We start from the raw sequence: 143,792 nt of genomic DNA, 5'->3' as shown, positions 1-143,792 counted from the left end.
CACCGGTCACTTAGCAGTGAGCATGTTGACTGGAGGGAAACCTGGTGTGGAGAAGGGCAGTTAAGCAGCCGAGTGCACTGATTTATCTGTGAAACTGAGCAGTGAAGGCACTGACACTGCTACGCACACCAATTGGCTGGATTGATCGGGAACAGGGAACAGTAAAGCTAAGAGATTTGTGCTACTACACCATCCAATTTCCATCCATGGCGAGAACAGCTGTGTGAGCGATGGAGTACGTTTAGAGCACATCAGCTGTGTGAACCTGTGAAGTCAACTCAGTGATACAGCTGAATGCAGTGGGATTAAGCTGTGCACCAGAAGCCAGAACTCTCAGCCCTTGGCTTCTTAACCACAGGTCAGCTGGGCCCGTGGGGTTGTGCTTTGAGCAGCAGCAGCACCTGGTAATTCAGTAACGGGGCTGAGTTTGCAGGTAATGAGGTCAAGGCCTCTGTCTCGTGGGAGGCACGGAGCTCACAGGATGGAAAAACCCATCCCAGTATTTCAGGAGCAGAAATCAATATCACCTTCCTCCGGCCACTGCAGGGATACAACTGATTATCTGCGGCATGTCCTGCATAATCTTTTTTGAGTATGGAGTGTGCCTTCTGAAACAGGGCCCAGAGTACAGAAGTGTTGCTGGAGAACTGCCTCATCTCCTGATCCAAGGGTGGTTTTTTGCCTTCTCTTTCATCGGGCTCTGAAGCAGCTCAATGACTGCTCATGGCCCCATTTTATGTATGTTTGTTTTGACTTAGCTGGCAGTTGTTAAATGGGGCTCGGAATCTCTGCACAGTTTTAAGTCTTTCTGTAAAGACAAATCCAAAACTACATTTGCACCAAAGACATTAATTGAGGGTAAATGGGAGTACCCACACTAGCAAGAGGTGAATCACAGAATCGTAGGATCATGAAAGTTGGAAAAGACCTCCAAGATGATCTAGTCCAACCGTCCATATTTCCCTTCTGAACCATGTCTCTTAGCACGACATCTAAAAGTTTCTTGAACACCCCCAGGGATGGTGACTCCACCCTTTCCCAGGTCAGCCCATTCCAGCACCTGATCACTCTTTTAAAGAAGAAATTTTTCCTAATATCTAACCTGAAAAATGGTGAATTTCTAGGCTGCATGCTCCATCTGGAAAAGACCACGAACTAGGGATGGAGCTCCCCACAGTGAGGTCTGAAAGCAGGAGGTCTGATTTTGCCCCTGATGATCGTAGGATTCCATAAATATTCCTCCAGTTCTGCTGGCTGTGTGCTTCCTGAGGGAGAGCTCCTTTCTCAAGTCCATATGTATAATTCCAGTTGTGACTGGGAGCAGAGGTAGAAAGTGCAGAGTGAGAATGGCCATGGGGTCACATCCTGTGGGAATGCATACACACACCCAACAGCTTTACTGGGACACCAGCAGCTCTCCATCCCCTGTCCCAGCTCCACAGGGACTTGCCTTATTTCCCCACAAAGGCCAGGCCCAACCTTGGTGGAAATCCTGCTGTGCTGCAGTCAGAGAAGGGAATGTAGTCAAGCCAGGCTGGAAATCTTGTCTGTAGGTGACTGCTGCCACAGCCCTTACTGAAAGAAGTGATATGCTGGTGGAAACACATGGCATGTATTGAGGGTGATTCACCTCCAGAAACTCTCATAGGTGGTGACCATTTCCCTCCAAGAGGATGTGTTTTAGATAGAGGAGAGCCTTTCATCTCAGGGTGGATTTTCTGGATGGAGTTATCTTCCTTGTGCATAGATGACACTAGTAACATGGTAAAAGAATAGCTCCAAGCAACTTCCAAAATACACTGTTTTATCAAAGAAGATAATGTTGAATTAAGAGATGATTCAAACCCTGAGAAATGTGTGAGCAAGCAGCTCACCACCCTCTCCCATTTGCAGGGAGCACTGTGGTACAGCTTCAGTGCGAAAACCATGTTCTCTAGAGCACTGCATCAGGCTCCTTCATCTTGTTCATCCAATTTAGCAATCAGTCCCTGAATCACACCACGGCTCAGAGATTCATCCGGTGGCTGACCACGATTTACTGATCTTAGTGCTCACATCTGCTGCTACCTGCTAGAATCACAGCATCAGCTGAACGATCCCAACCCATCCCCATGCTCGATCCTCCAGTTGTCATTATAATCTGTGCTACTGAAATAGTCCCAGTGCAACATATATATAACTAAAAATGTACAGGAGCTGTGCATCCCATGCGCCTTCCCAGCAGTAACCAAGGTCCTGATAAAAAAATAGAAGTCTGCTAGAAGTTTGAAAAAGTTTTGCCTGTGGATTTCCCCATTTCTTATAGGCATCAGTGCCCTCTGATGGAAGGGCTGAAAGAACTGGTGGGCACTTATCTTCAACCATTGGCTTTTTGAGAATCCAGAGATCTCATTTAAATTTAAATGACTGCTTGCATGGGATGCTTCTAGTGGGAAGCCCTGAAAAATGCTTGCCCATAGGTTTCTTTCTGCATCACCACATTGTGTTGTACCTTGTGCTCCCAGTGCCACTGAGCAGGAGCCTGTAGGTCCCTGCAGCAGGCAGAACTTTGGTCGGGTATCTGCTATGACAATACAGTCACAGGCATGGGTTGATGGTTGGCCCTGATGATCTTAGTGGTCTTTACAACCTTAATGATTCCGTGGTTCTAAGAATCTATGATTCTATAAGGCTCCATGTCATCCCATCTCTCCAAAACACCACAACTAACCCTTCAGAGTGCCAACTGCACCCCACTGGGCCAACTGCACCCCAAGGCAGTGTTATTGCCTTCCTGCCAGACAGCTTTGCCTCTCCTCTTGCCATTTCTCTGCTCTCTGAGCACTGCTCCCCAAGGATAGATAACTGAGTTTGATAATGAAGCACCTCTCACCCAGCACATATTAAATAAATTTCAGTTGCCCTTTATTACACAATAATGATAGTAAGATTTAATTACCTCTGCACCCAACGGGGACATGAATTTTAACCAATATGACTAAATCTTCCCAGTAGGATAATTGGTGTTGTCTGCAGCTGAGGGTCACTTCCAGTGCATTAGTGGGCAGTGATGGAAAAATCCTTCCTAAGGAATGTGGATCCCAAGCTGGGATTGTGGGTGGACTACGAGGTCATGGCTGGTAGTGAGCAGCTGATTCAAGAAACCCAATTAAACAATGACACTTCGTGGAGTTTTGGGTTCATGTCAGAGGCTAAAGATATAGGACATTGTGTGAAAATCCACGAAATGATAGGGAACAACCAAACCAGAACCTCTGTACTCTGCCCTGGGAGTGCTGACAGGACTGTCCTTTTCACATTTTCCGTAATTTAAAATACATATTTTTCAGGGTAAAAAAAAAAACCACCACCACCACCACCAAAAAAAAAAAAGACAGTGTAAAAGCATTCGTTCTGTGACATGTCTGCTTTGATCTGTGCTGAAAACTGTGTCACCTAGATACATCCCAGGCACTGACAGCTCACGCTGTGCTTTCATAGTGGGGAGAAATGAGGTCTCCAGGAGCAGGGACAGCTGGAGAGATGGAGTCCCCCCTTCAGGTCGCCCACCAGCTCCTGCTGTGGTCATGGCCTTCTGGTGTTGCTTGACAGGAAGGAGCACTCAGGACTCTGTACTGCAAGGCCAAAAGTTGCCCCAGTGCCTTTGGAGGAGCTCAATTTAAGCATTTTCTGCCCCAGAACACTCCATAGCTTTGCAAGTACTGAGGTGATGAAGAACCAATGTCAGAATTGTTCCTTACCTTTCAAATATAGCAGTTTTGTCCTGCTCACTACACTACGACACAAACAGGCTGAGCTCAGCCCTCCCCACACCCAACCTCTTCATTTGCCCTATTTCAGGGTCCTCTTTCCACCTCTACCCTCCTTGTCCATCCTTCCTTGATCTCCTTTGTCCACATTTGTCCTGGGCTGTTGTTTCCAGCAGCTCATATCCCTTTGTTTGCATCCAGTCATCCCAAAAACAGTGAGCTGAGACTCTTGAGGACCCCAAACAGTGTGCACCCTCGGGACACCTGTCCCAGCTTTCAGCCTTTGATGTGTTTGTGTGCCAGTGCTTGCAGGTCATGCTTGGCTGCTGTTCTCCACCAGACTCCCCCCTCCGGATCCTCAAAGGATTTCTGAGAAAGGTAAAATCAGCTCATTGCTTCAGTAAACAAAAAGACAAGGCCAAGAGGAGGGGTTGGCAGGCGAGGGATGTCTTTTCACTTGTCTGCTTGTTGGGGTGTTCTGCAGGCAGGACATCTCCCAGGCTTGTGGGTCTCCCACCAAGAAGTAAATCTTAGGAATACAGTATCACAGCGTATCCCAAGTTGGAAAAGATCCACAAGGATCACTGAGTCCAACTCCTGGCTCCACACAGGATCACCCCAAAATCAGACTAAATAATTCTTGCCTGGGCTGTTCTGATCATGCACCCAAGTCAGTGCTGGGAGGAATCAGTGAGTCCATTTAAATGCCAGTCCAAAGATTCACAACTGCTAATTTATGGGACAAAAAAGTGCCTGAAGTCCTGGCAAAGACACCTTACAAGTCATGTGCTACCTTTTATTTTCCCCTTTCAGTATTTTGGGAGGCAGAACATATTCTGAGTGCCAAAAGGGCTGTAGAATCACAGAATCATAGAGTGCCTTGGGTTGGAAGGCACCTCAAAGATCATCTAGTTCCAACCTCCATACCATAAGCAGAGTTGCCTCCCACCAGCTCAGACTGTCCAGGGCCCCATCCAACCTGACCTTGAGCACTGTTGGAAATGAAGCACCCACTCCTCTCCAGGCAGCAGTGCCAGGGCCTTCCTTGTCCTTTTAGGATGCAGTGATTTAAATGGATGCTGATGGAGTTCAAGGAGGGCAGCACTGGGGCATGTGTGGAATATCTGCAGAAGGAGATACTGATTCAGTGTGTGGCTTTTGAGAGCTATTCTGCTTAAGAAGCAGTGGCAAATATTCATGTTCTGCAGGAAAAGTTGGCCTGCAAAGCTCAGCTGCAACATCAGATGTTCTCAGTTCACGTTTACCAGACATGAACCAGATCCATTGATCACACATTAACTGGTACTCCTCCTCCTGAATGCATCAGCTGCTGCTTCTCTAGTGACTTACATCTTCCTCTATGTTCTGTCCTCACTGTTTGGCCCTCCTGCCACCACAACCACTGCACAGCACCAAGAATTGTCAAACACCCCAAATGTACTAAAACAAAGGCAATGCTCCAAAATTTCCTTTCCCTGCTACTGCCAGATAACTGCACCAAAACGAATGAGATAACAGCCACTCCACAGATTATAACAAACCATTTAGGCTGAGAAAGAGCCCATTACTGTAGGACTGACGAGATGGAAACTTGTGGGGTGAGCTCTGCTGCAGTACAGCTTGTCACCAGGCAGCATTTCTCTGTCTGCTCCATGTCCCCTTGTCTGTCTCCCCCTCTTTGCTCCTTCTTTGGGAGTAAAGGCAAGCAGAAATCTGACCATGGGAGAAGGGAGGCACTTGTGGAGTCCAACAATTTTTTTCCAAGCAAGCACAGCTCAGTTGCTAATTGTTCCCAGTTGATTCTTCAGATCTTTCCTCGGTGAGATGATTTCTAGCTGAAAATGACATCCATTTTCACTCTTGGGCTTGGCCTAACCAACTTGTCGGGTATATTTCTCAAAGGGAATGTGAAAGTCCTGACTGTACTGTGCTGTCCTACTTCCACACTGTTTGCATACACACATAATGAGGGCACTGGGTCTCCTCTGAGCTCCATCCTTTTGACCCTATTCATGTGAAGGCATTTTTAGGACCGTTGTCTCTTTTCAGCTCAGTGCTCAGTGGCACATTTGGCCCATATCCGCAGCATTTATAGAGCTGTGAAGCTGTTGTGTTAGGAGGAAATGGGGATGTGCTAGATCTGAGCATAGAAACTTTTTCAGCATCCCATCTCACTGCAACGGTCCCATTTCTCCACAATGGGGATATAATTGGCCCCAGCCATTGAAGATCCAGTTGTGCACACTTCTTTCTTCTGCTCACCTATGAGGATGCAGCCAATCAAAAGCTATTTCTGCTTTAAGTTGTTTGCCACTGTTTTTGGGACTGGTCTTATGGAAATGCAGATCAGGGTAATTTCCAAGTTAACATTCAGTAAATGCTCAGAAAATGTATGGTGAGCTGTGTATTACAAATACCATCAGCTATGGTTAGCTATTGGCTGGAGCTTGATCTTTAAGGTCCCTTCCAACTCAAGCCATTCTATGACTCTACCTCTGCAGACCAATGGAATTAAAAAACCCACAGCAAAGTCAGTATTTCTCGACTTAATTTTCTCCATCTTTTTTTGGCCGCTGACAGGGATGAAAGCCGAAGGGCAAGTAGCTGCAGGAGGCTGTTTGTTGGGCTGTCTGGCACAGCTGTCTTCTTGTTATTGCTTGTACAGAACTTCGTGCTGGAAGGAGATGCAGCAGAGGTGGGGCAGGGTCCCAGGTGCCCCAGTGGGCTGTCACCTCGCTGACCTGCCTGCAGCCATCTCTCCACAGCCCCTTCTACATCCTCAGCCCTCTGCCCCAAGGGTTTAGCTGCCACCCATCAGCACGCTGCTCTCTCTGTATGTCAGGCACATGATGTCCCCGAGGAATCCATGCACTGAAACCCCAAGTCAAGTGCAGACAGTTTCAACCAGCAGCAGCTAAAGGCAGCTCCTAGGACTGCAGTGTGAGATAACTGTGTCAGGCTGGGGTTTTGTGCTTGGCATTAGGGAACAAGTGTGTGTCTTGGGGGTGGTTTTTCCCAGATGAAGGACAATTCCTAAGCTTCACAGAGCGCTGTTGGGCATGTTGCCATTGTGCTGGAGATGCCCAGCCTCCGAAAGTCATGCTGAAATTTAGGAGAAAACTGTCATGTACGTGTGTACAAAGTGCAGGACACCAAAGGGGCTGAGGTCACATCCTCCTGTGGGAGGGCACTGCCAGGACCTAAGTCATGGTAGAGTGGGTAGATTGCCTCGGGGTGCCCCCTGGGTGCATCTCTTTCTACATTCTCTCTATGCAGTCCCTTTTAAGCTGGCTGCATCAGGGACTGCAGCCCAGCACAGAGAAAGTGGCACTTTCTGGTGGCCAATCCCAGAAAGCAAAAGAAGCGCAATAGAAAGTTTGAACTGAACTCTTCCCATGCATTACCAAAGCCCCTACATGAATTTGTCAGTCGGTGTTTTCCTCTTAGAAAAGCAAAACATCTCCCTTAGCATTTCCAAAGTGTGTGTCCCCTGCTGTGGAACAGTCCCACCTGAAGGATCAGCTTCCAGAACAGGGGAGGCTGAATGCAATTTCCTGCAGCTGTCAGAGCCATTGCAAAGTCTCATGTCACCAGCAGGCAGAGATGCCACTTTCCTCGGTGTCTGCTCTGTGCCTTGAATGGCGTGAGTGGAAAATCTGTGTGTGCCCATTTATTCTTAGTGATCCGTAGCCTCTCTCAGCAGGAGAGTAACTGTCAGCTGCTAATTAAATATCAGACCTGAGACACAGAGTGCGCACAGCGTTAAGCTCTGCATCTTATTCATTTGGGTGGCATTGTAGTTGAAGAGTGTTTCACTCTGACACCAAATTAAGCCCTGTGGAATGAAAGCTTCCTTTAATAGCTTCCTGCTGGGCTGGTGGTGTCGAATCTTTGTCCTTGCATCCGTCCAACATGTCTTCGTGTGGGGCAAGGAGAATTTCCATCTCTCTGTGGACTGTGGTACAATTGGTGTGGCCAGTCTCCCAGGAAAGAGAGCAAAATCTGGCAGAATAGCAAAATCAGATACTCAGCTCTGCCAGCCCAAGACCTTGCTGCTGAAGGGCTGCAATGAGAAGCTCCCCAGCTCTGCTGGAGGCAGCAGAGTCATGAGAAGAGGCTGAAGGAACTGGGATTGTCTGGAGAAAAGGAGGCTGCAGCAAGGAGGATGGCTGTCTATTTTTTTCAGGTGACAAGTGATAGGTTGTGCCAGGGGAGGTTTAGACAAGATATCAGTTAAAAATTGTTCATGGAAGAGGTGGTTAGACATTGGTCTCGGTTGCCCAGGGAGGTGCTAGAGTCTTAAATACCTCGATCCCTGGAGGTATTTAAGAGACGTGTGGATGTGGCACTGAAAGATATGTCTTTGTGGTGGGACTTGGGATGTCAGGTTGATGGTTGGACTTGGTGATCTTGAAGGTTTTTACCTACCTAGATGATTCTACAGACTCTGTGTTGCCCCTCATCTCGCATCCCACTCTGGCCTCACCAGTGGTCTCGGTTATCTTGTTCATAAATGCTTCTTCCCAGTTTCCCAGCCCAAATCAGCAACTCCTGACAGCTCCTCACAGCGTTCGTGCTCCAGCTCTCATTACAGGAGCAGTGCTTGCAGCCTGCTGTGACTACATGGAAATGGCCCACGCTTTGCTGAGTATTTGCATGGTTGCATCCCGCTTAGCTTTTCTCGTGGGGATGAGCTCTGATTCACCGGGGCCCTCTGGACTTTCCCTGGTACAATGGGAAGCTGTGTTTTGCCTGAAGCCTTATTTTCACTGGATCAGCTTAATAAAAGGCAGAAACCACTTCTTTTATGTGAAGGCCTGAAATCTTTGATTGATCCTTTGCTGCATGGCTCTCAGGGTAAGGCTGTCTGATTGTCTGCCTTTTCATTATGTTATCTCTCTGGATTTTATTTCTCATTCCAGCAAGTATCTCTAAATTATACTCTTTGGACAATAAATGCCAGCGGAAACATGCCCTTTTTTCACAAATTCTGTGCTCCTCCTGAGCATAGACAGAGCTCATTTCGGAAAAAAATTTAAGGGGACATTGTCCCTGTTGTTTTAAGTTCCTTCTTTCCCCTGTCTTTTTCAGGGTGATCCTTGCAAGGCAGTATTTCAAAAGCTTAGTTGAAATCCTTGACACGTGCTTTACCCTCCTAGCTCCACCACTGGCAACACCACTGCCTTTCCCAGGTCTCAGAATAGATGTGTTGTACTGTTGCCTCTCAAGGTAAGACCAGTTTCCATGCACTCACCAAATTGCAGTGAGCCCCTCCTCTCATTCGTACATTGGCAGCTGAAATAGACAGGAGAGCACACAAGGAGAGCCTACTGAAAGGCAGACCTGACGAAGGTGCCAGAATTACAGAGTAGGATCCAGGTGGTAATATCCATTTCCTCCAGACACACAAAGCTTTTGCCACAAGGTGGGTTTCCTCTTACTCCATAGCTTTAGTCCAGGGGTGCTTCACATCCTCTGAGTGCCATCCCCAATGCTGCCAAGTCTCACTGGTGCCAGAGGGCACTCACCTTGCCAATAGCCCTCCCCTGAGCCTGGAGGGACTCAAGCCTGGGGAAAGTGATGGACACTCTCAACCTTCAGCAATCATCTCCCACAGCATCACTCATGGCGCATCAGGATGCTGTCCTTCATCTATGTATGGAATAGAGTGTGTAAGGAATAGAAAGTAAGGGATATGTATGTAAGGAACAGAGGAGCAATGAGACTGTACTCTCCCAAGGAGGAAAGCTGATGTCCCGTTGGGCTGCGGCTGCAATTTTAATCCAGTTTTTGCTCTTCCACTCTAAAAGAACACCTTTGATTTGTGTTCCCCATCTCCACTTTAATCACATGCTGCAGGCATGGACCCTGAGCAATGTACTGATGCTCTATCATGCTGCCATCCTGCACAGCAGAGAGCCATTCTGTCCTGTGGGAGCATGTGCTGAGCCATGGAATTATTAGCCTGCTCCTTCCATCCAGGCAGAGAAAGCCAGCAATAATGCATGATCCTGGTCATTTGTTTAGAGAGTAACTATCCCTGTATTCCCCAACCCTCAGAGGCTCCATGCCACCCATCGAGATAAAGGGCTTCTCACTGCTGGGTTAGTTTTCATCCAGATCTGTTCCCTGCTCAGGTTTCTGTCCCAGCCAAATGAACATGTGTGCTGCAGGGAGGGTGAAGGTAAGGATCTACCCCACATGGGAGAATGACAGGCATCCGATAGTGCATGACTATGTCAGATTAAAGTGCATGTGGACCCATGCCTAGGAAGCACTGTTTGCCCTTGACAAGCAGAAGAGTACCAAATCTGCTCAGCCCTGATGCTTGTGGAGAAATTTCTGTGCTAAAGATTCAGATTTAGGAGGGACCATTACAGCCATCAGCCTGACCCCTTGCTGAACACGGGCCAGAGGAGCTCACTCACTGATGCTGCACCCAGCTCTCACCTAGCAGCCTTTTCTGAGATGTGCAACCTTGATTTATGAATGCCAATCAGTGGGAAATTCAGTGTGCCTGTTTGCAACCAGTACCAAATGGTCAACTCTCTTCACTGTTACAAATTTGCTCCTTGTGTTCAACTCGTTCCTTCAAGCTCGATGCTACAGACAGTGAATCTTGCTCTGACTTTTCCTTCTGATTTAAAGCAGGAAATCTCCTCCCCAGGAACATACGGAAGATCATCTCTCTTTTTTACTTTCTCTTAGAGCATCTCAGTTAAAAGACAGAGTGGAATGAGTCAGTGGCTTCCTCCGAGCCCAGCATGTTTTGAAACAGCTATTAAAGAGTTGGTATCCTGTTGTGCAACAGCACAGCCCTCCCCACCCAGCCTGGTGCACATTGCATGGGTTGCAAACCCTTTGCCTTTCTTGCTGGATCCCCTGTGCAGCTCTGCTTTCTGCCCCTCATGCTCTGGGCAATGCATGGTGACAGCCTGGCTTGTCAGGTGCAGGATGCAGGATCAGCCACATGATGCTGAAAGCCCTTATTTGCACATGTGATCATCAGGACCGCCAAACTGAGGATTCCCAGTCCAGTGAGGCACTGGCACAGCTTGCCCAGAGGAGTGGTGGATGCCCCATCCTTGCAGACACCCAAGGTCGGGCTGGACAGGGCTCTGAGCACCTGATCAGCTGTGGGTGTCCCTGTGCATTGCAGGGGGTTGGACCAGATGGGCTTTGGGGGCCCTTCCAGCTCAAACCTATTGGGTTTCTATGGAATTATGGGTTTCTTTGGATTCTATGATTCAGTATTCTTGCTAGGCAGAGCATAACACTGACCAGGCACATCTCTCTTTCTTGGTGCAAAGAAAACTTCAGGGGCTCAACAGCTTGGGGTACTGTTCCCTATGCTTGTTCTTGGCTGTTCAGACCTGAATTTGCATTAGCAAGCACCTCAGCCCCACAACTCTGCCTCTCATACAGTAAGCACATACCCATGGATGAGAGCATGTGGTTTAACAATTGTGCTCGTTTCATGCTGGGAGAAGAGCAGCACATTCATCATCTTAAGTGTTGCTTAGTGTTTGTGAGATGCTCTGACTTACGAAGAGGAGATGTCTACTATTTGGGGATAATGTGGATAAATCCCTGTGGCATATGCATCATCTCTGGATGTAATTCAGCCATCCCAGTGAGCACAAGAAGCACATCAGAGGCAGGGCCTCCTGGTTAAATTCCCAAACACAAAATCAGCTATGTCCTCTGTTTGAGAGAAGGAAGAAAAGCAAGAACTCCTTTCCCCCAACTGAGGGCTGTAAGATATATCACCCTGCAGTCATGGTGGGACTTGTCATTTCCAAGTCATTTTCCCGATCCAGTACTGTTCTGTCTTCCATGTGGTGAGATGATGCTTTCCCAGCTGGAATACGTGTTTTGGTGAGGTGACAGAAAGCAAAAGATGTCCTGGGGACTCAGTAAGAGTTTGTTGCAACTCAGAAAGCCACTGAGCTAGATATAACCAAGTCAGAAGTAAAGATCCATCTACAGGGACACACTGGGAAGGGAAAGAGTTGTTTACGAGCTATTTTATTTCTATTCCATCTGGCCCAGCAACTCAGAGTTCCTCCTCTTTCAGGAACACAGTTACTCAAGTTTATATTCTCGTAAAACCTGGATTTGGAGTTTTAAAAGTCCTCTTGCTCTTTGGAGAGAGTTCACTGCAAGGGAAATCTGTGGGCAGATCTCCATCCCCATGCTGGCTGGCTTGGGGTCCCCATTTCTTCCTCTGCAGACACAGGGGAGCACAGTGCTGCTCAGGTTCCTGTAGGGCTCAAGGGAAGGTTTCATCAGGAGTGTGGGGTGGGATAAATGTGTGGATGCTTGGCACAGAACAGGGAGGAGAGGAAAGGCGAGGAAACTGTGCTGGGAGTACGATGCTCTGGGTTATGTGGGGTCTGTGAGGCTGCTCTGGCTCAGATTAGCTTCTTGATTACTGCACTGTGTTCTCATCAGAAGAGAAGAGGGTTTGATCAGAGGAAGATTACCTCCAAACGGGAGGAGGAGGTTTCATTAGAGAGGCTTAGATGATACGAAGTAACTTAGCTCATCTTCTGAACAGCTCAGCTTAACCCTTCGGGAAGGGCTGCTCTTGCTCCTGCCTATTGCAGCAGGCAGATCCTTTCTCCAAAAGAGGTCCTGAAATTCAGAGATGCTTCAGGGCTGATGCTTGGCCCCAGAAGACCTCACTTTGAAATACGCAAAGCCTCTGTTTCTTCCTGCAGTGATTAACCTGGGCAAGGAACCTCTTTCAAACCCACCTGCAAAATTTAGAGGTAGAATGGGAAATGGAATCTTATAGGAAAGATGGAGACAGACTGTTTTATCAGGGCTTGTAACAGGAGGGAATGGTTTTAAACTTAAAGAGAGGAGATTTATGTTAGATATAATAAACTCTTGCTGCTCAGAGGAATCTGAGCTTGTATCCTTACACTGCAAGCCGTGGAAGCACCTGCTGTGATCACGGTCTGTTAAGCAAGCAGGCTTTAATTTGACTATAGTGAGTGTCCTTCATGGTACAGTCAGCACTGGGCAGGTTTGATAAGAGAAAGCTTTGTCCAGGCCACCTCTGGCTTTAAGGCTGCTGTACCTTTCATCCCTTACTTTGGAGAACTCCAGGCTAGCTAAGTCCTCATGCAAGTACACAGATAAGTGAGGAAAGAGCTTATGATATACAGAATTATAGTGTTCCTTAATATTTGGGGTCTTCACTCTGCAGGGTGAATAATACCCTCTGTATTGTCCTGCATGCAGCATTTCTTGGCTCCATATAGGTTTGGCTTACTTCCATCCCCTTGCAGACGCATAGTAACCACTCAAGACAGGACCAGAATTTTCCTGGGAAAGGCAGAAACTGTGAAGATCTGAGCTGCCAAAAGTTTAACAGAGCTCTCCTTTGACACCACAGTGGGAAAAATAAGAAAATCAGAACTGAAAACCAATGGCAGAGTATAGCATGCCATAGGGAAAGGTGAATTGTTGGAGAAAACCTTGGCATCCTGGAATCTACCCCTCCCTCAAACAGCTCCCTGAGTAACCTTCCCAGAAATAATTAATTTGGTATTACTACGTACACTCAACTAATGAGGCTGTTGAAAGGGATAAGCAACTTCATGGGTGGTGTAAGTTTGGCAGGTCTCAGAAGAATGGGTTGTTGTAGGCACTGAGGCTCTATTCCCCTCCAACCATGACTTGCAATATGAAATCTCACCAGAGACATATTTTCTGTTTTGCTGCTCTTTTTGGCCATGTTAATGTATTTTGAGCCTTGTTTTTCTTCAGAGAAAGAATCAAATTCCAGCAATGACAGCACCTTAGCCTACTATTATTCAATTGATTTATTCCCCCATCTCAGAAAACAGTTATTACTTTCCTTAATAACATCAAAGAGGCTCTCAGACAAGGGACCTTTCTCTATTAAAGTTTCCTATTGCTAAAGAAAAGTAGGTAAGAGATGCTGTTGAAACGGAAGACTTAGTTAATTCATCGCAAGTGCTTTAACTGCTCTTCCTTTTTCTCCACCAGAATTTATCCTTAAAAAGTTTACATAGGTTCCTAATGGTTCTCCCTGCCTTGGGAATAGCATGCCAAGATTTTTTTTGTGCAGAGACCTAAACAAAACCCAACCATTCCACTCTGGACTATGACACTGTCTTCCTTGTAGTCACTGTACTCAGATTCCATAAGGAGAAGTGTATCAAAAGGAAAGATCCCAAAGAGAAATAGCCAGGGGAATTCAGCAAGTGTGGAGTCATCATATGTGGGATGGACCATCAGACAAAGAGCCAACACTGCTAGGAAAAGCTGGGTGGAAGGCCACCAGATGATTTCCCACCATCGAGTTCTCAGTTGCATCCAGAGGACTTACGAACCAAGCTTTCATATTCAGAGCAGCCCTAGCATTGCCTTCTGTCTTCATTGTGCTAGCTAGCAGGACTGTTTGATTGCTCTCACACCTGGTGCTCAGCCAGCCCTGCCAATATGTCCCCTGGAAAATGTAATGTATGAGCATCCCTGCCAGAGATCAGACATTGTGTTCACACTGGTAATCTCACAGAGCGAACACGGGGCTGATGCCTTTTGTGTACGAATCTCCTTGGAAGATGAAAAACCAGAGGAAGGGGATTTATTAAATGAGCAACAGATAAGGGCTTCAGATTGATCTGTCACAGGCAGGACTGAAATTGATAGAAGTGGGCACTCCACACCAGGGAGTAGATTGCAGTACCACTGCTGCCTCAGCTCTTTCCTCGTGTCCCCAGTCTCCCTGCCTGTCCCTCACAGGCAGCTCATTCAGCAGTGCTGCAGCCAACGTTCATGTGTTAAGGATGGAGCCTCTGGGTGTGTTCATTGTGCAGACCTGCACTTTATCAGGGGCAAATTACTTAGAGATCCTGATCCTGCTTTAAGTCCCAACTGCAAAGTGAATTTTTGTGGCCTCCTCAGTGCCTTCTTCATGGCAAAGGAGCCATGTGATAAGCAGCTTGACTTGCCCCTCACCACCAGAGAGATTTAACTGTGATTTGAATTGTTCATGTCTTTTGACTTGGGGCGAATGTGACGTCCACAAGTCAGATAAGAACACCCTGATATTGTCATGTGCCCATTAATGGACTCTCCAATTCCTTCCCTGTCTCCATGGCTTTTCTGACACACTTGGGAATGAAAGCAAAACATCTTTTGGGACATGGGCCTTCTACTCTGCCACTGCTAGAACTGGGCCTTCAGTTTCTCTAAAGACAATATTATAACTCCCATTGGCTTGTTGTATGACCAGATACATACAGAGGACACCAGCAGCCACTTTTCGTGGAATCATAGGATTATTAAGGTTGGAAAAGACCACTAAGATCCCCAAGTTAAATCCCAAGCCACCCCCGCCATGCCCACCATTCCAGAACACCAGCAGGGACAGTGACTCCATCACTTTCCTAGGCAGCCTGTGCCAATGCCTTCTATTTTTTTTCTGAGGAGTTGCCCATTTTTCCCTGGGAAGTGATGCTGACACATATTTCCCAAATGGTATTGGTACCTACCTGACCTTGCAGTCTCCGGTGCTGCTTAGCTGGTCCTACCCCAACAGCAGCTCTCCCACTGGTGGAATTCCTCAATAATTCCACTGTCAGGCACGCTGCAGATGGGGTATCATCTCTATTGTGGCTATCAGTGGCAGAAAAATACAGATCAGAGCCTTGGAAAATCCAAGCAAAGCTCTGGGAAGAGTCAGATGGAATCTCACCTTGACATAGTTCACATTCTGAAGGGACATGGATCTCCTCTGCAGTCCCTGAAGATTGCTTCTTGGGACCATGCCCAGGAAAGGCCTTTGTCTTGTCCACCTCTTTGTTCTTAATATCCCCCATAGTGGAGGACTGGTTGGGATCTCCCACAAGCCTTTCAGGCATGAGGATGAGCAGATACATCCTCATCACTTCATGAGGCACATAAAGACAAATCCCAGTGCTGTACATGCATATGCCAGGGACCTGGGGCAGCCAGGAGTCAAACATCATTAGCGTTATTGCACATTAGAGACAGTAATTTTCTAACAGGGAAGGTATTGCCCCCAACATGAAGTAATTTATTTTGGATCTCGTTATGATGGATAAAGGTGAATTAATCACCACACTGGAAGTTAGTGGTTGCCCAGGGACTCATGATCATGACCTGATTATCTTTAATATAGGAAAAGAGAGAATAGTCCCACGTAATTCCATATATCTATAGACACACACGCACATACATTTGGTGCTTTAGAAAGACTTATTTCCCAAAGCTGGGGGAAAATTACGAGTAGAATTAATTTGGAGGGAAATTTTAATCAGGAAAATGTGAATGAAGATGGGAAGTTCTTTAATGAGAGCTTATTAGGTCATAATTTCACTTTAAATAAGGAAGACAATTTTGGCTAGAAGTCCACACTGATTTAGTGGCAAAATGAAGGCTCCTGTTAGGAAAAAAAAAAAGAAAAGGCAACATGGAAAGAATGGAGAAAGGAAAAGAAGCTACAGTTAAATGCTTGAACTGCAGCAAGGAAAAGTACGAGGTTGATAGGAAAAACTGAAGACAATAAAAAAAAGTCATGGGTGGCAAGTCAGAAGAAAATAAAGAGTTTTGATGTAGTTTACGAGCAAAAGCACAAAAAAATCAACCTATAATAGCTAATGTGGAAAACAGACGACAAAGAGGTTCCTTGTCCCCAGGAGTCCCACACAAGCTGTCTGGTGAGGTCTTGGCCTCACAGTGGGACCTCTTCACAGGTCATAGCAAAGGAGAGCACCCTGGAGACGAGTTGAGTGCTCACACTGGACAGCTATGAATCATGGAACCACCAAATCATGAAGGTTGGAAAGACCAATAAGACCAAGTCCAACCATCAATCCACCCCCACTATACCACTAAACCACGTCCCTCAGTGCAACACATACCCTTTTTTTGTAACACCCCAAGGGACAGTGACTCCACCACTCCCTGGGCAGCCTGTGCCAGTGCATCACTGCCCTTCCTGAAAAGATATTTTTCCTAATATCCGACCCAAACCTTCCCTGGCACAACTCAAAGCCATTACCTTAAAGCCACTTTGTTTAGGCAAAGAAACAAAGGGCACTCTACGAAGGAAACAATGGAGACAGCTATACAGGATCTGAGTGCTGAAGGAATGTAGCTAGAACAGCATCCCCAACTTGGTGAAGATAGAAGCACACTTCCTAAGTAGTGCTTTGCTTGAACATGCCTTGATTGCTGCTAAAGGAGGCAGTCCTGTGCCAGACTGCATGTTCCAGCCTTCCCTTCCCTGATGACACTGAGATTTAAAGCAAACTGGGCCAGTGAACTGATAGCAAAGTTGACTTGGGAGTTTGTTTTAAGCCCCATTCAATCCCTCAGCTCACTGAATTTCCTCTCCTCTCCTCTCCTCTCCTCTCCTCTCCTCTCCTCTCCTCTCCTCTCCTCTCCTCTCCTCTCCTCTCCTCTCCTCTCCTCTCCTCTCCTCTCCTCTCCTCTCCTCTCCTCTCCTCTCCTCTCCTCTCCTCTCCTCTCCTCTCCTCTCCTCTCCTCTCCTCTCCTCTCCTCTCCTCTCCTCTCCTCTCCTCTCCTCTCCTCTCCTCTCCTCTCCTCTCCTCTCCTCTCCTCTCCTCTCCTCTCCTCTCCTCTCCTCTCCTCTCCTCTCCTCTCTCTCCTTTTTTTCAACAGGAACTTCACTTAGTGAAGCTTACATGAGCTTAATCTGTTTCTCAAACAGAAAGACTTTAATATTTTCTCGGATGTTTGATTTACTGTCACAGAGTACTCTGTTTTAAAAAGTAGCTCCACAGGCAGCAGAAATGCTGAGGCTTAGTTTCCTGTGGTTGCCTCCTGTGTGTTTCCTTGTGTGTCTGGCAACTTGGTTGATCTCAGAAGGAAGCCTTTCTCAGCAGAACTCTAATTTGGGGCTGCTTCCTGGAGCCTGGTTGTACACCTTCATTATATTTGTAAGAACACCGTATCTCTGAGATCTCTGCCTTTCAGCTCAACTTGACTGAGATGGCAATGGCAGGACTGGCAGGCAGTAATGTCACACAATTCCTGCTTCCTTAGGAAACCTGGCTAAAATTAACACTGAGGCCCATCAGTCACGCACTTGGTAAATTGATTAAGGGTTGGATAAGAAATCTTAGGAAGAGAAAAGCCTGGAAAATCAGGCTCTCTGCAGATGAGGATATGGGTCAGTGGTTATTTGACAGTTATTTCCCCTCAGTATATGGAGGCAAATTAGCAATGCTTCCAAGTAAGAAGTTGACAAAGTTTGGCCAAACAATAAGCCATCAAGGATCAGTCTTCTGAGCAAGGGGATCCAAGTGTGCCCCACTTCCCACTAAGTCCAGTTTGGCCTGGGGGGAAGAATGGGCAGATTTAATGGAGCTGCAGCAGGCAGCCTCCTTCCCTGCTGCCGTTCTGGGATCTGGCTGTCCCAGACAGCTCAGTGCATCCCCTAGCCAGGATGCACAGACCTGCTCCCTCAGCAGGTGCGTTCTGAATGGGAGAAACTGCGTGCCTGAATGCATCGACCAAAGTGTCAGTGGGTGGCAATAGCTGGCTCTGGGGACAGTTATGAAGACGTGGGGTGAAAGCAAAAGCACAGCAGAGAAAGGCATAAATCAGTGGAAGCAGGATGGGAACCAGAAGCTAATACTTACAGCCTGAATGATAGCCCTGCCAGCCTTCGTGCACCAACCAGCAGCCACAGCAGTGTGCTTCCTGCCCCAAAGGACCATGCAAGGAGGCAGCGTGGGGCAGTGAACCCCAAAGAGGGAATGTTCTTTTCCCTCTACGTTTCAGAAGAGCTATTTTTCTTGATGAACTATTAGCAAGCACTTGCTGTGGGAAACTCACACAGCTCATGGACACAATTGATTCCAGGTGAGCCTCACGGGGACCAGTGTTTCCTTGCTCTGTAAGCAACAACCCTGGGATGTTTCAGTGCAAACAGTGTTTCATTCATGACCTTGGTGGCTTGAGCCAACAACTTCCCCCCTCCACCAGCTGCAGCGTGAGCACTGCTGCCAGCTCTGGACCCAGCTCATCACTCAGAGCCAAGTTACTCGAGAAATGGCAAAAGGAGAAATGACAGAAGGAGATAGGCTGGAGCATGGAGAGCTGCAAAATTCCTGAGCCAAAACCGATGCCAGCTGTGGGCTGAGCAGAGGAGGAGCAAGGGCTGTGCCCAGGGAGATTTCCCAAGCATGCTGGCAAATTGTTCCAATGAAGCTGCAACCTATAATATCCAAGGTGATATGTGGGAATTTCTGGGAGAGCTGGGAGCCCTGAGTGAGAATTTTGTCGACTGATGCATTCAAGCACATGGCTAGATGCTCAAGGACTGAACACCCAGGGCTCTCTTGTCCAGCCTAGACCAGGTCCCTTTTAAATGTGGGAGACTGGAATGATCCAAAGAAGCTGAATTCCAGAGCTGGTTGAGACTAATGCTGAAGATCTGCAAGCTGCCAGGTTCATTCAGCAGATGGTGTTCATAGCTGCTGCCTAAGCAGGAGCAGAAGAGCTGGTCAGGATGGGGTTGTCCCTGGCAGCTCTGCACTATTATCTTAGTCAATAGCTGACAAGTGCTGGGGGCTATGTATTGCCAATACAACATTAATGAGTATGTAAAAAAACAAAACAAAACAACAAAAAAAAAAGGCAACAGAAACACAGGGCTGAATTATTCGAAGTGTGCAGCTGGAGAGACAACACTGAGGACATGGGGGCACCCACCTTCACCAGTGCAGCTCAGGGGACAGCCCCCACACTCCCACAGGGCTCAGATTGCCTTCTATAGGTTACACTGAAGTAGTAGGGGAAAAGGGAATGCATGACATATGTGGAATCAAGCCTGGCTAATGTTTCGGTGGTCTAGTAGTCCAAATCAGCTAATTCATACAGAAAACACAGTTTAGTAAAACAATCAAAGCTGTTACGCAAAAATCTTCCTTCTGTCTGTCCTTTTTGCTGCTGCTGTGCTCATCCCTTCAGTGTCTATCTGGGTCTAGGCCCCAAAGCGCCTGATTTCCACAGCAGAGCAATGGCAGGGAGTCACAAAGAGCCACCAATATCCTCAGTCCTCTGCTGAGAGATGTCTGATGTGTATAGTGGGGTTTCTTCTTACTGGACTCGGGAGGCCCTGGGGTTATTCTGTTATGCTCCCCCCTCACTGATTCCCAGTCTAAGTGTAAAAGCTGTGCAAGAGCCTCCCAGAGCCCCCATTTAACATGAAGGGCTCTTCTTCAGAGAGCACAATTGTTTTAGTTATGCCTTTAATATACCTGGTGTGCACAGTGTAACAGTACCTGTTCCTTAACTGCTAGGCAGACACAAGCTGAAAGCAGCTCAGGACAAGGCAGGCCCAGAGCAGTCCTGTGCTTCCACAAGTAGGTCAGTATGAAGCCTTTGATTTTCTACTAGAATGCTAAAACTTTTAGTTGCTGGGCTAAGCTGCCACCATGATTAGACCAGCTTACCTTGGCCCTGACCACTAAATTTAACACCACAAATAAAGTCAATGAAATATGAAATAGACAGACCCCCCCACAGCAGCCTGGGCAGAGCTCCCTGCATGGCCTTGGTTCAGTCACTGGGGGACAGGCAGAGGGACAGGGCTCAGATGATCACCAGATCAGGACAGGACTGAGCCCATTTCCCTGAGCAACACATGGTGGGCAGGGGATCTCACACCAGATGCTGGCAGATTGCAGGGCACAAAGATGCAGGTAATGGGATTCACTCTGTGAACAACCCAGCGCCATTCTCCGCTTTCCTTTCATTTCAGGAACTGCCTGTACATCAGTTTTAGCTCCCTGCTCTAGCAGTTAATGCTTTTAGAAGCATACAATGCTCCACATCTCTTACACGATAACCTCCCATTCTTCTTCACCCACCACTGAAGACCGTTTCCCTTTCCACATGTTGGAAAGACTATCTGCAGAAACACGTGCTCTGTTTCCAGGGCAATCATCTCCAGCAAACCACCCTGACCTGTCTGCCAGCTCTGGGCTCCAGCATGGCACGGGAGAGCTCAGTCAGCACCAGCCTTGTGGTGTCTCCTGCTGAAGAGTCCCTTCATCCACCTGCTTCCCTAGATATAATTTTCAGGAGACAGAGGTTGTGGAATAAGCTCGTTTCACATCAGCATGAAGATCTCTGAGTCATCCCACTCACTGCTGTCACTTGAGGACATTTACCTGAGAGCTCTGGTGCCTCTAGAGATCATAGAATCATTACAATTGGAAAAGATCTCCAAGGTCATCAAGTCCAATCCATCACCACCATGCCCACTGAACTATATCTCCATGTGCCACTTCAACGTGTTTCTTGAATACCTCTAGGGATGCTCTGGATGAGGCCTCCTATTTTCAGTGACATTTGAAACTACTTACAGTTTTGTCTACATAATTTCACATCTGCACTTCTGAATATTATCAGTTCCATGAGAAATCAACAGGCCCGTGGAAGCTCACTTGAAGATGTTCACATGAAGTTGGAAAACTGATATAAGATACATCTGAGCCAATTCTTTTGGAAATAAGGTCAGAACTGGGTGGTAACAGACACGTGTCTGCCAATACATGAAGTGAAGACTTACAGATATCTTTTGATGTGTATCTTCAGATATATGTACTGCCTGTAATTCAGGAATTATCTTGAGCTGGATTATTACATACAGCATTGTTTGAACACATGAGATCTTTCTGCTGATTGTCTCAAGAAGACTTGGCTTTTGCTCAAGCATCTAAACTGATGAAGTCCTGCCCCAACCCTGCTCCTCGATGATGGAGGGGCAAAGGGGGCTTTGCAACACACCTGCTAAGCAAGGCAGGCTGAGAGCCAGAAGATTAGTTTCCCCCAGACTTTTTTTCAGCTTTTTGGAAGGTGAGCGTGTGGATGTGCTGCGCTTCTTGATTCAACTCCTTCCACAGCATGTTTTTGGAGATTAAGTGCAGTATCACACCAAAAATTAATATGCACTGGCAACACACCAGAAACTCTGTCAGGGAACAGACACCGTGGATGGTGGCTTTGAGACAAGCCCATCTATAGCTCATTATCTGATTACAATGAATGTGGGCAGCAGAGCACTGAGACACTTCTCATCTCCCTCCCCAACTCCTGGCATTCAAAACACTTGACTTCGGTCACAGAAAACATTATGCTGTCCAAAAATAATGAGATTTTAAAAATTAATAAACCTCAGCTCTGTTTATTTGACTTTTTTTTTTTTTTGGAGCTGTTAGGAATCATGTTTCCAGCTTTTCTCTGCAGTCACAAGTTTGGCTCTGATATGATTTTCATTCAAGACCAAGCATCTCATGTAATCCCCTGACTCTTGCAGCTGGGGCTGTAAGAAAATAAGAGCTCTCTGAGGACTGAATCATCAGAGCTGCCAACCCTGGTCAACCTTTTCAGGTTGGTGAAGAAGGGATAAGGATGCACTTAAGAGCACTACTGAATTGGAGTTGGAAACCAGTGAGTTACTTTCCCTGTGAGTGCTTCACCTTGGGGATTCACATCCCTTGCCACAACAGAGGGGTCTCGTGCTGCTCAGCAAAGACCCCATGCCAGAAGTCAGGGGTTTCCTGAGAAATCTCAACTTACCTGAGCCTACAGGATAAAACAGGATATAGCCAGGGTGCTCAGGGAGTTGGCTAATGGCAGCATCACATTCCTCACGACGTTATTTAGAGGATCACAGAAATCAGATGAGGTTCACAACAACTGGAGAAAGCCTAACATCAGACCCAGATCCAGAAGAGGCAGAACGAGGGCATGGGTACTAGGCTGGTCAGACTCACTTGTCCCTGGGGGAAAAAAAGGACGGGTAGAAGGTGGCAGGGCATGGGGAATGATGCACAGCTTCTTTTGTTGCTGAGTTGGGCAATATCTTCCAGAGATCACAGAAGTATGGCAGGACCAAAGAGAAGCAATGCAGAGGCAGCAGTGAGGGGGGGGGGGGGGGGGGGGGGGGGTAAATGGCATTACCAGCTCAGACTAGCTTTGATATCAGAAAGAAGAAAGCACAAAGCATTGAGTTTATAAGTGCATGATATCTCTAGGTGATGAAAAAGAACCATCTGGGATTTGTCAGAAACAAATCATTCCAAATCAGACTGATTTTTTTTGACAGTAACTAGCCTAGTGGATAAAGGGAAGAAACAGATGTGAAATATATTGACTTGAAGGCTTCTAATACAGTGCAACAGGATGTCTTCTGAGCAAACCAGTGAAATAAGCCCTAGATTTCCTAAGATGACAGGGAAGCCAGTAAGTGAAGGACTATTCTCAGTGAGCTCCTAACAAGCTTGATGTCAAGCCAGGAGGGTTGTTCAGATAGATCTGTTGCAAGGCTGACCTTTGGGTTCTGATTCCTATTTTACAGAATTAAATGGATGCTTCCATGGCCAGTTGGAAGAAAGTGAAGAATCAAAACCTTTGTGGCCTTAGATAAAAATGCAGAAGTGGCCTGAAAACAGGAGGGTGAAGTCCACTAAGAAAAACACAACTGCTGTCATCCTGGTACGAGGTACTTGAATCTGGGGAAGTTGGAAGAAACTGAGTCATATTAACCTAGAACAGAAGAGCTTCACCAACCTGAAAAGTTGTTTTAAGATATAGTTGTCACATTTCTAAGTCTATCAGGGACTTCACTTGGAAGAATGGAAGTTAAATAATACAGTTGGAAATCCAATGTAAACTCCTAAGCACAGGAATGTGCTCCCAATGGGGGGAATTGAATCCCCTTCACGGCATAGAACAGGGAGTTCATCTCTCTGTTGCTTTTCCTTCCCCATAGTGCCCTGAATTCTGTATTGTGCAGGGAGATGCAAGCAGAACAGGGCACACAACCTGGAGAACAATGAAAAAAAGTGATGGTGCTGTCATCAGAGACCTAAAGAGAGATTTACAGAGAGAATGGAGTCATACTTCCTGTAAGTGCATAATTAGGACGAACCGACAACAAGTATGGGTTGCAACTGGATAAATTCCCGCTTATATAAGGAAAATATTCCTTGCTGTTAGGACCAGGGTGGTGGAGAGAGTTTCCATTCTTGGAGACTTTCAAACCAAATCTGTGTGAGGAGCTAAGAAATCTGGTCCAAGCTTGGAGTTAGGCCCTGCTTGGGTCAGAATGAAGTAGAGACCTCCAGAGGCCCCTTTCCACGAGTCTATGAGTCTTTCTAAGTTTTTTTTTATGATTGCAATCTATGTCTACGATCTTAGATATCTGTGATAATGGCTTAGCTAGTTCCTTGCCAGTATCAGCCATTCTGAACCAAAATAATGACTTAATCTACAAGAAGCACATGGGAGGGAGAGAAGGTGGGATATGTAGAAGCTGTAGATTCCTCTGGGAAAGTGAGAGGAAACACCACTGCACCTGAAAGAGAGCAGTTCTTCAGTTCAAGCAGTCTGACTGCAGGTTTTAATTTCCCTTCCAAAGGTAATGAACCTGATCACTGCTCTTCAGCCAGCCTTATACAACATGACTAATGGTACTCCTTGCTTGAAAAGCAGTGAGTCAATGTAAATGAATCTGTTAATCCAAGAAGAGATATTTTCTAGGGTACTGTTCTTGGCTTTCACTCTTGTGACTTTCCAGCTCTTTTCTGTTTGCATGATGAATATCACAGAGCTTGTTGGAGAGTCTCATCTGTATCTGTAGATCACCCTTTCCAGGCTGTGCATGGCTAGATAGCAAACATTCTTCCCTCAGTCCTGCTTCTCCCTGGGAAGAAATAAAGACATTATCAGAAATGGAAGGTATTGTTCAGGGATCTTATTTTTTCCCCCTTACTGTCCAGGTTCATCCACAGGGACAGGATTTAGGAGGAGACAGGTTTCCTCAATGATCAGGCTAGCACCAAAGTAGCAAAAGGCTCTTGCAAGTTTCTTCAGGCACAAGACATCCTGAGGCTCAGTAGGCAGGTCAGAGAAACACAGGTTCAACCATCTTCACTTTACTTTGGGATGTAGATCATGAGAAAGGCCCCAGAGATGGGTTAAGTGAATGGTTGGAGATGGAGGACGAGTCTCAGGCTCATGCATCAGACATGGGAGATCTGGATGGGCAGGCAGATCCACCTATATCCTACCTTTTATTGGGGTACCCTACCTTTTAGCAGGAGGATTAGACAAATGCCTGAACCTATGGAACCTATAACATCACTGTGTTGATATCAGAGTGTTGTAATTGACCTCTCATGCAGAACTGATACAAGCTTCCTCTCAAGAGGTACATACCCTTGATTTCTTCATGAATCCATCCCTTCTTCCTGGATGTTGAAGACCTCTTGGCCTATCAATTAAAAAAATGCCCAAGTTCATTTTTGTTTGTTTTATTCATCTTCTCTCTCCCATTTGACTAAAAGGAGAGAAGTTCCAAGGTCTCAAGTCAAATTATGGCTACCACTTATTCTCATTGTCTAGTCCCACTTATCACCAATCTCCCATATTCTCCAGGAGCAGCAGAGATATAGCACTGCTCCATCACCATGCCTGGTCCAAGGGGAGCTTGGGTGACATGTCCCTCATTAAGACTCTCAAAAACAGCTCAGCCAGGTCCAAGTACACCAGAAAACAGGAGATAAAGAAGTCTTGGGAAGGATTTGCTATGGGAGCTCTTCTAAAGTTTCTGTATTCTGCTCAAATGGCACTTCAAGCAAAAGATGCTCCCCACCCCTCAAAAAAAGAAAGAAAAGAAAGGTCAGGCCAAACTTCTGCATGGATGAAACTGCTGGAAGAGCCAGTTTCACTGTGCAGCTCACTTACTGCATTTGCCTGACTAAGCTACAGCGTCTCCTGACTGCTTTTTGCACTGGTCCCAGGAGATTACAGCGCGTTGCTACTATCGGCATGTGATGTGACAGAGCCTGAAGTCCTTGAAGGGAGCATTTTGTTCGGGCTGCAGACCAGAGGACACCTCCTTTGCCTTAATTGCTTAATTAATACTCTGTGCAGGCAACCAGCAGCATGAAAGCAAGCAGGTGTGAGGTTGTGAGCCGCCCTGCAGAGTGCCTTCCCATTAACATTCACTTGGCTTTCTGCAGCGGGAAGTGAAAGAGCAGGGCAGATAAAGCATAATTAAAGGGCCATTCATTCAAATGTTACATTTCCATCTCCTCGAGTGCTATCGGGAAGGCTCCGGCCAGACGTAGGGTGCCAGTGATTTGATTAAAAGCTCAGCCATGCCTGTGTGGGTGCGTGACATGTCTCCATGTGTGGGGCTGTGGCTTTGCCCTCGCAGATATGTGGGTCTGGGAATGATGCTGACCTGGATGTTCAGGTCTAGCAATGCTTCAGCCAGCGAAGGAACAATGTGAGAGCAGTCCCCTCCCAAACCATCCTTAGAGCCTGTCCAACAGAGAGAGTCACAACTCTGCCATACCCCATAGGACAGAAATGGGGCTGGCTGTGTTATCATCCCTCTGCAGTACTTTCCTGCTGCTGCTTGCCCAATCCCACCTCTCATGAGCAAGATCCAAAAGCACCTGCAAAAACTGCAGGCAGGACAGTATCCTGATGGCCTCAAGCTCCAGGTTACTAGAGACTAAGTCTGAATTTCTCCTGAGCTGATCTGCTGGAAGATATTTGCACTGATTGTGTCCTATGTTTTCTTTTCTTTCCAGCTGTGATGGCTCTGCCTGCTCAGATCACGGCCTAAAAAGTATCATTGTGGATTCAGCTGGCAGCTGACAGCAAATCTCCACAGCTATCAAATCAGAAAGAGGTCCAAAAACAAGCAAGCACCTGGCCAGCTGTGTCAGGACCTGGAGTTGTTTTCTGCTGAATAAAAGACACTGTGGGAATTTTCCTACCTACAGGACATGTTTTCCCACCTTCAGGCTTTACAGATGTAGGTATAACGCAACAGAAAACACAACAGTGACAGCAGAGGAGCAAGACCCCAGGCTGCAGTAAGCAAGGGACCACTCAAACACAACAGCAGCAGGTACAAAAAAAAAATGGAAAGAAGCTACTTACGTTCAGAAAGTGCAGCAAACCCTCAGGTAGGCATGGATCTCCAAATAAGATGCTCTCTTTCCCATTGCCAGCCCTTAAAAAAGGGCTGGGAAGGGGTGGATCCTGGCTCCACCCCTTCTGGTCATTCAGGTGCATTGCTTGTGCCTGAGCTCCCCTGGATCGACTCTGCCTTCACACCAGGTGCTCAGTCACTGATTCAAGACATAAGTCAACATTTTCACTATGGTCGGTAATGACGTGTTGCTCCAAGAGGAGCAGCCCCGTGCAGAGCTGGATTAGCAGAAGTCACCTGTTGGTTTCCACCATGCTGTCAACTCTAAGAGAATTCACAGCTTCTGCTCAGGAGTGTCAGCTAGGCATTGGGTATCTTCCCTGGAGACATCTGCCTTAAGCAAATGCTGACTACCATAGAATAGTAAAATCATGATAGAATTTAAAGTTGGAAAAGACCTCTAAGATCATCTAGTCCAACTGCCAGCCCTTCCTCACCATGCCCTTCCTCACTTTCTGGGGACCGGAGTGCCCCAGAACTGCCAGTGAAGCACTGCCATATCCTGAACCATTGCCTCCAGCACGACAGAGCAGACCTGTGGAGGCCACTGCTAGTAAAACAGAACCCCAACTAAAAGTGATGGGACTTGGGGCTCCGTTGCCAGCACCAAGGAAGGACAATCTCTTCCTCAGAAGAGGCCAAGACACGGTGGTATTTGCTCAAACACTCTCAAAAGAGGTTGAGAGTGGGGCAGACTTTGAGGAGCACATTGTAAAAACCAAAAATATCGCTGTATCTCATAGAAAAACACCGGGTAGTGGAAGTTAGGAGATCTTTCCCTGGCAGGACAGCAATGCTCCATATGCTCTGCTGCAGGACAGGGAACAAAACAAACAGCTCCTGCAGCTGGGATCCAGCTGCCTGCCTGCTGCGGTGGGAGGTTCCCACCTCTGTAGATCCCTTGGTTTCATCTTCTTGCATGCAGAACTGCACACAGAGATCATACACCCCCCGAAGACCATCGGGCAGCATTGCAGGCACTTTAATCACCATGTATATATGTATATATGATATAAAACGAGAATTAAAAAATATAAAACCTTTGAAGGAAAAGGGGAAAGGATGGGAGTAAGATGGAGAGCATCATCCCACACCCACAGCATCTCAGAACCCCCATCATTTTGTGCCTATTGAGGTGACCTCTTGTGGCAAAGCGGAGGTTGTGTTTTGCTTTTGAAGGTGCTAGGGAATGAGCATCTGTGGGACTAGACTGGGTGAACTGGCTTATTCCTCAAGCTTCCATTGTTGACTGCTTTTTGGAGGTGTACAGCAAGGAGCTTGGACCACTGCTGCATCATGTCAGCTCCAGCTCTCACTGCAGGGAAACACAACCCACATCCTCTACCATGTATCTCTAACCAGGTCATGGAAGAGTCTGACGCAGTAAGGATTGGGTCATTTTAAAAAGCAACTAGACCTCAGCGCTTTGTGTGAAAGTCTTTACTGACAGTACCACATCTAGCAGGTCATTGACCCACAGGGCCCTTGGAGCACAGCGAAATGAGATGGCAGTGGGTCTGGATGGTGGAGAATTTGGCTGTCATTTCCAGAGCTGGTGAATTTCTTCCAAACATCACTGGATTTCCCATGTCCAGATCACATTCCGTGCGGTGATGGCTTCTCTCCAGGTCTTTTTTCTCTAGTAGTTTGCATCTCTGTAAGCAATCCAGAGGCAAACACAGATGTGGTGGCTTGAAACACAGAGGTCAGTTTGAGGGGTGGCAGAGGACACCAGGAGTTTACCAGAGACCTCATACATTGCAACAGACAGAAGAGAAACTGTTAGACCAGTTCTGGAAGCATCATGACCATGTCAGCATGATACACTTCCCCATGGAGGAGCAGGTTGGTAAGAAGGGGGAGCACTGTTCTGGCATTGCTTTGTAGCTTCCAGACCCCCAGAGAGCTCTGAGAGAAGCATTAGCCAGTGTATCGTGGAGCAAACAAGTACCATATCTTTACAGACGTCCTGTTTCAGGAAGGAAAAAGACCTGAGATGTCTCTTCCTCCTATTTCGTAAGTTCAGATGCAGCACACTGATTGAAGTCGCGACCCTCCCGCCCTAAATACCGCTTATAATAAATGCAGAAGTGCTTTAAGTGTAAGCATATTCCCTCTAAGATGAAAGCTCTCAGCCTGCTCAAGTGATCCCCAAATAAAAAGCAGGGCGATAATAGGCTGGATGAGTTCGCATCAGGCACAGTCAGCTTTGTAATGAATACCTAGGGAAGCATGAGCATGTTAAACAGGGCTCGCTTATGCTATATGAGGTCACTATTACATGCCCTTCATTATCTGAAACTTGTAAAAGGCATATGCCTCTGCCTAATGTGAATTAAGGGGAAAAAAAAAAAGAAATGACATTTATGCTTCTCATGGAGCTATCTTTCCCTACCTAAAGAAGCATTCTTTCAGCAAGAACTTAGAAAAATAATGAGCAGGTGACTCTCCTTGCAATTTCTTGACATTTATTCTGAATGTCCTTAACTGCCTCATTTCCCCGCACTGACAGTAGCTCTCAACTGCTCCAAATGGGCTTATTTCCAAAGCTTTTCTTCCCAGGATCAGACACCCCACAGAAACCCTGCAAGAAGGAGTCTGAATGGGACAAAGATTTCTGTTTCACGTGCGAGCAGCTGGAAATGTGTGGTGGCTCTGAGCTGCTCTGCAGGGCTGCTGCTAGGCAATGTGTGCAGCCAAGGCAGAGCTCTGCAAAGAGAATCTCAGTCCCCAACTCTGTGAGGTGCCCAGGTATCTTCAAGCTCAGCACTGCGAAACATCTACATACACCCAGTATGTGTAACCTCTGTAGAAGAGAAAAGCTAGTATCAGAAACAAGTAACAGATTTATTGCTGAAAAATGACTTGGTTTCATGGTCTAGTCATTTTGGCAACGTTTCAGTGTGGTTTTACAGAACGTCATATTTTAGATTGCCAAACCAGAGAACCTCCAGCTCCATCCCTCTCTTTCTATGCCTTCTGTTGATGATTGATGCAACCTGCACACTGTGTGGCTTCCACATCTGTGCATTTTCTCTTGTGTTGTGATACGAGAGCTTACTCATCAGCAATGTGCTATTGTTTTGCCCACAGTGCCCCTAGGTACCTCTCATCTGTAAATGGATCCAGGTCTTAATCCAGTTTGTTCAACTGACTGCACATGCAGCTCTTAGCCTACGTGGCCCTCCTCGACCCTACTGCCCTGTTCAGCAGGGGTTTGTTCAGCTCCCTTCCCACAACATTATACCTAGACTACTGCCTTGGTGGATCACATATCAGACCTTCTCTCCACACCTACAGAAATTGCCTCCCCAGCAGTGATGATAAATGACTCCTGATGCCTGATTTGTTTTATGAAGACTCTTCCTGGTGGTGGAATCTGCCTAGATCTTTGCTGAGACCTTTAAGTCTGTTATACACAGAGGAGTCACCTTAAACATACCCACACGGTAGTCACCTCTGCTCAAGTAGGAGCAAACTCTATTTTCCAGCCTGCAAGTCACCTGAGGCTCCCTACCATTGAAACTGCAACCCAGGCAGTCACCTGATGTCTTCATCCAGAAAGACCATCCGTTGCTTCTACCCTAAAACACACTGCCCAGGGAGTCATGTCCCACACTGCCCCTAAATGCTCATGGTCTTCCTGTGAAAGTGTGGGTCATCCTCATCCCAGAATGGTGGAGGCCAGCATGTACTCCTCCGTGGTCCACGTGAACCTCTAGGTCCATCTGGTCTGATCTCCATTCTCACACAGGGATACCCATAATAGGTTAGCACTTAGCACTATGTCCTTCAAGCTTGCTAAAACTCACTCCATTATGACGGCTTGCCCTAATCCTTACTGCTCCCCAAACTCAGTCCCCAAAGCTTTCCCATCCTTTGGAGTTCCCCCAGGAAAGCTCAGATCTAAGCTGTCTGTGGACAGTGGACTGCTGCATGCTCTGTGCTAAGTACAAAGTCATGTCCCACACGGCCCCTAAATGCTCATGGTCTGCTGTGCTCCAAACGACAGGATAGATAGTCATAATCCATCTATTCCTTGTTGAACTCAGCAAGCCTGACTTGAACTGACCCAGAACGCTCAGGGCAGGCTGTTCCCCAGAGCTTATTATTTTTTTTTTCATTGAAGAAACATAATAATAATAAAATATATTTTAAACAAAGCCCTCCCTACCCCATCAAGTTCATTTGAGTCCCTCTCAGTTAGAAGAGCCACAGTAGCCTCAGCACAGACCTGTCCTAAGGAGAGAGAAAACCAGAAGGAATAAATGAAATGAAATAAGAAATAGAAAGAAAAGGAAGAAAGGAGGAGGGGATGAACTTGTCTGCCTAAAAGTTGAATTAGCAAGAACGCAGCAGAGGAAAGGTAGATAAGGAAGTAGGTTTTAAAAGAAGGGAAATCCAAGAAGAAAGATGAAAGGGAACAAATACTTCTGCGAAACATTTGTAAAAAGGATCAGAAGATATCCATGGAAATTTAGAAAATAATAAAGCAAGAAATACAAATAATGTGATGTGAATTGATTCATTGCACTCGGTAGTCATGAAATTTTCTGACTTACTGTCTGAAACGAGTTTTCTGGAGGCCAGGATTCATCTTTTCAAGCTCATCTGTTCCTGTTTCTTGATGCTGCTGGAGTGGCTTCTATACTCAAAACTTTTCTTCTCCACTTCAGCCACTGAAAGAGGAGAGATCCCCATCTCCCTTCTTCTGTCCTTCTTATCCCATGTGAGGTACGTATTACAACTGGCCACAGGCTTGGGAGACTTTTGCTCCAGCATGTCAATTGACGAAGGACAACAGTAGTGAGCATGCTCCAGTTTGGTTATGTCTTGGGTCTCCCTGGATGCAGCAGAATAACTTCAGCCATTTGGTTTTAGAAATGATTAGGACTTCAGTTTCTCTCCTCATCACCAGAGGAAATAGTACGGGGTGGTCAGAGTGTTCTGTGCGTGCATGCACTTGGATGTAAAGGTGGGTGTTTGGGTCCTGCCAAGCTCAAAATGGCCAATGGTGATTGTTTTCCCATGACAAGGATTCAGATATTGACCCAAACCTTGTGCTCTGTGCTCGTGAACCTTTCAATTGCTCAAAACAGAGCTGACCACCCAAGAAATGTTTGCTCTGATGTCTCTGGGGGATGGATGCCCTGCTCTGCTGCTCCTCAGCCCAATTCTCTTGGATCAAATCTCTTTGCTCTACACTGCTGCTGATAGTGCAGCAAACCAACATGCTGCTCCTTTGGTCATGCTGCTCTGTAACAAGAAATGTTTGTGCTCAGCACACACAGCACAGCACAGGGGTGTTGGCCTGAGCCATTGGTGTCATTTGTTTTACTTTGTCCACCATCGGACTTGGTCATGCAGGCAGGTCCTTCTGCAGAAAGGAGCTGGAGGAATTGCTGCTGGAGAGCAGGGACTGTGGTTTGCATCCAAATTTCCCATCTTGCTATTTGCTTGTAATAATGAAATCCCCTCTGGTACTTACACAACTATTTTCTGACAAACTGAACAATGTCCTAAATACTTGGTTCTTAGTTAGGATAGCATTAGCAAGATCAATTTGCTGCTGGCTGTGGAAGCTACCAGTAGGTGCTTGCACAGAGATGGAAGATGCATGGATTTTGAGAGAGAAGTCCCATCTTTCTTTGCTACTTACCCAGACTACCAAGTGTTTCTCTGTTTCCCTTGTGAGAGCCTGGACAACCTGAGAGTTCTTTCTCTTCTGTCATTTTTTCCTCCTTCTTTTCCTGTTATAGAGCCTCGCTGCCTTGATACAAGAAAAGGCAACTCCCCAGGAGCCACAGACATTAGCAAATTTAACTCCAAGCTGTTTGGACTATTTGCAGTCCTTGAGTTGACCCTCCTGATGGCAGCATCCAGAGTCCCTGAAACAGCAAATGAGCAGCGTGTCTACACCACGCACCAGCTGGGGATTCACTTCTGTGTAAGCCAGTGGAGGTCCTGAGTCCATCTGGGATGATGAGGCCAGAAAGTGAAAGCTTCCTAACAGAGACCATCCTGGATGCTGCTCAGCTCTCCTCTTGCCAGACTGCTCCTTGCTTTCTACATCTAAGAAGTTCTGAGAGATGGATTAATTGGCTTGCCAATTAATTTCAATTAATATTTTTCAGTTAGCTCTAAACACAAAGGATGGGTGGTTTGTTTTTTTTTTCTGCTCTTTAGAGACTTGTTTGTTTTCCCATCATTTTCTGAATTTTCAGTGATGCTTCCATTGGTATCATTTGCTCACAACTCTGTTAAACTACTGGAAGGCATCTGGGGCAAAAAAATCAGTGAATCTGTCTCCTGAATTGCACAGTAAAAAGCCCACCAGAGTCATAGTTTACACCAGTGCCAGGGAAACATGCAGGGATGCTTTCACTGTCAGGCTTAGGTGCTCCCATCCCTCAGCCATACAGTCTTATGAGCCAGAGGGACTGATGCTTTCTGCACCTGACAAACAACAGTGGTACCACCAGCTTTTCTTCACGTTGACTCTTCCCGCAGCTCTCTCCTCCTAGTACCAATCTCTCAGGTGCCTGCCACAAATAGGACCTCAAAATTACGTGCTGAGGTGGAGGCCATGCTTTGTTTTCATTCATTCAGGGCTCTGTCTTTGCCTCCTGCCATTAGGACTTCTGGGTTTTAATCTCTGCACTGCAGATTAACCTATAGAAGTTTAAAAAAGCAGTGAGGTACAGATGGCATTCTTTATCTCCAGCATCTGGAGCTGCCCCAACCCCATTGTTGTTCCTGCTGTTCCATGAACTTTTTTTTGGCAGTATCTGAGATCTTTTATGTGATTAGAGGTGGTTTCTGGGCGTGGAGAGTCATGTGGAGACCTACAAGGAAGACAACACATCCCTTGGAGGCAGGAATTGCCTATTCAGCTCTCGTCTGCTTTGCAGATCACAAGAAACAGCTCAGTCTTGGAGGAGCTGGAAATTTGTAACACGTTTTGGGACAGAGGAGCAAAATGATCAGGCTGAGACCAGATCCCACCAGATTAAAGCAGTGGCCAAGAAGAAAGAAGAACCCAAGAAGAAAGGCTGTCCATAGTGCTAGAGGTGATTCTCCTGCTGGGTACCCATGCATCACTCCCTGTGCCTGGAAGACAACCCAGGCAGCCTTTACCACAGCAGCTTTCTGTTGGAGATACCTAGAGAGGTGCTGATAGAGTGGATATGTGGATAATCCCAGAAAGCAGAAGTTTGGGATCTTCCTCTTATTATAAACAGAGGTGAATGACTGCCTAGGGGAGAGCTGAACTTAGACACAGCTTAGGATGCAGAGGGACAGACTGCTGGGAAGGAATGAGTGACCCTGGGACTGAGCATCAGATTTGCAGCTGAACAGGAGTTGCTCAGTGTCCGAGGATATGGTGAAACCTTTTCTGTCAGGACAAGAGGTGGAGAGGGATAACGCAAAGCTCTGCAAAACATGACACCTGGACAAGCTCCCACTGCAGACAAGTCCTGATCACTGCTTCCCTTCTGCTCCAGCAGCACAGCCACCTGCCCAGTGCTGTGGCACTGGAAAATGCACAATCCTGCATGTGAACATCGCATGGCCCTGTGACACACAGCACATCATTGCTCATGGTGTGATCGTGGTTAAATGTAGACAGAATATGTAGCAACAGATTAGTTTAAGATTATTTGTAAAGACTTTTTTTTAACATATGTTTTCCCCTGTGCTGGACAGCTGTGGGCAAAAGCCTCGCTAAGTCTGCTTATCCTCTGCACAGCTGTTGTGTTGATGTGCTGTTTCTGCTGCTTGGTGTTATCTGTGGCTGTTCCTTCTCCCTGTTCCAGCCTCCATGCCCTGGGCACGGCTGCTCAGAGCATCCTCCTTCACTTCACCTCTGGCTGAAGTGAGCAGAGCTGTCCCTTGAGCCTATGGTGTACTCCCATGGGCTTGACCTCCCAATATATTTTGGGAGCACTGTGTCTTGGGTGTAAGGAATCAGGTGAAAGGAGACAAAAGGACTTCTGCTAGAGAAAAGACGAAAGACTGCTTTCCCTATCCTAATTTCTGCACTCACTTCTCTTTTCTGAAGCAGCTGAGAGCACTGCAGAGCAATGACAAGCTCTTGTTAAACCAAAAAGGTGACCTTGCTCAACCACCATAAGTGTCCTGAGCCTGGAGCCTTTCTCAGGCAGTTCAGCCTTGCAGGAAAGGTGCTTTCTGCCTCACAGTTTCTTAGCACAGACTGTCTCTGGGGATCAAAAGAGCTGAAAAAAATACAGATAATGCTTCCCTGCTGGGAATGTGATTCTCCTGGGAGCCTGGGTGTGTTGCCATCAAACACCAGGAAGGCTTCTGGCAGAGATGGACAGGGCTGAGCAGCCTCCTTGATTCCCTTCTCCCAGCCTGCTCTTATTTTTTTTGTTGTTGTTTTGGTAGACTGATGCACAGGAAATAGATCTTTTAATAGCTGAGAAGCCCTGTTGACTCTCTGCCCAAAACTTCAGTGAGAGAGGCTCTATCTTTCCTCTGCACCATCCTGGACAAATCAATACTGTCTGGACATTGGAGATCCCAGGTAAATGAAGCTGTAATTATTAATTTAATAGTCAGAATGAAAATCTCTCAGGTCATAAAGAAAAAGGCCACTCCTCGTAGGTGAATACAGCAGTAAGCAGAAAGATTGGTTGATAGAGGCAATTTATCATCCAAGAGCTACAGCGTCTTAACAGAGCTTTCTGAAGAGCTCGATGGCACCTCTCTATCCTTCTGTTCTTTGGGTACCATCTGCATTTGGTTTCTGAGATTCAGCAGCTTTCTTGAGAAGGAAAAAATTATTGTGCAGGAGTATGTTAATAGCAAAAGTTCAAGTGTGACATTCAAAATCTGTTTCCTCTCTTCTTGGAAAAAAAAAATGAATCCACGTGTAGAAACAAAGCTAAGAAATACATCACTGGGAGCCAGGAAATGAAAGCTAAAAGCTGTGGTAGCTCTGTATCTTAATCCAGATGCTCTGGATAAAGTTTCCTTTTCCATTAGTGCATTATTTATCAGCTAAATTGTAATGGAGGATGTAAGCTGCAGTGCCTAATAGAGACTCAGAAAGGCCTGTCCTGGCAGCAGTGACAGCACTGTGTGTACAGACCTGCCACGTGGTGAGCTCCCTCCAGATTTACTGAATCCCTAAGAAACGAGGGCACGCCTGAGCACATGGTTAGAGATTTTGAGCATGTGAGTGGGAAGAGAGACACCAAATACTTAGGCAGTGTAAGGTCTAGACTATGGGTGGCATCAAGAGCCCCACTGGAATCTCAGCAGCATTGTCTGTCTGTCTGTCCTTCCTGAATCTGATATTCTGTTTGTAGAAGGAACTCCTGGTGGCATTACAGGTCCTTCTTTCCACTCTCCAACATCCTCCATTCCCACCCACTGCTGCTGGCAATAGCTGTGTAGCCATGGCAGGATCTAGAGGAAATCCAGAGCTCCTATATTGTGTTTTTGGTGCTTCGTAGCTTCCTTCCAACCCAAATACATTGCTGAGGGGACATCAGTGTCACTGCAGAGTCACAGTGTGCTGGTAAACTGAGTCACCAGTGCTGGAGCATGGCTGCACCCCAGTGTAGAAGTAACATGGAGCTCTACACCTAGGTAGGTAAGCTGCAGCAGGAGATGTTCCCTTGTGCATTCACCCTCTGAAATCTCTGTCCCCTGTTCCCTGGTCTCCCTCTGGGCCTCACTGTTGCCTGGGCTCTCCCTGCACTGTCAGGCAAACGACACAGCAGTGGCTGCCATTGTGGTTCTTGATGTGTGCCTATATTCATAGCTTCATAAAGCTATTTTATGGTGATATAATAACCCTAAATATGGGATGCATTGGCAACAGAAAGTTAGCAATTCTAAGTGGTCTATCCATAGTGAAATGAATGCCTCCCAGATATCAATAGAGGAGTTGATGGAGTCAGGTAAACAGCTGCTTTTCAATATCTTCCTTCACTACAGATTCACAAGGTATCAATATATCTATTGGAGCCTTTTGTGAGCGAGACATAAATCTGGACGCTTGTTTCCTGGGAACAAATGCTTTATTATTAGCAAATTGCAAAGCAGGGTCTAGGCACTTGGCTAACAAGTGCACGATCTGCAATTCAAATGGCAGTTCATCTCCCTTCTCACACACACACACAGGCGCACGCATACACCCCTCCAGTAAACACCTCTATAGGAGTGATTAGTATCTGCTGATGACTGATAGCCAAGCCTTCTCCTCATGCTTATGCTGCCAGTTCTGCTGCTGAAAATAAGAGCTGCAATAGCTCCAGGCGTGGCAAGGGAGCATGCAAAGAGCTGGGCAGCACGCTCCTCACAGAGTGGCAGTGCAGTGTTCTGACATCTTGCCAGGTCTTCTGCAAAAGGAAAGAAAAAAGAATAATCCATTTCCATCGGTCCTGTTCTGCTCATTGTTATTAAAAGTGAATGGGGAGCTCTGTTTGACAGAAGCAAGGGCGGCTGTGAGCCAGAGAGGCTGCTCGTCGCCCTTGTCGCACACAGAACGGACGATGCCTGGCTGGGAGATGGCTCTGGATTTCCCCCAGGGATGTCCAAGTGGCCAGGTTATCAGCTCACCTGCTCTCGTGTTACCTGTCTGCCATCTGGACACCTGGATTGGTCTGTCTGGAGAAGCCCATGGGATGCTGTATCACACCGTAAGTTGTCAGCAGGGTCAGAGACCTCCCCCAGTCCCACTCTGCCTCTATGGCTGATCTCAGCTCTGCCTGAGCTTGGTTTCAAAAGGGAATGAACAAAGACAGCAGGAAAAACCAGTTGGTCCTTCCAGACTCCTTATAAACAAGGAGCTGGCCCAGGAGGATGGCTGAATAGCATCCCAACCTCCTGGGTGAGACATTATTTGTTCTGAGTTAAAAGTACTTTCCTTTCTCCTGGAGCTCATCTTCCCTCTTCGGAGACATACAGGGTGTCATTTCAGGAACACTTCTGTGTGAAATGTGGTTTGCAGAGCTCTGGTGTTCACAGCAGCTCTGTGGAAGCACCGGAGAAAGGCACCAAACCACCCACAACTCTCAGAAAACAGCAGAAGCACGTGGATATTTGCAAGCTATATTTGCAATGCTTTGAAAGCAATTTTCAGCAACCTTACTGGTGATCTTCCCAACTCTGAGATTATTTTATATACATTAGAGCATTTATCACACAAGCAGGCAGGTGCCCTTTGGAGATCCTCTTCTCTGTTGCTTTAGCATGACATCAAGTTGTCTGTGCAATTCTCGGTGGCATAAAAAAGAGAGCAGCACTAAGATCTGTCTGGACAATGGAGGTCCTTCCACACCCAAACAGTAGTGCAAAAAGTCCCCAGGCAGCAGATGTCTGATGGCCCTTCTCTGCAAACCATGTTGGATCAGATCACAGAGTTGGAAAGGCCCCTAAAGGCCATCTGATCCAACCCTCCTGCAATGCACAGGGACACCCACAGCTCCATCAGGATCCCAGAGCCCCATTCCCTGAGCTTGGGTGTCTGCAGGGAGCAAGCACCCACCTCCTCTGGAGCCAACCTGTGCCAGTGCCACCCTTACTGTGAAAAACTTTTTCTTTATATCCAGTTTAAATCTCCTCTCTAAAGAGGCTTGCCGTGATAACAGTGGTAGAAGATAGAAGGGTGTTTCCATGACGCCTTACCACGCTGCTTTGATGGGATCTGAGCCAGGATTAGCACAGGCAAGCCAACCAACAGGCAGAGACCAACTGCTGGGCAACCTGGCTAGTCCCAAGGAGCTGCCTTTTTTTTCCAGCTTTGAAGTGATTTATTGCACAAGAAGAGCTAAGACTGTGTGAGACACATCCCCATGAAGGATCCTTTCTGGATGCAATTGCTGTCCTTGGGACTGCTGAGGAGTTGAAAACACATCCAAACGCCACCAGAGGGAGAGGAGGGAGAGCTGGGAAAAGAGTTAAAGCAGATGCACTAGGAAAAGAGGCAAGATGGGCTGCAGGATTTGCAAAACCATGAGAAGGAGGAATGAAAAGCTGGCAGTGAGCCCTGCTCTGCTTTCAGAGCAGTGAGCAGCAACATAAGGCAATATCCACCACCACAGTGCCCGTGTTTCCAGCACAGAGACTCGTGCTCCCAAACAAGATGTGCAGGAGCAGGAGTTCAGCACAGCTTCACTTCGAGGGAGCAAAAGCAAAGAGTGGAGAAGGAAGCAACATTGCCCTGCCCTCTCTGCATCTCTGGGAAGGCCTAATGCAATTCCTATTTTCACCACTTAGATGGCGTTGAGCTTTGCTCTGCGGTTGGCTGCACATCAGTGTGTTTTAGCAGCACGTCCATGCGTGCATGGATTTGTGAGGCCGAACAAGAAAGATTCGTGTATTTGAAATTGTTAAGTTTTGGAAATGATTGGCTGTCGGTGACTTGAGTAATTTGTCTCTGCTTCAAGCTCAGCTCTCCTGTGCTTTATGATCCACTTCACCACGGTCACCTTGTGCTGCTGCTTCACATATCTACTTTGCAGCCCACCTGGGACCACCCCTTGTACCTCTGTACTGTGCCTGGGATAAGAGCAGTGATGCACCTCACCCTTGTACAGCTCACACAAGGTGCCCATCCTGATGCTCTCTTGCTTCCTGCAGGGCAGTACCAGCACCCTGCCAGGCTTTGTTTGCTCTGCTAGCTCCCCCCAGTTCTGTCCTGCTGTTTCCTTGAAACTTGTCCTGTACTTTACTTTGAATGCAGCAGGGAATCAGAATTACGCCCACTGTTCCCTTCTATTCTTGGCCCTCCGCTTCCTTCACCTCCCAACCAAAATCTGTTCGCCTTCTCAAAATGGCTTGTATTTTCTGCCTGCGAGAAAGCCTCTCTCCCACGGGGGTTGTGGTGCATTGGCTCTCACACCTCAGGGCAAAGCAGGATGGAGCAGGGCTCTGCCCTCTGCCCCTCACTGCCCCTCTCTCCAGCTATACCAAAGTGGCAAGTGGATGAGCTGCATTTTGGCAGCGGGTTCTGTGGCTCCTCCAATCACTATTTCTTTCGTTTATTGCTTGCTTTAAGCCAGAGATGCTAAATTTATGGGAGTTGTCGCTAGGAATTATCGACGAGTCCGTATTTCTCTACTTGAATGCCTGTGATGGCTGAGTGAGGGAAGCACACGCTATTTGTCCCCCTTCCAAACAATGTCTCTGTCGAATCAACAAGAACAGATTATTCATCTGCTGCAGAAGCCTAATTGCAAACAATTGTAAAACAAAATATTATTTCATTGCGAAGTAATGGACAGCACTGTCTCTGCACCATATGGCACTCTGATTTGAATACAGCCTGGTCTGGCCACCTGAACACAGCCCCTGGGTAAGTGCTCTTCCATTTGCTTAAGGGTTATTTATCTAATGGAATGCTTTCCTCAGTAAGGCAGCAGCAGGATGCTGTCGTTCACTGCCCAAGGGGAGCACCCACCATGAATCCAAGGAGATGAGATGAGCCACAAGCTCAGGCTGAAGCTTGGATGATGCACTGTGACACTTACCCTCAATGAAGTGGCCAGCATGGGGTGAGCATCCCTGCACGTCTTCACCTGGTCAGCATGAGCTCGAGGGGTCCTGATTTTAAAGGATATTTGAACAAGAGATATTGGGTTGACACCTCTTACCGATGCTGGTAGGTCACCAAATCAAGCAGCTGGTTCTCAGATAGTCAAAATTTCAATGAGGAGAACTGATTTCCATGGGACGGGGAAGCATTATGTTTACCTCCAGCCTTCTGTCTTTTCCTGAAAAACACTTTCTTTAAGAAACTACGTGGGCAGTTAGTTTTTTTCCTGGGGATGTGCAGTGCAAGAGTGGGCTTTTAGTCATCTCTCAGACTCTTAAGTGCAACTTAAAAAGATTAATGGCCAACGTAGCCCCCAGTGGGGTCCATGAGGTGGTCTATCCCAAGCTCAGGCCACCACCAAGATGATCTCCCTCTCATTGAATGTGGAAGTTGCTTTTTTTGGTAAAAAATCTCAATTCTTTAAGTTCTACTCACAATGTCCCAATTTACCTCTGTGAATCACACGCTCAGACGTTCACATACCTTTATCAACAAAGCAAAGCCATTGCTTTGAACTCATTGCTTGGTTAAGAGCTGGCAGAGCAACTTGGCCAACCTTTTCTTGGTGTTAGAAATGTGCTTTAGGAAGACTTGCTATTTTCAGTACACATCTTCCAGAAAAAGCATTGAGGTTCAGAGAAGTGACAGCTTCACAACTTACACTCCAGTCCAGTTTGCTGTTCTGCAGGCAAAGTGTTGGGTTATTAAGACTGTGAGTGCCGTACAGCTTCTAGAAAACCAAAACCAAAAGATGTGGGACATCAGCAGTCAAAATAATGACTGGAACCTGGTCTTGTCCCAGTTGGAGGGAGCACACAGGAGAACCCATAAGGAGCTCAAACCACTTTGGAGAAAGCAATCTTTGCAGATGACTGAGCAAATCATCACTGCACAATCCCAGCTTCCTATCTTGCACCTCTCCAGCTCCATATGTTTCTCTTTACCATGTATAGTTTTCCTGCTCTTCAGCCAGTTTTTCATGCATCAAGCCATGCCAACTCCTAAACTCATCAGAAAGAGTGCATTGGCATGGGACACTGAATCTTACAGATTGTTCAAACACAGACCCTATCTCCTGCAGTGTCTGCCTGAGGTCAGTGGGTTTGGCCTTCAGGAAGCCTCAGGTTACTCTTGAGAAATTCACTCTTCTTGAGGGCCAATTTCTCCTCCTAAGGCTTTTTGGAAACTTCCCTAAAGGATGACTGGGTGCAGTTCCTGCTTCATCACACAGGTGGGCTCCAGCACCCAGCACACATGTCCTTATCCAGGGCTGCTGTCTCATCATGCAGCACATCTCTATGCCCCATTTGGTTCGGTCCTTCCCTCCCCTTTCCCCATCTCATCTGTTTTGGTTCCTATTCCAGGGTCATTGCCTCCATCTCTCCCTGAAGACAGCAACTTGGATAGGCTAAGAGTCTGATTTCTGGCCTTCAAAAGCCTTCTGGATCTCTTGTATAACTCTTGGAGCTGGTCCATGCTTGGTAGCAAAGTCACATCACTGTGGGATGGGAGGGATGACTTCTGGCCAAAGAGAGTGGCATGACACCCCCGTGTGCTTCACCATCACTGTGTCTGCCCCTTACATTGCACCACTTATAGGAGCATCTCTGGAAATAACTGCCAGCTCTGGAGGGTTTCAAGTTAAGGCATGAGCTGAGAGAATAATCTGAAATGAATAATTTATTTTGGTGAATTTTGCTTCCCTCTGTTTACAGATTGTCTAGGAGCAGATTGCAGCTTTCGCACCTCAATTCATTATTGGAAACTATTTGCAGATAGTTCCCGGTCTGCAACTCATTTGCTAACTCTGTTGGGAGTACTGCAGATCTGAAATCAGAGATGTTTTGAATGGTCATGTGCTATTGCCATGCTCTCATTCCTCCATGAAATATATGTGACGTTCAGAATCAGCCTTAAGGGCAGATGCTCCTAATCATGAACTAGATATTCCTTTTCTGCCAGTGCCTTCCAGTAGTCCTCCTGCATGTTCTTACAATTGTCCCTGCTAGGACATCCAGCAACACCAAGGAAGTAGGAGTCAAAAAGCTTAAACTTAAACTGGAAACAAAACAAAACAAACAATAAGAAGTGTTATCTCTCTGTCTCAAAGCAGAGACAATGCTCAGCTAGCTTGGAGGAAAAACAAAAGGCTGACCAACGTACTGAACATATCAGCTACAGCCCACACCATCCATGTGGTGGGGCTGGAAATAGCAGAGCTCCTGAAATTCTTACTTGTGAGCAGTGATAGGGCCTGGGGGGTGACCCCAGCTGAATCATACTGGTGTGGCTGTGATTGTGCTGTCATGTTTCATCTGTTGCTCTGAGTGTTTCCACTCCTTGATCACTGCAAGCTTGAATGCTACCCAGTCCAGTATTCAGAGGGAAAGAAACCTGCATCCTGATCAGAAATCCAGTGACAACCCTTGAGTAGATAAGGCCAGGCACTGGGGATGTGGAATGTTTCTCAGCAGAGCCCACCTATACCTACGCCCATGAAAGAATCCCTGTTCTGAATCAAGAGTTTGGCATGGAAGTCACTGGAAGAGACCTCTTAGGGCATTGCATTTCCACTTCTTCAGAGTTTTCCAGTGCTCCCAGTTGCTTCACAGTCAGGGCAGAGTAACCTTAGGGCAGCTCTGAGCCACGTGCGAGCTCTCATCCAGCTAAGTCTCCCTAAGACCTGAATCCAAGCAGCTGTCTGTGAGAGATGCCTGGACGAGCCCTACAGAGGCACTGAAGGATTCCTGGCATGTCCTAGTCTCGGCAGCACTGCCAGGACCAGGTGGGAACTTTTTACTGCATGACGAGAAGGGATTGATGTGTCAGGCTGAAGCGAGCGCTGAGATGATTTACAGGAGCGACTCGTCCAAGCCGACCCTATTGCTGAGGCAGAAGAAGTCTGAAATCTGAGAGAAATCACGAAGCAGAAGCAACGAGGATCATAACTCTCCTTCCTGAGAGAGGCAGCATCCATGGGGAATCACTGCCTGTGGCAGGGGCTGGATGCACTGAGAGAACAGAAGCTATTCGCACTCTGCCTTGTCCATCCAGGCACTGCAAAGCTCTGGTATATATATCCTTTTTCATGGCAGTAGGAGCAAAAATAAAACAACCAACAAGACATGTAAGAACAATATAGATATTCAGTGCCTTTTCTTGAGTTAAAATGATGTGGTGAGGAGGGTTGGGGGGTGGATGGGTCAAGCTAGGCAAGGCTCATACAGTGAAGCTGCTCCTAGGCCAAGTCTGGATGCCTGAGGAGTGACAGAAGTAAGAACTGTGGAATCATTAAGGTTGGAAAGGACCATTAAGGTTATCTAGTCCAAGTGTCAAAGGACAATAGGATGGGTGACCACCCATGGACATGGTGCATGTCAAGGAACCTAAGGGTACTGCTGGAAGGTCAGAGACCACTTTACTTCACTGGTCCTCCTGCCACACAAGTGGATGCAGCAATCTGTGCTCACTACAAAGGCCAAAGTGAAAACTGAAGAGCATCTCACCCACGTGAGAACAGGGCTCAGCCCTAGGGAGCTCTTGAGGTGTAGAGGGCTTCAGTGCCTAGACAAGCAATGCGTACAGTACACTGCGAAGGTCCTGCATTCCCTTAGTGCATGTGTTAAACTGTGATTTTCCCCTTCTAGCTCTCCTCCACTTTCTTCTCATCACCCCTCAAACCCAGAACCGTGCCCCAAACATGCTAGAGTCACTGTGTCCACATGACAGAGCAAGTGACCAGTTGAAGCCATGCAAACAGTACTCATGATTGAAGGAAGAGAACAGATCTAAGTGTGATTAAGCACTAGGTAGAGACGATCATGTAATTATCCAGTCAAAGCAAGGTGTCTCTTGATCTGAGTGAATACTGGCTCCTTTCCAAGCTGCAAATGAGCTGCACAGAACTCCTCACGCTGTAATTGCAAGCCACCTCACATCTCCCAGGAGATCGCCTGCTTGGGAGGCTCTTTCTCTTTGCTAGACAGTGCTTAGCCATGTTGGGAAACAGAAAGCACAAATGCCCAGTGTGCAGGCACAGAGGGGAGAGCCTTCCACATCTCGTAACATGAACTTGGAAAGCCAGCTGGCACTAGGATAAGCCACTTTGCATGCCAGGGTCACAGCCACCATGTTACTTCACAGTGTCCTGTATGCTACAGACTGTTGGGTTTTAAACCAGCCCAAAGTGGGGCAGGAATCTGCTAGAAAAGTCAGGCCCAGCACTCTGTGGATGTGCTCTCTCTACATCAAGATTAACCTTTCAGAAATGTCAGCCAAACAGCCGCATACAGCCTGCTGCCTTGGTGTTAGAACCTGTAATTTTTGGCCTTGTGACGATAGCTTCAGTTAACTCCTTCATTGCTTGGGTTCACCTTCCTGCTCTCCCCCAGACAATTCGAGCTCCACGGTCCTTTTATCTACAGTGATCTTTATGCTCTGCATGTAGGCGACCTCTCTTTCCCGATGTATTACTTGGGATGGCAATGTCAGAGGGCACTACTTAAACACAAGTGCTTGGGGGTGTGTTTACAGGGGAGGAGAAGCATATTGCTGACTTGCAGGAGCTAGACTATCACTGCAGAAAGAGAAGGGTAGGGTGGGATCATCCTCCTTCACCTTCCCAGATGTTCAAAAATCAATAAATCATGCTACCAGCAGATAGCATGGGGACTCCTTGTCTACTCCCTGAACTTACCTTTCCTTTAGACCTGAAACTCTCTCCACCTCCTTCTTCAGAGCAGACCTGTTGCCTTCTACAGGAGCTAAAGGAGACAGCAAACTGCAAAATGGGCCATGGACCCATCTGAGCTGGGAGGGTTAGAAACTGTGAGAGCACAGCACTCCCTACATGGCATGTTCTCAAAGAGTCTGGGGCAGTGTGTGCAGGGCTGGCAGAGAAGGGAGAGGCTGTATAGTGCAGGGTGTGGTTGGGCAGTGCACGCCGGGTTGGGTGCAGGGTGGGATTCAAGGTGGGCAGGAGTACAGCTGGACACTGCCCTTATGCAGAATGGGCAGAGGAAACAGGGCATGCAAAGCAAAATGAGTAGAGAAGACTGGAATGGGATGGAATGGAGGCAATGCCCTGCCTCTGAGCCAAGCTGGGAGGGAGCTGCCCCCAGGCTGGCCGTGCATCTAGTCTTGGCACAGGTGTTGTCCAGAGTCAAGGTGAGGGCATCCCTGAAAGCACATGCTGCTTCCAGCTGTTCCCCAGCTAGTCCTCAAAACTTAAGCCTCCAACAGTGAGTATTACTGCATAGGAGTGGGGCTACTTTTACATTTGGGAGGCTCTGTCCTGTCCTGAGAAAAGCCAGATTCATCTCTGTCCATTGGTGCCCTAAAAACCCTGCATTATGGGGTAGGATCTGGAGAATAGCCATCCTGCAGGCTCTCTGGTGCTCAGGGTCCTAACCTGGCCTCTGAATCTCTGTTCTTGAACTGCAGCAGAACATGACAGCTTCTTCAGAACCTCTCCAGCTTTGTGCAGTTTTACGACTTGGTGATGACACAGTGCCAAAGTGAAAAAAAATAATCAAAAAAGCTCTACTCCCACAGCTTGGCCAAGACACATTGCCCCTAAGACAATCTGTGGGACGTCCCCAGAGCTCTGCCAGCTGCAGCCTTCCTCGTCCTGTCCCAGTTCTGATGATCCGACATTGTTCCCAAAGGGAGCCTTTTCCCAGCTCCACATTTACACTTTGGCTGTGGATGGTGGATAAAATGACAGCAAAAGGTTTCTAGAAGACGTCTGGAAGACACGCAACCCAGATGCCTGCGGGCAGAGGCTGCTCTTAATAAATGCCCTCCAGCTGGCTCAGATGCCCAGCTGACCCTTCCTTTTTGCACAGGTGACTGCAGGCACTGGAGATCTTTGGTTGAGAGGAGGCATTGTACCAGTTTGCTGTCTCATCTTTTACCATCCCTACAGAGCAAGCTGGGTGGGCCTTCAATAACGTGGTTACAGCACAAGCACTGGGTGCAAGCAGCTTTGGAGATGGCCAAGATAAGGGTGACAAGTCGTAAGAGAGAGATGGATATTCAATAGCATACATACCTGTATATATATTATAAATATGTATATATATATACACACACAGATAGCAATTCTAAACATCTCACTAGCAGAGCCAGAGCCACCGTGTCTCCCTTCTCAAAACTTTCTGCTTTTTCTGGCACCATCCTTCCTTCCTCCTTTGCCCATTGAGCAAATGAGATCAGTTTAATGAGATCTGGCTTCCTGCTCCTCGGGACAGCTGCAGATGGGAGCTGCCTGTGCACTGAGCACTGTCTGCTCCAGGACAGGGAAACAAGTGAGAGGGATGAGGATGGAAAACCACCTTCACTCTGTTTCATCTTCAACCAGTGTAAATATTATGCTTTTAGATAAACTGAGGCAAGCTCTCATCCTTGCAGCAGGAGAACGATCCCAAAAGCACACGGGTGGTGGGATGAGATCGGGTAGAGCCGGGGAGGAGATGCAGACTGCCTTCACTCGGCCTCCCCTGGGAACGCAGTGACCCCACAGCAGCAGAAAGGATCCCGGCAGCGGTCTCTGCGGCAGGGCAGAGCTGAGCCAGGTGCCTCCGCAGCCTGCCCGGAGAGGACCCGGCTCGGGAGCGCCAGGATCCTTCAGTGATGCCCGTGCCGAGCGCTGCGGGCTGCGGGCGGCTCCAGGAGCCGCTGCCGGTTGGAGGCGAGGGAGCGGCCGGCCCGATGCCCGCATCCTCCCGGCCGGCCCTATCCGCAGCATCCTTTAGGTGGCACTTCTCCTCCAGGAATGAACCTCCCAGCCCCACGCCGCCCTACCCGGGCACCGCGGGGACCCGCCGCCGTCGGAACGGCTCCGGCTGCCCCCGGAGCGGCCCCTCCCTCCCTTCCTTCCTTCCTTCCATCCCGTGCCCGTCTCCCCCGTCCTCCCTCTCACTCCTTCAGCCAGTAAATCCGAGCTAGGCTGATTCCTCTCACGTCAAACCACATGATCCCATAAAACATTCATCGCCTCTCCAAGCCCCGCTCCCCGCTCGCTCGCTCCCGGGATCCGCCGCTGCAGGCTCCGCTCTCCCCTCCGCCGCCTCCGGCTCTGCCTCCGCGGGATCCGCCGCAGCCCCGGCCCCGGCCCCGTGCGTGCGGCGGGCGGGAGGGAGGACGGAGGGAGGAGGCAGGCGGGCGGGCAGGCAGGGAGGGAGGGGGAGCCTCGCCTGGATGCTGACTCCAGCTCGGGGGCTGCTCATTCCCCCGATGAGCGAGGGCACCGGCACAGGGAGAGCCCCCTCCCCGCGCTCCGCTCCGCGCTCGGGCTGAAGTTTTTTACACCGAGGACCTGCTCCGCTTTCTCAAGGATTGTAATACTCCGCCGCTCGACTTTGCGCCTCCAGACGTGCCTTCCCCGACCCCTAAGATGAAGAGGGCGATAGCTGAAGGTAGGTGCGTCTCCCCCCCCCCCCTACCACAACCACCACCACCATCACCGCCGAGGCTCCCCAGGGCAGAGTGATGTGGCCACATCCCACGGTGCGGTGCGGACTCGGAACTTCCCTGCCTGCAACTTTCTTCGGCGGAGCGGCGGGGTCCCACCGCTGGGGGAGAGCGGCCGGCACCCGTGGGTTGGGGGCCCGCATGTCTCTGGGCCCGGGAGAGGCGGAGGTGGGGTGGGGGGAGAGGAGGCTGAGGCCGGGCTGGATGAGGGTAGCACGGCTACGAGATGCGGCCCCTCCTGCTCCCTCTTCCCCCCGCCTCGGTGCGGCCGGGCTCCCCCCGAAGTTGGGGCAGGCAAAGTGTTAAGGAGGTTGGGCCGGGGGAAAAAAAGCGGCATCCTCCGCTCTCAAGGCTGCCTCCCACCGGGGCAAAGCCCGTGCTGCTGGGGGAGGTGGCCGGAACGGCGGAGCCTGAGATGAGGGCGGAGGCAGCCAGCCCGGCTTTCCTCCGCTCCCCTCCCGGCTGCCGCGGAGCGATGCTCCGCTCCCGACTGAGCTGCGGAGGAGCCGCGGATAGCTCCGGCCGGGGAAGTTCGCGGAGGTTGCGGGATCCCCGAGATCGGGATTCTGCGGGGATGTGCGCGGGGCCGACCCCTCCCTAAGGGACCCCCGCCCGCTTCGGTGCCCGCCGGGCAGAGGAGCTCGCGGAGGAGCCCGGCAGGGCAGCCTCCTCCCGCTGCAGATCGCCCTTTTCCATCTGCTCGGGCAGACTTTCTGCTTTCCAGTTCCCGGTGCGGACGGATCGGGCTGCGACCCCTGGTTAGGGGGTGCCCCGCTGTAAGCTCGTGGCTTTGCCCATCCCATTTGCAGCGTCTCCGGGTGAAACCCGACATGGAAACCCGAGTTCGGAGGAGCACATGCTCCCAGGTTCGGGCTGCTTGGAGAAGCGTGCCCAGGTGTGCTGCTGGAAAGCCAGCCCGAGGGCTGCAATACTGATCTCGAGCCATCGGCCCCTCGTAGCAGCCCAGGCTGCTGGGTAAGGGAGCGTTTGGCACACGGAGCTGCACCGAGTCCCTTCCCATCTATGCCATCTCCTGCTCGCTTTAAAGATACAATCATTATTTTTGTTATTATTTTTTTTTCATTTCCTTTTTATTTCGTTTTATTTTTTTCTATTTGGAAGACACTCCAGCTCATTCGTTCGTGCCAGCAAACGGATGCACCCCAGCCCTGCTCCAAACACGTCTTTCCTCGAATCCTTTTCAGCCGTGAAACGGCCAATGGCTTTCAGTTTGGCAAACACCTTGGGGGGAGCGGGGGGTGGGGGGAGAGCAGGTTGCAGTGCTGGGCCTGCAGGGCCCTTGGGTGATGCTGAGGTGTCCAGCATCCCTCTGCTATGTGCCATGGTGTAGGCATTTGGGCGACCCATTGGTCTGACCCCCACGGCTGCCCGCCGTGGTGCTGGCCGTGGTACCCAGGTGATGGGTGTGGTGCAGCACTCGGGCACTCGGTGATGCTGCAGCACTGTCTCTGCACCGTGACTTTCCCGCGTTTCCAGCTGCTCCCGAAGATAATGAAACGCAAAACCCGCGTTACGACAGCTTTATTTATAGAACGAAGCTTTGAGGGGGTTGACTTTTTCATTTTTTGATTCGTTTATTTATTTATTATTTCCCCCGCCACTCGTGAGAGGCTGCTGCTTGCTGGTAGGTGTGACTGTGAAGTCCTTGTGAACCTTGGGAGACGATGTTTAGATGAGTGACCATCCTCTTGCATCTGGACTACGTTTCCCGACCGGGGGCTGCCAGAATGCTCTGAGTGCTTTGTAAGCCAGAAATAGCCAGCAGGGGCAGTTAGAGGCAGAGCTTTCACCTGGTGTCCTCGGCACTTCCTGCTTTATTAACACAATTTATATATATTAAAAGAGGTTTTTCCAAGCTCTTTTTTCTTATTTTTTTAATAGAATTTCTTATGAAAAACAAAATCCTGCAGTATAAGAACCCACACCAAGCTTGGAGAATATTTATTTGGCGATGTAGCAGCAGCTCTTTCTTTTCCTTGAGGGAAAACACCATCAGTGAATTATTTTATATTTCCTTTCTTTACTCTTTTCCGTTCATTTCAAGGAGCCTCAGCATTTCCCAAGCTTTGTTCCTTATTCCTCACCAGGCAGCACAGTGCTTTGGTCCAACATTCTGTGTGTCCATCCATGGATGTGTTCTGAGAGGTGTTTTAAAGTGGAATATTAGAGCAAAAATAGCAAGGTGCCGTTGTGCTGCTCCGTGCTGTGAGGTTGTGTCAGTGCAGATGTGGCTGTGTCTCTGCTGGTTTTGTGATATTCTGCCCTGTAAGAGAAAGCTGGCTCAGAAAATAAGTGAATTAGAAGCAGTGAGAGCTGCCACTGCCCTCTGCACTGCTGTGGTTTGTGGGCAGTGGGTGTTCATGCAGCTGACCAGAACGTGGGGAATGTGGCAGCCCTGTCCTTGCAAGCCCTGCTCTCTGTTAATTACCTGCATCCCATGTTTGGATGCTCTGGGCTTTGCATAGTGAGAGCTCATAAAGTGCAGAAGTGGCAGCAGTGGGGAGGAAGGGAAGCAAAATCTGCAAATCCAGCAGCACCTCTGTGGATTTTGGCTTGGGAGCAGTGTGAGAGACTGAAATGGGGACAGAGAAGAGAAGGATGCTCCGGATCCCAGCTCCTGGGCATGCTGCCATGGGCCCTGCGTGCACAACAATGCTGCTGCAAGGATCTGCTGCCTGCCCTGAATGCGCAGCATCCTCCTTCCCTCCCCACTCTGAGCCCCAAAGGAGGGGAGGAGGAGAAGGGAGAGGGGAGAGATCGGTTGAGCCAGAGCCTCAGCACAAAGCAGGACAAGGAAGATTGCAAGGAGCTGAGCTCTAATCCCTGTGCTGAGCCTGCCCGTGGCTGCTGTGCCCACTGTGTGTGGTTTGGACGTGCTGCAGGATGTGCCCTGGCAGAGAGGCTGAGGCCACGGTCCGGGTGTAGGATTTGCCCTGTGCGACCCATGGGAGGGCAGAACCGAAAGGAGAAGAAAAGAAGTCGGTCTAATTAGGCATGCTCTCTCTTCCCTTGGATTTGCAATGCTCCACGCTGCCGTCACCTTCATTAAGACATTTCTTGGAGTGCCAAGTGCTTCTTTTGATCTTCCTAAAGGGGTTTGTTTATCCGGAGACGTGCATGCAAGGATACGGGAGCATCCTATACCACTGCAAAGAGCAAGGCAGCACTGCACTGTGGTGCCTGCAAGGGCTGAGAATTGCACCAGGGTTTCTCCCTCCCGTCCTTCTGCTGTGTCCTGGAGCCATTTGGGTCTATGAGCTGTGTGTGTGGGAGGGAGGTGGGAGCTTGTGATCCACGGAGCCCAACCTCTCCTTTCCCTTTTTGCTATGGTTGCAACTCCTGGAGGTTTCCAGAGGCTGAAGGAAAAGGGGGAAAAATGACGCAGAAAAGTCAATCAGCAAAAAGAAGCAAAGGGTGGAACCTCTCGTGCTTGCATAGAAATGCCAAAGGAATTGCACCAGACTTTGCTAAAATGTGCAAACTCACCTCTTCTTAGAGCTACAGCAGCACGCAGCAGCACGAGGTTTGGGTGGCTGCTGCTATGGAGGTGTTCAGTGATGACTCAGAGCAGGGTGGCTTCAAAGTGGTTATTTCCTGTGGTGTGTGTGTGCAGCACACATGGAAATCCTACCTGGATTTGAGGCAGAAAGCGTCTGCATGTGGCATGCATGGGCACTGCCTCCATTTCCTTTGCCTCACTGAGGTCCGGGCTTCTGCACCCTGCTCTTGGCTCTGCTTTTCACTTCCCTGTACCCTTGAGCAGATTGCTCAGCTTATCCAGCTCTGACGACGGGAGAGTGATGCTGAGCTATCTCCCAGGGGGCCTAGAATGCACACAGAAGTTGGACCTGAGCTGAAGCATGCGGGTGCAGGCAGCAGTGACACATGACATCAGGTGACAAGATGGATGGTGCTCTCCTTAGGGCTGGTGCTGCACCAGCAGCAGGTTTGTCTCTCTGCTCCGGCCTGCCTCCCTCGCTGCCTTTGTATTGCAGTTTGGAGCTGAACATCAGTGATGGCACATTTTGCAGTATTTTACTGTCTCCCTCAGCTCTCTCTGCTCCTGGAATCAGGGGATTAGAAAAGGGCTTCGTTTTATTCTATAGCCTTCCTTCCTGGAGCTGCCAATGGAAGCCCAAAGCGTTGTACAAGCATGTGCCAAAGCATGTGAGATTTTCTGGAAGGAAGGAACTTCTTGCATATTGTGACTTTTTTAAGTGCTGTTCCTTGAAGGCTCTACAGGGTGAGGCTGACATCAGCCTTTCCCCTGGGATACACCTGCCCTATTCACAATATGAGCCACCATTTGCTCATGTGCAGCTTGGGGTCCATCGGTGCTTACCTGCACATCATTCCTTTCCGTGCTGTGCTTAAATGTTCTTAGCTGTGGGTTAGAAACCCTTTAGAAAGTCAGGGATTACCCTCCAAACACCTTGCTCTGCTCTTCTGTTGGGTTCCCCTTCTCAAATTCCAGCTAAGGAGAAACCAGCCTTTGACATGGGATACCTGTGTCCCTTCTGCTGCCCTTAGGGGATCAAAGTCCTTCTGCTAAATGATGCTCATTTTCCTGTTTGCTTCCTGGAATTTAGACTCAGAAAAAGATAAGAAATAATAAGAAAAAGATGGCTCCTTGCATTTCTTGATGGTAGTTTATTTCATCTCTTGGCGTTGCACCTTCCATAGGAAACAAAGGAATGTTCACATTCAAATTCGGTGCTTTCTTTTCCACCCTGAAAAAAACTGGACCATTCTGGTGCCCTGCATGGATGTACATGATGATCTAGGAAGAAGGGGTCATTAATGCAACAGAAGCAACAACTGTGATTGCAGTTCAGCTTTGCTTTCTGATGTGTCAGATCCTCTCCCATGCGCTGTTCACTGGGGAAACTGGTTGAATTTTATTTCATTTTTTCCCAAAGAATGAATCTTTTGCTCGATCCATCTGGCTGCTAAATTCTTCTCCTGAAGCTGTGCAGTTTGCTGGGAGTTCATTTGCGTCTTTAGCTACTAAGGAGGAAGTAAAAGTGACTGATTAGGGTGAGGCTGGGACCGTTCACATCAAAGTGACAGGTTTTGTGAGCTGGATTTGGGAAAGTGTTTAAAATTGGTGTGTTTTCATTAAATTTTGAAGACTGTGGGCAGAACTGTGCTCTGGGCGCTCCGGCGCAGCTCTCGACTCTGCACCCCACGTTGTTATGTCAGAGTGAATTGCGTGGCTGTTAAAATTTGTGTGCCCTGGTTTGATGACTTTAAATATTGATTTTAATTGGGTGCCTTTCTTGAGGCCGTGAGTGATGAGCGGGGCCGTGCGTGATGCGCAGCGTGTAGCACGGTGATGTGTGTGGGAAGGGGATGCCAAGCCAGCTTGACTCTGAAATACACAGGAGGAGGAGGAGGGGGGCAGGGAAAGCCTTTGGAGGACCAGGATTTGGCTTTCCTTGCTTCCAGTCAAGCCTGGCCAAGGGCCCTTCCAAGTGCATGCAACCAGCACAGGGCTGGCATGACTGATGCTCCCCGTGGCCGTGCAGACGTGGTTAGTGTTGGCTTTACACTAGAGGGCTGTCTGTCCCTTTCCCTTCAGAAGAAAGGCATTAGCCTGCGTGCTGGGAACACTCCTTTCGTTCACAGCCTCGCAGCAATTTGACAGCGGCCCCGTTTTGTTGGCTGGGTAACGCGATGCGGGTTTATTTACTGCTCCCCTCCTCCCTTCGTGCTGCGTAAGTGCATCCTGCTCCTGGTGTGGAGGGTGCTTGGGAGCCGTTGGTCTGGAGTGACGTGGAAGCTCTCTGGTTTCATTGCAAGGAGCTCTGTCCTCTTCCAGCGAGTGCAGCCACAGGTCAGCAGCCTTTTTGCAGACCCAGCAGCCTTCAAACCCGTGGGATTTTTCCCCTCTGGTTCATCTACGCATCCCTTGTGCCTGTGGGAGCTGCAGCCCTGGGTGTCAGCAGCATAGCTCTGTGAGCCATAGGGTGTACCGGGTTTGAGATGCTCTGGAAATGGTTGTCTGGGTGCTGGGGGGGGGGGTCTTCAGTGCCACATTCTGAAAGATTTGGTGGTTTCTTTTCCACAAAATTGGGTGGGACAGTTTCCTCTGAACCGTAGAAATCAAGGAATCGTTATGGTTAGAAAAAGCTTTTCGGATCCCCAGGGCCAACCCCAGCCCACTCCTACAGTGCCCACGTCCCTCAGTGCCACATCCCCATGATTCTGGAACACCTCCAGGGTTGGTGACCCCCTCCCTCCCTTTGCAGCTGTGCCAGTGCATCACCTCTCTTTTCTGAGAAAAGTGTTTCCTAACATCCAACCTGAACCTCTCCGGGCACAGCTTAAGACCATCACCTCTTGCACTATCACCGTTACCTGAGAGAAGACTGACTGCTGACAACAGGGCTGGGCCTCTGTGAGACCACTAGCCCTCGGCTACCATGATGGGATTTGGCTCCATATGGGCACTCTATTTCTGGTTTGCTTCATTCTGTTCCTGGTCACTTGGGGCTGAGCCTGGTGTGCACCGAGGTGCAGCATCTCTCCTCTGCCAGCAGCTGATTTATCAACTTCAGGGACTTCTCTCCCTCCCTCCCTCCCTCTTTTCTCAATTTGCAGCTAATATGTCGTGAAGGGAGTGGGGGGGGGGGGATTAATAATGGTAATTACAGCAGCTCACGGTCCTGAGTGCTGACGCTAACCACGTGCGTGGTGATGGATGGTGGGAGAGTGAGGTGCTGCAGGGATGCCATGCGTGGTGGTGGCTGCGTAGAGCTGAACCTGGCAGCACTGGCAGGGCAGGAGGGAGGTGTGCAGCAGGCTGTTGAAATGGCATTCCCAGCTCGGCAATCACTATTTCAGTTTTCCCGAGGCTGGGGCTGCCTGGGCTCTGCTCTGTTGCTCAGAGATTGGTGCTGAGTGAGAAAAACGGGCCCTTGTTCTCCCAGGTTGGAAGGCAGCACCGAGGGAGCTGCACAGCCAAAGAGAGACATTTATATGAGTGGCAGAATAAATGAATCTGAGCTGCCTCCTGGGAGCCAGCCCAGAAGAGACTGACTTCACTTGGCCATGGCTTTCCAGTGGGAAATGTTTTTCTTTTGCTGTATTTATTTTTGGCTTTCCTAGTGTTTTGCTAGGCTTACAATTAATCCTACGCTTCTGGGTGGCCAGCTGGGCTGTGGGGACAAAGTCTTCTTGAAAGCAGTTTGCTTGGTCATTTCCTGAGGACCTTGGATTTATGGGAAGCTGAGGACTGCATGACCTGATGCCCTGACGGAGAAGAGCTTGGGTGCTGGGGCTGGGCTCACCTCTCCCCCAGGTGCAGCTCTCCTGGTTTGGTTGCACTGAGCATCCCCCACAGCAGCAGCGGATGCCATGCTGCCTGGGTGTGTGACTGCAAGACACAGCCCCTGGGGAGGAGATGGGACAAGCTGTGGTCCTGCTGCTCTGAGCCTGAGGAGCACCGTGCCGGGCTGCTTAAATATATGAGCTCTCTGAGCATGCAGGGCTGAAGCAGCACAGGCTCTCTGCAATGCTAAGAGATGCTCTGAGTGAAAGGGACATGCTTGCCACTTGGCACGAGGAGAGGTGGGAAGTGATAATTGGAGACAATGATGGCACAGGGATCTCTCAATGTGATAGGAGCTAAATGACACGGAGAGGAATATTGCACCTTGTTGGGAGTGTCAAAACCAGCACAGAGGCAAGGGAGAGGAGCAGGGACTTTGTGCAATCCAGCAGCTCCTGCGGAAGGACCTTGGCCAAGCTTTGGCTCCGGCTGCAGCCTGCCTACCCCAGCAACTCCCTGTACTCAGTTCCCCAAAGCCCTCCTGCTTGGGGATGAAAATGATGAATAGGATTGGTCGTTTATGCCAAGTACCCTCTGGGTCTTTCTGGATTATTACACAAGGTGTGTGGTTGTAAGTCCAAAATGCCCATCACAGGGTGTGCATGTGCCTGAGTGCATGATGCATTGGGGCAACTGTCTGTTGCAGGGGAAGCGGGGTGGGCTGAGCTGGGCTGTGTGGGGAAAGAGGATCCAGCATCCAGGAGAAAGCACAGTGACAAATGGCATGGGGACGATAGCTTGGCTGTTCCTTCTGGCATGACTGCCAGATGGCATCACACAGAGTAGAGGAGGAGGAGAGCATTTTGTTAGTGGGAAAGGGCTCTGGAGCAGCCTCCCACAGGGTCCTGCTGAAAGTCCACGTATTTATATTTTCAGGAGAGCATCCAGTGATGTCAGCCTGCAGGCTCTCTCTCCTAGTTAGTACAGAAGCGTCCCCATTGCTTCTTCCCAGGACACATGCAGCCCTGATTGTTCCTGGCAGGTAATGCTGCCTTCCTCCTCGCTGGCCTTCTTCAGATTCACTACCATATCTTCATCCACTGCTGTGGTCCTACACTTTTGTCCCACTCAGAACTAGGGTCTGCTGTGCAAAGGGTCCCATGGGCAGCCCCACTGGATGCAAGGTGTGTGCACCCTGCGTGGTAGGCTGGCAGCAGTCCGTCTCACAACTTGTGGCTGGCTCTTCCCAGCAGCCCTGGGAAATATGCAAATTTAACCTTTGAATTTACTGTGCTGTTCTTTTCCTGGGAAATGTCATTCGGGGCATCAAGCTGGGACTGCTGGGAGGGGAGCGGGCATCGGTGGCATATGCTCTGTCTGTGGGGGTGAAGCTGAGATCCCCCAGGGAGCCCTCAGGTGCTCCCCACAAGCAGGAGCTCACCATGCTCTCTGCCTTCACTGCCAGTGGAAGCTGCTCCAGCGGGTGGAACAAGTCTGGGGGTCTCAAGCTGGCTCCTGAGTGAAGTAAGGAGGGTTCTGTCCCAGTTGTGGGTGCTGAGAGGAGCTGGCAGCAGTGGCACGGCGGTGCTGGGATGCTCCTCTGCCTCAAGAGATGGGGCTTATGGAACTCTGATGGGATCTGACCCAGCCAATGCTGCAGGAGGGAGCTCCCAGCCCTGCTGGATGTGCAGAGCTGAAAGTGAATTCCACGTGTTGTGGCTGGCAGTGACTGATGGGACCATCCTAGCTCGGGCCGACACTAAGCTGAAGGGCTGAGTTTCCAGGCTGCCCCTGGGAGGTGTCTATGGAGCAAAACAAAGATGTGATTACAGCGCGGGCAGGAGTGACAGTGCAAAGAAGATGGATTTCAGCATGGCTGAATAACCAAAGACCATCTCCGTGTCCCAGGAGGGCTCTGCTCTGCTTGCTGGGCCAGCCGTGCTGAAGTCGTCCCTGTCACATCAGCTCAGTTACTGCTCCTGGCTCCTGTCAGCATGGATGTGCCTCTCTGCAGTGTTCCCATTGCACCTACGTGGGCTGTGCCAGCTGAAGAGCTCAGTGGTGGTTTGGGGATGGTGGAATGAACCTGAAGAGCACTGTGCACAGCTCTGGTTGTGTGGCCATGGTGCAGGTGTCCCCTACAGCTTTTTGCAGAGTTATTACACTCCCCAGTGCTGTCTCTGTGGAGAAGTGCTTTAGGATCAGTAGTGTAGGAGCTCCCAGAGATCAAGGCATGCAGCTGAGCTCTCCTGCAGCACCCTCCAAAACAGCCAGCGTGGGCAACTCTGGGCCAGCAGCACCCTGAGCTAACAGAGCAGAGTGCCTTCACAGGCATCCCTGAAAACAGCGAAGCAGAATGCCCACGTGATGGGTTTCAATAGGAAAATAGCTTCATTTCCCAGCTCCCACAGGGGGTTTTTGGAAAAAGCAGAGAGTAAATAAGGGTTTGGAAAGCGACGACAAATACGTTTTGGGTGCCCTTCCAAGCAGCCTCAGCTGTTTGAAATTACATTCACATCTCAGAGCAGTGGCTCTGAGTTGGGGAGTGTGAGGCCCCAAAGATCTCCAGATCTAGCACGCTCTTATTTGCTTGGGTGCTAATTAAGAGAGCGTCAAAGCTCTGATATGTATTCTGTAACTCCCTGTAAATTCAGATAAGAGACATTACAAATCCATCACAGGTGTATTAAAATCCCCTTAATTAATGAACTATAAACACAGCTGTCCCCTGGAGAACGACTGTGAACAATGGATGGGGGCAGACACCAGAGCTATGAGGCGAGGTGGGGAGGATGCTGCCCATACAGTCCTCACTCCCCAGGAGAGAGTAAGGCAAAGATTTTTTGTAGAGGAAAACTGCTGGTGGTTAAGCATTCAAGATATTGCCAGAGCCTTTGGTTTGGCCAGCTGTGCTGCTTTGGGACCAAAAAGGCATCGTGCTTGTCTACTTGAAGTGGTTGGAAAGATGAGAGCAGCATGGGGATGGGTTTCCCCATCCTGTGCAACTTGGGAGTGGGTGGCCTCAAGGGACAGCAGTTGAAGCCCCTGTGCCAGACATGCCTACAAAAGTCAGCCTGCCCCGAAGCTATGCAAAAATTCTGCACTGAGAAATGCAAAATTAAGTGCGTGAAGAAGAATAGATCCAAATGGAGACAGGATTTAGAGTATCATCCCCTCACAGCAATGGTTTGCTTGAAGCATGCTTTGAAGCCAGTGGAAAACTGGGTCCAAACACCGGGGGACTGCCATTATCATTAGGTTATCTGTGGACTCAGCGTGCTCCTTGGCCACAGATACCTTTCTGGCCAAGAGAAGACCCCTTCCTTATCAAGCTTTCTTAAAAGCAGTGTTATTTCATGGAGCTTTCACCATATTCATGTTTTCTGGTTAAGAATAGAATTATAAGACCATCAAGTCCAAACATCAAATGCTAGGGTGTGAGCTGCTGGTGTTGTTAATGCAGAGATTCAAGGAGGGTGGATTCCTGGATCGAGAACTCCAGTCCAGAGCTGTGATGAGCTTATGTCCCTTGAAAGCTATGGAGAGAGCTGCCCTACTTCCAAATGGAACAGTGCAGGGAAATCCCACGAGTTGTCCTTCAAAGGGCAAGAGCTACTCATCTTCTGGAAGGTGGCAGGGAGGCCCACTGGCTTTCTGAGTGACATGGGTGTGAGTGAAGCCAGTGAAAGGAGGTAGATTTCTTTCCTAAAGCTGTCATGTTACATGATTTGACATTGATGGTACAGTTTCTTCAGCAGCAGGAAAGCAGTTGTGTTCCCTGCTCAGTGGGTTCAGGGGTTGCAACGTCCCTGGCAAGGCTTGTTGATCAGCCCACTCTGATAACACAGTGTTTGAGCTCACTGAGAAGTGTGCCTTGTCCAAACTGCCTTGCACTCCCCGTGGTCCCCCCATGTCGTGTCAGCTGGGGGTGATGAGCTGTGTGACAGCTGGCTGGGTGCTGCACTCACAAATCAGCATGGCTAAAGGGCAACTCACCATGCAAAGATGCAAGGTCTACATATTCCTGATAGCACTTTCAAGCCCTGAGAAGATCCAGATGTGCTTTCTACAGCAGACTCTATTCCTTACAAACCCTGTGGCAGAAATACTGATCTGTGCCTTGCTGGCTGCACCAGTAATCTGTTCATCCCCTTATGAGCCCTTAATGTCCTTCAGTGTCCATTCCTGACATCTGCACCCTCTCCTGGCTATTCCCCATCCTGGGTGAGGACGTGCAGGGCTGCCAGCAATCCTGGCCCTGAAATGCCTGCAAGGCAGCTCCAGCCAGCTATGAGATTGTCCCTCAGGGACACAGGTTGGGACCTCAGAGCCTGACCTGAGAATAGCAGGATTGCTGTGTCCCTGTGAGGAAGTCTGCCTGGTTTCAGGCTTCACTGTCTAGACAGAGCAGGGAAAGAGCAAGGGGGGGTCATGCAGTGATGGCACTCAGAGATGCAATGTGAAGCAGCCATGTCCCCCATTCCCAGCAAGGGCACCTCTGGAGGCCACCCAGCTCACCTCCTTGACTACCCACCACAGAGGATTTCAGGCACCACATCACTTCCACAGATGGGTGGCAAGTCTGGTTTGTGTGATGTCCAGGCTCTTGGGAGCCTGGACAGTGCTGCATGCAGTTCACACCTGCTTCTGGAGCTCCCTTCCACTGGAAGGACTCTGAAGGTGCTTACCAGTGCCCGTGGGAGCTGGCAGGGCAGAGTGCTGTGGTGCAGGCTTCGTGTTCCTCCTGGGCATCTCAGTGTGGGATGCACTGGGAGTCCCTGTCCCCGTGTTTCTTGGGGCCCTGCTGGAGAGCTGTGCTGTGGCTTTGGTACACCAAGGGCAGCTCTGAAGTTCTAGGGAGGGGGTACCAACAAGCTTCGCACGACTTGATGGCTCTATCATAGGCTGAGCAGATTGAAGCACCTGATGTCTACCTGGCACGCTGTAATAATTCTTCACTGTCTTTTCTGCTGTCTAAGAAATGATTTGATGAGGGTATGGCCAGTCAGGCGTGTGGGAACAGCTGCTGCTCCAGTCCCTGCTGGAGGGCTCTGCCTCCTAGGTGCAGCTCAGGCTGGTGAGGCTGGATGTCCTCCGAGTGTGGGTTGGGACCCATGCAAGCCTGGGGCTCCCTGTGCCACATTCTACCCAAGAGTCCATGTGCTCTACCCTCCAGACTGGCTGTAAAAGCTGTCTAAAAAGTGGGTGGACCTCTGGGTGCCCTCAGAGGTTAACCCATCACTGAGATATTTTCTCTGAAGTGCATCTTGCCTCCAAAGCTGTGGGCTGCAAGGACAAAGAGATGTCTGTCCCCTTTACTGTATTCCTCATCATGCTTTGCTTGGCTCTGGAAACTGCTGTATGTTATCTGATCTGTGTGTAATGTCTGCGGGTCCCCTGCTGTCTGAGGAGAAATCAGGCTGCTTGGTTAAAAACATAGAAGCTAATTACTTATCCTTATTGCTCTACTAAGCTCACATTCATCTGAATCCCCACCAGAGATAAGGGATATCAGTGGTGACTGAGCTATGCATGAGACAGCATGGTCCCACTAACCCGTGCACAGCCCTCCTGACATTCACCTGAGGAGGAGACAGAAATGATATGGGAGCCAACCCCTGGCTCACTTGCACAGAGGATCCTCTGCACAGACCTTGGCTGGGAAGGTCTAGTGCACGTTGGGTCCTGCAAGGTGGATATAAGCACACTTGTGGTTTTCTTGCCCTGTCTGTGCTCAACGAGACTCAAACATCTTATATACAAACCAGAGCAGGAAGGCACTTTGAGGGAGGAAGAGCTGCAAGTCTGGCAGAGCTGTTTGTGCTCTGGGGTACAGGGCTTTCTTCCCAAATGCCTTCAGGAGCTGCTTGTCTAAGCGCAGCTGTAAAGGAAAGCAACAGAGCTTTCAGGTGGCACTGCCTCTTTTACTCTTTCAGGAGGAAGAGTGTCTTATTATAATTGCCTTGCTTATTTGGAAGAAAAAGACCACTGTTACTAGAAATTCAATATAGAAATTACTGGTTACTACCCTCTGTAGACTAATTCTGAGGGTAGCAGAAGAATGAGGAATTTAATGCACACTATAATGAATGTCAATCTTCTCCCTTAATGAATAGGAATCACAGTTTGCTGCACATTGTAGGGAAATGAAAAGCGTCCAAAGTTCAATCCATTTTTTCCTTTTCTTTTTCCTTTTTTCCTTTCTCCCCCCCTCATTTATATTATTTATTTTTTTGTAGAGAGATAATGCTATGCACAGCAGATGGGTACATCCATTTGTCAGTTCTAAGGATTTTTATCTCTTACCATACAAGTCAGAGTTTTCCTTCAACAGAGCTTTGTAAAATTTCCTATACAAGCGGAATTCACAGAGCTGGATCCTTGTAGGAAAGTGGATTTCCCCCCTCCCTCCTGTAATAAACCATCCAGGCAATTGGAAGCAGAGGTGACCCATTCTTTGTTTGATGTGGACCAGCTATTCCCAGTGCCAGCTCTGCTCGCTCGGAGCACAGAGGAGCGTTTGTGTGCGTGTGTGACAGCTGTGCAATGGGATCCCTTGCAGGGATGCACGACCACGAGCTGAAGGCCACATTTGCAGCGAGAGCTTTACATCTGGAAAGGTCTATGGGGTGAGCACGGACAGCACTGCTCCTGGCTGAGGAGGCTGTGCAGGGATTGGTGTTTAACAGCAGGGAGAGGCTAGGCTCCTCAGCACAGCATGGGCCGTGTGGGCCATTGTGGCTTTGCTGGTGTGATGCAGGCTTGTAAAGTGTTATTCCTTAAGCCTGGATGTCCTTTAGGATTATAGAATCATAAAGGCTGGAAAAAAAACCTCTAAGATCTCCAAGTCCGACCCCAGCCCTCCCCCACTCATGCTCACTGACCTCCTCCCTCAGTGCCACATCCCCACAGTTCTGGGACACCCCCAGGGATGGTGACCTCACCATTTCCCAGGACAGCCTGCCCCAGTTCATCACCACTCTTTTGGAGAATAAATTTTGGTTGGCTTTCTCATTGCATCTCTCAGGAGGCTTTTAAAGTCACAGATCATGGGAGAACCAAGTTCACCTGAGGGCTAAGCCAAGCCCCATCACAGTGGAGGGACAGCAGTGGCCCAGAGCCACGCTGCAGCTAATATAATGCAGGGAGTGAGAGCTGCAGAGAGAACCTGCCCCTGCTCTGAGCTAATCCTCCAGTTCCCTGAACTGAAGTGTCTCAGTACTCTCAGGAAGGAGCTTTTAGGCAGCTCCATTGCCGTGAGGAATAGCACTTTACCATGACCTATGCAGCCATCTGCCAGCCTTGCAGACTTTGGGGTGTATATGAGAGTTCAGGGGTCCACACACCACCCGGCCCCCAGGGCACAGGATGGGATGTGTGGGATGCAATAAGGTGGCCCCTTTGGGGGTGGGGTGAGGAGAGGGAATGTCTCCCACAGGCAGAGTGGTGCCAGTGTGGGGCTGGAGAGCCTCCTTGCTGCTGTGGTCCTGGGGATCCGGAAGGAGTTTTTCCATCTGTTCTTTCTTATGTGCAAATGCAGGCTCCAGCTGAGCAGATGCAGGCTCTGTGCCAGAGGAGTTTAGAGTTCCACTGTTTTAAAATATTTATTAATGTGAAGATGTAGTTATCACTTAAGCTGAAGCAATACAGTGGAAGTCTTTTTGTTGGAATGGAAGTTAGTGATGCTGAAAAACCATTAAGCTGTAAATATAAACTATATTAAGTGCTCAGTAGCAACCTTAAAAATCCCTTTGTTGGTTGCTTTTCTTCTTCAAGGCTGAGTGTTTGTTGAGGGGATTACTCAATGCTATCGCTCCACGGCATGCCCAGTTCTGCCCGATAAGTTGAAGAGGGACATGAATGGCTTTGCAGCAACATTTCCCCAGCAGCTCAGCTCAGTGCTGTGCCTTTCAGCAGCTGGAGGCTCTACAGCCATGCGAGTGCTCAATGGAGGCAGGATGAGATGGCTGAGCATCTCTGCTTCTCCTCCACCTGGACAGATGGTGCTGGGATCCCACACTCAAACCGTGGGCTGATGTCCCCTTTCTCTTGCCTTGTCGTAGAATCATTAAAGTTGGAACAGACTGCAGAATTTTGTAGTATTTTGCAGAAGCTGTTGGCTTGTGCCCTCTGCTGAGGTCAGGGTTGCATTCCTCTCTTGTCCTGAGTGGAGTGAGTGCAGTGCAGAAGGGATGCTCCAAGTGAGATGTAGAGTGAATGAGCGCTGCCCATGGCCATGGCTCACAGCCTTCTGCATTCAGCACTGCTGAGGAGCTCTCTCCCAGCCAAATAGGCTCCTTGCCCAGTATGGCATCAGGCTTGATCCTCTTGTCTTTGCAGATCAGCCAGAAGAGATGGGCTTTTCTCAGAAAATGCTGCTGGAGCTCAAAGCAGGTGTCACTGGGTCTCTTCTAATCACACTGCCTCTGAGCTCTTCCCTAAAAAAGAAACGAAGACAAAAGAAGAGAGGAAAGAAGGAAGGAAGGAAGGAAGGAAGGAAGGAAGGAAGGAAGGAAGGAAGGAAGGAAGGAAGGAAGGAAGGAAGGAAGGAAGGAAGGAAGGAAGGAAGGAAGGAAGGAAGGAAGGAAGGAAGGAAGGAAGGAAGGAAGGAAGGAAGGAAGGAAGGAAGGAAGGAAGGAAGGAAGGGAGGAAGGGAGGAAGGGAGGAAGGGAGGAAGGGAGGAAGGGAGGAAGGGAGGAAGGGAGGAAGGGAGGAAGGGAGGAAGGGAGGAAGGGAGGAAGGGAGGAAGGGAGGAAGGGAGGAAGGGAGGAAGGGAGGAAGGGAGGAAGGGAGGAAGGGAGGAAGGGAGGAAGGGAGGAAGGGAGGAAGGGAGGAAGGGAGGAAGGGAGGAAGGGAGGAAGGGAGGAAGGGAGGAAGGGAGGAAGGGAGGAAGGAAGGGAGGGAGGGAGGGAGGGAGGGAGGGAGGGAGGGAGGGAGGGAGGAAGGAAGGGAGGAAGGGAGGGAGGGAGGGAGGAAGGAAGGGAGGAAGGGAGGGGGGGGAGGGAATAAAAAGAATCCCCTCTTTGGTTTCAAAGAAGGAACCTGATTTGGTTGCTGAGAGCATGAAGCTGTATGGGTTTCTTGGTCAATTTAATTTTACATAATAGTGTAATTAAACTGTACAAATTTAAAGAGCACCTGGAATATGTAGGCATATTCTAAAATATCTTATCTCGTGTTTCAGCCATAGCTCGTGAATCTGCCGTGTTTCTTGCTTCTGTTTCTTTCCTATCCACTCTCCATTGTGGCTGGGATATCACTGGGAGTTGCACCTCTTCCATGTTTGCCTGTAGATCCTGTTCTGTTTGCGCTCTCCTCTCATACACCACAGAAATGAGCACCTTTTTTTCTTCAGACCATGTGCTTGGCACGATGATTTTTTGGAGGAGAACAGAGCTTCGCCTCTGAGTGAGGCTCTTCTGCCTTCCTCTGCCTTGCTGCCAGCACAGCCAAGCTGGGGTGATGCTGCAGAGCCCTGCTGTCCCAGCCTCTGCCCAGCCTACCCTTCCCCCTCCTGCCAGCCCCAGCTGCTGCTCTGCCCCCAGGACATGCCAAAGCATGTAATCCCCTTTCCTCGGGGTGGCTAATTCTGGCACGCTGGCTACTTCCCTGCCGCTGTCATCTGCACACTTCCCCCTAAGCTGCTTTTCCAGGTCAGGTGGACGGCAGCGATATTTCTGCTGCTCTTTCTGAGCAGGAGGATGCTCTCTGCCAGTGAGCTGATTTCAGGAACCCCAAGATGCTGGTGGTGCCCTTGAGGCACCTTCGTTGTTATTGGGCTATGTGGGTATTCTCCCCACTGCTTGTTGGGTAGCTGAATTACGGGGGACATTTTCCCTTTACTCACCACTAGAGCATCCCCAGCTCTCCAGATGAGGAGAGTCCCCTCTCAGTCTTGCTTGGGGTTGCAGATGTCAGAAAGAGCAGCCAGTGGAGTTTTTATGCATTGCTTGCAGGAAATCACTGCTCTCCATTCAGTAAATCACCTTTGACTCCACTTTATGCACTCCAGATGAAAACAGCAGACTTTATTCCAGCAAAGCAAAGAGCTGAAGTCTTGGTTATAGCGCTGGAGACTTTGCCAGCAGAGGGTAAAACAAACATGAATTGCAGGCCTTATCGATTGCTGAGCTTCATCCCTTGCTGCTCCCATGTCTTTGGTAGCTGGATAAGCCAGCAAGCACACCCCACTGCCCCCCAGCACAGCAGCTGCCCTCAAAGGTTTTGCAATCACAGCACTGCTTTGCAGCTCTGTCCCCTCTTCATGGGATAAATCCAGTTCTTTTCAGCAGGAATTTTGTCTGTAGGAGCACTGAACATGGTGGGGGGGGGGGGGGTCTGACTGAGATCTGGGTTTTGTTGCTTGCACGGCGCTAGTGGCTTATAAACGAGGAACACCAATTCATGACAGGGGTTGTTCAGACCTTGCTCAGGTCCACCAAAGCCAGGGTGTGGGTTGGAATGGTTGTGTCAAAGCCCCACCAGGTGTCACTGGGGAAAGCCTGGAGGGGTACCTCCAAACTCAAGGATCTCCTAAAAAAAAAAGGGATGTGACTTTTTCCTTCTCAGCTGGGGATGAAGGAAGGTGGCAGCCCAGCCCCTTGGCTTCAGCTTTTGGGGGTTGGAGATCAAGAAGAACATATGAGGAGCATCCAGAGGGCTGGATGGGCTTCTGGCTTTTCTGTCCCTTCATGATGCAGCTTGGTTCAGCCTCAGCCACCTCTGGGATATTCACTGAAATCCATCTGGAGGGAAAAAGGGAGAAAAAGATATGTTGATCTGCTTCTTTTTGCATGTGTGCACAATCCAGGCTCTTTGGCTGCTTCAAGCTCCTGGCCTAGGTTACTACAAGATGGATTATTTTTGCACGGAATTGTCTATAAATAGGGGTCTGAGATGTTGTTAATTTGCTAGTTGTTGCTGCTGAGAGAAAGCAAAGGGTTTGGGAACCTAGTGGCCCCTTAGGCATGGCAGCTGGTTTCTTTGTGAGACAAAGTCGGAGGGATTTATTTTGCAGAGCAAAGTGAGCAAGAAAGGAAAAAAAAAAGGTGCAAACGTCATCTCTGGAGGGTCTTCAAAGTCTGAGCACCTCTGAGAGGCTTTAGAAATTCAGAGTCGACCCCACTCTCTTTGTTTTAAAAAATAAAAAATAAATAAATGCCTCCCCCCTCCCTCCCCACTTCGCATCCCTGGCATTCTTGGTGAGGGTTTCAGAAAGACTCCAAAATGTGCTGGCTGCTGAATTAATTACGAGCAGGTTTCCTCTGGCAGAGTGCTCATTGCAGGCTGTACACCCGATGGAAAATTAAATGCATTTTGGTGTAATTGAAGCTCTTTGGTTCATTTGGAGGACTTTGAGTATTCAAGTTACTCCTCTTTTTCTTGCGCTGCATGGGGAGGGGATGAGAGCGTGCAGGGATGGGGTGGGAAATGGTCTGTGCTGCTCCTGCTCTGTGCAGTGTGCTTGCAGAGGGCTCAGGAGGCAGTGTTTAAATCATGCTGCTTCTTCCAGCAAACAGAAGCCAGGAAAGCCCATCCCATGTGTGGGCTGTGGGAGGTCTCCCCAGCACTATCCTTGTAAGCAGGGTTGGAGCCAGCACTTCTCCTTTGGTTTTATGAGCACTGTGCTCAGCAGAGCATCAGGCAGGGCTCAGCAGAGCAGCTCACGAGCAGCATCACCACAAAGATGGTTCATAGCCCTGAAGTTATGAGGTGTCCTTAAAAACAGGGTGGTAAAGTGATGCTGTCCCTCTGCTGCCCAGGATCCTACAGCTCCCAGAGGCACTGCCCCAGCTCAGCCAGTTTGCTTTCACCAGTTCAAAAACATAAAATCCATGCCTGGGAGGTGGCAAGTGTAGCTATCAGTCATGGATCTACTTCCAAATATTACATAAATCTCATCTGTTGTATCTGGCAAAATCTAGAGCTCTACCCTACACTCAAACTTTCTCCAAAAGACACCAAAAACCTTAAATCTGTGCTTGCAAGGTTAGGTAGAATCCTAGAATTGGCTTAGGTCAGAGGAGACCTTAAAAGTCATCCATTTCCAACCCCCTGCCATGGGCTGATTGCCCTCCACTAGATCAGGCTGACCAGGGCCCCATCCAGATTGCTTTGAATATGTTCCAGGGATGGGGCACCAACATCTTCTGTGGGCAGCCTGTTCCAGTGCTTCACCTCCCTTTGAGTAAAAAATTCCTTCCTAAGATCTAACCTAAATTTCCCTCGTTAGCTACCAGGCAAAGGTTTACTTCCAAAAATGACAACAATTTTCAACTACCAAATCTGGCAAACTGTGGGGCTGCAGTCCTAAGCTCAAACTCTCTACGCATGCCAACAAAAACCTGAAATCAACGCCTGCAAGAAGGCAAGGCTAGCTAGCCAGGCACGGGTCTACAGGATATCTTGGCCACACAATATGGGGCTCAGTCCTAATTCAACAGAACCTCCACCTCTGAGCCATCACATGAGCTCTCTGCTGAGCTCAGCAGCATGACTTGCAAGGAGAAAAGTGGGTCCAGGTCTGCTCTAACTGCTCTAATTGTGCACAGGCAACGGGAAAGGCGACGGCTGGGCACTTCTACATTAAGTTATGTAAGGATATAATAGCACATGATGTTGTACAGCTATCTAAACAGTGCTTCATCCCCCCTTCTGCTGGCTTCCTGCCCGTGAGCTGGACGTGTGATGTGTCAAGTCCAGCCAGCATCAGTCCCCAGTGTGAGTTATCAGCTCGATTTCAGGCAGGGCTTTAAGTATATTTGAAACACAAAGGGGAACAGAATCCCCCTCCATCTCCTCCATGAGCAGAACCCAATCAGAAATATTACAGATTGATCAGTATTTTATCTGGGAAGGAGGACAGCTCCTTAACATCATTAAGTAGTGACCTTTAAAACTCATATTCTCCTGCCAGCCAGATTTGGCAATGGATAGAGCGGAGACGGATGGCGGCAATGGGGAATAAAATCAATTGTTTGCTGAGATCAGTGCGTGTGTGTTTTCAGTGGCATGGAGGTCCCTGGGCCACTGTTCACAGTCTCTTTCAGCACATTTCTTTTTTACAGCAGAATAAATTCTGTTTGGGGCCCGAGATGAATTTTCAGAGTCATATGTCATGTTTTACAAGGGGCTGACAGCACAAATTGGGGGAGAATAATGGTGCCCAGCCCTAACTCACTTCAATGACTTTATTAGATTTCTCATCCAGAAGCAGATGAGCAGGCTGGGTTCTCGGGGATGTTTTCCTTTGGGAAGCCCGTCCGCCTATTTTCAGGTTCAAATTTTGGTGTGTGTTAATGCTCTGCCTGGGTTAGGCTGTAAACGTGCTGGGCGGCAGCAGCAGAGCCAGAGATCGTTGGGTGCATGGTGCCTCACATTGGGATGCCCTATATCTGGGTCCTGACTTCTGCAGCCTCTGGTATTACCTGTCTGTCAGTTGGGAATGAGGCTGTCTCATGAAGTGTCAACCCTAAAAAGGATCTGGGCAGGTTTGTGCTGAACCACTCTATTTATGGCATCCCGTGGCTGTGAGGTGATGGGAATCCAGGCTGTAGTGCTCTACATGTGGTCCCGTGTGCTTTAAGGTCACGCTGGTGCTGTGAAAACAAAACAAGGCACAAAGCTGGATCGTAGAATCACAGAACCATTTAGAAGTCATCTGACCCAACTCCCCTGTGATGAACACCCACAGCTCCATCAGGTGCTCAGAGTCACTCCAGCCCAACCTTGGGGTCTGCAGGGATGGGGGATCACCACCTCTCTGGGACGTGTGTGTTCCAGTGCTTCACATCATCACGTCCCCATGGCAGCACCTCAGTGCCCTTGGTTGTCACTGCCTGACCCTTTTGTCCTCCTCAACTTCAGAATGATGGCATGACTGCCTGTGCCAGCAGTGCCCTCTTGCCACAGGACAGCCGTGTGCCACTGCCACCCTCTGGTGAGCTTGGAGGGCCAAAAGTGGGGCAAGATCCTGAGCACGGACGTGTGGTGTGAGGCTACAGTGACCCACTTATGTCTGAGGGGACAAAGGAGGAACAAGGGACAGACCTCAGCTCTGGCCTGGAGGTGTTTCAGCTCCTTCCAATGTACCCTGCAGAGTCATCACAGGGCAGCGAGCTTTCAGAGATTAACAGGGAAGTGACGCATCTGTTTTACAGCCTTCCTCTCTGACCTCTGAGAAGTGATGGTGAGGACTCACTGCTCGTTCCCATGTATTTGTTGTAGGACACTGAGGTGGTCACTTATCCACAGCAGAGCCTTGGGGATGGTGGCAGAGAGCAGATGTGTCTCCTGGTCCTGGTGGTAGCAGGAGTGGGGGCACTACAAAATCACAGAGTGACAATGACCATCTTTGGTCTCCCATCACCTCTAAGGATGGAAATGTGTTTTTTATCCTCAAATCCCTGAGCAAATACAGCAGTTGGCATGGCTTGTCTGTGCCCCTGATCTGTGTGAACTTGGTTCTCAACCCAGGGCAATTGCAGACAAAGCACCAGTGTCTCTGATGAGGATCTCCCTGACTTTGGGATGCCTTTGCAGAGCTCAGACAGCCCTTAAAACAGAAGGTTACCCTAATTTATAGTCCCTGGATTTATGGGAGATGTATATCAAAAGAGAATGTAATAGCTTTCCTGTAGCCCACTGGCAGAGGGGGGACTGTCCTCAGGACTGGAAGCAGGGACAGCTGTGGGCTCATCACCTGATGTAACTGCCTTAACTCTTTCACTTCAGAGCTGGTACTGTGCTCACTGGGCTCTCTGCCCTTTGGGCCAGCACTGAGGACTTAAAGTCATCCCTTCCTTCAGCCTCCTTTCTTGGTGCTCCCACCTGTAAAAGTGGCTTTGGTGTCCTTTGGTCACATTAGTTCCTATGTTGCTCCTCATTGCTCCTCTAAGCAGCTGCAGAGCTGGGATAGAGCTGTGGGGTGTCATCTCTGTCTATTGGTGTGATGCCCCATCGCATCCTCCTTTCCTGCCTGACAGGACAGACCTGGAGTGAGGTGCTGGGACCTGCAATCTGCCCTTCCAGTGTCTCACTGTCTGCAGTGTCTGCATGGAGCCCCAGGTGATGCCCTGGCTTCAGAAGTGCCATAACCAGGAGAGAGCTGGTGGTGGGTGGAATGGCTTTGGCTCTTTTTGCTTCAGCCAGAAGGAATGCAGAGCCATGGGTGCCAGTCCCATCTAGCACACGATAGCTTTTTGTGGCTGGAGGTTTGCCTTGGGGGCTGGGGAAATTAGAGGATAAATGTAGGCATAGGAGGATGGTAGTTGAAAAGCTGGTGTTCTTGTGGCCCGAGCTCTTGCATCCTTCCTCATCCTCTGCAATTGCTTGTGTGCAAATGGCTGTTGCCCTCTTTAGAATCTGGCATTGCTGCTAGAATATGTTCTGCTTCTTTAGCAGTTCAAGAACTTCAGCAGTTACAAAAACTTCTCTTTAAAAATTCATGCTGTTCTGTATCATGTTAAATATTTATTCTTAAGGAACAATGCGTTCCCCTTCCCCCATTCTGCTATGATACCTATTTTGCATATGAACTGATTAATAATTAAGAGCCTTACATTTTATTTTCACTAACAGAAGATGTGCTCCAGCCAATTGCATGCCTGCTGCGTTCTGCTGAGCTGTGAATTCACCTTTCCTCTCCAGATTGAGGGATCCTCTCTAGTTGCAACTTGTAGCTCTCCTGCTTGGAGACCCCATGCTGGCCAGGGTCAGTCTGGGACCTCCTTCAGATCTGTAATACTCCAGGGCCGTGGCTGTTCTTGCCATGGGGAAGACTGGCTCTGAGTATCAGGTCCGTGACCAACATCAGAGTGGGGGCACTTCTGATGCAGCTGTGAGTTCCCCAGGGCAACTCCTGGCTACAGCACTGTCACTTCAGGGCTCATGAACTGGGCTGGATAGAGAGCTGACATAAGGGCGAGCTGCACCCTGGGATTAGAAGGAGTTTGTCCTGCTAAAAAGGCAGGATTACCATTCAGAAGAAATGCTGAGAAAACTGCATTTTCTAATTCTCTGGGGGATTTCAGCATTATCCTCCTCTTCCTCCTTGGTGGGAAAACCGAACTCCTCTCGTTTCCCTGTAGATAGGAAATACGATCCCAGCTGGTTTGCAAACATGGGAGCACCTTGCTCTCTGTAATTCACAGGCATCACGAGTAATGTTATTTATTTTTTTTTTCCACCAATGAAAATGAAACGACAGGATCCATCACATCCAAGAGGTGTTTGAGGGTTCAGGAAACGAGGAAATTAAAGCGGATTGTGTTGAGGAGTTTGTTTGGGGAACTCTGTCAAAGCAGATGTGATTCCTCAGAGCATCTCAGCTGGCTCTGCCCTTTAGGCTGGAATTACAAAATGAAGAGGCTGTGCAACACCCAGGTTTACAAATGCATTTGGGTGCATTTGTCTCGGGCTGAGATTTAGCAGCCCGAGTTGCAAGCACTGTCATAAAGGACAAAGATTGCCTGGAGGGCTGTAAGCAGAGGGGAAGGATGGGTGATGGGAAGGATGGGGTGTGCTGTGGCTGTGTGTGGGGTGCAGGGGGCTTGTGTTGCAATCAGTGCTTCTTACTTCACCGCTCCATTAGTGAGCTGGAGGCAGCGAGGGGGCAGCACTGCAGGTGGTGCTCAGCCAGGAGATGCTCCATACAGGAAATAACTTGCAAAGGCAGATCCAGGTCTTTGCATGCTTCCAGGCTGGCAGTGTGCCATAGCGAGGGCTCACTGAGAAGGCAAGATCTTGGTTTTGAGAAGAGGGATGTAAGAGATGCGTTGAGGCCTGGTAGAGCTCTCTGGCCCAGTTACAATAGCTAGGCTGTGTGTAGGAATTCAGTCTGCATTTTGGGCAGGCTGGCTTTGAAGGCACCAGAAGATGGAGATGCTGCTGTTTCTCCATGTTGTTCATGGCTATGGCTAATCACTAATTCCTGATTTAAGTTCTAACCTTAAACTGCTAGGTCTTGCTTTCACATCCTCTGCTGAATTAAAGAGCCTTTGAGTACCCTCTTGTTTTCTTCCCTGAAAATGCTTAGATGCTGTTACCAGGTCACCTATTTTAGCTTCTCTTTAGAGGAGAGGCAGATCATGTGTCTTCCATCCCGCACCATTTTTCCTGTCTGCTGGTACCATTTCAGGCTCTTCTTTGCAACTGCTTCTGCTCTTCAACAGGGATCCAGGACTCGCCCTGGCTTGTGACCATAGAATCACAGAATCACAGCATATTCTGGGAAGAGACCCATAAGGACCACAGTAGCATAGAATGGCTTGATTTGGAAGGAACCCTAAAGCTCATCCAATTCCAACATCCATCCCTGGACTGGTTACCTCCACCAGCTCAGGCTGCCCAAGGCCCATCCATGGCATGGAGCACTGCCAGGGATGGGGCACCCACAGCTCTCTGGGCAGCCTGGGCCAGAGCCTCATTGCCCTCTCAGTAAAAAATTTCCCCCTAACATCTCACCTAAATCTCCCCTCTTTTAGTCCACTGAAAGTCCACTCAGGTGTTCCCTGACCCTTCTTTACTCCAGGCTGAATAAGCCCAGCTCCCTCAGCCTTTCTTCACAGGAGAGGTTCTCCAACCTCTGAGCATCCTCGTAGCCTTCTTCTGGACCTGCTCCAGCATCTCTGCTTCCTTCCTATGCTGGGTCCTCCAGCACAGATCTTTGTACCTTGCTTCAGCTGCTTCTCAGACATTTTGCCCTGCAGACCCTTCCCCATCTTTCTAGCCCTTCTTTGAATTCTCTCGAATAGTTTTATATCCTTCTGATACTGTGGTCCCCAAAACTGTACATAGTGCTTGAGGCAGTGCTGGACCTGATGCAGCCCAGGGTCCTGTTGTCCTTTTTGGCTGTCTGGGCAAACTGCTGACTCACATTCAGCTTTCTGTCAAAGTGTGCCTCACTCTACACTCATTTGGGATGACCTTGGACTGGAGCAATACTTTCCTCGTGCTTTCCCTGTGCTGCAGTGTGGGCCAGTTCCCTTCTGGACTTGCAGGAGGCCACCACTGCGTGCTCACAGTTGTTGCTGGCATTCAGTCTGAGCACCGTGACTTGAGCTGTGTCACTGGCTGAGTGCTGAATTTGCAGTGAGCAGTTATTGCTTTCAGACATGCCCTGGTAGATGCACAGACTTGGGAAGCAGGCAGGGTCAAATCTGATGCGTTCGGGCACAAGCAATGAAGTTTCACTTTATTTTATTCCTCTCAGTGCCAAGCTCTCTCTTCCTCGTGGAAAGCAGCAGCCTCTCTCCCTCCTTCCTCTGCCTTTACCTGCTGTTCCTCCTCTCTCTCACCGGAGTTTTCAAGTTGTTACTAATGCCTGGGCTCAGATTAAAATGGAAGTGAGATGGCTTTGCTCTCAATGGCCTCTTGGCACATGCAGAACGGGTGCACAGTCTTGGCTCAGGGATTACTTGAGGACTCCTTGTCCCTGGTGGCAGAGACAGGACTAGGGCTCAATCCCAGTTCTCTGTCCCAAGGTCTGAATGCTAGACCCTCTGCGATGCAAAGCCTGTGACTCCCAAAGATGGTCCAATACTCAGATTGTTGCTGAGATTCTGTTTTCAGAAGCTTCCTGGGGCAAAGGTATGAAAATTTCATTCTCTAGTAGGGGCAGAGATCCAGATGATGAATTCCAATTCCAAATAGCTGAAGACAACAGCCAAACCAGGGTACGCCTTGTGAAGCCCAAGACAGGTGAGGCAGTGATCCCACAAGTCCTGGTGGGCTGCATCCGAACCCAACATCCTAGCTTGTATTTCCTCCTGGCAAGGTAAAGACAGCTGAAGCTAGGAAAATGAGAGCAGAAAAAGGAGAGCAGAACCAAGATTGACCTCATACACATCAACTTGCAGACACTGACTGGGTGGCACACTTGACCACCTGATCTTCTCCCCAATAGTCATCTCTTCTCACTTCTCAGATTTGCTCTCAGAGCATGCCTGCTCTTTTTCTGGCCTCCACACTGCAGCCAGGATCAGATCTACAGGTTAGCAGGTCCAAAGAAGTTCTCAACATCCTGGTGGACATGACAGGAATAAGAATGGACAACTGGGCCCTGTTTGTTCCTTTGTCTGCTGCCATTGTCCTTGCTGGCCCTGAAGATACTGCAGAGGATGAGCAGAGGCACGAGTGTGCAGTGGTGATGGCTCTGCAGGTGTCTGGACAGAGACAAAATTTGGGAAGATGGATGGATGCGTTTCCAGCTAGGCACCCATTTCAGGCATTTACATAGGTTTCAGGTGAAGCCAGGCCAGGGTTATGCTGGCAGCAAGGCTTTCCTATGTGGTAAGGCTAAAACACCTTCCTTTCCTACTCTCTATGCCAAGCTTGTCTCTTGGGAAAGTCCCCTCTTTCAATAGCAGGCTGAGTGTTTTTAGGTTGCAGAGTGGTTTTGCAAAGAATTTCATCAAGGACTCTCACTGCTTGACCTTCCCCATCTTGCTGCAATTCCTGGATGCACAGCTTAGGCTATGAAGTGCCACCAACTTCACACAGCCCAATCTCTTTGTCAGAGTCTGTAGCTTATGAAGACCAGGGCCAGCTTTTGAATAGATGATGTTGGTCAGTAGTGCCATGCTCCTGGGAGTGCTGTCAGGTCACAGCCTTCACACGTGGTTCTTGTTCCTGCTCTGGGATGACATGGTGTGATAGTGCCATAAAGTCATTAGAAACATTAAAGTTGGAAAGGACCCCTAAGGTCATCAAGTCCAACTGTCCACCTACCACCAATACTGCCAACTAAATCACGTCCCTCAGTGCCACATCTCCGTGGTTCTTGAACAATTCTAGGAATGGTGACCCCACCACCTCCCTGGGCAGCCCGTTCCAATGCTATTTTGGAGAAGAAGTTTTCATAATATCCAATCTTAATCTCCCCTGTTGCAAACTAAGGCCATTACCTCTCATCCTCACTGCTACTGGGAGCAGAGGCTGACTCCTACCTCACCACAACCTCCTTTCGAGGCATTGTAGAGAGGATTAAGGTCACCCCCAAGCCTCCTCTTCTCCAGACCAAACCATCCCAGTTCCCTCAGCTGCCCCACATAAGTCTCATGCTCCAGACCCTTCACAGCTCTTTGAATGCTCTTTAATAGTTTTACGTCTGGAGCTGCTCAAGCTGGCCTCCTGCTGGATGGGCTCCCAGCCACTATGACCCTGCTAAGAAGGCATGTGAGTGAAAAGGTCACTCCAGACAGATGGCCTAAAGTGGAATGAGGATTGGTGCCAGGAGCTGGAGGGGAACACGCATGTTATAACAGGAGCAGGAGCAGGTGGCAGCTTTGGTGTCACTGGCATGTTCAGGTGACATGGTTGTCTCTGAGGCTTTATTAACAAGTGACTATGGACCAGGCAGGAATGCTGTCTTAGGGACAGATTTCTTCTCTTTACAGGTCCCTAACCCATCTCCTCTGTGGCCATGCCTCCTCCTTGCCCCATGACACACAGCTGCTGGAGATAGTCACCCATACCAATGGGCCCCATGCCTGGCCCTGCAGTGGACTGAGATGGACTGCATGGGTTAAGAGGAGGAATATCTTCAGTGAAGGCTTATATATTGCCTTGGATGCTGTTCCTGAGCTGGTCTGATGAGATTTTGGTGGCCTGGATGAACGGAGATCTGCTTGAAACCCAGCTTGGCAGAGGCCTGGCAATGTGCATACGTGTGAAATGATGATAGCTGAGCAGTTACGTGCAGGGAAATCAGGGTAAGCACAAAACAACAACAAGATGTGATTAAAACTTAAATTAGTTTTACATCTTTTCATGTCGTGAGTCTGAATTTTCTTCTCATCTTCCAGGCTTGAGTTGTTAAGGTGGCGATTTTGTGCTTGTTTCTTTAATTAGTTTCTTAGCATTTTCCCAGTTTTTCCATAGAGACTTTTTTTTCTAAAGAAATCTGTTCCTTAAGATTAGTTCTTAAAATGCTCCTCCATACTGAAAAACGATGCCAAAGCCCAAGGAAAATCTTTCCTATGCCAAACATACAGACATTTGCTGAGCAACAAACTTTCTGATACACTGAAGAGTCTCCCAGTAAAGAAGTCAAGTGGTTTTGGTTTAACAGTATGCATCATCAGGGTTTGTGGGTTGAATTTACAGGGACTTTGGCTTTCCAGGAAGTCAAACGCTTTAGAAAAGCCCTCCTAATTCCCTGCAGACAGAGTATGAGGCTAATTTTAGACTGCCCTCATTTGGACGTGTCAACTTGTGTGTATAAGAATTTTACAGCAACTTTGTTCGAGCGATGAAAACAGAAATCCTTTTCTAACGTTAACAAAGAATCAATGTGTTTTGAATGTGCAAAGATTTTATGCCACTAGGAGGGAAGATTTTTTATTTGTATATAATAAACCCATGGCGTGCCCATGTTTTGAATAATCTGTATTTTTTCTTGCCGCTCTGCTTCAGGAAAGATGCTGTAGTAATGGCAAAACTTGTGAGAAGGGCAGATAGGGAGATCAGAGACATGAAATATCAGACTGAGGAGGACCCACAGAGGGGTTTTGACGTCTGTGGAAGAGGAAACTTCACTGTGAAGGGCAAAGACCTCCAAAGCATTGCGTGGGGCAGAGCAGATGAACAGGGAGCTATTTCTAAACACTGGTAATGCTAAGTGGAGTGGTGAGGATGGGGCATTGCTGTACATCTGCCAGTTCTGCAACTCTTTGCCCCAGGAATCTGTGAGTTCAGTTAAAAGAGAGCTAAATTGTCTTTTCTGTTGGATCCCTCTTTTAAAAAGCAAAATCCCAATTTTGGAAATGTCTAAACTGCTGACTGTTACCTCTGACAGTGTGTCGGGAGAAGGCTCTCACGTTCTTGCCCCATTTCTCCTGCTCTTACCTAAGCTAAGGATGCTGTCTGTGCCAGAGGAAGGATGAAAGCTCTAATGATCTTTGTTCTGGTTCAATATGCCACTTCTTACGTATATATATATAAAGAATTTGAAAAGGTTTTGCACGAGCAGCTAAGACCCAGATTCAGAGCTGCTTAAGCGTTGCAGAAACAGGGATTTAACTTTTAGAAGCTTGAGATTTCTTTCTCTATATCTGTCTTTTTTTTTTTTTTTTAATCAGTTTTCTAAAATTGCAGTAAAGCATCTCACAGATGCTTATTTTCTGGTTCAGTCCTGTGTGTGTGTGTGTGTATTAAACCCCATGGTAACTAACTGCTTCGTTTTCAAAGACTGGGACAAAGGCTTGGTCAAAATGATGGACATCTCACAGTGAACATAAGTAGTGTGTAACAGTGAAGATGTTCTGAAACAGTGTGAGTTATTTTTAAACAAAAGCTCCTGAATAATAATTGTGTTGGCTTTCCTTGTCCATCCCTGTCTGATTTAATCAGATTGAGGCTTTGCTGTGAGACTGATGGACCAAAGGTAACTTGATAGCTATCCCCCAGTTGGAAAGGATGTTTCTCTTTGTAGTTGGGACATGTGACATTACCAGTTCACAACTACCCCGTGTAGGATGGTGACAGCTTCTCATGTTCTCATGGAACATGCTGGTGGAGGACTGACTCTGGCTGGACAACCAGTTGCCTTCAGCAAGATGTTGGCACCATGGGACTGCTGTTCCGTGTGTTGCAGCTTGGCATGGAGATCAACCTACATCTTCATTGGGTTAAAATAATAGAAGTAGGTTTTGCCTATTTCGCCAAAGTGAATATCCTCCATCCTCCGAATAACAGCCTATTACAAAAAGTGAACAACACGTAGCACACAGGCAAAGCTGACCAGCAAACCCAGCTCAACTCCCAGCTCTCAGTCTGGATGATTCCCTTTGCTCAGCCACCACCATCCCTCCTTGCGTGGATGAGTGGAGAATGAGAGCAGCAGGGGCTCTTCGGGGCATGGCTGACTGCTTGGATGTGTCCTTGGCAGGGGAAACCACACAGTTCAGAAGCAGGTAGGAACGATGTCCTGGGGACTCTTGAAAATTTCCATCCACATCACAGAATAGCTGAGCTCGGAGCGGACCTCTGGAGATCCTTCATCTCAAGGATCCTTTTATTCTTCTACTGTTGGAACTTCCTTATATCGTGATCTTGCCGCCAGCCTTTGAGCATCTGCAAGACTGCTAAGAAATGCTCTTAAGCTGATTCTAGAAGAAATCTCTTTGATGAACAAAAAAGGACCCTCAAGTGCTGATTTTCCACCCATTTACTTTTATTTTTTTTGCAAGATTTTTTTTGAACCGAGGTCATAGGAACGTATTGTAGCAGTTTGCAAATGACATGCTGTAGGAGGTCCTCGGTGTCCTCTTGCAGTTTGAACTGTTTTCCCTCTCCTCACCAGCATGCCTTGCAACAGGAACCTCGCACAGCTCCACAAAAAGAACTTGAAATCAGAAATAATTGTTCATGCAATGTTTATAACAGCCCTGAAATTCAAATTAAGTTAAAACAAACTAGCACTCAGGTGATGACCATGTTGCTGCACGACATCTAAATTAGGAACTTTTTTTTTCCCATGGCTTTGTGGTCACCTTGTTTCAAAGCTCTGATGTTGCCTAATAGCTCCGTGCCCCAGCGCTCACCCCGAATTTACTTCCAAACCTTTCTCTAATCCAACAGGAATACAAATTGTCCCCCTGACCTTGACTTGAAGGATGACACTGTTGATGCAATGCTCCCCCAGTTTTGTCACCCAGGTTAATGAACAGCTTGATGTCTCTAAGATCTTGGATTTCCTCAGGATTAACTGTTCTACAACGGCCTGTGAAGTTTCTAGTTTTTATCCTAAGTGCAATGAGCCTTAGTACATGTGTATGGCTTTCCCTATGAGTAATCTTGGTGACTTCTTGCTCATCTGCTTAACCCCCAGCCTAGCCAAGTTTGACGTAGATATTGTGCCATCCTCTCACCCATCCTTCTCTGTTGCTCTGTGAGCAGCTATCATCTTGCTTCAAGACCCATGGAATTCTATTTCTGTTCTCCTTGTCTCCAGGTTGGACATGAACCTTTTCTTCAGGGCTTCCTAAGGTGCCACTTACCAATGGTTGGACTGGGTGATCTTGGAGGTCCAACCTTGGTGATTCGGTGATCCTATGATAACAGAGTGATTACCCCATGATGTCAGTATTCTCATTCACAAATCCAGCTCTAACTTTCATTGTGATGCTCAAGCTTTGTGCTTTCCTGAGATATGTATTAACAGTGTGCTCACCTCCTGTATCCCTGCAGGAAGAGTGACCTACACGTGCTAGTCACTTAGAATCATAGAATCATGATGTTGGAAAAGACATCTAAGATCCAGCCCACACCTGCCATGCTCAGTATGTCTCTCAGTGCCACATCTCCATGGTTCTTGAACAACTTGGTGACCCCACTGGCTTGCAGAGGTCTTGCCTATCATTGTCCAGACCAAAAAGCAAAACAGCAGCTGTTATATTTAGCACAAAACCAAAAGCTGTGTTTGTCGTACCAAAAACTTTGCTACTTCTTCCAGGTTTCTATTTTCTGCCAGCTGGAATGATGTACAAAGCAGACCATTACAATTTAATTCAACACATCACTTTGGGCGTGTAGCTTCTCCTGCAGCCCTTCCCCATCTCCAGGCAGGCCCTAGGAGCCAGTGGCAAATCTACCCCCAGCCATCTGCCACCCCTTTCAGCCCTCAGCATGGGCTGTATCCTAGCTTTATGTGGTTGAGCTGCTGCCCAGGCAGGGGCCAGGTCCTGGTCGGCTTTTAATGGCTGAACATGCGTTTGTTATATCAAGTGGTGTGGAGAGGGAACAGCTGTAACATACCCCTGTCCCCAGTGCACTTTGTACACTGTACTTCTGTTTTTTTTCTGGCTGATAAAAATGGGCTGAGGTTTCCCAGTGAAGATCTCTAACCACTTCCCTCTAACTCAAGTTGGGATGATGTTTTTGCCGTCTCCCACGTTTGCTCTTAAAAGATGCACAGGGGATTGCTGACCTGTTTATATGTGCTATGTCACCTCTGAAGCACTGCTTGCGTTCAGCCTTGCTGGAGCATAACAAAGCACACACCTCAGCATACGTGCTGGGTGTGTTACCCTGATCTGCTCTCAGGGGCTGTGTGATGTCACAGCATTACCCCTTTGAGAAAAACCCTCTGGGGATGCCTGGAGGCTCATTGCCAGGCAGCTTCACGTCCCACCTCAGAGACCTTCCTCTGCAGAGTTATCACTGGGCTTGCAGGGCTGTACACCCTGGGGGCCATGGGACAGCAGCCAAGGGGATGCATTCCCTTCCCTGCTGGCATATTTTGTCGTGGAGGAGCCATCCTCCTGCCACCAGACCTTGTCCTTGGGTGTGAATGGCTGAGCATGACTCCCCAGCATCACAGCACCCGGCTCGCTGTGTTGACACAGTCTCCAGGGATAACAGCATCAATACTAGGAGAATATTAATACTAGCAGAAGGCAGAACCATTGTTTACCTTGCTTTTGTTAATCAGTTTGTTTCCATTCGTGATCCTAAAATGAAATTAAAATGCTCTGTTTACATTGCTGAATTATCATCTGCTCCAGCAGGTAAAGCACTTTGGCAGAGAATTAATGGAGCCACGGACAGATTTGTGTCAAAAATATGTGCATATTTTCTCACTGAAGGATTTGTTTGAAATGAGCTGGAATCCCATGCCTTTGTGTTTAAATAAAACATCATCCATCCACCCACACATGCTGCTGCGATGCAGTGGCCCTGAAACAGATTCACCTTTAGAACATCTTAGTGGAAGGCACTCCCCGTGCTGGATTCAGAGGTGATTCTTTGAGACAGAAAATGGCCTTGGAATGTAGCTTAGGGATTCAGAATATGCTTGAAGGAGAAGGAAAAGTGCAGTCTTGATGCCAGAGAAAGAGATTGGCTTCAGGTTGTCCTCGAGAGCTTGTGCTGAATAGTGCCGGGGGGGAGGAGGGGATTGGAATGAGGGGTGGGTGTATTTCTGCCTCAACAAAAAGAACCAAATTATCTCTCTGGTGCTGCAGTGCTACCCAGCACCTGCCTCAGAAAGTTGAAAAAAAATCCAGTTCTGATCATTTCTGCTCCAGCAGCACTAAATTTATAACCCAGCACAAGGAAGACAAGATCTAAAAACTAATTTAGCAAAAAATAGCCTTTGCAACTAAAAATTAATGCTTCGAGTGGCCTAAATGAAGCTTGAAAATAGATTTATTTTTTTTTGCTCCATCTGATGATCCACGTGCCTATTTGCAAACAATTCAAATGCAGTAAATTGAGAGGAAATATAAATCAGGTTCCTAAGTGAAGCCGCATAAATCCAATAAATGATTGATGAGAGAATCCTGTTTTAAGACATTGCTGTCTGTCTCCAGTGCTGAGGCAGAAAATAATGGGGCCGTCGCCTCTTTGGGCTGTGCTGGATGCAGCAAGTTTGCATCAACCTCTGATCCCAGCTCAAGGTCAGAGGTGACTTTCTTTCTCCACCCAGCCAAGCTGCCCAAAAACAGAACTGCAAAATTAGGCTGTGCTCACCAAAGATCTGGCACTGACCTTTGTGGTCTCGCCTCCATGAACATGGTCAGCTGTGAGTCTGACCTTCAAGTGCTCTGCAAAGGGTTTGGTGGTTCCACCAGCATGGACCTGGTGCTGCCATACATCTCCTTACAGGGTGATGGACCTGTTGCCAATGTCAGCCCTGCTTCTCTGTGGGAGCAAAGCTGGCTCTGCAATGTGCTAGCGGGCTCAGGGCAGGCACTAATGGCTTTGTGGGTCTCTGTTCTCCTTTGGATCGTAGAACCATAGAACAATTTGGGTGGGAAGGGACCCAAAGATCATCTAGTTCTGTTACTCTGCCGTGGGCAGGGACTTCTCTCACTAGACCAGGTTGCCCAAAGCCCCATCCAGCTTGACCTTGAACACCTCTAGGGATGCAGCACACATAGTCTCTCTGGGCAGCCTGTGCCTCATTACCCTCACAGCAAAGAATTTCTTCCTGAAATCTAATCTAAATCTACCCTCTTAAGCTGTTACCCCTTGAGCTATCTCTACACCCTATGGCAAAGAGTTCTTTCCAGTTTTCCTGTATCCACCTTCAGATACTGGAAAGCTGCACTGAGGTCTCCCTGAGGCCCACTTCTCCAAGCTGAACAATCCACCTATCCCAATCTCTCTTCATAGGAGAGGTGCTCCAGTGCTACGAGCATCCTTGTGATCTCCTCTGGTCAGATCTATGCCCTTCTTATGCTGAGGGCCCCAGAGCTCAATGCAGTCCTCCAGGTGTGTTCTCCCAAGAACAGAACAGAGGGAGATGATTCCCTGCTGGTCATGCCTTTTTTTTTTATGCACCCCAGGATATAATTGATCTTCAAGGCTGGAAGCACACACTGCTGGTTCATACTGAGATTTTTAACCACCAGCACCCCAGGTCCTTCTCTTGCCCTGCTCTGTTCCTGGCACAGACTCCTGTGTCATGGCTCAGGAACCCTCCAAGACATCAGCTCGTAACCCAGGAACCATTGTGAGCAGTTGTTAGCAATGCCTAATAGAAGACTGTGTGAAACAGGGAAGGGACCTGGCCACTTCATCTAGCTGCCAGCATCCTGCCCCGCAGCACAAAGCTGATGTCAGAATATTCCGAGTTCCCTGAAGGGCCATTTACCCATCCTGCTCAGATTGAACATCTCTGTAGGCTTTTGCAAACTGGGATATGACACATGCTGCTGATGCAGCCCTGAGGGCTGGCAATGACCAGCAAATTTTTCCATCCACAGAGTGAAGGGTGTTTCAGGACAGAGACAGACCTCATACAAATTGTTCTGCAGCCCTGGAGCAGAGTAAAATGCTTTGAGGGAGCAACCTTCCCTGTGTTTTCTGGGGATAGAGACCCTGAGGAATAGGGACCATGTGGTGCTGAGCTGTGCCTCACTACCTCTGCTTTAAGTTATGTCAGCTTGAGAGTGCATCACCCTAAACAAAGATTTCTTTTCACCTCAACCTATTGCTCATGTCTTTCTTCACCATTAGGTTACCCACAAGTGAAGGGAGAGGATGGTTTGCTTAGGGTATCAGCAGGGCAGCCTGCAATATGTTGATTTTGGCAGCCTGGATGAGCCTGCACCAAACCCAGAGCTACACTGCTCCCCGCTTTGTGTTGGGATTGGAGAATCAACCACTTTTTCCTGTACCTGACAGGTCAAGACAGCTGCCATCAGCTCCTGCTTCCAGACAGCTTGGCATAGATCATTGTGAATGGGAGGAGGTGCTGTGTCTCTGCTCCAGGTTGTCCCTGTTTGGATTCAGCTCTGACACAGTTTTCATCAAAAATTTATTTCATAAGAAAATGGATTTTCAATCAAACCAGGCATTTCTGCATAAAATACTGTTTGGGCTGACATTTCCCACCCCCCCTGCATTTTTTTTCCCCTCCCTTTCTTCTCTCACCCTCTTCCAAAGATATGAGCATAAAAATAATTTTGAAACTGTTAATTTTTTTCAGTGAAAGTGTCTGGGTTTGGCTAACAGAGGGCTGCATATTTTTAGAGGAAAACAAACATCAAAACTAAAGAAAAGTTTGTTTTCAGAAATAATACCAACAACCACTAAGGTAGAAATGCCTGCTATCTGGTAAATACTTTGTAGGAGAGAAAATGTGGTTTGTACCTGTTGGTCTGCAGCACAGCCCATCCTCTGGCAAGCCTGAGCTGTTCCCATGAGGATGTTGGAGTGCTTGGCCATTGAGTCCCAAGGTCAGTAGCCAAAACCCCGCCATCCAACAGCCTCAGACCTGCTCCCCACTGAGCTCCTTGTCTCATTCTTCCTCCCACCCCCTTCCTCCCCTCCCATCTCTCCCACTTCCCAAATTCTGTTGCTTTTCTTTCCCATCTCAAAGGCCATGCTCACTCTTGCGACGTGAGTGACATGGTTTAGTGGCATGGTGGTGATGGGCTGATGGTTGGGCCAGATGATCTTAGTGGTCTTTCCCAACCTTAGTGGGTCTATGATTCAGTGATTCTATGAGGAGAGGAGCCAGCGTCGTGGGCAAAGCTCAGAGGAGGACACTGTGTCCCACTTGGCCTTAAGCTCTGCAGTCCTGGCCACACAGAACCATGAGCAGAGTGGGGACAGCAGTGTTGATGGCCTTGTCTCCCTCCTCTTACTTTTGGCCAAAAGCTCAAGATGCCATTCTCACTGATGGCATTCACTGTGACAGCCCTTGTTCTAAAAGCAGTCCTGCTTTGGATCCAGTGACAAACAGCACAGGAAGGAGGAAGCAGTGCCTGTGATCCTGAGGACATCTTCTTTGCTGTGGAGCCAATTTCCATGCACCTCATCAGGGCTGGCTTCTGCTGGAGAGATGCTGGCCCTCAATGCCCTGGAATCAACTTCTCTCCACCCTATTTCTATATGGACCATTGGCAGGCCTGGAGCAGCTTGGCTTTCCAAAAGCTCCACGAGACAAAACTCTCTTACAAAAGCAAAAGCTTTATTTCATCAAGCAGGGGATTGGTTTCCCCTGTTCTCATCCTTCAGGAGGTGAATCCACAGCAGAAAGCATCCCATGTGTTTTGGGGTGCAGAGATCTCCCTGCACAACCCTTTGCCTTTATCCTATGATATCCAGAGTTAATCAGGGCAGGTTACTCAGGGTTACCCCACGGTCCTTTCTGAGATTCTGACTTCAGAATCTGACTGATTGCAGTCTGTGATGCCACTCCAGCCACCACCACTCACTGTGGGAGCTCACAGTCCCAGTGTTCCCACTCCCTGCAAGAGCAGGGCTGGGGCTAGGAGTCTGTAGATCAGTGGATGCTCTCAAGGCACAGCATGGGGGATCCTGCTGACTTCTTTTCAGAGGAGCAGAGCTGGCTCCAGAGAGACCCTGGCCAGATTCCCTGTGCCAGATGTGGCTGGCAGCTGGCGAGGTGCACGGCCCTGAGAAATTCTTGCCATTTTCCAGCTCTTGCTCTTTTGCAGGACTAGCAGAATTTCTCAGTGTAGAGACATTTGTCAATTTACATAATTAAAGCACTGCAAACTCATCCAGATTCACAGATCCCTGTGCTGGCTCCCCAGAGACTCACCACTTCTCTCCCATGAATTATTTATTGGCAGTGCTGTTTCAGATGGGCCCCTTTGTCTGCTGTGTTTGCTCCAGATTTCATTTCTCCAAGGCAGAGATGATGTTGTGGTCCTCTGAGGCAGAGCACGGGGAAAGGAACAACTCCATTTGCTGCAGCTCTTGGTTGTAACTCTGCCCATCAGGTGCTGACCCCCAGCACAGAGCCTGGACTCAGGAGCTCCAGGACCCCAGTGTGGGATGCTCACCCTGTACGGTCACCTTGATGCTCTCAAGGCAATATCATTTCACCTCTAGGGAGAGTTATCCATTAAACAGGCTCACCTGCCACAAGAACCCATCCCTTGTTTGGACACACCAAAAATAATGGATAATATGAGAGAGAGACTGAAGAAGGCAGCAGCAAGGAGTAGGTTTATAGAGACATTGCTCATGCTTGCAGGCTGTCCCTGCCGAAATCAAGTGTGTACTTCCAAGTCCCACATCAGAGGAATACAAATATTTGTGCTGCAGAAACTCTTCTAATGAAGTCTTGGACTCAATTCACTTCAGCCTTTCGAGGCCTGTTTGTTTTCCAGTCCTGCAGCTGTGATGGCTGTAACATCAGGAGCTCAGCATCACGCAGCCACATCTGCACTGCTTTCCCCCCATCTCCCATGTGTCTGCACAGCAGAATGGGGTCACAGCAGCCAGGTCAGGGGGCAAGCACGAAATCAGAACACATTGACCCCAGTGCTGAGTTAATCAGAGTGAGTCTGTCTGTCGGGTGCTGCATGTAGCATTGCTAGCAGTGGCATGAAATGCTGGGAACGGAGCACAGGAGCACGGGATGGTCCTGGGATGGTGGGGCAAGGAGTGGTCCAGCAAGACCAGGGATGCTCATTCCTCTGTTACACAGAGCTAACGGTTCATCCTGGACCAGGAGCTGAGGAGGGAGGTTGCAGCTGTAAATTCAGCCTGATCAAGTTGTAAGCTGCCACAGTGAGAGATGCCTGTGTGCAACCCTCCTCTCCCCACCCATGTGACGTGGCTGTAGAGCAAGAGGACCAGGAGGCTCCCGCAGTGGGGACAGCGGGCTTGGCTGGTTGTACAGCAGAGGGTTTCCCACCAGGAGCCTGCAGGGTTTATTCCCCAGTGCCCCAGATCTCACTGCTCTCATCAGAAGATGTGATCACACCTGCAGTGCACCCACAGAGGTAATTTTCAGCTCCTATCCCCTCCGTTAAATCAGACGGGGGCGAGAAATGGTACAATGCAGTTGGGGGCTATTGTGGAAAAATAAAACAAACACACACACACACACAAAGCAACCCTCTGCAAAGGATTTTCACAGTGTGATGGAAGCTAAGAGTATTCATCTGGGCCTCTCGTTTTTTATTTTTATTTATTTATTTATTTATTTTTCTTCTTTTTTTTTCTTTTTTTTTTCCTGGAGTCTGCTGTTGCTGATGTATTATTTATACAGCGGGAAATTAGACTCCGAGGACTCAAGTATTCTTCAAATAAGCTTCCTAATTCTGTCAATTAAGAATGCACAGGCTGCTGGGTCTCTGGCTTGGGAAGAGCTGCAGAGGAGTGAAAGCTGCCCCTGGTCATTGCTCTGATGTGCTGCATCGCCGGCGTGCCGCAGACATTTCAGCTGGAGGAAACAAAGATCTCTGTCCCAAAATCAAACGTTTCCTAGGAGCTCTGTGTACAGAAGCTCTTGCAGATTTCAATGGGACAAATAACTTTCTTGTGCTCTGGAGGGGGAGTATTGAAGCCCTGAATGAGCGGTCTCGCTTTGTTGTGCTCTAAAATGAAATCTGGTGCTGTTAACGGACGGCTGCCAGAGCTGGAGGACCACTGTTGTGAGTTAGGAGGCGTTTGCTCTCTAATTAATGCTTTTAATTTTTTTTTCTGTGTTCCCAGTGTATTTTTAGAGCAAACGAGTTGACATGGAATTAATACATAAAAGAGCATCCTCGCTTTTTTACAGCCCTCTCTTGACCAAGTGGCACTTTTAGATGGGTTTGGAAGTCCATTCCTGCATCAGGACATGTGGAGGTGTCCTTGGCCATGGAAGAGGGCTTGGGCAATGAGCTGCAGGACAGGCTGTCCTCACCCTCTGCAGCACAGGCTACATCCCAAGGTGGAGAAAAGAAGGAAGCTGGCTGTTCTTGAAACAGCAAAATACTCAGCCCTGGCCTGTGGCTGAAGATGACACACTTAAGGTCAGGCTGGAAAGGGCTCTGAGCACCTGATTTCAGGCTGAGGGTGTCCCCACTCATTGTAGGGGAGCTGGAACAGGCAGCCTTTAGTGGTTCCTTCCAACTCAAACAATTCAATGATTTGATGAGTCTGTGTTCACTTCATAGTGAGAAAAAAGCAACGGGGGGTAAAGCAGTGCTTGCCAGCACATTTATATGTGCTTTGGCGCTCAGTGATCTTAGAGGCATGGGAAGATGCTAAATGCTTGTCCTCCCCTTAGTGTTGTTATAAAAAAGGTGAGATCTCTCCCAGGACAAGTCCTTTTATCCCTTCTCATGAGTTGAACAACATCCCTTCTACCACCCCAGAAGCACTCTGTGCTGAGGGAAGGATGCTTATGGCTGCAGCAAAGTGTTTACTTTCTTTCCTTGGTCTGGATTTAGTGTCCACTGCAACTGCAGATCTCTCCAACTGGAGGAGGAATAAATGCCTGCACTAAGACTGCCACTAAGAGAGACCACAGGTGATGTTGGCATCACCACTGACCCCACCATTGGCCCCAGCTGGATGCACACTGGGGATGGGACTCACAGAGAAGGTGGAAGGTATGCTCACAGATAGATTCCAGTGCTTCTGTTTGTCCACAATAAAAGCCTTTCTCAGCAAAACGAAGTCAGAAATAGCAATGCTTGGAATCGCTCTTCAATAGTGCATGCCGAGGACTGGTCCAGTGTGGGATTGACTCCCTGATAAGGGAGCATGGGTCCTTACACAAACAGTGATGCCCCCACCACACTCCAGCTCATCCCAGTCCCCATCTTGCAGATGACACTGCAATGACCAGTTGCATACTTCTGCGTCAGCTGGTCCACAGTCTGTGTGATCCCCGGTCAATGTCCATCTGCTACTGCAGATGTAACCCTATATTCATGAGCAGGTGCTAAACCTTCCTGTCGTGGGATGACTCTGAAGTAAAAGGAGCGTGGGATGGGATGGGCTGCCTCAGACATCAGCCCCGCTCAGAAATCTTGATAGATGGGGAGAAAAGGGACAGCAAGCTGCGGTCTTGCCTGGTGAATTGTGCATGGTTAACTGTTCCAGCAAGTCCTTGATTTCATCACACTGACTTCTCCCAGCTTGTCCTTGAAACTGGGAGTGATGGAGATCCCACAGACCTCCCCAGAGATCTGCCCCACTGTTCTGATGCCTCAGGTCCTTCCTCAGGAATGGTCTTTATCTTTAGTCCTGCATTTGAAAAACATTATTTCCTGGCATGACCACAAGCAGGGAGAAATAGTTTCTCTTGCTTTCTGCAATCTTTTATAGCCTTAGCTGTGTGTCTCTCTCACTCTCCATTGTAGGCTGAACAAGCTTTCCCTCCCAGCCTGCTGTAATACCATCCTTCATTGAAAACCCTAGCTTCTGGGAACATTGATGTCATTTTAAAGGTGGTTTGTAATCATGATGGCTGTGGAAAAAGCCAAAATAACTCACCCACCAGGATTCACACAGCAGAACCCCAAATCAATGGATCTGCAAGACTGATTAGCTGGAAGAAATGCTGGGTTCTGCTTTAGGCATCACTAATAGTGCTTGTGTATCACAGAGAGTTGTGCACAGGGCTGCTCTCTGTCTTCCACAGTTCACAGAATCAAAGAATTGCAGAATATCCCGAGTTGGAAGGGACCTGTAAAGATCATCCAGTCCAACTGGTTTCTGGTTCTGGTTTCTAGCTCTGCTTCTCAGTCACACACATGTGCCAAAAGCAGCACACCCTCCCTCTTGGCACAGCATGGCTCACAACTGACCCTGGAACACTGCGGGAAGACAACAAGCTGATAAATAGGGAGCAAGACTCAGCTCTGAATTGCAAAGGTTCAGCTTGTATTGAGCTAGAGAGGGAAAGTCTGCCAGCAGGCACTCACTGGAAGGCTATTTTTGCTTTGAAGAAGCTCGTGAAATATAAACCACACGTGACATTAGACTTCTCCCTGTCCTTCGTGCTTATGGGGAATAAATGCTTTCCTTCTCAGCTATAGCAAGTGCAGGGTTGAACCTCTCCATCTGAAAATGTTAGTTTTGCTATGGAAACCTGTCCCTGTTCCAACAGCTCTCCAGTCCTCATCCTGAGAGGAATCACTTCTGAAGGGCCAACAGTGACTCAGAGGGGGGCACGGATCCTCTCCTGCACCTCTCTGGGGCAAGTGTGGGGTAATACCCTGCTTTCCTGGCTGTGCTCCCCATCTGGGAGGGCAGGAATGGAACTGGGGACTCAGCGCAGAGGCAGAAGCAGAACAGGAAGATCCCCGTCCTGCTCATTTCTAAACTGGTCCTTTTCTTCCTTGCCGTTCTTATCCTTTTACTTTTTCAGTCCTTCCAGATGGGAGCACAGGGAGATAGGAGCCTCAGTGTTTTAAAGAGACAGTACACTTACAAAACAAATACATACGTGATTAAAACTTTTTGTTTTCCTTTCCCACTCAGTGCCTTGGTGCTGTCTGGACTCTGCAGTGCCAAGTCCATCATCCCTCCCTTTGCAACCAGGCACAGGTCAATGAGGCCAAGAGCTCTCTCTGCCACCAGAGATGGGCTGTGCTGTCATCTGTACCCTAGAAGCTTATCCTAACAGCAGGGATATGTGATTGCCTTCAGTGAGCTGTAAGCTAAAGAACTCGTGGCTAGCAAAGTTTGACAGAGGAAATTCTCCAGGTCTGCAGAGTGTGTTGACGAGGACTGTGTGATGGGAGGGCTCCTGAGCTGCTGGTGAGCTCCTGTCCTCCTGTCACCACCAGCACTGGAATCAGTTTGTCAGTGCAACAACCTCGGGAATAGATCTGTTTACACTGTGTTCTTCTGTGAAAGAAGAAGGACTGAATTGGGCTTGTGAGGCAAAGTTTTGGTAGCAGGGGGTTGCCGTCTGCTAGCAGCCCAACACATAGAAAAACCAGAAACCAAACAAAACCTACTCAGTGGGCAGGATGCCTGTTGAGTCTCAGGGCAATGCAGCAAGGAGGTGATGACATGGGATGGTACTCACTGAACTGCAAAATCATCTTGGTGTCAGCTTGCTTGTGTTTAGTTCTCCCACACTCCCAGCTGCTGGGTGTGCCGAGGTGTGGCTGGGACAGGGAGCCAGAAACTGCAGGTACTGGGTTCAGAACTGAAATTAGGAGAACTGAGAAATGTAAATGACAGGCACTGCAAGGTGAAATTGAGAGACCAGGGAGCAGCAGGGCTTTCTGGTATGTCCAGATGGCTAACACACATTTCGCATCCAAGGACTACATAGTATCACAGGTTCATAGAATTATTAAGGTTGGAAAATACCACTAAGATCATCGTGTCCAACCTCAACCATGTCCACTGGCCGTGTCTCTCAGTCCCTACCCTTTTCTTGTACACTTCCAAGGATGACTCCTGTGCTTCCCTGCACCATATTCCAGTTCACTGCCACACTTTTTGAGCAAAAATTTCTCCTGATGTCCAACCTGATATTTCAGTAGTTAGCAGTGCCATGGATCAGGAACCCTGTGGACTGGGAAGGGCTTTATTCACACTGTGATGCTGGGAACCAGAGCCCATGGTCTCTAGCTGATTTTTTCTTAAGTTTTCACCAGCTGCATCTGGAAGAGAAAAGCCATGACCATTGCAACATCTCGCACAGGGATTTCCTGTGCTGGCATGCAGCCTTGTCTGTTTGAACCCTGTACCATTAACATGTCCATCAATGGTGCTCTTTCATTGCTTCATTCTAAAGTTCACTCTAAACCTGTAGACAGCAGGATGGCCAGGGTCAGACAAGTCTTCAATGAGTACAAGTCCATAGAAGACAAGGCCACATCTCAAGTAGTGTTCAAGGCCCCCAGACTTGGCATTTCCTGCTTGAGCAGCTGCATTTCAGGGACTGATGCTGTGGAGAAGACCATCCCTGTGGTCTCTTCTTTCCTTCTGCTGTCTGTTCAGGAGCATTTACACTCTGTTGGTTTATTCCTGCTTTCCTACTTCTCGTCAGGCAATAGAGCTTTGCAGGGACCTGCTAGGGGAATCTTGTTCTCATCAGATGAGTATGGGTGACAGCAAAGAGCAGGACTGTCCTGTAGGGCACTTGCCTCTCATCCTCATACATCTCTGCTATAGGCATCATGTTCAGCATGGATGCTGTGCAAGGAGCAGGAATGGAGGAAGCCATCAGCAACCCGTTCAGTGCAGTCATGACTCAGCCTCTGAGGCTATCTGTACTATCTGTGCAGCTGTTTACGGGGCCAGGAGACATCAAAGAAAAGGACCTGCAAAGCAGCACCATGTACAGTGGGGCAAAAAACACTGTGTCCTGTATCCACACAAGTTCTCTCTGAAGGAGGTATCACATCAAGAAAGATGGATCAGGCAAGAGCTGAAAGATCCAAACACACAACGAATCAGCTGCTCTGATAAAAGTCAGGCTGGACATTAGGAAGAGATGCTGCTCAGAAATAGTGGTGATGCACTGGCACAGGCTGCCCTGTACGTGCTTGAGGGACATTGAGATGTAACACTGGGGGATGTGGTTAGAGGGCACGGTGGTTGGACCTGAGGATCTGAGTGGTCTTTCTAACCTTAATGATTCAATGATTCTATAAAGAAGAGAAAACAGGACCTTGTAAGATATATAATTGCCATAAATTATCTCCAGGATCATTTTGGGGATCTGTGTCCCTCACTCTCCCTATTGTCAACCCCAGCACTTCTGCTGCAGATGGGAGAGCCTCTGCTGCTCCCTGCCTGGCACTGGGTCTGTAAATCTCAGCTCTCCCTCCTGCTGGCCTGGCCTCCCCAGCAGTACTTAAATCAACCCTAAATGAGTTCTTTTAAGAAAATGTAGGCAATCAGTGGTGAATTATCGTGAGGCACAAGAGCTTTCTCAAACGCGATGAGCACTTATTGGTCATCTGGACCACAGAAGGCACAGTTCTTTAAATCAGAGCTCACAGGTCAGCTGGAGCAATGCCTCTTTCTGTGTGTGCTTCCTTAAGCACAATCTGCTCTGGTGGTCGTCAGCTTCTTCCTCCCTCCCTCCCCTCTGTTCCTTCAAACCATCCTCTTCAACACGATTCCTGGTGTGTTCCCCTTCCTTTTATCAAACTTGCTTTTATTAACTGATTTTTTTTTTAAACAAAATTCTCAGAAAACATTGGGACCTTTTCATTCACCTCCTTCTGCCTGAGGTTTTTGGAAGATAGACAGACAGATGAATTAATGCTTTCATCTCCTTTGCCAGAACAAAGAGGAAAGAATAACATTCAAAAAGAAGGATGTGCTGAGCTCCCATGTCCAAAATTGGGACTTAAAAAAAAAATTGCTATCTATCTTATGATCAGTGACAAAATCCTGAAAGTAATCACGACCTGCAGAGCTCCCAGAGCTTTCCCTGCCTTAATGGCTTGGTTCAATCTCAGGGGGATGCCTTGCCTTCCCTCTCCTTTCCTTCTCTGTACAAGTGAGGGGGACCCTGGGATCAGAGCAGGCTATGTGTAACAAGGAGGCAGCGCATTCATCATCAGCCTGATCTGCTAATTTCTGTGCTGTGCCATAGCAGTGACAGCACTGTAATCTCACTCGGGAAAATCATCACTGTGGATCGTACTCTGTCAAGGAAACCACAAGTTATGTTGTGACTTCCTTGTTTGATTTTCCCAGGTTTAAAAGCATGTCAGAGCTCCCTCTTATTTTGTATGCGATGTTAATGTCAAGGGAGTTGTGATGAAATGTCATTCCTCCCCAAAATATTTTTCCTGCAAGTGAGAGAGCTGCTTTGGTTTAAGGTGAATAAAGTGGAGCAAAGGCTGGAGTTCATCACAAGGGAAGAAGCTGCAACAGCAGTGGCAGCATGCAGTGATACAGTAGCTGCTTGGGAGAAAAGGATGGCAGGATTCTCCTCCACGGTCCTCAGATACCTCTCTCGCTGATATCTGTTCAGTGAAGTGCTTCTCAGCGTGAAGCCTGCTGCATTTGGTGACTGATTTTGTTGCTTCTCCAGCCCTAGTCACCTTAACAACACCAAGTCCCTCACCTGCAATGCCCTAAGCTGTGTGACCTTACTATGTAATAACCAGGGTAGAGAAGCTGTCCCTGCTGGTCCGGGGATGCAGTGTCCAAGTGCTGTGATCTTAGTGAATGTGAAAAGTCTCAAAGCCAGAGAATCTCATAACTTTCCTCAGTTTGGAGTGTATGTCTGGCTTCCATTGGCCACCCCTAAATGGTGTATTAATTATGGAAGGGATGGGGTACTCTGCAGTTCCTCTTTCTAAACCTAGTGTAACCTCAGAGCGAGGACTGAAATAGGCCTCTGTCCTTCTTTTAACTTTGTGTCCTGCCCCACTCTGCAAACTTTTGTTGTATATTTCACGTATGTTTCATCTTTCAGCCCTTCAGAGTGTTCACAGGTTCTTCTTGAGCCTACTTGGATGTGGTTCTGATCTTGAGTGTTCAGGTTCTTGAATCTGCCCTCCTTCCTCTGGAGTCATCCCCAGACCACTGAGTTGCCACTTAGTGATGCACGAGTGTAGCTTTAAGCTTGTGCATTTGCCAGAGAAGTGCAGTTAGACATATTCAAGTTACATACAGCACCAGGTCTACAAGAAGACGTGCCACGATGCTAAAACATCATCATCATCACTATGAATTGATACCACTGACTTCTTTTGAAAGAAACAGGTGATTTTTAACCTGCATGCAGGATTTGGTGGCTCTGCACAGAGAATATACGTATATGCCTTGGACCAGCCCTGAGGAATTACTGGGGAATCCTCTCTCTTGGATGATGTGTGGGAACACCACTTTGTTGTGGGATCTCACCAGTTTTCAGAGCGTGGTCAGGCTAGACAATGTGAAAAATATTATGTGATGCCATGATTAGAGCTTCAGCTGGAAATCCTAAGAGGGTTGTTCTTGGCTGTTAAAAGATCACATTTTATGTACAAGAGCTTTGCTTTCCACCTTTTAAAATAGACTTTCTCTTGTTCTAGGATCTTTCTCGTGCTCTGTCCTCTATTTGTGTTGAAATTGACTAAAATATTTTGCACTTCTTACATACAAGATTACTTCAATTCACTTCTTTATTTCTGCAATGGCATTCATAGAGTCATAGCATCACCAAGGTGGGAAAAGACCTCCAAGATCATCCAGTCCAACCAACCACATACCACCAATATTTCCCCACTAAACCTTGTCTTCCATACAACACATAAGCATTTCTTGAACACATTCACAGATGTTGACTCCACCTCCCTGGGCAGCCCATTCCAGTGCCTGACCACTCTTTCAAACTACAAATTTTTCTTAATATCCAACCTGACATCTACTTTTGCTCAGAAAATGGCTACCCTCTGTAACTCAGTCCTTTCAGAGTCCACTCTGGCACGCCACTGCTGTAAGATTGACTAGCATGTCACTTCTAGCATTGACTTGGTTATTTCCAGTTAGCCTGGATTTCCAGACATGGTGTAAATTGTTCTCGTAGTCTAAAGTTGTTTTCTCATTCTAATGTCAGAGTCACTGGAAAGACCATGTTCTAAAATGTCAGAATATTTGTTCTTTCTTTTGGGGATAACAGGTCAGTGACTTTGTCAGGCGTTCAGCTCAAACCATTTCACTTAAAGGTTGGTCCTTCTCAGTGTCACGTTGGTGTACTCATTAATTCATATTTCATGCAAATATGGTTTGAAATGTTCGTGATGATCTTAGACAAAGCTACGATATCATTCTCTTACTTTGCATATTATTTCAGACAGTCCACAGACAAAAGGAGATTGATGGTAGTTTTACATCAGGGTGCAGCTGGCAGATCATGAGAAGCGTGGGTGAGCAAATGCAGGAGAGGCAGAGGTGACAATGTGCCTTTTCAGAGGAGATGTCACTGATGGGACCTGCTGTTCCATCAAAGCCTATCCAGTATATGCTTTCAAGTACCAATAATTACCTATGTCCTCCAACACAGAACCAAATCGAAGACTTCTGGTCAATTCTTAATACTCTGTGGGTTTCTTCTCTTGGGTTAGGTAGTTTATGCTCATAAACTACCCAACTAATTCATAAGTTAAAATCACATAATCACAGAATTGTGAGGGTTGCTGATTTTGTGCATCTTGTGTTTCATTTGTTTCCTTCTTTTTTGTTCCTATATGTGATCTGATCAATGGTTATAGAACACACAAACACAGGAGGGGTATGTAACTGCCATCTATTTCTTTATATATGTGGTTATTTTTTTAAATAAGTGCCACATGTCACCTATCTATTGATTTCTATGGATGGCCTGCAAGGCACCAAAGCTTACAAATATCTTAATAGAGACCTTAATTGCAAGTGCTTTTTAATTCTCTGTTTCTCATTTGGATTTTCTCCTACATTTTTTTGTCAATGACTCTCAGCCATTGTTATCCCTTTTATTATGACTATCAGGAATGTTTGATCTTACCTCTAAGCCTGTGGGACTCCTGGGCTTCTGGAAGCTATTAATTGCCAAAATTATTTTGCCAACATTTGAGAAGCTGCTTTGGTTGTGTGCATTCATTCCTATATCAAACCAGCACTTCTTTTAGTTTGGAGACCGTAATGTTGTCTTGCCTGTTATCAGTTGCTGTTTTAAATAGTCAGGCTTCCACATTTGCCTTAAATTCTCCTTGTTTTTGGAAGATGTTCTCTTTAGAAATGATTTTAAGTGCTCTTGGTCTCTCTCAAAGGGTTTTGTCTCACATTTGCTTCTCCTCTAGAGAGAAATTTCCTGCGTATCATGGGATGTGGTTTTCATTGCTGTTATTTCACAGAATTCTTGGACAGCAGCTGGGTTTGCACTGGCAAATTTCAGTAAAGATCTGCATTGTGCACAGCAGAGCTAGGGGGACCTTTATTACAATCTGTCATGGAATGAGATTATTTTTACCTTGAAAAGGTGATATTTTGATGTCTTTTTTTTTTTTTTAACACTTCTTTGGTCTTTGGAAAATCTCTTTTTGTGGAACACTAAGTATCCTTTCCTTCCCTCACATAAGGACAACAAAAAGGAGGCCCAAGAAAATTGGCCTCTGGCACTGTGTTGTCCTGAGTGATGGTTTTAAATCCAGGGGCCAGAAATATTGCAGTGGCTATTTTGTCTGAAAGTTTCTCGTTTTCTTTTGTCCAATTCTTTGCAAACAAATTTACCTAAGGTTAAATTGGCCTGTGTTTGGTTCACTGCATTGCTGCAGGACTGAGGATGCCAAGCTGAACACATCGGGTAGCCCGCTGCCATTGCGTAGCTCATTTCTGAGGTTCAAATTTTAAATAGAGAGGGGGGAAAAATATGATTCCTTCTGTGGTTTTTCCATGTTTTGTTTTTCTGTGCCTTATCGATGAGCCTGCTTTGGCAGGGGGGTCGGACTGGATGATCTCTAGAGGCCCCTTCCAACCCCTACAATTCTGTCATTCTGTGAACCTTGCTCTAGGGCCTGGTAGTTCTTCTTTGTTCTACCCAGTTAGCTTACCATACTACACTGCTTCCTACTGTATTTCCCAGGATTCTGTAGCCCCAAGGACATACAATTGCCTGCGCACAGAGCTGGTTCCCCAAGGTCACGTGTGAATAGGGATTCTCCTTTTCTTGCCAACTCCGTAACTTTCCCAGTGTTTTAGTTAAGCAAAAACATCAGATTCTAAGAACTGTAGGAACCGAGATCAATAACAACAATTGTGTTCTTTCTGATATAGTCTCTGGGAGCCCCGGGCAGGAACTAACATTAGAGCACAAATTCAGTCCCGAGTAAACCATTTTCCCTTCTCTCATTATCAGCCCTCATCTTGCAACTCCCCGGCAGCTCTTCAGATATGCCTCTTTTATCTACAGCCTTTCCCCCTTCACACAGATTACTTGGAAGGTAGATCATTTTCCCCAGAATGAGCTGTATCTTACTATCTTCTATCAATATGCTGTATCTTCCATGAATCCGCTATTATTTGTCTATCCCACTAATACTGAAAGCCTCTCCAGCTCAGCAGGGGCAAATTTAATTAACCTGCTATCTTCTCCCTCCTTTATCTAGATCATTCATGAAGGTGCCTAATGAGTCTGGGTCTAATGGTGGTCCCAATGGCCTAGCACAGCACACATCCACCTCTCAATACATCATGGAGTTAATGTGAAGCTTCAGTAAGGATCATGCAGAGTTGTAGTCACTTTTCCAATCCAGTATTAGCTCCTGTTTCATGTACTACATCGGTAGTGAGTCAGCTGATGCTATTTTACATCATTCCTCTTCTTGCTTTGTCCAGCTAATGGAAGATGAAGGTACAGGTCTCTGCCTTAGGTTAGGCACTGTGAGAATGTGACAACAAAGCCCTTGGGGAGGTCTTCCACTCCACCAACTGCCCTTCTTTCAGTGACCATATGCTGTTGCTGTTTCACACACCTTGCTGTTCTCCAGCCAGATGGAGAAGAGGGGATGCCATGCTATGTTCAGCCAGGGTGCTGGGGGGAGGGGGATGAGGTGGTGGAGAGGATACTGAATGTTTGATTTCACTTTGTGCAGCAGTTTTAAACTAACCAAGACATCAGGCTCTTCCCAACCCCCAACCCCATCACAGGAAAGCCCCGAGGGACCTTCCAAATCTAGGATTAGCCTGTTCCCTGATAATAGCCTCTGGGCACCAGCAGCTAGCACGAGGGCTAAGAGCCACGCGTCACCTTCAGCAAGATTTAAACACGTAAGAGGAGAGAAGAAAGAAATAGCTGCTGGATTTTAACATTATCAAATGTCAAGCCACACATTTGGGAATGGAAAAAACTTAAGGTGACCTCCAGACTGCTGGAAAAGGAACTGGAGTATTTTGATTGTGAATGGATTTAGGGATTTGAAACACATTATCTTGAGGATGGCAGCTTCACCAAAGGATGCCAGCAAGACCCCAGGCACTATTTATCCTAGGAAGAATTGGCATCCTGTAGAAACTTTACCAATGCAGAAGCCCAGTGAAGCCAGCAGCAGAACTCATTTTGGACTGTTTTCTCAGCTAAAGGTGGAGGAAAGAGGGACGTCACACCAGATACAAGAAAAATACCAAGTCAGATGCCAAGTGTGGTGAGGGAGAAATGGCAGCACCTGTATTGTGGGTGGAGAGATGTTTCTCAGAGGATGTATGTAGCACTGAAAGAGACTTTCTGACTCTTTCTAATTGGTTGTCCCAGTTTGTTTAATTCTACCTTTCTGACACAAACCCCAGGAGAAGGCAGAGTGTGCCACAGTTCCGTGTACAACGTTGCAATGGATTTGCTGAGCTGAGCATCTTCAAGTTTTGCTTTTGGGAGGTGGTGGTACTGGGAAGATTTACATGCTGAGGCTGTTGCAAAGAGAGCTTGTTTTGAATCATGTTGTCTGGACACTGCCTGGTGGAACCAGCAGGGATTGCTCCTCTTGGCCTTGCTGCTGTCAGAAACTGTACAAACTGTTTCCCCAAAGGAAGAAGAGTTTGATTTCAGTTTGGCGGGGCCTAAGAGAGCTGGGGGAATGAGGAGGCATGTTTCTCTGTCTTCAGATCTGCTAATCTGAAGCTCTGCTGTTGTGATCATGTCCAGATGCACAAGTGTGAGAGCAGGAAAGTGGTGGCTGAGAACTTGCTAGTTTATTTTGTTTAATTATGAGCCCAAGAAGGACTGATGTCATTGCTCTGACACTAGTCCTATCCTGCAGGATTGAGTTTCCCAGTTATTTTGATTCTCTTTTCCCCTAAAATAGCAGTTGGTCCTTGGTCTCCCTCCCAGTGCTGAGGAATGTGAATTAAACAAATAAAGACAGCAAATGAAATGGTAAGATAAAAGTTCTCAATATCATGAAATATTAATAGCCACTTAATATTAGGAGAAATTAGTCCTGCATTGCTAAAACTGCTCTGCGTGGAGCGACTGAACTGCAGGGTGTAAAGTCTGTGTCCCCGTGGAGATGTGCATGTACTGGCTGTAGGTTGGAGATTGTCTTCAATAAGCTTCATGGTTTGGATCTTTTAATTAAGTAATTTGCTTCAGGGGTTCAGGGGCTGAAGCAAAATGTATTTCTACCACCTCCTTCTCAGACAAGGAAGGCCATGGGAAACCAGTGCCTTATGTGCCCACAGTGGGAGGCAAAGGCTGTCGATTTGGCTGAAGTGAGTGCTAAGGAAATGCTTTGTTTTCTCTGAAATGATGCTAAATGTTTAAACAATGTGCCTGCAGTAGCACCTCTGGAGAGGGATGTCCTGCTGATGTGAGACACCATTGGTCAGGAGTGGTTTATGGAGTGTAACAATGATCCAGCTGCAGGCTGACCTGCAAGCTTTCCCCTGAGCACTGAGTGGGAGAGGGCTGTCAAAATTAGCAGACAAGGTCCTGTTTCCAATTTCTTAGGAATATCAGATCACTGGAGAACTCCCAGAGATCAAAGACATAGAAATACCATCACTTTCAACCAACAGGTTTCCCAGATTTAAACTTCACTGAGTTATTTCAGTTTTTCTTATTTTTTTTCTCTTCCCCCACCCCCAAGGTGGACTCCAAGGGGACTGTTTTTAAACATATTGCTGTTGCTGTTATGTATTAATTATATTGCAACCATGCCAACAAGCCCCAGGCATGAACGAATGTCCTGATATACTACACGTGGCCAAGAAAAAGAGACTCTCCTTGTGTATCTGGATTTTCATCATACATTTAGTCTTAATGTCAGGCACTTGCTTTACTTGCTCAAAAATACGTTATTGAATCAATGGACAGTTATTAAATGGATTAAGAAACGAGCAGCTAAAAGCTCTCAACATGCAATTGTTCTAGGAGAATCATTGACAAACAGGCTGCTTGCACGGTAGCTTTGTAGGCTTCTGCTTTCACCCCCGGTGTATTTCACTATTTTCATGAATGATCTAGAAAATAGATATAAATTAGTTGCCTGTAAAGTTTGCAGCTGACTCAAATTTCGCTGTGATAAATAATGATGAAGGCAAGCCTCTAATGCAGAGCGACTGCAGTTGCTTGGTAGACCGGCAACGGTGGAACACCATGAATTTTAATATGGCAAAATGCTTGGTCATCCATCTCTGAGCACAGAATGTAGGGCACTCTGTCAGACTGGGAGACTGCCTGCTTCGGGGCAGCAGCTCCACAATTGATTTAAGGGCCATACTGGAAAACAGGTGATTATGAACATTTAATGCCCTGTAGTGGCAAAATGGATGAACGTGATCTCTGGGTGAAGAGAGAAAGCTGAAGACAGGGTAGGGAGTTTTATCCACCTTGATTAAAAAGCCTGAGTGTCTGCCACCTACTGTAGCTGCAATGAAAGCTAATGGTTGAACTGAGAGCTTTTGACGTGGAAATCTGGTGCAAATCCTTAACATTCTAGTACGGGTCTTTGAACTCAGGGTGGATGGCTGCTGTAGGACATGTGGGCAGCTCGGCTAGGGGCTGGCAGGAGCTGCTGCCTCCTGTGAGGCTCGAGGCTGTGAGCTGGGATCCTCCTTCCACTGTTTGCTCTCTGATTTCCATGCCAGCAGGAAGGTGTATCATTAGCATCCCATTGTACTCCCGTTTAGCTCGGCTTCACAGAGTCTGCACATCTTGGAGAAATATGTTTATAGAGTTGTGGGTGTCGCGTTTCTTATCTGGTGAGAGTGGATGAGAGAGCTGCAGAAAAGCAGGCAAGCATGTCTAATACTAAAACTGCAAAGGAGACAAAGCCAACACCTGATAAAGACAGTGGCGGTTGAATTTGCACACTTATTAAAAATCAATCCTAGCTTTTATTTGGGAATGAAAAAATGAGCCATGTGAATATGATGCATGCCTGGAAACAAGAGGGAGGGATGCAAAAAGAGACAAGGGAAAGGAGGAAGGCAATGGCTAGCCTGCCCTGGTGTCCCTGTGCATGGATGGAGGGCCAGGTGACCAAGGGACACCAAGAAATGGCCTCTGTTTACATTATGGAATTTTCTTAACACAGACTTTCAATGTGATTGCATGGCTTCGATGCTCTACCATCCAAAGGGATGACTTGAAAAAGCATTGGCACAGGCAGCACAGGGAGATGGTGGAATCAGTGTTCCTGGACATGTCTTTCAAGAAAAGGGCAGATGTCTCTCTGAGTGACATGGTCTAGAGTGGTCGCAGGCATAGGTTGGTGGTTGGGCTGGGTGATCTTAGTGGCCTTTCCAACCTTAACGATACTGTGACTGCTGGTGTGGAGCACTCTGGTCCTCCAGGCTCAGAGAGGAACACATCGAGTTGTGAGTGAGGTAGAGAATAATGACCCTCACCACCCACAAGTTGCCACTCTCATGTTTTCATTTCTAGCTGCTCTTTGTAAAAGTTTCGGTGTTAAAAGTTGAAATGAAAATGCCCTTCTTCTCTCCATCCCACATTTGCACCTGAGTTGCAAAGGCTGTCTGCCTCCATGCTGACAACAAAACTGAGATCATGGGCTATTTTCAGCTTATATGCAGCAACATTTCCTCCCCATCTTTCCTAGACTTCCTTCCCTTATTCCACATTATCTGCAGATGCTAGGTCTTCAGCAAAAGCTGACATAAGTGTTAGTTTAGAAGAAAACCGAGAAAAATACTGCCTAGTGCAATGGGGCACTTCCAGTGCTGAAGGTGTGGGGGTGGGATGCGCAGCTGCCAGGTGGGGTGCAGTCCCAGATGGCTGGGGGAGGGCAGGTGTAAATGCCATCTGGAGCTTTACCTCCCCTGTACTGCGTCACCCTCACAGTGCTGTGTTTGGATGTGCAGGAAGTTCTGCTTCAGAGTGACAATATTTTGAGGCATTTCTGATATACTTTGAGTTCCATGGGAGATTCATAACCATATTTCATAATTCATAATGGGAGATTCAAGTCACCTCAGGAACTGGAGGTTTTTTTTCTTTTGAGCACCTGTTTGTCCCTGTCTTTGGACAAATATGACATAGGTAATACTAAATCTTGCAGCCCATGATTCACAGTGCATGTTTCACCATGCATAAGGATCGTGTGATGGTAATGCTGTAGATAATCCTGTTCATGCAGCATGCTGGATGTGTCCTTTCTATACTTTTTCCCTTTTCCTCTTTCCTCCTTCCCCTTTTTCATTTCCCCTTTCTCCTTTCTCCTTTCCCATTTTCCCTTTCTCTTTCCTCTTTCCCTTTCCCTTTCCCTTCTGCCTTCTCCTTTCCCTTTCCCTTTCCCTTTCCCTTTCCCTTTCCCTTTCCCTTTCCCTTTCCCTTTCCCTTTCCCTTTCCCTTTCCCTTTCCCTTTCCCTTTCCCTTCTGCCTTCCCTTTCCCTTCTGCCTTCCCTTTCCCTTTCCCTTTCCCTTTCCCTTTCCCTTTCCCTTTCCCTTTCCCTTTCCCTTTCCCTTTCCCTTTCCCTTTCCCTTTCCTCTTCCCCTTCCCCTTTCCCTTTCCTTTTTCCTTTCCCTTTCCCTTTTCCTTTCCCTTTCCCTTTCCCTTTCCCTTTCCCTTTCCCTTTTCCTTTCCCTTTCCCTTTCCCTTTCCCTTTTCCTTTCCCTTTCCCTTTCCCTTTCCCTTTCCCTTTCCCTTTCCCTTTCCCTTTCCCTTTCCCTTTCCCTTTCCCTTTCCCTTTCCCTTTCCCTTTCCCTTTCCCTTTTCCTTTCCCTTTCCCTTTCCCTTTCCCTTTCCCTTTCTCTTTTCTTCTTTTCCTCTTTCCTTACCTTTCCTCCTTTCCCTTTTCCCTTTCCCCTTCTCATTCCCATCACCTTCCCTCTTCCCCTTCCTGTTTATTTTTCCCATAGGCATCCTGTCTGCTCCAATGCTCTTTGTAGTCCGTGTGCCTTCATCTAAGAGATAAACCCCATATTAAAGATATGAGCGAAGTTAATTCTTGCATAAACCATTTTGAGGAGTGAGACAATGTCAGTGCTTAAAACCAACATGCATTTTCAGGTTTGGGCACAACTGTGAGCTATGATAATGTTTCTGCTTGAGTGAAAGTGGATATTTGGGCACAGGATTTGTTGCAGCAAGGGTTTTCATGGCAAAATACACAGCCACAGAGTAGATGGCAGATGCAATTCAGCATTTATAAATACAAAGTCATGTATGCTGGCAAACAGCCCATACCCTCGCCTAAACAAACCCAGTGATGGGCTCTGAATGAGCTATTGCCACTCAGCAAAGTGATCTTGGGGATATTGTGGAGGGCTTTCTGAAAACCTCAGCCTGATGGCGAACAATGGCTTAAATGGCTGTCAGGGTTCAAGAGCTGCAAGGGACAGACTGGGACATCTAAACCTCTGCAGAAGCCCACGGTGAGATTGCACCCTGAGTCCTCCTCCCACATGCAGTGGTGAGGAGGACATGGAAGAGATGCAGAGGATTGGAGCAAAAATGTCTGGAGTAGCATTCATATGATGAAAGAAGGTTTCCTGGACTGTCAAAGGGAAATAGAAGCCTGGTTCAGGCAGACCCTGGGCCACTGTTTCCAAGAAAATAAGAGTTTCCCACACTGTACTGTACCACTGTTCCTTCTGCTTCAGCTCCTGACCAGTGCCTCAGTGCAGCCCAAATGGGGTACAGCCCTTCTCATGTTCCTGTGCTACAACCAACAGAGCTTTTCTCTTTCTTATTTCCTGGCCTCGCAGGGAATTACTAGGCTGTAATAATTGGTACAAGTGTTATTGTTGTATGGGGACCTAATGACTCCTGCATTTAAATCCCCTCATATTTTCTCCTATAAAGGATACTCGTGACCTTTCCTTTGTGAATCTTTCACACCTCCATGGCTTGCAGCAAATCTCTGAAATTCAGCAGGAGGAAACCCCCCCGGCTAGAGGAGAAGCTTCATGAAATTCCTATTCAGATTGGCTGAAGTATGACACGTTAAATATCACCTTTTCCTTCCTCTCCCTGATGTTGCCGAGAGAAACACTGGCAAAACACCAAAAAAACGAGGAACCCTGCCCAAACGTTGTTAGCCTGAGCTGCTGCTGCTGCCAAAGTGCTGGGAGCACTGGAGAGCCACTGGCAAAGGATGTGGAGCACTGGAGGTGGCCAGGAGCTCCTTTGGCACCTGCCCTGTAAGTGCATGGAGCTGCCCTGCCCCAGTTAAGGTTTGAGCTGCACACAGCTCACGTAACAAGTCTTGCAGTTCAACCCTAAGGAGTGCTGAAGAATCAGCATTCAGATGCCCCTGGAGATTGGTGAGGAAGGAGTCAAAGAATTGCAGATGATATATCTTGCTTTAAGTTCAAAAATCGCATTAAGGGAGCATGATTTAGGTGGAAAAGATGAACACCTGGAAGTCAGGAAATGACACATCTATTGCCTGGATGCATTATGGAATTGACCTTTCATTTCTGACCGCATATTGCGTTCTTTCTGCTGAAATCATTCAGGTTGGATATACTAAAGAGGAGAACTGAAGTTGAACCGACAAAGGGAATGAAGAGCAGCATAGTTCATGGATTTGTATGCAGTCCCAGAGCATGTGGGAGCAGAAATTGTAGTAGTTAGGGATGGGATGCTGATGCCTATCCATTTCTGCCATGTGCCATTGATAACACACTCCAGCTGCTGAACACTGGTTTCCCAGAGGAGCACTCACATTGGCACCTTGTACCCTCAAGAGTGTCTATGAGGGAATTAGCCACCTATTTTTAGACAGCTGTGATTCAGCACTGGAAAATAGATAATGTCTTTGCTGTGAGCTGGGATGCTGAACTCATTACAGGTTGTGGAAATTGAGCACACCTGGTCAGCTGAGCCTGAAGAGGAATGGGGCCCTTTGTGACAGACATGGAGCTCGAGTGACCCCGGGGAGGGTTTGCCTCCACAGAGCCTGATGTCCTCATGGAGCTGCAGATGTGCCACAGGGTATGCATCAGCCCCAAAATGTCCTGCTGCAGCTGTCTATCAGGAGTCTGCCTGAGGGTGCTTGCCAGATGGGAGCTGCTCAGCCAGTAATGCTCCAAGCCCTTGCTTTTCCAGAGCTGTAACTCACCCAGGTGCTTAAGTGCTGACAACTGTCTCCCCTCCTTCTCACCCTAAAGCCACTCCGCTGCACCACTGCAAAGGTTATGAACCAGCCATCCTCTGCAGCAGAGGGATGAGGCAGCAGTAGAGAGGGAACTGCAGCCTGGGGTGATGCTCATCCAAGCCAGTTTTCCTTCCTCATTCGATTCTTAATTCACTTCCAGCTTGAGATGCATATAAGTGCAGCCCTCTTCCTTTTGGTGCACCTGTTCATCATAAGTTCAATTGCTGGGTCCTGCACTTTGGCCACAAGAACTTCAGGCAACACTACAGGCTTGGGGCAGAGTGGCTGGAAGACTGTGTAGAAGAAATGGGTCCGGGGGTGTTGGTCCACATTACCTAAACGAGACTCAGTGCTGTGTGCCCAGGTGCCCAACGTCATCCTGGCTTCTATCAGAAATAGCGAGGCCAGCAGGAGCAGGGTTTTTTCCCTGTACTCAGCCCTGATGAGGCTGAACCTTGAGTGCTGCATTCAGTGTTGAGATTCTCAGTACAAGAGAGACAGTGAGACCCTGGAGCATGTCCAGAGAAGGGTAACAGAGCTGTGAGGTGTCTGGGGAGTCTTATGAGGAGCAGCTAGCATGGTTCAGTCTGGAGAAGAGGTTCAGGGAAGACTTTACAGCTCTCTACAGCTCCTGAAAGGATGTCGTGATCTGGTGGAGTTTGATCTCTGTTGCCATGTAACTAGAGATAGGTTGAGAGGGAATGGCCTTGAGTTGCACCAGAAGAGGTTCAGGTTGGATATTAGGAAAAATTTATTCTTTGAAAGAGTGGTCAGGCACTGGAACAGACTACTGCCCAGGGATGCGGTGGAGTCATCGTCCCTGGAGGTGTTAAAGAAATGAGGAGATGTTGTACTAAGGGACATGGTTTAGTGAGGAAATTCTGGTAGATAGACGGTTGGATTGGATGGTTTTGAAGGTCTTTTCCGACCTTGGTGGAAGAACCGAGGTTGGAAAAAACCACCATACTGTGGTTCTATGCACTCACAGTCACACACGTGCACACAGACCCACCTTTGGCCACAGGACAAAGCAGAAGACACTGAAGCTGCTTTGCAGAGTATCTTTCAGAGATGTGCTGAATTTCAAACAATAGCAGTTCAGAATAGGGAATTAAGCAGCTATGGTACTTCTGTGCTATAAACAAAGGAAAAATGCTGTGTGCATCAGCAAAAGGCTTTGTATTGTAAAGCACTCCCTTTATGCCCAACCAGGAGAGAATTCAAATGATTATTGACCCTCCACTGTAGGAAAGCCGCATTATAATATCTTCAAATCAATAGAGACAAGAGCAGAGCGGCAGAGAAAGGCCACGGCTCTGCAAACTGCAGAAAATTGCATTCTGCTTTGGCCTCTTAAAAAGTTTGCAAAGCATCTATTAGAGGCCCCCAGAGCCTTTTCTTTCTAATTGCTGTGTTTGACAATGCAATCGCACAGGGGACCAGCGGAAAGACAGATAATGGACCCACTTTAATTGCTTCCCAGTTCCATGAGTCATAACACTTCTGAGATGGCAAAGGGGAAATGTGGCAGTTTGACTGAAGGAGGATCCTGGCTTTTAAGAAAGCTCTGGAGGAACAAATGCTAAACTCAAAGCCAAACTCTTGGAGAGACTGAAGGATCCAGGTGCTGGATTTTCTTTCAACTTCTGCTTTTGACTGGGACTATTCAATTAAGTTTTAATCATGTTCAGGAGGTGTAGGTAGGAATGGCTGCTCATCTAAGGGGCGAGGGAAGGGGCTGAGGGCAAGGCAGGTTGGGCTAGGGTTAGCATTAGGAGGTCCTTGGTTTTGTTCGGCCCAGAGCAAGAGGGAGTGGAGGATCAGCACTGAGGTCTGCTTTCTGGTGACAGTGACAGAACTGTGCCAGGTGGGGCTAGGGAAAGGTGCTGCCCTAGAGTCCAGTGGGCATAGCACAGCTCCCCGGGGCTGTGGGCATGGCCCTGAGCTGCCAGAGTTCAGAGGGCACTGGTGCACCACTCTCAGCCATAGGAATTTGGTTTGGGTCATGCTATATGGGACCAGGGATTGGACTCCATGATTCTTGTGGGTCATCTTCCAACTTGGGATATGCTGTGATTTCATGATTTGTGTCAGGGCGGGTCAAGGCACAATCTCTGTCACAGGACTGGGATAAAGGGGGATGCAGCATCGCTGGGACTCCCCAAGGCTTGTCTGTGGACTGCACCCACCCCTATGCTTTCTCCAAGCACTGCGCTGGCTGGACACTGGTGCCTGCTGGGTGCTGAGCTTCAGTACAGCTCATCCAGGACTGAGTTGCTTAGTGGAAGGAAGAAATGAGAAAAGCTTTGGGGGAAGATTGACAGCAACAGTCTCTGATGGAAGGAGCTAATCTGAGCAGCTCATGAACACCAGGTCCCTAATTAAAGCACACAGGGTAGCCCTGCCTGTAATTAATTTCCCTATGCTGCTCCACTGGCGGACGACTATTGGTGCCACTGATTCAAAGCTGCAGCAGCAATGGGAGAGGAAAGGAGTGGAGCAGGATTTGCTCTAACCTTCTGCTCCTTTGTGCTGAGAGAAGCTGTAGCATGTCTTGATTGACTGGAGGAAGAGGAGAGCCCAGTTGTCTGGAGGGGTTAGCACAGGGCAGCGTGGTATTCATATGCATGGCTTGTTTCTGCTGGCTGCTTCATGTTTTCTCTTTCTCTCTCCATGTATACATATATTTATGATGTGCTTGCCTCCCCTGTCTGAGGCTGGAACAGAAGTGTTGTCATTGTGATTCCTCTCCCACAGGATCAGTGCTTTGCATTCATTCTACTGCGGACACAGCACACACCTATAAGTTGTGGGGGATGCATTGGAGTCACAGTTGGACATTCCGTGCTGCAGCCCAGGTGCTATTATGGGATGGGAACCACTGGGGAGTCTGCACGAGTGCCTGCAGTCCAAAACTGGTTCTGCTAGCACATGTGGTGTGGCTGCCATACCTGCTGCCTGTCACACAAGTCTTGGATCATGACATAGGCTCCAGAAATGCTTATTCCTCTGCTACAACATTTCATTATCAGCTGGAGAGGAATTGGGCTGGTCAGAGGGATGCTGGCATTGTTTTAATTTCCCAGGAGGCTGCTCTTGGTGTGACACGTCTACAGCAGGGGATTTCAGTTGTCTCACGTTACTTTGCTCCCTACAATGGGACGTGATATGTCAAAACATGACAAGCCAGCCAGAATGTGTCATAATACTGCACTCAACACACTGCCTTCCAGGGATGCTCAGCAGCTAATAATATCAGGCTCAAATTATCTCTGCATGCTGAGCTGATATTTTTCTCCCATGTTAACTGTGATGTATAGGATTCTCCTGTCTATATTGGACTGTTGAATCACTTCAGATTGATTATTATAGGATTCTCCTGTCTATATTGGACTGTTGAATCACTTCAGATTGATTAGCTGCACGTGGTGAATTATTTTGACTACACAAAAACTCAGGCCTTGGATCCCAGACTGTCATGACAAAAGAAGTGACTACTGTCCTGGCTTCTCCAATAGCTCTTTTTTTTCTCTTTTTCCTGACTTTGTGAACTCTGGTATTCTACCTTGAAGTGTAATGAGGCATCAGAATGCCTGAACAACATGCATAGCCTTTCAGGGAAGAGAAAGCCTCCAACAGTTGTGGTGTGTGCCTGGACTGGGACTCCCCAGCGAGGGGGAGGAGTGCATCCCTTTGCCAGAGGTGCTGTGATGAGTTAGGAAGGAGGCACACATGTCCCTGCTTGCACATGGTATTGCACAAATGGAGCTTCCCTCTGCTATGGTTGCTGCTCGTTCATTTTAGCTTCATCACGTGGTTTAAAGAAAGCAATATAATTACGTGCTTTTAATTGCTGGTAAAGTATGGTTGAAACCGCCCCTGTTCACAGTGACTCTTTCCCAGGTCCCATTTCAGAAACTGTTAGCTGCATGGCTTCTCTGCCCATCTCTGCCATTTTCCCACGCCCCTGCCAAGCACCATGAATCAAAAATCAAAATATTTCATTGTGATTCGAGGGCCCGTGCAGCCTAGCTCCTGGGATGGCAGGGGGTCGTCGCCGTGAAAAGATGTTCTTCTCAAGGGCTCTTCAACCCCAGTGGGCTGCCTGCATTCCTGGAATGCACAAACCTGCTTCTGCCTTGCAAGCTCTGAGGAATCTCTGAAGCAAGCTTGCATAGGATTTCCTCCAGGAAGAGCACTGCCCTCCGGAAAACACACTCTTTTCACCTCTTCATCAATGCCAAAGTTTCAGAAGGGAGACAGGAGAGAGGAAGGGAAGCATGGGTGTGTGGTTTAAAGGTCTGACCAGTGTTGAAGGAGAAGGAAAGGGCACTCTTGGCTCTGAGGTTTCTACAGGCAGCTCTGACCTGTAAGTTATTCTGAGAATCCCCTGCAGTTATGTCTTGCTGAAAGACTGGATCAATCAGAAATTGTTCATGGAGAGTCAAAAAGTCTTCCAGTTTGAGTGCAGGAAAGTAAGGAAATAGCAGCACTGAATGGGACACAGAGTGGTGTAGTGTAACCCTGAAGCTGCAGGCATCTGCCATGAGCTGGGCAGCTGCCTTCCCACAGGATGAGTTGTCCTAAATGTTCCTGCAACGGACAAACAGCCCCAAGGAGACTGCTGCTTTCCTCAGAGGTAAGCACCCTGGAACCAAGTTTATGTTAGCTGTGTTTCCAGGATCAATGGTGCAAATACACTGTGAAGACAGCTTATTTCTCTGACCTAAGACAGGTGCCCCCCAGATGTGAAAGGCTGAGGAGGTGCTCAGGATTTCTCACTATGAGTGCATATTGCTTTTAACTGTTTCGTTGAGGGTAGGACATTTTTAATTCTTCGTTTTCATTGTTTGGCTCCCCTGGTGTGTGTTGTTTGTGGCTAATGGCAACACACTGAGAAGGGTGAGGCTTGTTTCAGTTCAGGCTTGTTTGTTAGTTACAGAGAAAAACACCCTCTTGTGACGCTGGCTAATTTTCATACTATTTCTGTTGTCCTCCAGGAAGCAAACTGCTGATTTTGGTGCTTTGCTTGAACATCCAGTCAGAAGTGGAGTCCTGCCCTGGAGCGTGTGTGTGCTACAGCGAACCGAAGATCACAATAAGTTGTCAGCAGCAAGGACTGACAGCAATCCCCACAGAGATACCCATCCAGAGCCAGCGCATCTTCTTGCACAACAACAAGATAACCCTTGTGAGGTCCACCAGCTTCACGTCTTGTCGCAATATGACGATTCTTTGGATCCACTCCAACAACATCAGCCTCATTGAGCCTGGAGCCTTCTACGGACTCAACAAACTGGAGGAGTTGGATCTCAGTGACAACACGAACCTGAAGTCTATCAATCCTGTCACTTTCCGTGGTCTTGTTCACCTCCACACCTTACATCTGGATCGTTGTGGGCTCATGGAGCTCTCCACGGGGCTTTTTCGGGGGTTGTTTTCCTTGCAATATCTCTACCTTCAGGATAATAATCTACAGAACCTGCTGGATGACACCTTCATAGATCTTGCGAACCTCACCTACCTGTTTTTGCACGGTAACAAAATCAAGAGCTTGTCAGAGAATGTCTTTCGTGGGTTAATCAACCTCGACCGGCTGCTTCTGCACCAGAACAGAGTCAGCCTGGTTCACCGCCGTTCTTTTCACGACCTTGGGAAAGTGATGACCTTGTATCTGTTTAACAACAACCTGACCGTGCTCACAGGGGAAACCATGGCACCCCTGGTGTCCCTCCAGTATCTGCGCTTAAATGGCAACCAGTGGATCTGTGACTGCCAGGCTCGATCTCTCTGGAATTGGTTTAAGCAGTTTAAAGGATCATCTTCAGAGCTGGAGTGCCACCTTCCACCCCACCTGGCAGGGAGAGACCTCAAAAGGCTGCAGAGTGCTGACTTGGAAGGATGCATCGACTCTTTCAATCAGATTCGAACGAGTGTTTTTAGCACTAAGACCAGATCTGGTAAACTCGCCACCGGGAGTCCCCCACTCATCTCCCATGACGGTTCCATGAAGTGCTGCCAGCCAGAAATGGATAAATCTTTTATTTATGAAGCTAAAGGCAAGTCAGGTCCTTCTTCCCACAGCAGCCGGCCGTCCTCCAACAACCCTCTCAAGGATAAGGAGAACATGTCCAAAACCAAGTACGTTGAGACGGACCCTTCCAAAAATGGCAGCAACAAGCAGATAAATGATTCCCCTTTTGGGACCTTCCCCAGCATTGTAGACCCTCCATTGACCAAGTTGAGACCAGAGTTTCTAGAGCCTATTGAACCTTCCACAGTCCCAACCAAAAAGAGGCAGGGCTGCTCTAAAAAGAACAAATCAAAGGCCCAGTGCCGCCTCACCCAGCAAGGAAACAGCTCCACATTACAGCTCAGCCTAAGCCTTTTGATCCCCCCCTTGGTGTGGAGCTTACTGTTACTCTGCTAAAATTAACTCTTTTCCTGGGTTGATGACACTTTAATACTAGACTTTTGCTGACCTCCATAAATGTTGCAAACAAAAGCAAACTATCATCCACCCTGAGAAAGCTTTGTTACACAAAAGTTAACTGGATGCCTTTATATAAAAACAAAACAAAACAATAAAACACAAAACAAAAGCAAACAAACAAAAAGACAAACACCAAGATGTACATAATTTATTTGTCCTGAATCCTGTGAATTATACCTTTGGTCTTCGGAACTGCACTTGCTCACAAAGCAGGTTTTGCTGCAGCAGATGAGAAAAAAAATATGGTTTATTTACAGGAAAAGAAAAAAAAAGTGTAAGAAACGGTCAGAAAAGAATGTCTGAAATCTGTTTGTAACTTGACATCACACTGAACAATATTGCAGGTTCCCATTTGCAGAGGTAATGAATTTGATGCTGTTTTAATCCTATGTTTATGACTATTGCAGTTTTTTCCGTATTCATTCCATCACACCATGTTTACGGGCAGCATTTGTTAAAGAATGCTGCCTTCTCCTTCACAAGATTGCAGTATATATAGATATGCATTTTATTTTACTTGTGTACAAGTATAAAAAAAATATAAAATAAAGATTTCTTTTTCCTAAGTGGTTGTCATCTGCAAGGGACAAAGCATGCTAACTGGCTGAAAAGCTGAAAAATTAAAAGGGTGTTGAGTAATACCCAACCTGAAGGCTAGCTCAGCATTTAACGTGACAGAAATAAATAAGACATACTCGGCACAGTTATGCAAGCTTTAATTGGTGCCAACAAAGGGTTTGTTTGCACAAAACACTCTCTTCTGGTGCTCCTGCTTCCCTTCGAGCTGTCCCATATGCTCCCCCAGCACCATTCATATTTCAGGATGCTCAGAATAGCAGGGCATTTTAGCTGAAGCTGAGGACTTCAGGTTGCAGGTAGAGATGAATAACTCCAAGAATTCAGATAGGACCCTTGAAGTATTGAGATCTATGTATGCAAGCCCAGACTGTCAAATGGAGGTGGCATGCAGTCCTAAATGGGAGGATCTCATGCTCAGGCACTGACCAGAGAAGAGAAAGAGCGTTGTTCCAGGTGTACCCAAGGCCCTGGGAACATGTGCCAGAGGAATATTTGTACAAGTGAGGCTGAGGGTCTCAAGGCTTACTGGGCACCAGTGAGGTTTGCAGCTCAGCTTCTCCGAAAAGCTATGCTTGGAGTAGGGAAGGAGAGAAGGACAACAGCAGGGCCACAGCTTAGTACGAGCCTGACTCTAGACATGATGGCTCATGAAGAGGGGAAGTCATTTCAAGAATTTCTGCAGCTGAGCCAGGCGGGTTTCTGTTCAAATGCATTGTTCAGCCCAAAGGGTGAAGCAAGAATTCAGTGTCCTGTGCTGGGATTCACAAATTCACTGTTGACACGGCCCTGACAATCCCTGTGCCTGCATGCACGTCCAGTGTGTGTGCACACAGCACTTTGCTGGCTGCTTTCCTGGATTGCCTGATGCTTGCCTGGATTTGTCTCCTTCATGCCAGTGCTGAAAGTTTTTCTGAGATACTGCACTCCCGAGACAGGACCTGTCCTAACATACCTGAGAGCATTTTCTTGAGTCATGAGGTGTTCAACTGTAGAGCTGAAGTTGAAGTGCAGTAGCAGAGAGCAGCTCAGCCTGGCTTGGCTGCAGGATCAGCACCACTTCAAAGCTTGTAGAAAAGTCTGAAGACTTCCTGGATGCTGTAGAAAATCCCATGCTTGGGCATAGCCTTGGGGTCTGCCACGTGTCTCCTCAAAACGCTTGGATGGATGCCTACAGCTCTACATGCATGAGTAGATGAGAGGAAGTGGCAAAAGGCAGAACGAACGTGAGCTGATAAAAACAGCTGTGTATTGTGGCACTTCCCCATGACAACTAAACTGGCCCTGAACAGAACTGAGATCTGGGCTTGTCTGACTCCAAATTGGTATCACAGGTACTTTGGCTTTAATGCTTCCTGTGGTTAGCACAGAGCAGACAAGTGCATTACTGTCACTTACCCTGCATGGACTCTGAGTCGCTGTGTGCCAACCCAGTGACACTCTTCTTGCTTTCTAGAGCTTGACTCTGCTGTGCTTTCAGTGGCTCATAGGACTATACATTGGCCATAAGCCCAGAAGAATCCCTTGTGCTCATTTCCTAGATTTCCTGCTGTCCAGATGCCAATTTCTCTGTTTACAGGCATTAGAAAGCCATTTGAAAGACATGCTATGGAAGGAGGGGCATGCGGTGGACAGCAGGAATAGCTGTGGGAAGTTGGAAGAGGCAGGCAGTGAGCTCTGACATAGGTGAGGGTAGGGAGGGCTCAAAGAGGGCAGTTTTCCTTTTGCTTTGTGCTTTGCTAATGCAAGACTTCCAGATGTGCCTCAATCTGTTTTACACTCAGATGTCACTCAGTTCAGTGGGATTTACACAGCTGAGCTCAGGGCCTTGCTGACTTCCCCCTGTCACGATGCCTGCTCTCTCTTTTCTTGCTGTGTAAGTCACAGTTAATTTCCTGCTCAAATGCTTGATGCCATGAGTGAAATCAAGTTAACAAAATCACCTTTGAGGGGCAAGGAGCCGGACAGGCTCTGACAGTGTCAGAAATGAAGTGTAGGCTGTCCTGGGAAGAGTAGGCTCTACATCACAGCGTGCAGAGCTGCACACCTTTGCACAGTCATCTCCCTGCAGACTCTTGGCAGTGCAGAGCCTACTCATGAAGACTCAGTAAAGATGTGAAGATGTCCACCACCTTCAGCAGTGGTGGACAGGCATCGTGTTTAGTCTCACTTCTCTGACTGCATTCACCTGCATAGATCCACACTTACCCTTTGCCAACAGCACCACATTTGTACCAAAAGAAGAACCTTTTTTTTTTTCCCAGGTTTTCAGGTCCATCTGTAAGCAGTGCTGAGCTCCAAGCTAGCCAGAGAGCTCATTCTTCTTCCCCTTCTCATGGTACCAAGAGAAGTGCATTTATCTTCCATCCCTCCCCTTTCCCCTTCCTCCCATCCTCATGCAGAGGGCAGGAAGTAAAACTGTGTCTCTGCCTGTGGATGGGGTCCAAAAGCACACATCCTCAGGTGGACATGTGTCCCATTCTAAATGAGTGTGCTGAGCCACACTCCAAGGTTTCCTATCTCTCTTATCATGGTGCCAAGCTGCAACATCTGACACGGGCACATTTCATGTAGAAGTGATTTCATCCAAATGATTTTGAAAGTGTTCTTTTCTTCTTTTCTTCTGAATAACTGTGATTCACCAAGATCAAAACTTTATACAGGGATGCTGGAGCTTTGACATCCCTTCCATCAGCAAAGTTTTTTCAATCAAAGCTATGGAGGAAGAGAGAGGTAATGTGACATGAAAGAAACCCACTAAAGGTCTGGTTCCTAAGAAACCATAGATGTGGGTTGGAAAGGATCTAGATACTCTGAGTTATGGAGCTCAGGTGGTTCTAGTGTCAGCTGGAGTGCCCTGAGAATTCACAAACTATCTGTGCATTGAGAGTACATTGTAGGGATGGGCATGAGCCTTACTGCTGCAGCTGCTGCCTCCTGCTTGCTGGAAACACCATCAGATGATAGGAGAAGTTGGGAGCAGGACAAGCCAAGGGACTACTGACCATGGCCAAGCACTGGGCTTTGGAAGATCTGCTCTTTGCCTGCCGTGCACAGCAAATTGCACTCCCAGCATTTCAGGAACATGCATGCAGGTATCTAGGAGAACTGCAGTGTCCTGAGGTAAACAGTCTCAAGCCAAGCTCGTGGACTCCCTTGGATTTAGACTTTTTGAGTCTACTCCTGCTGCCTTGCATGGGTTTGTGGCAGGTACTTTCCTCCCCTCTTGCCCAGGACATCAGTAGATGTGTGAGGACATAAAAGTTGCCTCTCTTGCCCTTCGTCTGAACCAGAGTTCAAGATGGAACTCCACACAGCACCAGTTAAAAACACTGCTCAGATGCCCAGATTGAAATCTACTTTAACAACTGGCGCTTATTAATGAAGCTTCCCTGGATTCAGCTTCACAGCATGGAGACTGAGTTACCAAGCTTTTCTCAGCTGAGGTTGAAGTCCCTGTGCAATGGCTTTGACTCTGCTCTGACTCAGAGGAACACCAAATCTCACAATAGTCAGGACAGTGCTAGGAGAGCTGGCAGTGTTGGGCCAGGTACTGGAAAATGGAATCAGATCCTGGAGCCTCCAGTAGCTCGTAGAAGATCGTGGGGCCAAATGCTCAGCTGTTCATCCTACACAGGGTCTCCTAAACCACTTGAGTCATTGGGGTTTCCTCATCCCTCTGCTCTGAATTTAGGAATTTCCCTAGATGCAAACATGATGCATAGAAATAATAAAGGATGGGAGGTTTTCTAAGTCCAAGCTGTGTTTCTGGTTTAGTTCTCTATTATTAGATCATGCGGGAGAAGAGCTCTTCTGCCTCTGTCTCAAAATCAGAAGAGGATACAGATAAACAGAGTCCTTTCAAGATGGAGGTGGGCAGGAGAATGGAGAGGAGAGACAAGAGAGAAGTGTATTTCTTAGGGTTGATAGTGTGATTGCAGATGGAAAGCTCCAGAAACAGAACAGACTGGGTACAGCCGTAGCCAGGATAAGGAATGTGTGAAATTACACAGAGATCTTCTTTCTAAAGCCAGGCCCCAAAATTTGAGTCTGAGTAGAGACAGAAATACTAATTAGAGAGCCCCCAATTTGTGCCATAACTAGGGCACTGCATGGAGAGATGCTGATGCAGGCGAGGCTTAATGGAATTGCTTCCTGGGGCATCTATAAATTGGGAAAATGGGGACTCAGCAACGCGGAGGCATGATGAAAATAAAGGGACACACTGCCCACTCACTGAACGGCGAGCCACTTCAAATGAGCCACCTTCAGCACAGACCGAGAGACTTGTTCTAGGTCAGCAGGTACCACAAAGGCCCAGCTGTCATCAAGAACAAAAACAGCACATCTTTCGGGATGAAATCATAGACATGATAGGCTGCTGCTCTCTGCACGGCAGCGGCACAGGCGTGCTGGCTGGGATGAGTCACAGGCCGGGCTCCTTTGCAGCATTTCTCTTGTGGGTGGCTCCATCTGCAGCAGTTTGCTTGTGTCAGGGTCCATCTGCAGTGGTGTATTGGTGGGTCTGTCCCCAGTTTGCTCGTGGCTCAGCTCCTTCGTGGTGGTAAGGTTGCGGCTGGATCCTGCTTGCATTCGTTGTTCAGTGGCTGGCTTTGAACATTTTTTTTGTGTGTGGGTTTAAAGCAGAAAAGGAAAGGTTGGAAAATTTGGTTTGGGAAAGGACAGTGAAGCTGTCCATATTGGTTGGTTATAGCCAGAGGGATTTAAATTGGTTGTCCTGCAACTCAGTGCATGTGCATTGGATGCTGCATGATCTGCGCTGCTTTCTGCCCAAACTTGTCTGGTGCAGCTCCTCTAGAATAAAACCATTCCTGCAGACACACAAGGTCAGGGTACAGAGCTCTGAGCACCTGATGGAGTTGTGAGTATCCCTGTTCATTGCAGGGGAGCCTGACCAGATGGTCTTTAAGGGTTCCTTCTGCTTCAAATGTTTCTCTGATTCTATGACCAAGAGATCCATGGCATGCACAGCTGATGTGGCCCACTGTGTCTACCCCGTGCCTCCCACCATCACCACAATGGGATGCTAGAAAGCAGAGAGTTGCCTTATCCACCAGTATGTCCACATCTGGGAGTAGTGACATGACATCTTTCACAGCATCCACCAGGATTGTTCCCATAAATACAGGGAGTTGCCCCCGGAGCCCCCAGACATCAGTCTCCCCATCACTACCTTGCATGGCTTGAGCAACCCTGTATTTAACCTCTGAGGCTAAATATACAGCTCCTTCATATGTGCCACATGAGTGTTATTTAGTGAGTACAGCCCCTCAGGTGAGGCACTTCACCTCCCTCCCAGTGCCCATCTGGGTGTAGGTGCTCTGGTCATGGGAGGCAGTACTGGGTCCTCACTCCTATCCAAACTTCTCCATCTGCAGAAGGGCAGGATGCTCAGCTGTGCTTTGTTTTCACTTGAAGCAAAGCCCTGGAGTGGGTTGGCTGAGGACTCTAATTTAGCTGCACGCTTGCTAACTAAAGGCAGAGCTGCTCTTTTCTCCCCCGGTATTTCCAATCAAACCACAACAACAGTGGCTGCATGAGCAGCCACTCCCATGGAATATTTATAAGTTGTTTGCAGAAACGTCAGGAAGAGCCAGTGGTTGTATTAACTCACTCTCAGAGCAGCAGTGTTGGAAAGTTATCTTACGTGATACTTAGCCAAAGCTCTTTATGTAATGGTTACAAGTGCTGACAAATCCCAGTGGCATTTTCTTGTTTCTTGACAAACAGCTATGCACTGCCCTGACACTGAGACACAAATCAATCACTTTCATTAGTTCATTAGCTGTCTCCATCCTCCCCCCTGCTCTGCAGTGCAATTAACACTGGGTTACCTGCGAGGTGCAATCCCTTTCTGCGTGACAATGAGAGACCAAGCTCCAGCACAGTGCAGCAGCACTGGATGACAGGCATGCTCATCACCTGCTGGTGTCAGACACTCAGGTTGACTTCAGGACCCTGGGACTGAATGTTCCAGTTTGCTCTGGGCAGTAAAAGTTGAAATTTGAATGTTTCCAAGCAAGATGGTGACATTCTGCATTTTGTTTTGCTCCTTGCTCCCCCTCCTGTCCAATTGACCTCACTGGAACTATAGGGTATGAGTTGGGTACTGAAGGTCACTGAAGGGAAAAGCAACTTCAATCCTCCTAAATGAGGAGGTCTGGGAATGCACTCGTGTGTGTGCCTCACTTCTAGGGGAAGGGGTGGAAGCTTCCCTGAGGTATGACATTTCACCTTGTGCATTTTGAGCTTGTTTTTAGGAGTGTTTCCAGCAGCTCAGTATAGGGGTTGAAGCACTAGGAGCTCTGGGCGGGTAAGCTCTTACAGCATGCTCCCTGTGGTCAGATCTGGGAAAAAGCAAAAATGGTTTTTACCATCTCGTTTTGGCCAGCGTTTAACCTGGAGGTGTCAGGAACATTTAGGTGCAGTCAGAGGAGAATTTGGCATCTGATTTGCTTCTGCACTTGGAGCATATTACTTATTTCCATGAGAACTGTGGGCTTTAAACAACCTGAAAAGATCATTTCCAAACCACTGAGTGAAACAGAGGCTGCCCCAGAAGGAGTGGGGGGAAAGAAGATATTTCCCTGCCAGAATGGTTCAGTAGTTCTGGAAAGAACTCAGCAAATGGGCATCTCAATTTTCATTGTATGCTTTTAAACATTGGCTACTCTGAAAGTAATGCCTCCTATTTATTTCCATGGAAACTCCAACAGCTACAATGAGCACAATAATGCTGTTTAATACTGAAAATTCTCAAGTACAAAGCACTATTGTTCAACATAGTAATGACCATTAGCTATGCATTAGCTATGCCTGCCTGTGGAGCCCTGCTGCTCTGGACACCAACTGTAATCTGATTTCCTGGCTTGGTCTTGGACCTGCCTCATCCTGATGGATGTCCTCCTGACTTCACCATGGAGTTGCCTCATCCATAAGGTATTGCCCTACAATGTGGACTCTTGACTGGACTTGGCATGGTCTAATGGTCTTTGCTTCCTCATTTGGGTGCTGTGGTACAAGCTGTGATTGTTGGTATGCCTGGCAGCAATGGGATCTTCCTCAGCTCCTGGCTTGCCTTTCTGAGAGAGCAGTCTTTCTCTTGCTGCTCCCTGGCACATATCACCAAACCAGACACCTAACAGACACCACAAGGGCCAGTAAGGCAAAAGGGATCCCAGGTGGTCTGAAGCTTTTCAAAGGCATGACCCCAGCCTCCTCCAGAGTCACTGCTTGTAAAGCCCTCTGCGGGGTGGAAAAATGCATATTTGTATAAAGGGTGTCTATCAAAGCTTTATACTTTTAAGGTCCTTTCTGGTTTGCTTAAAAAAAGAAAAAAATAAAAAATAAGAGGGAGGGTGGGCCCCAAACTGCGTAACAAAGACTGGAAAGAAAGCATCTGGTGTACCCAGGGGTTGTCATAGTGAAGCTGAGTGACACATAATAATGATGAATTCAGAAACTTTCACCTTGATTTCCCTGCCTATTTGAGCTTTGAAGTGAGCTTCTAATATTATGTTAGCAGTTTATTGTGTGTGCTTCATTAAAAATACATCACAGACTTTTTGGAGCTAGAAGGGACGCAAATTAGGTCATCTAGTCCAACCTCCTGCTGTTCTGCCAGGACTCTGATCTCGCTAATGACTCCAGCCCAGCCCTGACAGGTGCTCATCTGGTTGCCAATTGACGCTCTCAGCTGACAGGGGGGAACCAGACTCAATCCGAGCCCGTTTTGCTTTTTATAAAGTTTCAGGCTTCTTGTTAAATGGGGTTTTGTTTCATGTTTCAGTCCACCTGCCTGGCTGGTGCTTGGGCTGCGAAGAGAGCTGTTTTATTTCTCCCAATGGGGTGCAGTTCCCCTCTGTTCTTTGTGCTGGACGACTTCAGCAGTGCAGGCATAGCGGTGGGACACAGCTCTCCCCTCGTCCAACTCTTTCTATGGAGTGGTGCAGCCCTTGAGTTTTGGTGGGGCCCACAGCAACTCATGGCTTTCTTCATCATCGAATGACTTGGGTTGGTTGGATGGGACCTCATCTAGTTCCTGCTGGTATTGAACCCTACACACTGTGTCTTCCTGCCTAGAGAAGACTCAGCAAAGCTGAGCTGAACATTCAGCATTGTTAGCTTCTGTGAAGAAGCACAAGGCCTGATACATGTGAACTAAAGAGCTAGCTTGCACAAAAGGGCAATAGGATCCATCAGCCAAGCTTCCTACCAGCAGCTTGGGAGCTGTGTGCATACTCCTGTGCAGCTGACTCAAGCCAGAGCTGCCAGGTCCTCCCTGGAGAGGATCCGTGCCAGATCTCAGCATCCTGGGATCTGCACCTGAGATGTGTCCTAGTGAGGAACGAGCAGAGTGTCACCTGGCATTTGCTGCTCCTGGAGCAAAGGGGTTTGGCAAGGTTCAGCACGATGCTGGCAGATCCAGCAAGGAGAAAACAGGGATTTGGGCGCCTGAAAGAGCATCATAACAGCATTGTGGTGGTCAGGACTGAGGTCTATGAGCTTGGTTACATCCCTTGGGAGCCCTTCACCTTTGCACCGGGAGCTGGAAACTCTAAGCAGCCTGACCTGCTGGATTTTGAGGCAGAAGAGACTGAAGATGTTCCTGATTTTTTCTCAGGCTCTGTGCCTCCTCCAGAGGAAGGAAAGCACAGCCCTTCATTAGCTGTAATGACTGTCTGCATTGAGATGAGACCACGGGCCCTGGCTCTGCATTGCTTGGCACAGCACTGTGCTGAGCAGCCTGGATGACCCAGAAAAACCTCTTAATGTGTTGTTCATTTTGAAAGGGGCAATGGTCTTACCTAATCACAAACCACATCCTTCAGCACCAGAGACTCTGCAGCCAAGTTAACTCAATCAGTAAATCACCACGCTGAGCTATTTAGAGACAGTTTTTAATGGCTATAGCAACAGGGGGATAGATAGATAATAATAATATAGAAACAAAGTGCACCAAGAGGTTGTGATGGGATAACTGGCGTCCCTCCCCACCCCCACAGGGCCTTTGCACACCAGTGCTGCTATATGGGGCTTTGGCCTTTCCATGAGTTCCTTCCCCCCCCCCACTTGTCATCTCTGCAGCCTCACAGAAAGTCACACATTTCAAAAGCATGTGAATTTGAGAGGGTGTATGTGTCTTTTTTTTTTTCCCTCCCTTGCCTTCTCCAACAATCTTATTTTGAGTCTGTCCTCCCCCTCTTCCCTCCTCCAGGTCTGTTTCACCTTGTGTTAGCCCACTTGGGAGCTGGGCATCTGCACTAGGAGTTGGTGCCTTGTGGCTGTGGGGCTGCAGGGACATGCAGGTTACATGGCAGCCCCTGGGGCAGGACCAGCTGCTCCATCCCCAGGGACAGGTGCCCTCCAAAGCAGAGATACTGCTGTACTGACCATAGAAAATGCACCAGCAAAGAGGAACCAGTCCCAGGAAGGGTTATTGCATCCCAAGACCCAAGCCCATGACAATGGGCTGTCAGGCTGTGATTGAAGTAAAGGACTACTAAAGGAGTTCTGGGACCTGTATGTTTCCTGACCTGCATTATCAAAGCCAAGCAAAGCAGAGGGGTTAGAAGAGTCACTAAAAAGGCAGAGGCCCTGCACAGTACTCATCTTCCACAGACTCCAGACTCTCTAGGACAGGCTCATCCCAGCACTGTGGTTACTCATGGGATAAATGGAGGCTCCGAGAATCCCAGCTGGTGTTTAAGACCAATGGCAGCAGCGCAGTAAGGACACCCAGGAGCTGCAGAATAAATAAGCAGAGAATTTAAACTCATAACTAAGCAACAATCAGCATCATCCCAGAACAGAGCTGAAGTCTGATTTTCCACTTTTTACTCAAACAGTTTGCATTTATTTTCATAACAGTGAAATTTGGCAGGTTGGAGTCAGCTGCCCCCTCGCACCATACAGTTAGCCATAGCTGGAATGTTTGGCTTTAAAGAGTAACCTGGAGGTGGCAAAGCAATGCACACTCCCATGCAGAATTAGGAGCCCCAGAGCTGCCTCCCCATGCAGGCTGGCTGTGAAGCACACCTTGGATGATGAATGAAATGATTTCATAGTTTGCTCACAAGGTCTCACCTCACTTAGCCCAGAGAGCAGCTGGGGTGGAACAACAGCTCTCTTCCCTTTCTTGCAGAGATTGTTTATTGTGTGGCCTGTTTTGCCCAGCCTGGTGTTTATTGCTGTTACCTGCATGCTTCCCAGCCCTCCTCGAATGTTTTCGAGCCCTCTGTAAAATAGCAAATCTGTCGTAACACCATTGCAGGCAGTGATCTCCAGGTGCTTGCAGAGCAGGGTGTTTGGGAGAGCAGAATGTGGTGCTGCTGCCTTCTCATCAGCTCAAAGCACACCTGGGATTTGGCTTATCAGCACAGCATGCTGCTTGAAAGTTGCTCCCCTTTAACAAGCAGAATTCCATCGACTTGGCTACTTAGAGAATACCATGAAGGTTAAAAATATATATTAAGTGCTGCTTTTCTTCCCTGTTTAGCTAGCAGGTACAATTGCCCAGCCACGTCTACTGAGAAAGGCATAAATACAAATCCATGAGGGATTAAATGGTTGAAAGAGGGAAAAGAAGAGCGTGGACCCAAGAAAAAAAATGTCAGTGTTCTTCTTTTCAGTCCGACTGAAGGTGTTTTTTTCTTTTAAAGGAAGAAAACTGTGTGTTCAACAGAAAGTCTGATACGCTGATTCTATTTCAGGTTTCTACCCTGAAAGCAAAAGCTCAAGAATAGCAACCTGATCCCTGAGCAAGTCAGGTGCAGGCCATCACCTCCCACCCAAGCAGTCCCAGAGCTGTGTTGTGGCTGAGGGACACATTCTGACCCCACACTGACTCCCTAGTTCATTCCCCAGTGTATGGACCCCAGTTTTTACCTCCAGCATCTTGATAGCTGAGCTCAGGATGCAGTTCTGCTCCTTGAAGCTCAGCAAGCGTTTTTCTACGTAGCATTACTTCCCAGAGCAGCTTGGAAAGCTCAGCACTCTGATATGTGTCTTGAGAAGCAGAGTCACAAGGGGGCTAAAAGCAACAACGACCAAAACATCTCCCCTCCAAAAATGGCTTTTCACCCCAAACACCCATCTGTAGAGGTTGTAAAAGCAAAGAAACCAGTGCAAACAAAGCAGGCATTACTATAAGTAGGAAAGTGAATGCTCCCCCACCTCTGAAAATCTAGGTTCACAAGGAAAGAACTCCAACAAGAGATCCTTCCTTAGTGGCAGTCAGCCTTTAAATGATGTCTAAGAGGGGTTGAGCCTGGCTCCACCTCTTCTGGTCACATAGGTGATTTGCCTTCACCTGTGCTCCCAGGGCTGCCCAGATCTCTCCTTCAGGTGCTCATTCAGTGGCTCAGGCTGTGACTTGGTGGTTCCCATACACCATATGTGTGTCTTTCCAAGGAAAGGGCAGATGCTGTAGTGAGTGATGTAGTTTAGTGTTATTCTGGTGAGGGGTTGATGGTCAGACTTCATCTTTGTGATCTTCCCAACCTTAATGATTCTACGATTTGGTATCTGTGCAGATATTTGTTTGCTTCCCTTTTCCCCGAGCTTTCACCCAAAACATGGAAACAGGAAAATGCTGGATTTCACACTCACACACACACACACACATATGCACCAAAAGAAAAAACAACCACCAACCCAGCAGTCTCTGAAAATGGTAAATTTTAGTGGAAAAGTGCAAATCCTGGGCGGTTTCCTTTTCCAATGCTTAGGGAAAATTTTGCAAAAAGTTGACTTCTCCTGCAAAGAAGTGTGAGCTGTGCTATTTTTCAAGCAGCTGTAGCATGAGCTCATATAGGCAAAATAGAAATGTAGCCTGTGCACCGGGGGCGAGAGGCGTCTGGTGAACAAGAGCAGATTGTTACACCAGTGAAAGGCATTAAGATTCAACAAGTGAAAACTGACAGTCTTGAGAAAGGAGCGTGGAGGGAGAGGATCAGGTTAATTAGCCTCCCAGGAGAATCGGAGGCCACAAGCTCAGCAGAACTTTGTAGAGGAATTAATTAAAGGTTTGCTCGTAGCTGAGCTTGGTGATAAAAGAAAAAAAAATAAACAAAAAAATCCCCACTGCAAGTTGCCTTTTGCATCCTGACACATTGAGCTGCTGCCAAGTGTTCACATAGCATGGTGTTTACACCTTTAAAGAGTCAGTGGACGGGAGGAAGAATTAATTATGAACCCAACCTGCAGAGCTGCTGCTCCTGTCCACCCAGTTGGGTGGGCAATGTGACAAGAGCTGTTGTGCTGCCTGTAAGGAAAGCAGTGAAGGAGGATGGGGCCAGAGCACTATAACATGGCTGAAGGGATGTAGGGGTGAGTCAGACATTACTTGGTGCTGTAGTGTTCTTGGGGGTCAGAGCCAGGATGACTTGGGGTGAAGGACAGCAATGGGGTTCCTGAACATGGTCCTTGCAAAGCATCTTTCCCACCACCTTATGGGCTGCCCAGTCACTGTGCCTGTAGCACTGCTGGGGTGCAGCAGGGTCAGGACAGTGTCTTGCAGATAGGTGATGCTGTTGCTGGAGTTCTTCAAGACTTCCAGCAGAGGAACAGCTGCAGGGAATATGGGAGCTCTGCTGCAGCAGGGTCACTCCTCAGGGCAGAGCTAATCCCTCTTTGGACTGAGTTCCTGGGACCTTGAAGTCTGAGTATCGGTTCTGCACAGAGATGTCACCAGGCTCAAGGACCATTGTGTATAGCATGAATAAAGCAGGACAAACTGACATAATAGCTTGGTTTTATGACACTGAAGTCTCCCTCAGCACGGAGCTGACAGATATAGCCCATAAAAGGCTTAAGGGATCTGACATCATGTTCTGTTTTTAAATGCTAGTATTGGGCATTACCTAATCTATGTTAAATGGGTTGGGAAGTGACAACAAGCTACAGAACACAAATCAACACAAAACTGTCATCAAATGAGAACATTTCTGTCAGGATCTCAAGCAAGCAGTGAAGCCTTGGTGCTTCTCAATGTTTCTATCAATTATCTAAAAATAAACCTGAAATTTGCAGATGGCATAGACTGGCAGAGTTGCACATAGAGATAAGAGCAGGCAGCTTTACAGACTTAGCTAAAATCCTGGGTGAGCAGGACCACTCAATTAAAACTTGTTTTCACACAGGCAGATGAGCTTTAGCTGGTTTGGTACAGGGCAGACACAAACTGTCAAAGGCACTAGCTCTGACAGGGACATGTTGAAAGCAAGAGGGCTGGCTGTCATTCCCAGGGCAACAAATTGGAATTAAGATTTGAGAGGATCAAGAAGAAGATGAAGAAGGTAATTTTAAGTCTATGTAGTGTACAAGTCCATCAGACTGGTAGAAGGATGCTTTCCTTTGATCCTCTGTGCTTAGTGGGTCCCAAGGAATCACTGAATCATGGAATTAATAAGGTTGAAAAGACCACTAAGATCATCTAGTCCAACCATCAACCCATGCCTGTGACTGCTGTGGGACTACTGTTGTCTCTCTGGGCACTATACCTGGTGCTACTGGTGGGCAGAAAAAGGCTGGGTGTTGTAAGCCCATAGACCCAAACACTCTCCTTGCTGGGGCATTACAGTCTCATGGCCACCTCCCTTCTTTGGACAACCTTGGCTTCCCCTTGCTGTTTGGGTAATGCAATCCTGCTTAGGTGGGGATCATAGAGTGGCTTCAATATTCCCAAATTCTGACAGATGGAGAGGGAGGGGTTGCTTGGTGATGGGCTGTACACTAGTAGATGCTCTGGGACATTTGTAGAATCATAGAATTGTTGAATCATTTGAGTTGGAAGGGACTCTTAAAGGACATTTGGTCCAACTCCCCTGCAATGAATGGGGATACCTACAGCTGCAGGTGCTCAGAGTATCTCCAGCATTACCTTGAATATGTCCAAGGAGAACATTCCAGATGTCAATCCCCAAGGTATCTCCTACCATTTTCCCTATGGGGATCACTGGAGAGTGCTTCTGTCAGTCTTGGATGTATCAGGATGGGCTCCCACAAACAATGCACTCAGCCTTATACTGCCATGGGCACTAGGTTTGTCTCTGGCATTGGTGCCCAGAGTGATAGTGTGAATGCATCTGCCCTGATGAGGCTTCACTTGGAGTATTGTGTCCAGTTTGGGCTACAGAGATGATAAAGGGCCTGGAACACCTCTCTTAGGAGGAAAGGTTGAGAGACCTGGGTTTGTTCAGCCCTGAAAAAAAGAAGACTCAAAGGGGATCTGATCCACATCTATAAATGTCCAAGGAACGGGAGGCAAAGGGATGAGGCCAGACTCTTCTCAGCAGTGTGTAGAGATTGGATGAGGGGAAATGGCCACAAACTGAAGCACAGGAAGTTCTGCACAAATGTGTATGGGAACTTCTTCACAGTGCAGTGACAGAGCACTGGAGCTGCACAGAGAGATGGTGGAGTCTCCTGCTCTGGAGACGTTCAGGACCCACCTGGATGCCAACCTGTGCAACCTGGGCTGGGAGCTGCTTTGGCAGGGAGGTTGTACTCTGTGATCTCTAGATATCCCTTCCAACTCCTACAGTTCTGTGATTCTGTGATTCTGACTTTATGAATGTTTCTTGTGTGTCATGTAACTTCGTGGTGAATTGAAATGCCAGTTCTTGATCCTAAAATGCTCTCCAACCTCACTTACCTAATGCGGTGCTGAATGAATACAAAATTCGGCCTTGAAGTCTTCCAAGTGCAAAAGGGAACGTCTCTACCATGCATAGCTTCACTGAGACAATAAAACTATGACTTCGTATCCAAACCCCTAAAACAACATCTTTTTTCCATGGTAGGGAATAACAGCACAATGCACTGCAATGGAGGCTGCTTAGAAAATAAGTGCATCTTTGTCTCTTGCAAGCTATAGAGACAAAGAAAAGGGAGGTGAGGCCAGAGGAGAGGAAGGTGGGAATGTTCCCACCAGGGTATTGGTGTTGGGATGGCTTCAGTGGCAAAGCTTTGCAAGGAGGCTTTTCTCAGAGATCAGTGCAGAACTAACGACACAGCTAAAGAAGGAGATAAAATGATACACGACTACTGAGATCTGAAGGAAGATAAACAGATGTAAACATCTCAAATGCCTACAATAGCAGGATTTTGTTTCTGAAGGTGATGAAGAGAAAAAAAATCTTACCAGCAGCACTGAAGCTGATTGAAGGTGAAACAGCAGCCCCAAGCCTCCTGAGATAGGGGGGATTTATTTAGAAGACATCCACAGGCAAATACGCCTTTTTTTTTTTCTTGCTTTTTGATGAGGAATATTGCTGGAGTCAGCTGAAGGAGGAAGGGAGGGAGGGAGGGAGGGAGAGAGGGAGGGAGAGAAGGAGGCTTTGATCATGCTTTCGTGGAGCAAGAAAATCTGCTTTGAATTCTGGCACAAGCCAAATCCCAAGAGAGACTGTGTGCGTGATGTTCACGCTGGTGCAGAGGCCCCAGTTCATAAAATGGAAACTCTCCTCCATCCCCTCCTTACGTCCTGTGGCTAAAATAGTGATGCTTGGGCAATAGAACACTGCTGTCCTAGCAGCTATTTTGTTGACAATCAGAGCAGTTAAAGGTAGCTGCCCAATCTGAGCTGACCCCAACAGAGGAGCCCAGACCACCAGAGGACAACCTGTATGGATTATTGTAGGACCTATTCTTATTGAATCATAGAATCATAGGATGGCTTGGGTTAGAAGGGACCTCAAGGATCATCAAGTTCCTGCCCAGGTAGGGCTGTCATCCACTAGGTCAGGTATTAGATCAAATTGCCTGGGATCCCATCCAACCTAGTCTTAAACAACACCAGGGACAGGGCAGCTTCTCTGGGAAACCTGTTCCAGCCCCTCACCACTCTCTCAGTGAAAATCTTCCCCCTGACATCTAATCTAAATCTCGCTTCCTTTAGCTTAAAACCACTCCCCCTTGTCCTATCACTATCTACCTTTGTAAAAAGTTGATTTCCCTCATTTCGTATTATTGTTATTATCACTTTTTTTTAATTTTTTAATAAAAAGGGCTGCTTCCAGGCTGTGTATCAAAGTTGTCGTAGAGGAACCCCAATTCAAACCGCAAACATCATCTGGTGTCGGAAGAATTGGGATTTCCTGCAGCTCTGCTTCTTAGGCTCCATGGTAAAACCACCATTCTCTTTGTGGCATGGGGCAGATCCATGGAAGGAGCTCTTAAATCTGACCACGTCAAGAATAGCAGTGGGGTCAGGAAGTGTCTAGAAAGAATACAGGTGTGGGTCAGAAATACGTTTCACCCAGGAAAACAGTCATTGAGTTCTTTGATTAATGTCATTAGATCTGTCACAGTACAGGAAAGATCAATATTCAGAGCTGTAGCAATGTGGTAAGAGCAATATGTGATGGTTTTGCTGGTTTTGGCCTATACTAGGAAACAAGAGTGTTTGTTTAGATGATGGTAATTGGAATAGCATGAAAAAAATCCAAAAATAGCTATCTTTTCTTTTTTTTTCAGGAAACTGTTTCTATGAAGGAAATTGCTCTTCAAGGAGTGGCACTAATTTTCAATTACTTTTTCATTCCCTGCTTCTTTTTTAAGCACAGGGGTTGAGAAGCAGAGCTTCTTTTCAACACTTTGATGTGCACAATGTTGTGTGCAGATTTTTCCTCTCTCATCACCAGAAAGTCTTCTTCCATGAAGGCATTGACTTCCCAATAAAATTGATTTTTTTCCAAGGACAGCTTTCTCTCAAAAAACCATAATAAACTCAAAATCTTTGCCTTTTGAAAATAAGTTCTCCTCTACCTGCCCAAGGTTTTCTTGCTCTTTCTGAAGTGGATGAAGATGTAATGAGAGGAAAAATCATGAACTCTGTGTGGGAAACCAGAATCTTCCCAAGAAAGTAATTCTAAAGAGACATCTTTTGATTTTTTTTTTCCTGAAAATACAGTAATTCAAAAAAAAAAAAAAAAAAAGACCCAAAAAACCACAACCAGACCTCCTTAGTTTTTAGCACTATTATTACCCTGAGCCATCTTGGAAGATTTTCTCAGACAAGATGGAGACAAACCAAGTTAAATTTATTCCCAGCACCTGTACAATGTGGCACAGAGCCGTACGTTCCTGGTTAGGAGGTGGAGATAGTTGCTGTAGCATCCTTCCTTTTCAGCACAACCTGCCCTAGCATGGCAGCTTTCATCATGAAAATACATTCCACTCCCTCTGCACTGTTTGGTGGTGTGAGAACATATGTGATTAGGAGCCCAAGGAGCCCATGATTGTTCTGCACTCAACCCAAGCTGACACTACCCCCCTCTCCATGTCAATCTCTTCCATATGCAAGCTGATGTGTTACCAAATTATGCTGAAACTGGCTATTCTGCCAGGGGCCTGCTGTTCCCCCAGGCTGCCCATCCCCATGTTCTTGCACCCCAAAGCACCTGGCTTTGCATTCGGCTGCAGCTTTGTTCTCCTTTCATCTTGCCATCATCATTTACAGTTCTCATCTGTAGCCAGCCAGCACTTCCAACCTGACAATTAACGGCTGCAATTAAGAGTTGCAAAGGTAGGTGTTTCTCCTCCAAAGGGACCTGATGTTTTCCATGCTGAACATGAGATAGTTTCCCACTGAGGGAGCTGATTCGTGCTGCTAAATTGATGCATCTGAATACTGTCCTTGTAATCTGGCTAGCTAAATTTGGGATGCAAGTCTAAAAAGTTGCACAGTGTTTAAAAAACCTGCATTTTCACCTCCTTACTGACGTCTCAGATTCCTGCCAGAAGTGAAAGAACACACTGTCTCTGCTTTAATCAGTTCAGAGCATCAGCTAAACAATGAGGAAAACCAGTAGACACCCAGTAAAGGATTATTTAAGGGAAGGATTGTTAGATGAAAGGTAAGGATACTGGGGTTCTCTACAGAACACAGCCACAAAATTGACAGTACTAAGTAGATGGTGCATTAAATGTTTCTATTGAGCTCTGTTAAGTAATGATGGAATAGTAGAAGCTGGCAAACAATGGGGAAAGATGATCTGGACCTGGATGGAAAAGAATATCATCAAAAAAATCAGAACAAATTGTCAATTACACAGTGCATTTCCACTGATTTTTAACTCCTGAATTCAGAAACGCTACTAGTGTTCAATAATGGCATTTTATTCCTTGTGCAGTGAGTGCCAGTATGAAATTAAGAGTGGAAATATTTATTTTACAAATACGACTGTGTCACAGCATCTGCAGTGAAAAATATGTTTAGATACTGCTCTGCTTGTTGCTCAAAGTGATCTAATGTCATAAGTGAAGCAGGAAAAGCCTCCAACAATGTCTGTCTGGTGATGAGAAATGATTAATATAATACCTGCTGGAACAACTTCCAAGGCATCCCCAGGACAGCTGGATGGATTGTACACTACACAGGGATGTAGCAGCGTGCAAATAAAACAATGAAAAATAAGGAAGTGTTATTGATAGAGATTATTTCTCCCCTTACTTGATCATAACAGTTTTATATCTTTGTAAAAATGAATCCTCAACTGTAATGTGGTCTCTGGGAGTTGTATTTATTCTGTTTATCGGTGTGAGGAACTTATTGTTTTGCATAAATTATTCATGTGAATTAGACATGCTTGTGATACTCACATTATTTACGTCTGGAGGGATGGGTGGTAGGAAGCCACCATCATACTGCTATTTATTTATTTGTCTTGTCAGAAGTGATTGGGAGTCATGGGGCATAGGAAAATCCCAATGTTAATGCCACCCCATTGTGCACTCCATGAAATGCTCCTGGCCACATCACAGTAAGTGTACTGAGGCATCTCGAGCACACAGTGCAGCACAGAGCCTCCCTGTACCAGCACTGATGGAGCTCCATGGTCCTGCATGATGGCACAGCATGGGCCCTCCATGTGTCACAGACGTGAGAAGAATGGCTTTCCAGTTGGTTTTTCATCTCTCAGAGCAGTTTACCTGACTGGGTTGGGGTATCGTTGTGTTTGGCAACGGCAAAACTCTTGTGCAAGTCAAAAATAAGACACGTCACTCCTTTCCCAGCCATGACTGCTTTTACCTTGCAATGAGTGGAAAATGCTTTGGATTCACCTGCTTCGTTCATAAAAGCTGCATTGGCTACTCTTCACCTTTTTGTATTCCAGGTGATCACAGATGTTTTCTTGATTTAACATCGCTGACCTCTGCTGCCCTGGATCTAATATTTATTTCACACTTAAAAGTGCTAACTTCAACATTACCCCCTCTACCAGTATTCCACCCATCCTCCTCTGAATTTCAGAGGATCTGACTGTGAGAGGCTTCACCTGGTAGGCTAAAATTCATCACTGTCAACAGACTGCATGCTACCTGCCCATCTCACTGCTCTCCAGCCATCATTTCCATGCTCCAACCAGAGGCTGAGGCTTTCCTCAGGGGAACAAACCACCCAGGAATGATAGCACTTTCCAGTGAGAACTCACACTTTAGACTTCAGAACCACGGACACTTGGCCTTGCCTTTCTTTTATGCTCATCTTTAATGAAAAGATTTAGAAACTGGTGTCTGGCCAGAGTGTGGATGTTCTGTGTGAGGTGGGTGCCATCCTTTTTCCAGGCCCTAAGACCTTCTTTCCTGGGTAAAGAGGACATTTCTCCTCTCCCTTAGCAAAGTACAAAGTTCATCTCACAGCATTTAAACATGGAGTATTCGGTGCAGATACAGCGTTTAGGTGAAGATTTAACATCTCGCTGGAGTATCTGTTCTTCTTTAGCCATAAAACAAAAGCTAGAAGGCAAATGCTCTGTGATCAGTGGGAGATGGGAACAGACAACCTAACATCCCCTCCGGTTATGAGTTTGTAACTGGGAAGTACCACTGCTTCATTCAGTGCTCTCCACTGGCAAACCCCAGGCAGGGTCATCCTATAAGATGGGTAATAAACCTCTGGGACTAACTCATGGTCAGGCATCACTCATCGGGGGTACACGCCCTCAGCTTTGTGGTTTGCTGCAAATCAATTTGCCTCTGTTTCCCTCTGCAGCAGTCATTTTCCTAAAAGCCTATTTCCTATTAGGATTGAGTTTTGAATAAAATAATATTGGAGTGCTGATCACTAGGGATGGATTTGGCAGTGGTGCCGTGGAGATGGATCCCATGCAGATATTGCCTGAGGTGCTTTTTCTTTCCCAGGACTGTTGTTTCTGCACAAGCTGTCCTCGAATCCATTGCTGTATTGTTGCTTTTCTGCAAGTTGTAATTCAAAAGACCTGTCTGACATGCACCTTTTCAGAGAGTTCTTGGAATTTCTAGGGTGTTTTTCTGTCCACCTGAGCCATGTTCTTGTCCCATTGCAGCTGGACCCTCATTAATCATCCCCCAACGAAGATGAACTCAGCAAGCTACAAAATGCAGTCACTGGGAAGCTGCTCTTGCTATTTCACTCAGAGCAAAGCTAGAAATTCCTCTGGTGCTTTTTCCTCCAGCTGGTGGATGTGTTTTCTGTACCGCACCCAAACCTCACACCTGCCCAGCAGTGTGGTAAACACAACAGCTATGTCCACCCCAATTTGGGTGAAGAGCAGAGAGAGCCCACAGTAAGGCTCTGATGGCTTTATTACAGAAAGAAAGGAGTGCCCTGTGTGCACATCAGGCACCAGATTGCAGCACAGGGGCTGGGTGTAAAGTCTTAGCTGTCAATAACAGAGTGACTCTGTTCTCTTGCAGAAGCCTGTGTAGCAGAGAGCATACTGGCCATGTGCTTTGTGTCTTGATGAGGAAGGAATCCAATGCCCAGGCAAAACCCATGCATCACTGATAACAGAAAACAAAAGGGAAGGAATAAGGTAGGCTCAAGTGAACCATATGCATCTTAACCCAACTCACATGTTAAAGCCATGATGCCACAGATGACTTGGGGATCATTTCAGATGGTCAGCTAATGGAAGCTCACTCTAAGATAAGGAAATTAGGAAGGTGAATCTGAGTCATAATTTCCTTCATAGGAAAATACTAACTGGATAGGTAGAGCTGGTGTGATGTTTGCATTAGCAAGAATGAGATAAAACTACAGGATCTATACCTGATATCCACATTGTTAAAATATGTTGTCAACAGGAAAAGACGAACAAAGACTTGCAAGGATGAGTCAAGGTCTGGAAAACCTACCTATGTGTGACAAACAGAAGGGGTTCCATCTTTCAGTTTATTAAATTGAAGTTTGTGACTAATATAAAAATCCATCTATAGAGTGAATATTGCTGATAGTAAAACGGTGTTCAACTTGGCAGATCAGAATCCAGTGGTAGGAAATAGAAGCACAGAATAGTGAGTGTGAAAATGATGCACAATTCATAGTAGTGTCAGCAGTTTGAGAAGTGCTGGACTTCTGGCTAGAACCAATAAGGAATTAGGCATGTTGTGGCCCATGTGCGCAATGGAAGTGTTGGATATCAAATAGAAATCCTGAGCCCTGTGGACCAAGACTTGGGTGACTCCAGAGTCTGGAGTTGCTAGCAGCCTGAGATGGCAGTTTAGGACTGAGATTTAGGATATGTGCTCCTGTATTACACACAGAGGCATGGCACCCATCCTTCCTCATCCGTTGCCTTAGTGGACCCTAATTCTTTGGTTGGCTTCAGGAAGGAGAAAATGTTAACATCTCAGGATTTAAGGAGAAAAAGTTCACATCTCAGGAAGAAATACTGAGATCAGAAGACCTTGTGGTGTGCAAGGTCAGGCTGGCCTACTCTAAATCACAATAATTTGGATTGTACACTTCTCACAGAGTACAACTGCTGAGTACCATCCCACCATGCATCATGAAGGACTAGCTCCAGATCTCTGATATAGAAGTTAAGGACAAATGGAAGTCAGAAGTGCTCTGTCTTGCAGTTCCACCATGGATGGCAGTACAATTCTCCCATTTTAAGAAGTAATTTGCTTCCACAGATTGTCTCTGTCTCTGCAGAAGGAAACTGCACCAAAGGGATGTAATGGAAATTTCAGTGGAAATGTATTTCCTTCCTGTTTTCTGCATGCCTCTGACTTACATGCACTCCTTGAAAGAAATGTCAGCAAGAATAGAGCTGTTCTCTAGTGCTTGTACTGAGAACAACCCACCAGGACATCTCTAAGAAAAAATTACTATTCTATAGCTTTGGGCCTGAATAGGAATTGATGAGATCACTTCTGTCATAAATCTAATTGGTAACAGCACTTGAAAGAGGTACTGGACCCTCATTCAGCTCATGCCTTCTCAAGGTATTACACATACTTTCCAGGAAACATGAGAGACAGCACTGATGTGTGATAGGGATGCAGTTTGTTTTCCTCTACTAACCACTGCCCATGCTTTCATGAATCTCCAAGCCACGTACATCCTCTGAATCACAGCCCCATCCCTCTTTCACTGCTCCAGGAAAAAAAAAAAAGCTGAAGAAATAATTAACTTTACCACTTCCTGTAAAATCACTTGTTTTTCTGGGCCCTGGAAGGCAGGAGCTGGTAACACTGTCTGTGTGTTAGTGACAGCTCAGAGCTTTTGCCTCCTTCTGCTGTTGTTGCAAATGGAGGGCAAGATTGCCTTGTCTGGTTGTCACAAGCAGAGATATGCAAGTAATTGTTTTCTTGGTTTGGCCAGTGATCCAGAAAAAAATAATTGTTTGAGGTTGACCTGAAACCAGAACTTTACAGAATTTTTGGTAAAGTGAAACAGATTGTCCTGGCCTAAAGTGACAGATGAAACACTTCATCTGATAAGAGGTGAATTCTTTTATTTTGGGGGAGGTTTTTTTTTAAAATCTGACTCAGGAGGGAGAGAGAGGGGAATTTTACTCCATGGCTTCTCACCTTGCCTGCATTGGAAACTCAAAGCTACCGTCTGGATAAAAAAACACACTGGGCTATGAGGTGGGAAGGACAGAGCCTTGTTCTGCCAAGCTTATCTAATATGTTGAGCTCTTAATCATAGGAATGGTGGAGAGCCCCTTCTGGTGCACAGACGTGTGTCGAAGTGATGGGGACCCTAGCAGGTTTCATCTGCCTGAACAAAAACACAGAGTAGAGAGGTCTCTATTTGAGTAATCATCTAAAGTCCCATTATGGTCAACAGTGAGAAATCATCTCTGCCAGAAAACCATCAGTCTTGCTTTCAGGGAGATAACTTAGTATGTAAAAGCAATGCTTTGCATGCTGAAACCTGTACTTTTTCTCTAACTTGTGCACACACCTAGGCTATAGAAGAACAAACATGGGCTGACAGATCTCTTTCTCTCTTTCCCTTGTTCCTTCCCTAGTTTTCACACCACTACCTGAACACTGCTTGCAGTGATCTTCATCACTGCACTCACCGCAGTGTTTTTGGCTCGCAGTGAGTCCGTGCCATTCCATGTCCTTCAACACTAAAGGAATTTGGTTTCATCCTTCCAGCCATCTGATTTCTCCCATCTGCTACTGAAATGTTGCATTTCGAATCACAGAATCGTTAGGGTTGAAAAAGATGTCTCAGATCCCCAAGTCCAATGCCAACCCACCCCCACCATGACTACTGACCACCTCCCTCATAGCCACATCCCCACGGTTCTGGAGCAACTGCGGGTGCAATGACCCCACCACCTTCCTGGGCAGCCTGTGCCTCTGTATCACAACTCTTTGTAGAATAAACATTTCCTAATATCCAAGCCGAACCTCCCCTGGAGCAACTTAAGGCCATCACCTCTCATCCTATGCTTGAGGATCTCAGGAGAAGGACTTCATCAAAGACATCCCATTGGAGTTCCAGTCCATCACAGCGATCCCACGTACATGAAGAAGATGAGTACATATAGGGAGGGAGAACAACAACATGACCATGAAAGCAAGCACTGGTACATAGAAAATAACAAGGGAAATGTCAGTGTACAAACACTTGGTCAATCAATAGCACATAATACGATTATTAAGAAGAAAAAACAACAACAGTTTTTCAGTGAGGAAGAGGCTTTCACAGGACAAAACAGTTCTCTATGGAGAATGTCCCTATGTGTGTCCTTTAGCTCCCAGCATCAACTGCTGCAGATCTCATCATGAAAGGACTTTACACTTGAAAAGAAGAAGAAAGGAAGAAAAAAAGAATTCGGATTAATTTGCTGACTAAATATTTACTAAAATAGAAAGCAGCAATAAAAGTTAAAAGCTGCCTGAAATTAAGATGCAAATTGGAGAAATAGAAGATGCAAAGGGGGGAGGGGGGGGGTGTGGTGGAAGCTTATGAACGGACCCAGATTTTTTATGGAATCAGAGATTTTTCTTCAAGGCCAAAGCAGAAATGAAAGTGAAAATTTTGGGAAATTAGAACCTCAGAGCTATATTTGTTTAGGGTACAGTCAAAATGTGTTTGGCAGCCCCCAAACATTTCAATTTATAATTGGAACTGTCTGTTTTTTGCTGTTGTTGTTGTTGTTGTTGTTGTTTGTTTTTTCTTTCCCTCAATTAACCCAGAACTATAAAAAGCACAATTATTGGAAACCGAAGAATGTGACATTGCCCAAGTGTCTTAATAAATGCACAAGCTGCGAAACGAATGTGGTTTTGAAAAACATCTTTGTGTTGAAGCTGAATTTTGACTCAATAAAAGTATTCCTACCAAATTTCAGCCAATTTTCTCTCTGATATTCTGCCTCCTCAATGCAACCATTTAATACTGATTTAAAGTCTGCAAATGAAGAGGATGAAGAGCTGATATTTCTCCGTAACCTTTTTTTTCTTTCTGTTCTGATTTCAGTCCATTTGATCCATAGCATCCAGATTTCAGTAGCATAAGGGGTTTTTTTTTTACATTTATTTTCATAATTTAATGTTTGTTTTAGAAAAAGGAGGGGAGGGAGAGCTGCCAGGGCTTAATCATGCAGCAATCTCGAATCTTTCCATGACTGGGGGAGGAAAAGAAGGTTTGGCATCTTTGCTGCAGTGCTAATTTACATTGAGGAGGATTTTTACCCTTCGCAGCTAAAAAAGATGAAGTGCTAACTTCCAAAGTGACATTTTGGAGTTTGTGTGGAGGTTCTCACGCTGCCAAGGTTGCAGTTAACGCTCTGCCTGTTTCTTTTATTAAGCTGAGGATGGCAAATTTGTCCAGAGGGACAAATGCTGGGGGTTTAACTCAGGGAGGGGAGCTTATCCCTGCATATAAATTGATATCATAGCGGAAGTCTCCACCCTGGACACCTGGGAAGCAAAGGATGCTGACCACCAATGCAGACATTCCTCTGCTCTGCTCTGCAAATGGGTACCTCTGTCCCCAGCAAAGGGCATTTCTCTCCCTTCTGAGCCAAAACCAGCAAAGAGAAACAGCTATGCCTTACCTGCAGCGTGGCAAATGCTTAACCTGTGCAGATGGGGCTGTTTCACATCTCCGTGCCCCATGTTAGGACTTGCCCTACTGCAGGATACCTGTGTGGATGGCTAAGTGATATCTGGGGTGTGTGCGCTGCGAAACATGTCCTTGTTCCACTGTTCTGCCTGGGAAAAGGTTAGATACAGCTTTTACAGCCAGGCTTCAGGCTGTGACATCCACCACAGTGGTGCTGCCTTCATCCCTCTTCCATGAGCACCCAGGAGTACGTATATTAGTGTGTATGTGTGTGTGTGAACCTGTGTGTGACAGCGAGGGGAACATTCTCCTGTCTCTGCTGCTGCTGCCCACTTTCCCTGGCAGTCTGTTTGAAAATGGGGAAGGCAGAAGGCTCAGGACAGCAGCTTAAATAGTCCAGGTGGTTTCTTTCCAGTTACAACTCAGGAAGCATTACTTCTCATTACGTGTTAATGAGTCTGAGCAACGCACCATGGTGGTGCAGCTCTTGCTCCTGCCAGCCCAAATCCTATGCCTTGAGTTTGTGAACTGCACTCAGCTCTTGGGTTGGAGAGGCTCATGTGGAAATGAGCATGAAATCCCCCACTGCAGCAAGAAGTGAGAGTGGTCATTTCTCCCTCATTTTCACAAGTAAATGCAGAAAGCTCCTCCAATATTAAGTATTGATGGGTTACAGGCTTTGGTACAGCAGAAAGGCATGGTCCTGGGCAGAAAAGGAGCTCAGAACTGTGTTTCATATTTCCTGACAGAGGGTAGAGGTTTTCCCAACCTTTGGATAAGGGCTGTAGAGCTTTTTAGAAGTAATGACAGGAAAGGGAAGAAGGCCAAGCGTGCTGTGGCATCAGGGAGGTTAGTTTGCTTATACAGTGCTTAGAAAGTGTACCATCATTCCACTTCCTCCCTCTGTGTCCCTCAGCTGAGCTGGATCTGAATGTGACACACGTGTTATTTTGAGACCAGGAACGCGTCTGGTTTGAATAGACATTTTCCTTCCCTCTGCTGGAAGGGACTGCATGTATGAGGGACATCATAGGGAAAAGGTCACACAAAAGGAGGAGTGATATTTTCCCTCCAAGACTAGTTTGAATTTATGAGGAAAAAACTGAAAGACAACTGCACAGGACTCCTTAAACTCTTACAGAAGCTCCTGTCTTCCCCACGCCTCATTTCCAAGCCCAGCCACTGGGGACTGGTGGGAAGTCTAGGCAGATGATGTAGCTTGCTTGTTTCATGCATGGCTGATTGAGGTGTCCCAGCTGATTGAAGGACATCTTGAAGAAATTGTTTCTGTATTCTCCTCATCAGGACATCGAATTATTTAAGGCTGGCCATTTGGCCTTGCATGGGAAAATAAGACAGAATAAGGCAAAGCTTTCTTGGATCCCCCTCAGTTCTGCTCAGTCCTTCAGTGCTAAGGAGTTGTCACTGGGAAATCTGCTGGAGACCTGGAGGAACCAAAAGGTGACCTAGGTGTGGAGAAGTGCTCAGGAAGGCAAGGAGATAACAGAAAATCTGTTACTTCTTTGCACTCGAGTATGGAGATATTCCTTCACTGGGACATTTGGATAGTGGGAGAGACAAGTCAGAGCAACAACCTCACATTGAAGTGTCAGCAAAGGGGATTTTAGGATGAACTGATTAAGTGAATAATGACAGGACCAGATGGTATTCACACAAGCACCGTAAAGGAGCTCAGATATGAAATTGCTGAGCTGCTCACTGTGGCTTGTAACCTATCACTTAAATTAGCCTCAGCACCAAAGGAATAGGAGGTGGCAAATGAGATGCCAAGTTTGAAATCCAACACCAGGGGAATGTGGGGAAGCACAGAGCAGAAAGTCTGACTTCTGCACTGGGAAATGAGGTAAAGGTGATAGTGATCGTGGCTGTAGAGTAGGAAGAAATCCTTCAGACATTAATTGAAGCTCTTTGGAGGAACTGACAAGCCTATAGTGAAGGGTGATCCAGCTCAATGTACTGCACATGGATTTCCCAAATGCATCTTTCATGCTTTCTCATTAGGAGATCCTCAAGAGCTGGCTGCCTTAGTAAAAGTGGGAGCATATCATAGGTTAAAGGAGAGGGATAAAGAGCAGGGGTAAGTGAAACTGGCTTGCCAGTAGAGTTCCCCAAAGGTCTGTGCTGAGATTTTAATTGTATGATGTTCCTAAACTGTCTGAGAAGCAAGCAAATTGAAAGGAGGCAGCATTTGCATATGATATTCTCTTCCTCAGAACAGCCAAATCCGAAACAGTGAGGAAATGAAGCAATATTTGGCCATACAGAAGGGCTGTGCGCTACAAGGCATGTAATAATGTTGATAAAGGCAGAATAAAGCACATGGGGAAATCAATCCTTCCTACATTACTACCATGGCAGGCTGTAAATGGACTCTTGCTGATCAAGAGGAACTTGACATCACTCTAAAGGCATTAGCACACTGATCAGCAGGAGGTGAGGATATAAGGTGGTTTGGGAAAGGGCAGCAAGGATAAAGAGAGATACAGGTCAGCTCTCACGGGGGAAGAGATTTCTCCAGGTTTGCAAAGAAGGGATTTGATGGCAGTGTGTGGTGTTGGGTGATGCCAAATGGAGAACGTTTGTTGTCACCAGTTCTCGAGGCAGAGTTAGCCCAAATTGCTTTTGATAACACCAGTGTGGTTTTGTTTTGATTTTAACAAAGGTGCTGGGAATTGTTACGGTATAAAGCATGGCAAATCCAAGTTTCTACGATGATGCATGCACTGCTGATGGGATCCAGCTCACGACCTGGAGATGGAGCCACATAAGTAACACGCACCAGGGCTGACCAGGACCACGCTTCACAGTCCAGAGAAAGAAGTGGGTTTGAGACACGCTTCACCAGTTCTTCCTTCAAGTAGGATCAGCTCAATAGGATACAGCCATATGACAGCCCGTGGAGCCTGGAAAGTCTGTTTGTGATTTGACTGCATGGCTTTGAGAGTTTTGTTTAAAAGCAGAGCAAGCAAAATCCGATTCTCCTGATATGAGGCACGTTCTCACTTGGAGACCACCACCATAGAGCAGAGATGACAACAGTTCCTACAGGCATATCCACCTTGTATCCCCACTGTATTGTAACTGGGGTGGGGGACATGGTCAGATGGAAATGGCAGTTTCCCAAAGGCCAGTGCCAACCCCAAGCTCAGGGGATTAGTTTTCATAGGATCATAGAATTGTGGAGTCATTAAGGTTGGAAAAGACCTCTAAGATCCTCAGGTCCAACCCACCCCACTCCCACCATGCCTACAAACTGTCCCCCTCACTGCCACATCTCCACAGCTCTGCAACACCTCCAGGGATGGTTTCTGAGCACAAGTGACTTTTTTTCTTTCTATGCCCACAAGTGAACATGGCAGTTAGTGCTACCAAACCCAGAGGGTGTGGAGAAACCCCATTGCTGAAGTGCTGAGGTGTTCAAACTGCTGTTAGATCTGCACATCATGCAGTACCACAGTCCAGGGGCATGGCTGCTTCTTCTTGTCATAGTAGTCAGAGACTTGCAGGGGCTGAGGCTCAGTGCAAATTGCACTTGTGCTGAATGGACTCCTGGTAAATATCCTGATACAGAATCTCATTAGCAAGCACAGCACATTACCCAAGCAGCAGCAGCAGTAGCAAACACAGCAGCCGCTTCTTGGGGATGTCAGATTAGCTGCTTAGCTTTGTAACAAATATACCATGGTTCATTATCTTTTATATGAATCCACCTCTCCAGTGCTCCTAAGATCTTGTGAAACGAGCATTTATTTGCTTTTTGCTCACGCAGCACCTAATTCTCCAATTACAAGTTTGTTTCAGGGACCCCATACACAAAGCCTGAGGCCAGAGCCTTCTGCAGAGGACAAGGGGCTCCCAGCTGGACAGGAGTTTGCTTTGACAAGGCTCTTTTGTAAAGCCTTTTGTGACAGCATGAAAGCATCAGCATTTTCCTCAGCCTCCCCTATCTCCCTTTCACAACAAAGTGGGAATGGGGAGGATTCTGCTGATGGAAGAATTCGAATTAAGAAATTAAGAAATGAGAGAACAGCCTCTTTGATGATAAGGAAGGCTGAAGTGTTGCATTTGGAGCACCCATGGGGATCCTTCCTTGCTTGGTAAGGATATCTTTGTACACTGCTTTGGTGCTCTGGGAACTCATCTTGGATATGATGTAAACTGGGATAGATGCAGGGAACAAGGAAACCTCTGAGAAGCATAAAACCGAGTTCTGAATTTATCATGATGGTGTCCATAGGAAACAGGACTGTATAAAGCAGTCTGATGTTTAACAGGGATTTACCTGGTACAAACAGGATAGCTCATTCATTTTTATGCACCAGTGCAATGTCATGCCAATCAAAGACTTATAACATGCTATCAATTATTCTGTATGCAGAACAGTGATTAAGGGTTTTTAGCAAAAAACAGCTCCTCCAGACCTGTTGCATTATCCTGCAGCTAATTTGATAACGATTAATATTTGAGTGAGGCCACAATTCTAGCTGCAATCCCAGTGTGTGCAGGAAGCCTATGCACCTATCTGCAGTCTGACCAGGTAAAGCTTTCATCATGCTCAAAAGTGGAGAAATAAAAGTAAAAAAAAAAAAAAATAATAAAGGGAAAAGAATAAAAAAGGAAAGGGAAGAGGAAGGGGAAAAAAAAAAAAGAGAAAGAAAACAGCTAGGAGGGGATAAAGACCAAGAACTGCTTAATGACCTCTTCAGGGACTATGAGTGTTTCAGAACAAATTCAACAGCAATGCCTGTGATGTTCGAAAGAGGGATCTTGGGGGAGGAGAAGAGGGTGGCATTTGAAGTGGGGAGAGAAAGGCAAGCACTTTATGCCCAGCCTGCTTCTGGATGGAAAGCTGGATTCTTGACTAAACGAAATTGATTTCAGAAAGTACCTGATTCCTGTGAGGATACAAAATCATATTTTCAATTGAAATTTTCGGGCAGGAAAACTTGAGAGTTTTGATGAAAAGTCAGCTCTAAGAAATAAGATTCTGTCTGCAGCTATTTCCCTCCTGATCCGATATTGTTATAGCTGGTTAATATTTCCCCTTTTAAGCCATATTTTGATGGAGAATTGAATATTTTTAGGGAATTGCTTTTTATTTTTGAGAAGTTTCTCCTTCAGCAGGCTGGGATGAACACTTAAACATTTCAGATAAACCCTCCTTTTTAATTTTTTAATGAAGAACAGAAAACACATGGGGAAACATTAAAATCACTTTCCACCGACATTTTCGTTCGAAGGATATTCATCACTCAGTCAGCCCTGAAAGCATGATTCTCCCAGCTTTATTTTCCTCTCTAGGCTGCATTTTCTTTAAAGTTGATACTGCCTGAGAACCAAGAAGTCCCCAAGTCCCTTTGCACCAGGCAAATCTTTGAGGAATTGTAGAATATTCCAAGCTGGAAGGAAGCAATAAAGATTGAGTTCAACCCCTGGCCCCACATAGCACCACCAAAACCCAACCACTGTGGTTGAGAGTGGTGTTGCAATGCTCCCTGATCACCTGCAGCTTGAGGACATTCCCACTGCCCACTGGGGCAGCACCTTTTCCTAACTCCCATCCTGATTCTTATACAGCTCCACGCCATTCCCTCAGGTCCTCTCTCTGATGAGCAAAGGAAGTGAATGAGGCATGTGAAAGTGGTACAACTGCAGTGTAAGCTTCATTGATTATTGTTTTTTCTTATGAGTTATCTGAAAAGGACTCGTTGTATTGCCTTTTCTGGATTATTTGGTCTTGATGATAAGGTCAGGCTCTGCTCTGGTGGGCAGTGCTGCAAAGATGGTTAGAAGGTTTTGTCTGACAGCTCGGAGCAGTGTGGAAAGCTGAGAAAAATGGGAGAGGAAAGGCTAAGACATTTCTTTCCAGATAAAACGAGAGCTGCAATGCAGCGGTGTCACTTCAGGTGGTCAAGAGAAAAGGGTGGAGAAGGTATGGCAATGAACGTTGGTACTCATGGAAAAAGTAAAGGACAAGAGACCAGCTGGTGAGAGAAGCAGAGACTGGGGAGCATGAGATGTTCTG

At 47.4% G+C, this 143,792-nt stretch overlaps 1 protein-coding gene across 1 annotated transcript; it reads left to right on the top strand.

Annotated features, from left to right (window-relative positions):
- The first annotated feature begins 47,771 nt into the window (after positions 1 to 47,771).
- RTN4R (reticulon 4 receptor) lies at positions 47,772 to 112,444 on the top strand. The gene is made up of 2 exons (XM_065738649.1): positions 47,772 to 47,793; positions 110,351 to 112,444. Exons 1-2 carry the CDS (start codon positions 47,772 to 47,774, stop codon positions 111,778 to 111,780), a joined length of 1,452 nt encoding a protein of 483 aa, XP_065594721.1. The 3' UTR covers positions 111,781 to 112,444.
- The last annotated feature ends 31,348 nt before the right edge of the window (positions 112,445 to 143,792 follow it).

The sequence above is a fragment of the Cyrtonyx montezumae genome, unplaced genomic scaffold (assembly GCF_038088225.1).
Source record: "Cyrtonyx montezumae isolate F1298 unplaced genomic scaffold, pur_monq_1.0 scaffold_23, whole genome shotgun sequence".
Classification (NCBI taxonomy): domain Eukaryota; kingdom Metazoa; phylum Chordata; class Aves; order Galliformes; family Odontophoridae; genus Cyrtonyx; species Cyrtonyx montezumae.
This window is presented reverse-complemented; position numbering and strand designations above follow the sequence as displayed.

Bases quoted from the DNA above. Each gene is read 5' to 3' on its own strand.
- RTN4R (XM_065738649.1), top strand. From the start codon at position 47,772: ATGAAGAGGGCGATAGCTGAAG. The intron at 47,794-110,350 runs GTAGGTGCGTCT...GTTGTCCTCCAG, and splicing joins GAAGAGGGCGATAGCTGAAG to GAAGCAAACTGCTGATTTTG.